Genomic DNA, 144,179 nt, shown 5'->3' with positions numbered 1-144,179 from the left:
GTATAATTTAAAAATCTTTTACATATAAAAATGCACTTTTTATACTGGAAGACTCCTTCGTAAGGATGAATATTTTACTGTTATAACAATGAATTTACGTGTTATTTTCTATATTCTTATGAGAATACTCGTAAAAAATAGGGACAATTTTATGAATATGTTATTAGCGAATGTTAGTTACAGGATAATCTTAGATTAACTTTGATTTTCAATTAACGGCAATGGTTTTCTTATTGAATGAAAAGATTGTATTTTTTTATTTAAATAACTTCGTAAGTTTTAACGTGATTTCTATAATTAATAATTGGTAAAATAATAATAAAATTATAATCTTTTTTTTTAAAAAAAAAAAGATCAAACACTTCATACACTTCAGGCAAAATGAAATGATAAAAATGGATACATAGCTATTTAAAACAAATATTTTATTAATTTATTCAAGTTTACACAAAACTGTTTCTAATTTAATTAATTTAATTTAAACTGTTAATATATAATTTAAATTAATTTTTTTTTTGTAAATTATGTTAATATAGATTTCTGTTTTCATACTAATAAAGACCACAGTATATATAGAAATTAAAACTCTGTACAAAAATTAAAATTTAAAATAATAATTACAAATGATTTTAATTTATGCGCATAAAAACTTAATAAACATAAGAAAGATGATCAGAAGATAACATAAAAATTGTTATTTAAGAATATAAATCAAAAACTTCTACAAAATTTCTTTTAAAAATTCTATTATGCGTTTTAATATATATTACAGTGATGAAAAACCGAGTGTCTGAAGAAAACAGATTTATTTGAAAATGTTTACTTACGATGAAAAATTAGAATTTAAAAAAAAAAATTAAGTATAGTGTTTTAAGGATTAGATTACCGCCAAACTGGTTTTCTAATGTGCACGCAAAATTATTATTCCTCAGACTGGTGACTGAAGACAGAATGGCAAAACATAGCCTGAATCTTTAAAGCAAGGATTCTTTGAATTAACCTTAAGATTTCCCAATTCAGCAATTTAATACAAGAAGATTTGATGCTGTTTTTTCAACAATATTAGAAATGGCCAGAGCTATTTTTCAATGGAAACGCGCTGGTAAACGAATAGTTAAAAAATAAAACAAATTTCGAATCCTAAAAAAGCGAACAAATTTATTCATTCTAATATTTTTAAGCGATTCTTCTTTTTTTTTAATCTTGACGTTGTATGTTAGCAATGTATATATGATAGTTTGATTAATTTGATGAGGTCATTTCCGTTTGCGTGTAGACAACCACAGTATTAATGGTAGTAAATATTAGAGTTATAATAAATTGCGCGCATATACAGTCAACAACAATAGTAAATTCCCACCATTCGTCAGTTTTCGTGAGAACGATATTACGACGTCAATTACGACAGAATCAGCAATTTAGACAATCGAATGTAAAAGATAACTTTAAAATATGTTTTAAAAGTGAGAATGAATAAATTTCTTGAAAGAAATTTCGTAAATTAATTTATCGCAAATAAATATCTTACGAGAAATACAGTTTTGCGACAATCGGATGAAAATCACAGATTCTGTAAGTTAATTTGCCATTAATTAACTCTCAGAAATGTATTTGAAAATAGCAGAAATAAGCTGTGAATCAATTAATTTAATTTAATTTTAAATTAGATTGATATTATTGGCATTGTTGATTCCGTCAGATTTATATCTTTCCCACAGCGATTTGTAAGGTTTCGATTATATAAAGTACTATAATCGATATTACCTTATATAATATGAGGTGAAGATTTAAGTAAAGTTATAAAGTAGCGATTTTCTTTTGTCTGCGATGTTCATCAAATTGGTCGGCCTCCTCGCAACTGTTTAAATCTAATGACGTATGTGAATTCCCATTTTCTGAATGGTCAGCATCTTGCTACTCGCATCAAAAACAAGAAGCAGAAGCACGAAGATAAACAGTACTATAATTTTGATGCAGTTGGAAGTTGTGTTTAGTACAATAAAATCAAAAAAAATTTTGACTCATATTTACGGTATTTGTTCTTTATTAAATGGAAATTCAAGATTGCAAGGTGGATCAATTAATTTTTTTGGTTAATGTTACCTATGGTTCCAAAGTGGCGGCTCGTCTCTGATTCCAGCAAAAAGAAGAAAGGAAACAGTGGGACACACGTTCTAACCTAACCTAACTTATTCTAAATATTTTTTCGGTAATAAATTTGGTAATTTATAGAAAAGTGTAATAAGTTTCTCCAATGCTATCTTATAAATGAAATCGAATGGCTGAGACACGATAAAAATTACGTACTAAGCATTAGTTTCATTTAAATTTCTTAATAAATTTGTATATCGTTAAGCTTCAATTAATACATCTTTATTCTATGAGCGGTTTATATTCATTAAAAGTAGTTTAATTGAGGAAATATAATTGGGCTGCAATTTGAAAAAATTGTAGACCTATAAATTTCCACTGTCCATCTGTCTTTCCTTAAAAGAAAAGTATGATGTGCAGAGGCAAGCCACTACTAATTTGAGGTGGGGAGCATTAAAAATTTCAGCCCAGCATTGTGACGATGTCACAATAAATAATTGCTGGTTTCTTTTAAATATTTTCAATTATTAGGAGAGTAGAAACATTGAAATTTTTAAAAAGTAATTTTTGTGTTGCAATATAACTATAAACATGAGAAAATCGAGAAAAAAATATAAAATGTGCTATATAGTGCTAAAACACTATAAATAAATAAATACAGAAATTATTTTTCTTTAGGCTGAATATAATTCTGAATTACAAACTCGGAGATATTTTACAAATTAATAGTAATAAATATATTCAAAAATTAAATTATTCTTCAAAGAAATTTTATAAATATTTTCTCTTTTATTCTCGGATATATATAAATTATACATATATTGAAGTAACTTTTCCTTAATATTAAATATTTTCACTTTAAAATAAAATTCAATTAGAAGCATAAAATTGAATTTTATGATGAGTATAAAATCTCTTGATAAGATGTAATATGATAAAATTGTTCTTGTTTGATATTAAAAAACATGAATTTCCGAAATAAGTTTAAGATGATATTTACATTAAATAATAATTTGAATCACTTTATAAATAAATAAATTTCTGTTTTTAAGCATATTTATATATGAAATTATATATATATAAATTCATGTGATTATAATTTGTTTTGAAAAATTATTTGTAAAAATATTGTTAGAATGGACAACACAATATGAATTTAAAAATGCACTGATTAATGTATAGATATCAGTATCTGTATTGAAAAATGTATAGATAACACATATTTTTCTCCAATTCTCTTGTTAAAAATCCAGTAACGAGTTGCTCAACTTTTTCGGCAACATTTGGTGGCGCCATCTGTTATCATATTTTACTAAAAAACTTTTTATATTTTTAATTATTATAAAATAGCAAAAGGCTTAACTTTCAGGGTAGGGATAGGTTTCATATTTTTAAAAAAAAAAATGGAAATGCTAGTAACCAGTAAAATCGACCCTACTGGAGATACACACTACCCCATTATCTCCCATCCCATCAACCTTTAATCACCAAAATTTAATAGCATCAATCCCCTTAATAAACAAACATCGCCGCAAAGTTTCAGAAACTTCTGACATAAAGTACATGAGTTATTAAGCTTCAAACAGGGTGAACAAAGGTGCCACCCACACCAACATCCCCCACATCACCCACACCCCCTCCCACACACACACACACACCAATTTTCCACGATAGAATGAAAATTAAATATAAATTTATTTTTATGTTACATTAATAAAGAAACATTTTTAGATAATTTAAGAAATGTAAATAGAAAGCGAATTATAACTATTCTTTGTTTCCAAAGTTAAGTTTTTGACATATCACACTCTCATTAGAAAATTTTAATTTCTTAAGTTAAAGTTCATTGCCAGTTTAAATACTTATTGAAATTTTTAAGGAGTTGCAATTAATATTATTAATCGCTATACTAATTTCGTTTTTCATACGAAAATCTTATAATCATTTTTTTTTTTTTTTTTCCAAAATTTACAAAAATGCCGCAACTAATGTAAATGTACAAAACATTATTTTAAAATAAACTAAATAATATAGTTAAAAACAAGGCTATAAGACAATTTTAGTTAAAAACAAAAATTCTATTTTAATAAAAACTAATTCGTTTTTGAATAAAAATGATTTATTTAATATAATATTTTATAATTAATGAATATTTGTGTTACTCTGAAAGTAGTAGATTCTTAGAAAGACAGCGAATTATTCATAACTGGGTATAAGAAAAAAAGAATTTAATTAGTATCAATAATAAAACTTACCGGTAAAATTGAAAAATTTAATTTAAAAAATATTTCTATACTTTTTATTATTATTATAAATGCTTATTTCGAATATACTTTTATCATCCAACAGGAAAAAACGAAAAGTTGTAACTCATCGAATAACAAGAAGATTCTATGGAGAAAATGATATTTTACGTGATAACCATTCTCTACAATTAGGAAAAATATGTCAATCGCAATCTTTACTTAATCTCATTAATTATAAACAACATATATATATTGGATCAATTGAAATGTATGAAATTCAACAGATATCTAAGACAATCGATAAAACCAAGCGAAAATAGTATGTAACATTCCCAAAAATGTCCTGAATAAAATATTTGTTAATACCTTCGATATATTTTCATATATACTTGGCTCGAGACGCTACCACATCTCTTAATGTAGGCTTGTTTTTAATAATGATAGAATATTAAACAAGATTTTGTTTCTAATTAATGACTTGCACATACGTAAAAACTTTAATTTCGATAGTTTGCGTTTAAAGTTGGTTTACAGAAGTAAGATAGACGTAAATATATAAGTAGAAACAGTGAAATTTGAATATTACTACTAGATTTCAAATAGTAATATTCAAGTTTATATTAATAAAATACGAAGAAAGTTTTTCAGATTTACTTGCCGAAAAACTTAAGTTTCTTAATTTGCAATAAATAGCTACGAACCTCATTGGCAAGAAATGTAAAATATGTAGATTTAGATTTCAGAGCAAAGTGTGGGGTGGCATGATAAATAATAGTAAAGATAAGGAAGACACAATAAATTCATTTCTTACGATTTTCTGACTAACAATTATAAATATTTGCTTGGACTATCATCCAGGATTATCATCTTTTTTGAAGCATTAGTAGACTTAGAAAAATATAATTTTCTCGAGTATTTTCTTTACATCCTTTACAGTCCATCTCAGAAGCAATAGCAAAAACAGCTCGAAGATGTAAAACAGTTCTTCATCAAAAAACACTAATTAAAGATTATTAAAAAAATACACAAGTTAAAAACGCCGACCTTTTATTGTAGGACTGACGCTTTCACAAAAAAAAAAACAAAAAAATTGATGCAAATTTTTCACAAAAACACGGTAGACATTGCGAAAAATTTTTATCAATTTTTTTATAATTCCTCGTTAATAATCCATTTAAATTTTAATATCTTTTACATATAATTATATATTTAAAAATAATATAATTATTAACATAATATACTCGAACGAGCAATTATTTATTGTGACATCGTCACAATGCCGGACTTCAATTTTTAATCATATTTTTAATTTATTTAATTTAAAATATATGCTCTCCGTTTCAAATTAGTAGTGTCTTGCCCCTGTATATAATACTTTATCCGTTTTATCCGAGTTTTCGGTCATCCGAAATAGCTTAGGTCCACATTATCTCCGATAAGTGGGGTTATACTGTGCAGCTAATAGTTATCGTCATTTAATAATTTTCAAAATTCAAAAGCATATAAAAAATTAATAACAGAATCAATTTCGTGTTTTATCATTACGTTTTTTTAAAATCATTGTTTAATAGATTGTAATATTCCTCATCGAAATATAATTAATGGAAATTAGTAAAAACTAACTTGGATTTTGGTTATTAGTCATTTATATCTTATTCAAAATTAATAAATATTAATCTGAATAAATTATACAAATATTAATCCGTTTTCAGATATACGAACGCATAAAATACGATTCATTGTCAAAGAATTTCTAAACAGAATATCATATCGCCATCTATTGATTAATATTTGGACTAAAACTTTTCAAAATTTGCATAGAACTTTTAGTGAAACGCTTCTTCGTGTATACCGGGTAAAACAAAAGTCTCTTGCACCCTTTTTATTCCAAAAGTACTGGAGATATATTCATTTTTAAGTTTGTTATTGGAACTTTTAGGGTGCGACTATGCAGACGCGAATTTAGTAGCGAGCGAGAGGTTGCGAGCGATATAGTTCTCGCAAAGAAAAACATGCACAAGCGAGAAGCGAGAAATCTCGCTGGCGAGAGCGAATTTCTGGTTCTCGCACATATCTGACAGGGTTTGATATTTATCGCGTCTCGCCTCTTCTCGCCACATATTCTCGCTCGCTCGCGTCTGCATAGTCGCATCCTTACGTTATCTCTGCTCGCTAAAAAGTTACAAGCGCCATTGAAATTGATTTTCAAAGTCAACAAAGGTTCCATCCGGGTTATCTGTGCATCACTTCCTATGTAATTACATCGACAAAATTAATACATCTTCAGTACTTCTGAAATGAAAAGGGTGCAATGGACTTTTGACTATTTACAGAGCTTGACAAATTATACCAAACCTCATTGATCAGCCAAAAAGGAACATTCCATTCCTTCCAGAAAAAGGTCTCTTACATTATATAAATTTGCTATAATAATAACAATAACTGTAATAAATACTTTACATTACATTGTCATTACAATTGTTTTTATTTTATAATTGCAACGCTTTTTACATCACGCATTTATTTAAAAATAACACCAGTTAACTTGAAAATTATTAATTATAGGTTCATTAATTAATATTAATAAAAGATTATCTAAATTATAATTCTGCAACATGATTTGTTTTTGGATTTAATACAATTCTTGATGTCTAAACGTCTTTTTTATGGTAATGATAAGTGTCATATCTCGAGTAGGGTCGGACCTAATAAAGATTTTACTCGTTATTAGTATTTACAATTTTTTTATAAAAACCATTCCTACCGTCAAAATTAAGCTTTTTGTCATTTTATAATGATTAATTATATAAAAAGTTTTTTTAATAGAATATCATAATAGATGGCGCCACAAGCAGTTTTAAATGTTATTGCCGAGAAAGTTAAGCAACTCGTTGCTGGATTTTTTGTTGGCGTTTAGACGATATTATTTTAATACGACAACAGAAGAGACAGTTGCTCACAAAATGGCGAATATGGATTAGCGATACCTACGTTCTGTATTGAAAAAAAAGTGGTTCCAAGAATTTATAATGTTCCATTGGATGAAATTCACGATATCATTGAGGGAAAAACAGGAGAAAAGTTATAGGTACGAGAACGGATAGGAGAGACAGTTAGGTGCATTTTCACTTCTCAAGGAACTTGCAGCTGAAAACGTAAAGAAATAGTGGCGCACCCGAAGGGGGTCCAAGGGACTCTGGCACCCTCGAAAGAAAAAGAAAAACAAACACGAAAAATTTCTTAAACTCTTTTCCTAATTAAAATTATTCTCATATTTACATTGTGTCATGTCTTCTATCTCTACACTATTTATGAATTAATGGTCACATAAGGTAAGAATTTTATTGAATTCGCGTTAAAAATGTTTTATCCAAGATTAAATCCTCAGTGCATTACTGTCAAGGAATATTCATTATTTCTACGAATGACTCCACAGAAATTTGAATGCTTTTGGATATGACTGCTTCATACCAATAAAATAATCGCATTTTAGCATTTCCAAAATGCATTTTAGTGTAGTCTAGGAGATATAAATAACTTTGAGTTATTTTTACATTTATTATACTAATCTATAATTACAATCTTTGATGAATTCTTTAAATATAATACAGTAATAGTATAAAGTTAAAAATATAGGTCTATATATTATAAATAATCTAAGTAAATCAATAGACCTATTTTAATTTTTTTTTTTTTTTTTTTTTTTTTGTTTTTCAGGGTGACCAAGAAATGACAGAAATGATGTTGACTGGGTTCCTTCAATATTTTCATTTACAGGAAAACCAGAAAAAGAGATCTCAAAGATTTCAAGAGAGGTACCAGAGATTGAAAAAGCTAAGGGCATTAGAAAACTCCATCTACCAGTGCTGATGTACAGAATGAACTTTTTGAAAGTGAAAAATCAAAATTGAGAAATCAAAATCAAAAATTGAAATTGCAGCCCTATGTAGACCTATAAATTTCCACTGTCGTCCGCCCGCCTGTCTTTCCTTGATCTCGAGAACGGAGTTAGATAGATGAAAGACAAGAACATATATGGAAATATCATATGTATGCGGCCCCGCGGCCGGATGGCCGAGCGGTCAAGGTGGCAGCCTACCACTCTGGGGGACCCGGGATCGAATCCGAACGGGTCGAAAAATCCCCAGGAATTTTTCGGGGGTGGTCCGTTCGGATATGTCGGGCCCCGTCCCTCACCACCCGGTCGCCCCATTGTGGGCCTGGCCAAACCCATAATGGGCCTACTAAAAGAGGCCCTCTTAGTGCCAACAGGGCGGAAAGAGTTAAAAAAAAAAAAGGTATGCGGCCCCGTTTAACTATATATGAACTTCCGATGCAACCCGGAATTCATGTTATTTCAATCAAAACTTTTCCTCTGAAAGCAGATGATTGGCACGACTCCATTACTATCGGAAAATATGATGTACAGAAGCAAGACGCTACAGTAATATTACGTTATGGGGTTACGGCACTTCTTGATAAACGGTAAAATCGTCGAGAGCTTACTTCCTTCGAGTTTCTTGAACCTCCTATCTATATTCTCAACGATTTTATCGTTGGTCCTAACACACTCACTAACACATCGTTGGTCCTAACACACTCTTAGTGTGTTAGGACCAACGATAAAATCGTTGAGAATATAGATAGGAGGCTCAAGAAACTCGAAGGAAGTAAGCTCTCGACGATTTTACCGTTTATCAAGAAGTGCCGTAACCCCAGACCTGGGGTCCCAAGGCTATTTGCGTTTGCTAAAACGCATAAAGAAGGCAAGACAATAAGGCCAATTGTGGAAAAAATTAAAGCCCCTACGTTTTTCTTAGAAAAAAAAAGGTTGTACGGTTATCTTTCCTCCCTACTGGAAGACAGTATATTGGTTGCAAAGGATCCTACGGTAGTAGTTAAAGAGTTGCAAGACATAACTCTGATGGATGAGGAAGTGGGTACTATATTAGATTACGAGAGTATGTACCCATCCGTAAAAATTGAGTTCTGTTTGGAAGCGCTAATGGAATCCTTATTTAAAGTAAACCCAGAGTTGTTACACCACAGGGACGATGTCTTGGAGATAGCTAACCTGGTATGCTATGAATCCTTCTTAGGCTTCGAAGGCCATACTTACAAACAGAATAGGGGAGTTCCTATGGGAAGCCCTATGTCGGGGCTTCTGTGTGAATTAGTGGTTAAGAAAATTGAAGAAAAGGTTCTGCACAGCTTCAGAAACAGTATAGTTTACTACAAGAGATATGTTGACAATATCCTTATAATTTGGAGAAGTAATTGAGGAATTAGTACCTTTATAGAAAGAATTAACGATAACGAAGACGGCCTACGTCTGAAACGAGAGCAAAAAAGTTCGGTGGAGGTACACTTCTTAGACATCAATATCACTTTTAAGAGAGGGCATCTATCCACTAAAGTGTATACTAAACCCACACATAGCCCACTCTACATCCCGCCACAGTCAAATGATCCATTTCGTTATAAATTGGCAGCCTTTCGCACCTTAGTCAGGAGGGCTTTTACTTATTGCGATAACGTTATGGACAGGGTTAACGAGATCGACAGGATCATGTGAATAGCAGAGAGCTTGGGCTACAGAAGAAGCGTAATTAATGGTATCGTGAGGAAGTTTGAAAAGAGTGACACAAGAACCTCTAAACAAAGACCTAGTGGATATACCAAGTTTACTTTCAACAAAAATGTACGGGGCATTATGAAGGAGATAGCGGACATTAAAAAATCAACATTGATCTTCAAACGAGCCCCGAACCTCTACAAAATTCTGAGAACTGATAAAGGGAAGATTAAGAAAGAGGATAGAGCTGGGGTCTATAGGATCCCTTATGAAAATCAGCAATTAGGACTAAAACACGAGTATATAGGGGTTACAACAAGGAACCTAGGTGTAAGAATCAAAGAGCATAAATATGATGTAAGGAAAAGTTCTAACGCAACTGTTCTGGCCCAGATGGCCCAGGCCGAAGGATCCGTCGTTGGATGGGAAGAGGCGGAAATCGTCAAACAAATATATTCTCCAACTTTAGCAAAGACGGCGGAAAAAATAGAAATTTACAAGAGTAGACTCGAGAATAGATGCATTAACGCCAGGGACGCTGAGGGATTACCGTCAGCTTGGAAATTTGCAATTAAGAGACTTACAAATGGCTCATGATTTGCGATGTGTTTCGTATTTGGAGAACCTTAATATTTTATTATCTGTTAAATGATTTTTAGCGTGTACTAATAACTTTAATATTGTTATGTGTTTGTTAATTTACATTTGGGTATTTTTTGCGCTTTAATTCTAATTTTAATTAGTTGCTCCGTTGTCGGGTTTTTTGAATTTAAATATTTTGTGTTCCATTCTTTGGAATTATTTTTGTTCGTCAGTTTAAACCTGAAGATGATCTATGGAATAGATCGAAAACGTTTGTTTTCTTAATTAAAAATTCCCTCAGCAACTTATAAGGTGGTGGTTATTGGAGTTTTTGATATAATTATTTTTCACTTTTAAGTAACTTAATATAACCTGCAACCTCCAAAATAATAACATTACTAGTGCTGAGTGAAATATGTATAAAAAATTACTTTTGAGTTATGTAGAAATTTTCACAAATAGTAAAAGTTTATTAATGTTTGTTGGAAACTGCTTACAACTAAAATGTCTTTGAATTGATTTGAAAATTTAAAGAAAAAAATGAACTTAGATCAAAACTTCTAACTTAATAGGTATTTAACTGTAAGCTTTGCAGATCCTAATTGTGAAGTTTCTCTGGATGGAGGCAAGCTTGTGACGAAAGTTGGTTCTTTAGGGCCTCTTTCCAAATCGGAACAGCATTGAGAATGGCGGGCTCATTCGCCGCTTTGTAGATTATCTACTATTTTTATAGTTAGGTCCCAACGTTTTGCCGACAGCCAGGTTAATAGATTGGCCTTCTGTTTCGTTTGTCTGCAGATATTATAGACGTGGGAATGCCAGTTAAGTTTCTCGTCAAAATAAATTCAAAGTTACTTGAGTTTTTGAGCAATCTTTATTATTATTATTTTTTTGCCGTTGATGTAAATTCTCAGTGGACGTTGTAATCTATTTCTCTTATTTCTTCTGGTACAAACCATGAAGATGCACTTGTCGTAGTTTAACGGTAACTTCTTATCCGTCCAGTTATAGATGTCTTTGAGGCAGGTGTTGGCAATGTCGGCCAAGCGACCGCAGTTTTGGTGTGAAACCATAAGAAGGAAATCGTCAGCAAAAGCTTGGATTTTAATATCCTCCTTGGTATTGGTGGAGAATAAGGAGATCGTCAAAGTCATTTTCCAGAGTCAAGGTCCACTTCTGAATCCCTGGAGACATCCTCTGTTGATGTTTTTAGTAATAGAGAAGTTATTAGATTTAAAGATAATTTTCCTGTTTCTTAGATAGTCCTTCGTCAGATGATAAATGTTTTTCGGGTAGCCAACCTCTTTTTTGACGGTATAAGACGCTCGGCAACCAAAGATGGTCGAAAGACTTGTAATCGTGTTATGTTTCAAATCTTCCAGTCATTTGGGAAATAGCCGGAAATGAGGCAGGCATTAAAGACGTGAAGAAACGTCAAGGGAATCTCTTTGAAATCATCTTTAATCATCTCACTAATAATCCCATCCATTCCTGTCGATTTTTTATTTGCGAGAGACCTGATTGCCTTCCCCAACTCCCTAAAGGTGAATAGTTTATCTATTATTTGTTTGGATATCAGAGTTGTACTCGAGCGGATCTTTTTGTGAGTTTTGGTGTCTTCAACTTCGGTGTCTTGAGGGAAGTGGTAATTTAGAATATTTTTGATATTAGTTTCTATGTCAACTTTGGTTCTATCCTCATTGTTGCCATTGATTTTCATGAGATCAGGGAGAACTGTCCCCCTTTTTTTTTTTTTTTTTTTTTTTTGGCTGAAAAAGAGGTGGTAAGAGAGGTCACAAGGTCCGTTTTTGTTGGACTGCGTGAAAACATCCTCCAAGAATTAGTGCGGGCCTTAATAACAGCGTATTTTCTTTTGCGATATATCAATCACCAGTGCTGTCAGGTAACGAACGGCCATGTTGGAGTGTGAAGTACACTGATTTCTGTTGCAGAAATATAATGAGATTATTGTTTAGGCCTATTTGCAGATGGCGTAAAAAGTCATTTTTCAAATAATGACAACCGGCAATTACTGTTTTTAATATTTTTTCAGGATTATCTTTACACGTGTCCATTCTTCTCGGGCTTGCTTGTGTCTATTTTCGTTGACCATTTTCAATATGCAGCATGTATGTTTTCAGCAAATTGTTAGATCTTTAAACTAAGAAACTAATCCTAATCATTGCAATTAACTCTTTTTATTTTAGAAATTACATCAACTGCAAACATTTCAAAATGTTTAAACTTTACAACTACACAAAACATATTCAGTTATTCTTCGCGCCTGTATCCATAAATGATAAGCAACGCGGAAAACACAATGTAAAACGAAAAAACCCAATTAAATTAAATTTTTGACATCTCATTTATGTCTAGGAAAGAATTTCATATGTAATACATTTAAAAGATTCTTCAAGACAATACATACAAATGTGTCTTTATTCCAATCCAGTCCTTTCAAACGCACATTTGAAGAATTAACAAATTTCATTGGAATAAAGATACATTTGTATGCATTGTCTTGAAGAATCGTTCTTAAGAATTTTTTATGTATTGCTAAATTCGTCCTAGCCATATTTTGATATTAAATTTCATATGTAGTACTTTAAATTATCCGTACGCTTTAAAACTGATTCAATGTGAGTGTATTAAAAAAAAAAAAAAATCCGTTTGAGGCATAGATTCATTCAATCCTATGAAAATATTCGAATCTGTGAGTTTATTTTGACAAAATTTATTTATCTTTGTGTCTATGTGAGTGGCCGGAGGAGAAATGAAAACAATTTCATTTAACGTTTTCTATTCTTCAAATAAAAAAGTTAAATGAACGTTTTCATTTGATGAAAATTACCGTTCAAGCCAACAAAATAAAAACGCTAAAACGTTACATTTATTACATAAATTTGGTTAATTCTGACAGAACCCGCGATTGACACATACAAATGCCTTCTTCTCTCCCTGTGTATTCAATTTTAAAGGCGAATGACGTAGCGATCCTTCAACAATTGCCAGTTAACAATTAAACTAAACGATTGTTGGTTCGTTCTTTCTTGCGAGCGAATGCGATTTTATTTTTGGTTTGGCGATCTCAAAAGAGAAATGTTTTCTTTCTTTTTAAAGTAAGTTTAAATGAAAATATTTTTAGTTTTAAGTCTTCTCTTTCGATTCTACTATCTTATGGTAAGATACATTAAACACCAATAGATAGTTAGCGGAGGTTTCGGCTAATCTTGTGAAATTCTCCGGGATTTCTTCGCGTTTGTAATATGTAAGTAGGAAAATATTTCCCATAGGAACTCCTCTGGGAAACACCCTCTTTGGCAGATCAGCCTTGTCGTTGCTTCCTTAAAAGCGTTCAATCAAACCCGATGGGGAGTAACCGTTTCGACTTATCCGAAACCACCTATCTCCTTTAGTACGGTGCTGCGCCGAAATTTAATTCATCACTTTATAACCGAAACATGATAATTGACTGATTTAGATAATTATTTTAAAAATTTAATTGGCACCTTCTTAATTTTATTATGAAAGAACTTCTTTCTTTCATAATAAAATTATCAATAATTTGTTTATGGCTTTTATCGAATACAGTAAGGACTATTTACACACGCTACAATTTTCACACTAACTCCTTCTGTCAGCTAGAACAACTGTCAAATAACATCTATGTAGTAATAGCAGCAATTGGGAGGAGTTTCATGCCTACAGATAGGCTCAAGGAATAGCGCATAGAAAAGAATACATATGCATATATATAATCATAATCAAATATTGATTTTGTAAAGATGAACATCCAGTAATCGAATATCAACATTTTCTTTCCAAACTATTATCCAATTTACAATTTGTTTATTAAAATATAAGAAATAATTTCAATTTCTTCTTATAGAAAAAAGTGTTTGAAAAGATTTAGGCTATTTTGCCGTAAAAGAAAAGTACACCCGATGGAAGACGACAGCATTATAGACGATTCGGTCTATACTATGGGAAAAAAAAGAGTGTACGCATGCAGACATCCCACAGGTCTCATCAGGCAGTGGTGACATTATGAGTACTCCGCTGGATAGAAGCTTAATATCGCTGTCGTTTCTAGCAGATCAGATGTTTCTCAATGGTTCTGATGAATTATATCCTGCCGAAATGATAAAGTTGCACGAATTGACGCATTGGTGGGACTTGCACAACAAGTTGCAAGCGGAATGCTTTCCAAATGTTCGGCCGTGCATTTCATTCTTAGGTGAATGGTGTGAAGAACCGTGCATGGATAGCATGCACTTCTCGATATGGAAGACGACTTGGTTCTCTGAACATCAAACAAATCAAAACGTTTTCATCCTCCACCAGCCAGAGAACCCTGACGAGAGGCCTGTAGAAAAACTACAACGATTAACAAGATTCTTAATGAAGTTTTCTATCTACCGATTCCCCGGACGGAAGGAAAATGAGTCTGTTGAGCAAACAATAAGTAGAATGCTCATCTCTGCGCAGAAGCAAGAGATTCTCGTTCCTTCGACAAATGACGTATTTCGTAAATATAGAACGAGAAACACGCGTTTAATTGAAGGTGATAACAACATGAACGAGGCAAAAGTAGAGAAGGAGAAGGATACTAAACTGCGACGATGGTGGAAAATATTCCGCTGGCGTCGTCGTTAAGTTCTTAGAACAGTTTCTTTGTGCCCAGAAAGACTCTTACAAGATTTCAATCAAATACGTGGTACTTAGTATATTGAAGCTTTAACGTAGTATTACGAAAGGGTCAGGACAAAATTTGAATAATTAATATTCCAGACTACTGAATTTAATTTTATCTCTCGACTGAAAACCACTAAACCAGTTAAATTGCCGTTTCTCATTTCAATGAAGCAATTTCTCCGAGAATAATTCATCAACTGCAGCGAAGACAATAGTAAAAAGTTAACAAAATCCTTTTAGTAAAACCGTAATATTATTTGTCCCATCCGAAAAATTTCACAGTATCCTCTCAAGATCCAGAACAACTCACCGTATCCTGATAAAAAAAAAAAAAACGCCAAAACACCTCTCCTTTAACCTGTCAATAGAATCAGAATGCTTCATCATATCAGCAATAGAAACAAGACTACTTACTTTTCTGCAATAGAAACAGATCTCCTTACTGCATCTCTCAATATAACCAGAATTCCTTACCGTATCTACAATAGAACAAGAACACATCCTATTTCTGCAATAGAGCCAAAACTCTTTACTTTATCTGCAATAGAAACAGATCTTACAATATCTGCGAATATAACCAGAATTCCTTATCATATCAACAATAGAAAAAGAACTCCTTAGTTTATCTGCAATAGAACCAGAACTCTTTACCATAACTGCAATAAAACCAACAGCTCTCATATCTGTAATAGAATCAAAACACATCTCTCCTCTGCAATAGAACCAGAAGACATCCCTTATCTACAAAACCAGAACTTCTTACCGAATCTGCAATATAACCAGAACACATCTCATATCTGCCAATAGAAGCAGAACTCCTTACAGTATTTGCATTGGAACAAAAACTTTTTACCATATCTGCAATAGAACCAGAACTCCGTTCAGTATTTGCAATAGTACCAGAACTCTTTACCATATCTGCAATAGAACCAACACCTCTCATATCTGTAACAGAACCAGAACACATATCTTCTCTGCAATAGAACCAGAACGCACCTCTTATTTGCAATAGAACCAGAAGACATCACTTATCTGCAATAAAACCAGAACGCATCTCTTCTCTGCAATAAAACCAGTACTTTTTTTCATATCTGCAATAGAACCAGAACACACCTCTTATCTGCAATAGAACCAGAACGCACCTCTTATTTGCAATAGAACCAGAAGACATCACTTACCTGCAATAAAACCAGAACGCATCTCTTCTCTGCAATAAAACCAGTACTTTTTCTCATATCTGCAATAGAACCAGAACACACCTCTTATTTGCAATAGAACCAGAACACACCTCTTATCTGCAATAAAACCAGAACGCATCTCTTCTCTGCAATAAACCAGTACTTTTTCTCATATCTGCAATAGAACCAGAACACACCTCTTTTCTGTAATAGAACCAGAACACACCTCTTATCTGCAATAGAACCAGAACGCGCCTCTTATTTGCAATAGAACCAGAAGACATCACTTACCTGCAATAAAACCAGAACGCATCTCTTCTCTGCAATAAAACCAGTACTTTTTCTCATATCTGCAATAGAACCAGAACACACCTCTTTTCTGTAATAGAACCAGAACACACCTCTTATCTGCAATAGAACCAGAACACACCTCTTATCTGCAATAGAACCAGAACACACCTCTTATTTGCAATAGAACCAGAAGACATCACTTATCTGCAATAAAACCAGAACGCATCTCTTCTTTGCAATAAAACCAGTACTTTTTCTCATATCTGCAATAGAACCAGAACACACCTCTTTTCTGTAATAGAACCAGAACACACCTCTTATCTGCAATAGAACCAGAACGCACCTCTTATTTGCAATAGAACCAGAAGACATCACTTACCTGCAATAAAACCAGAACGCATCTCTTCTCTGCAATAAAACCAGTACTTTTTCTCATATCTGCAATAGAACCAGAACACACCTCTTTTCTGCAATAGAACCAGAACACACCTCTTATCTGCAATAGAACCAGAACGCATCTCTTCTCTGCAATAAAACCAGTACTTTTTCTCATATCTGCAATAGAACCAGAACACACCTCTTTTCTGTAATAGAACCAGAACACACCTCTTATCTGCAATAGAACCAGAACACACCTCTTATCTGCAATAAAACCAGAACGCATCTCTTCTCTGCAATAAAACCAGTACTTTTTCTCATATCTGCAATAGAACCAGAACACACCTCTTTTCTGTAATAGAACCAGAACACACCTCTTATCTGCAATAGAACCAGAACACACCTCTTATCTGCAATAAAACCAGAACGCATCTCTTCTCTGCAATAAAACCAGTACTTTTTCTCATATCTGCAATAGAACCAGAACACACCTCTTTTCTGCAATAGAACCAGAACACACCTCTTATTTGCAATAGAACCAGAAGACATCACTTATCTGCAATAAAACCAGAACGCATTTCTTCTTTGCAATAAAACCAGTACTTTTTCTCATATCTGCAATAGAACCAGAACACACCTCTTTTCTGTAATAGAACCAGAACTCCACTCATATTTGCCAATAGAACCAGAGCTCTTTACCGTATCTGCAATAGAACCAACATTTCTCATATCTGTAATAGAACCAAAACACATCTCTGCAGTAAAACCAGAACATCTCTTATCTGCAATAAAACCAGAACATTTTATCGCCTCCGACATAGAACCAGAGAATAACTAATAAAACCGGAGAAATTCCCCTTATCCTGTCAACAGAAGTAGAATGCCTCAACTTGTTTCTTAATAAAACCTGAACATCTCTTTGTATTCTGTCAATAGAATTATAACTCTTGTTCATATGACCTAGAAAAATTCATATAATTTCATCAACGCTTCCATTAAATAATGTCTGACCTGTTAATCTACCAAGCTGCATAAATACAACTAAATAAGACCAAACGAGTGTCCGATCTAGAATTATTATTGTCCGTTATTCTGCCGTACGAGTGTTCAGCAAATTATTGGAATATTGAAAGTATATGCAGTATACTTAACTGTTTAGTGTTTATTAAACAAAGTACATGAGAAACGTAGTTTATCAACAGCATATTTGAAATTTGGTCAAGAAATGTTCATATACCAGTACATTCTAATGACGGTAGACTTCTTCATCGCGTAATTGAGTCTGGAAGAGTTTGCGGGTACAAATCCACTAAGAAAAGCAATAGATTTGCGCAATCAACACAAAAATAATAATTGATTATAAAACCAAGTTATCGGCGTAAATTTTATGTATTTGTTAATGTATAATCGTTGATTTTCGAAATTAAACGATAATGCAATTAATATTTAATCGAAAAAATAAAGTTTGATTGCGTATAGAAGTCTCATTTATTTCTTATTAGGAATACAATAAATACCTTTATACAAAATATCTAAGGAGATATAATTTATAATTACTTATTGATTTTTATCTGTATGTGAGAAGCCAGGGGTTGAGACACGAGATTTAACCCTGTCGGATCGGCGAGATCCGCTCACGTTGTCAGTGGATGGCTAGGATTGCTATGAGTCGAGTGGGGAGGTAATGATGTCGTCGATAAGGTGTCGGCGACACACGAATAAGAGCAACCATCGTAAAACTCAACACTTTTAATATGAAAATAAACGGATCACAAAATGTAACTAAGTTCAAAGCGTATACCCGGCCGCGAAGCTCCATGCATATCGTCTCGCGTTACCGGTTATTTCTGAAGAGAGAGAGAGAGTTTACAATACTAAAATACTTCTTACTGATGACCAATGTTTTCCCATCTGGTTTTATTGGACGTTGGAGAAACGCTCCAGGATTGGCAGTCAGTAGGATTGGCGATCGGTAGGAAGACCTTCGGAGGCGAATAACCGGGGAGACGGCTGTAAGTCACTTATACTAGACACAGAGCCAAAGATTCTCGTTAGGGACAGATCGCCCCGAAGCTCGGGTGTGTGGCCGTTATATCTCCATCCAATGTGGGAATCTAACAGGTGACCGTTTGTTTGGTAGTGATGACACGTCGAATGTGTCATCACTGGACAAGAGAATTAAATGTCAACTTTCTCACACGTTAACAATAAGTTGTTTAACAGATTTTCGTAATTTTCTCGGGTCGTTGCGAAGGGAAAAGAACTTATTGCATCGAGAACCCCCTACTAACATGAGTTTTTTAGATAATTGTTTACCGTTAAAATTAACATGCGATCTTCTCCCGTTTTTAATTTCGTGAGAACCGGACGAAATACAGAAAAGTTTTGCACATTTACGGAAAAACAACTTTCCGATCCTTACATCTATGTCCTTACTGTTTCGCATTTCTGTGTATATATTGTTTATTCGGACACTTGTTTATTAATAGGACTTATTATATTAGTGTAGTTTCGGATTAGCAAAGACAGAAGATCTTAGTCAAAAGTCAAAATAAAATATCTTTATATTCACCTGGTAATAAAGATATTTTGTTTTGACTTTTAACTAAGATCTTCTGTCTTTGCTAATCAGAAACTACACTTATAGGCCTATAATAAGTCTTATTAATAAACAAGGTCCAAGTAGACAATATATACACAGAAATATAATTACTTATCCTTATTGGGAATTGCAAAATCTACCGTTCATAAAGTTTTGGCAACAGGTACGAAAGATTTATTTTATCATTGAAATTGCGATAGTTTCATACATCTTATCTCAGAGAACTTTTCAAATTAAAAATGATGCAAAAATTTACAACGGTTTATAATCACACACACAAAAAAAACGCATACTGAAAGCTTACTGTGACAATGATTAACCAAAAGTTCCCATCAGTTGCCTAGTGGATAAAACCATCGAACTGGTCGTGAGTTCGCGCCTGGCCAACGGGTTGGCCATGTAAAGTTTTCCGGGTTTTATTCGCATTAATAACACTTAAATAGGGGCAATTTCCCATAAAAGACCTCCCGGAAGCCATTACCCCTATCGGTAGATCTCCCACCTGTCGCGTTGCCGTAAACAAATGGTTAAACTTCTAGGAGTTTAGTTTAAGATTAGAGGATAAAGAAAAACTTTGCAAAATATAATGAAGTCGAATTTGATAAAATGTTACCTGCAAATTATGCAGAAATTTAGCAAAACAGTTTTCTTTCATTACTTTGGAAACAAATATTTTGCAAATTTGCTCCTTGTGGGCACATAAATAACTTCCCTTCACTTAAAACAACGTAGTGTAAGAAAGAAAGCTGGACCCCATCAAATACACGGTTCATAAGTCCCGAGATTGACGTTTCGTGGCCATACTAATTGCCCTATCTACAGTGGCGTAGCGTGGGTGTCAGCCGCCCGGGGCGAAGGAAATTTTCGCCGCCCCCTTATTTAGGTATCTCAATTTAAAATACTAAAATATATAGTAACTAGCAGGTAGGCCCGGCGTTGCTCGGGCAAAAGTAACAATAGCGAAGATTGAGATTATTACGTTATAGTCACAAAAGAAAAAGAGTAATTTCATCAACGAACTAAGTTTTTCTAAAGAAAGGTCAATTTGAAAATCGAATGTTCTGATATTGTTCGATTTTCACTACGTGTTCTGATTTTATCGTTCGATTTTCATCGAATGTTCTAAAGAAAAACCGAACTAATCTGTTTAAATTTGAAAACCGAATGTGTTCTAACATATTACTCTTTCTCTTTTTTCTTTTTTTTCCAGAGCCCATAAATCTTGCACGTCGCTTTCTCTTGTTCTCCATTGTTACTTAACACTTTGGTACTTAAATCTGGTACCCTAACTGTGTACCAAATTTCAACTCCTAACCGTTTTAGCGAATATTAAGATTATTACCGACCTATAGTTATAGTCAACCTTACCCGTTTTTACAGAATGCAAGAATTGGATCCTCCCTGTTTCCAGACTAATTACAGAATTTTTAGATAGGTTTAAAAATATGTTCGATTTCCCGCAAAAACAAAAAATACTGCATCTGCGGATTGCACGTCGCTTTCTCTTAACACTTCCATTGTTACGTAACACTTCCATCGTTGATGGAAGTGTTAAGACTTAATCCTGTCCCTCTCCCCCGTGGGGAAAAATTTCGAAAAATCCCTTTTAGCGTGCGTTCTCGTGACGTACCCTGTGTACCAAATTTCAACTTTCAACTCCTAACCGTTTGGACACGTCTCGATAATGTATATGAAGGCTTTAATCCCGTCCCTTCCCCCCGTGAAGAGGAATTTCGAAAAATCTCTTCTTAGTGTGCGTTCTCGTGACGTACCCTAACTGATAGCAGATAGGCCCGGCGTTGCTCGGGCAAAAGTAATGATAGCGAAGATTAAGATTATTACGTTATAGTCACAGAAGAAAAAGAGTAATTTCATTAACAAACTAAATATTTTTAATAAAAGGTCGAATTTGAAAATCGAATATTGTAATATTGTTCGATTTTCACGACGTGTTCTGATTATATCGTTCGATTTTCATCGAATGTTCTAAAGAAGAAAAGTCGAGAAAAACCGAATTAATCTGTTTAAATTTGAAAATCGAATATGTTCTAACATATTACTCTTTTTCTTTCTCCTCCAGCGCCTGTAAATCTTGCACATCGCCTTCTCTTGTTCTCCATTGTTACTTAACACTTCTATTGATACTTAACACTTCCATTGTTGATGGAAGTGTTAAGCCTTAATCCTGTCCCTCTCCCCGTGGGGAGAAATTTCGAAAAATCCCTTCTTAGTGTGCGTTTTTGTGACGTACCGTAACTATGTACCAAATTTCAACTTTCTACTCTTAACCGTTTGGGCTCTTAACATTTCCATTGTTACGTAACACTTCCATTGTTAACACTTCCATTGTTGACACTTCCATTATTACTTCATACTTCCATTGTTGCTTCACACTTCCATTGTTACTTAACACTTCCATTGTTGATGGAAGTGTTAAGACTTAATCCTGTCCCTCTCCCCCGTGGGAGGAATTTCGAAAAATCCCTTCTTAGTGTGCGTTCTCGTGACGTACCCTAACTGCGTACCAAATTTCAACTTTCAACTCCTAACCGTTTAGGCACGTCTCGATAATGTATATAGAAGCTTTAATCCTGTCCCTCTCTCCCGTGGAGAAGAATTTCGAAAAATCCCTTCTTAGTGTGCGTTTTTGTGAGGTACCCTAACTGCGTACCAAATTTCAACTTTCAACTCCTAACCGTTTAGGCACGTCTCGATAATGTATATAGAAGCTTTAATCCTGTCCCTCTCTCCCGTGGAGAAGAATTTCGAAAAATCCCTTCTTAGTGTGCGTTTTTGTGAGGTACCCTAACTGCGTACCAAATTTCAACTTTCAACTCCTAACCGTTTAGGCACGTCTCGATAATGTATATAGAAGCTTTAATCCTGTCCCTCTCTCCCGTGGAGAAGAATTTCGAAAAATCCCTTCTTAGTGTGCGTTTTTGTGAGGTACCCTAACTGCGTACCAAATTTCAACTTTTAACTCCTAACCGTTTAGGCACGTCTCGATAATGTATATAGAAGCTTTAATCCTGTCCCTCTCTCCCGTGGAGAAGAATTTCGAAAAATCCCTTCTTAGTGTGCGTTTTTGTGAGGTACCCTAACTGCGTACCAAATTTCAACTTTCAACTCCTAACCGTTTAGGCACGTCTCGATAATGTATATAGAAGCTTTAATCCTGTCCCTCTCTCCCGTGGAGAAGAATTTCGAAAAATCCCTTCTTAGTGTGCGTTTTTGTGAGGTACCCTAACTGCGTACCAAATTTCAACTTTTAACTCCTAACCGTTTAGGCACGTCTCGATAATGTATATAGAAGCTTTAATCCTGTCCCTCTCTCCCGTGGAGAAGAATTTCGAAAAATCCCTTCTTAGTGTGCGTTTTTGTGAGGTACCCTAACTGCGTACCAAATTTCAACTTTTAACTCCTAACCGTTTAGGCACGTCTCGATAATGTATATAGAAGCTTTAATCCTGTCCCTCTCTCCCGTGGAGAAGAATTTCGAAAAATCCCTTCTTAGTGTGCGTTTTTGTGAGGTACCCTAACTGCGTACCAAATTTCAACTTTTAACTCCTAACCGTTTAGGCACGTCTCGATAATGTATATAGAAGCTTTAATCCTGTCCCTCTCTCCCGTGGAGAAGAATTTCGAAAAATCCCTTCTTAGTGTGCGTTTTCGTGATGTACCCTAACTGTGTACCAAATTTCAACTTTCAACTCCTAACCGTTTGGGCTCTGCGCTGATTATTATTATTATCAACTCGTCTCGATTATATATATAGATTCTAAAGAACTTTTCGGCAAGAACAATCATCATTATTGTGTATTGTGTATTTATTGTGAAATTTTGCCGCCCCCTAAAAGTGCCGCCCGGGGTGGGCCGCCCCTGCCGCCCCCACTACGTTACGCCACTGCCTATCTAGTCATTTCCGTTTGAACGGTTCTCTTAATAGTTGTCAAATTGTACAAATAATTTAAATTTTCAACTCGAGTATGCTACTGTTTTGAAGTGGACGACACACAAGAAGTTAATAGCGTATCAACTGTAATTGTTTATTTATTTAAAATAAGCTCTATTTAAATATTGTTCTGGTGAGTTTATTTTATATAAGCCTTGTCTCAAAACTTATGGACTACACTGTACTTTTATTTGTTTCTGGTTCCCAAGAGCGGTAAGCTGCCTTCTTGACCGCTCGGCCATCCTGCCGTCTCCAGAAATTGGCTAAAACGCTTACGCAAACACAATCGCGACAGATGGCGCCACACGCAGTTTTAAATGTTGTTGCGAGAAAGTTAAGCAACTCGTTGCTGGATTTTTTGTTGGCGTTTAGACGATATTATTTTAATACGACAGCAGAAAAGACAGTTGCTCACAAAATGGCGGGTGTGGATTAGCGATATCTACGTTCTGTATTGAAAAACATCTATTTAGCAACAAACGTATTAAATTTAAATAAATTTTAACGTGTTTCTTCTCAAATTTGCTACAAGTGAGTTAATTTGCAAGTATTTTTTTGGAATAATTTTGATTTTTATAGTATTAAAGTGCCCATCGCGGTGCTGCGGACAGAAGCTGCATTTGTCTGAAAAGATAATGTTATGTATGTTATTCGTCCCTCCAAGCACGATTTTCTACGTACTATTGTAGCCGCAAACGCCTGTGTTGTATAATCAAAGGTAGCCGAAGCAATTGTCACCTATACAAAAATTTCCTATTGCTGCAGATAGTGTCGAACTGTGTGTGGAGATGGATGTGTTGCACATCAATCAAATTCTTTAGCTAGGGTTTGTGATATGACTAAACTATCCACAACAGCTGAGTAGATAAGAGGTCTGTCCACTCGTTTCGTAGATTATCCACGACCGGCGCTACATTTAGGCAAACTAAGCAAGCACATAGGCACAAAATTTCAAGCTATGTTTTATTCATACTTCACTAAAATATTAAATTAAATAGTGAAATGTGATTTACGTATCGATTTTTTTTTTCTTTTGCTTATCCCTCACACACACCACACTATTTTACTATTCAACTCTTCATTGTTTTTTGTTCCTTACCTAAATGATTTGAACTTACCGCTATTTAAGATTCAGTTAAGATAAATATTTTAAATCGTTCGAAATTTAATATTTAAAAATGTCTTTTTTAACATTTTTTTGTAAATTTATTATAATAGAGAATTTTCAAAAATTAATTAAAAAGAAAAAAAAGGGCTTTTTTAGAAGGATTACGTATTGTATATTACTTTGTATATTATTATTTATAAAGAATTTAAATAAAAAAATAAAATTTATTTTGTCAATTTCATTTTAAAAACTATCAAACTTGTGAAATAAGGGGCGCCTTGTAAACTTTGCGTAGGGCACAAAATAACTTGGCACTGGGTAAGGGCGTATATGTTGGGATCTTTTATGTCGGTTCGTCTTTGAAATGTGTTGGTCACTACTCCAGCATTAAACACATTATTCACAAATCTATACTAATTAATATTATAAAGAGGAAATGTTTGTAAGTTTGGATGTAACAGGTAATCTCCGAAACTGCTCATCCGATTTCAAAAATTCTTTCTCCCATATTTAGAATGGACCTTCAGGGTGAACATAAGCTGTATATTATTCCGTTAAACATTCGTATAAATTAAAAGAAATCATCTAGGATTAAGGCTTTTATGTCCAACAGATGACGCTAACTCCGACGACCTAAGTTTGCTTTTCTGTGAGGATGAACTAAAGCAGATCTATCTATCTATATAAATAAAAATGTAATGTTAGTTTGTTCCTACCGATTCCTTTGAAATTTTGACACCACGTTGCATTCGAATACGCACGTGATTTTATATAATATACATGTCGAATTCCCCCACTGGCGGAAGATGGACAGGATTAAAAGGCTTACCGTGAAGAACTCGGCTTCTACTTATACTATTTTAGATGCGGTTTTGTGTGTTTTTCATTGCGTTTTAATAGGGTACGTGCAGAATGTATACTAAGAAGAAATTTTTTTTTTAAATTCTTCCGCACAGGGAAGTGTTATACATTTATAATAGATACATTTTGAGCCACAACAACGTGTGGCTGGGTCTGCTAGTATGAGAATAAATGGATTTTATAGAACCAGTTTAAAACCCGTGTGTGTACACACACACACACAATTATATAGTACAAAACAAATCATTACGATTAATAGAATATCGAGACAAATGATAAATTAATAATTTCTTAAAACCCTTTCTTCATCTGATGATTAACGACATTCAATGCAGCCTAAAATTTTCAAAAAAATTATTTTTCGATAATTGTATTAGTCTATTATAAATCTTTAAAATTGCTTTATGATATTAGAATTTAACACTACGATATTATAAAGTGTTATCAAACTAAAGTTCAATTGATAAGATCATAAAAATAATTTTCTAGCAGAACCCGCAAAAAAACCTTATCCCACGCTTCTAATAAATATAATTTCGTTACTCGTTAAGGCTGATTGTAACTTCTTATTAATGCACACGATATCCAGCGGATGATAATTTGATGCTTTTTCTGTAAGAAAATCCTTTTCCTAAAATTCTCGAACATGAAAGCAGATAGGATTATAACGCAAAAACTGTTTAATTCTATTTAATTCTATTAAGATACGGTTCAGAATTTTGAAAATTAATTCGTTAATTTGCCACGAAATCAGAGTGAATTATTATTTAGGCTTCGCACGAGGGAATTTGGTCCAAAGAGGAAAGAATACCCCTAAATCTATAATTACTTTCATCGTTACATTATTAAGCTTAAATTTTCATATTAAAAATTATTCTGAAAAGTCCTTTACACATTAAAATAATTTAGCAACTGTTAGTTCCATGGTCATGTGACATCTAATGAGGAGGAACAGCCAGTTGTCTGAGACTGTAGACATCAAACTTCCACTCTGGGAATACATTCGCATATGGGAGCAAATCCTCCAAAACCCAATGTAGGGAACTCTTCCTGACCGGTGAAAACTTAAAAATTGGACATAATTTTTGTTTTTTTTTAAATTTCATTGTAATTTCAGTTCCGACTTTTTAAAAATAAGTTTGAATTTATACTAATTCTGTACTACTTTATACTAGTCACACTAATTTAAAACTCAGAAGATTAGTAAATAAATACAGTATATTACAATTAGCATGCAGCTTATAAGTTACGTATGCATATGCATGCTAATTTTTTAGAAATAACGCGCTATGATTTCGTTAAACACCTTGTTTAAAAAACGTTATTTTATAGTTTACATTACGCCAGTCATCCTTGACCCAGAAACTCGACGAGAATTGATGTTACTAAATATAGCAACCGCTTTTGAAAGCACAATGTATTCTAAAGCAGATAAATCGATATTAAAAATGTCTTTCCTTTTTAAACTTGCACTCCCGATCTCTGAATTACGAAATACACAGACGATTTTGTATTAAGATTTAAATAATAGGCTAAGTATTTCCAGCCTATTTAAATAAATACGTAGGCCTATTAAATTAAATTTTTTATTAAAGCCAGACATTGAATTGATGCATTGAATATTTTAAATATTTAACTGTAATTAGATAATCTTCGACGCATTGAATCTTTATTCTTCTGTTTGTCCGTTTCAATGAAGAATTTAAGTATACTTAAATAAATAGCATTATCTAATTTAAATTAAGCAATTCAATTAATTATGATCTCGTAATTTTAATTATTTTCTCAAATAATTTAAATATCATTAGCTTTCTTAATATAAAAAACTTTGAATAAATATGGAGTAAAATTCAAATGTATTTCATAAATCTCAAACTTAAATTCTAAACTGCAACACTAAAAATGCTTAATACAAAGCATTCGAAATGTTTTGTTGAAAGAATAAAATCATCATACACTTCAATTAAAATAAATATCATAGGTTAAACTTTTTATTGTATTCTTTCTAACAATAAGTTAAATAATAATAATAATAATATATATATATATATTTATTTATTTATTTCTTTTGTATATATATATAGGTATATATATAATTATGTATGTATATATATATATATATATATACATACATACATACATACACACATATTATATATATACACTTATAGCAATAACAACCATTCACAAGCCACGATTTACATTATTACTGATATTATGAACATGCATATTCCAGAATTTTACGAATCAAATATTGATTCTCTTTCTTAGAACCTGTTCTTGTCTTATTTCAATGGAGAGAATCTAGGATTGATGGGACCTTGTGTAAAGGAACGCAATTCGTACGGCCTTTGGCTATGTACAGTTGCAGCATCCAGATCACTTTTCCGAAAGATAATCATCCTTATATCCGTATGGAGGTAGATTCGTCCCGATCTCGAACTGGAAAACCTAACGATAAAATAAATAGTTAATATAAAATACAGATAAACGTTCTATTAACACGTATTCAGCTAGTGCGTTTTTATTTTAACGCAGCTTATTATGAACAACTATTGTACAGTACTACACGCCATTTTTCGATAAAACACGTTTTCGGAAAATTCACTAATAGCGTTGCGTGGAAAATACTTTAATTCACTTTTACTGTATTTTTACATTCGTTACATTAATTGCTTTAGATTAACTGAATTCACGAAACTTTTTCACGGGGGCTTCGTGCTTCAAAAAATTTTTCTGCTGTCATTCAAAATGAAACATTCAAAGAGATGATCTAGATACTGAAAGTGTGAATTGAATAGCTCATTAAAAGAACAGATACTGAAAATCACAAACTCGGTGTTTTCAGATAATAGTCTGTAATCTTTTTGTTAAGACAATAAGCCTAATAAGACGAAGTGACCACAGATGTATCAGCATATAGATGGAGCATATTCTCAGATATCTCAGTTATCTATATATTATTATATTAATCAGCATGTAGATTAAAATGTTTTCAGGTAGTATGCAAAACAAATTAAAAATTTCAATATTCTAAAATCCATAGACAAATTTGAGATAACAAGCATGATTACTTGAATAAAAAATATTGAATAATGGTGTTTGCACTTAAGTTGCAAAATTTTGTAAGGATGATTTCCCAAATTCTCAAACCCTGTTGTAGAGGTACAGTTTGTAGCTCTCCTCTACTTTGAAAAATTTTAATTATATATACATGTATAGATATACTGTAAATATTTTTTCTAGAAGAATTTTAAATGGCAATTAAAATTTTCCAAAATATAGAAGAGTTGTATATATAATTATGTATATATAATGAGGTGCGTGCAGATGCACCACACACATGCATGCACATGGTACATTGTTAATTAAATTAAACCAAAAATTTCATGATCATTATAGTGTGCTAGACAAAAATATAAGTTCAAGTAATATTTTTAGACTGTAAATGAATAAATTGTTTAAATGAAAGGATAATATGAAAATTTTTCTAGTTTCAGGTTCTCTGAGTTGGCTTTCATGTGGCATGTTTCTTGTTTTCTCAATGGTTATGACAAATACATGTAACATTGTATGTCATATGTAAATATTTTATATAATTTCATTTGCACACTTTCTTCCATGATGCATGAAATTTACACAACTTAAAATTTTGTTGTTTTTTTATATTTATACTCAAATTATTTGAAAACAAAACTATTTAACATATTAAAATAATAGATGTATATTATTTTTGTACCATCCTGATAATTGTAATATAGATCAGGATGGTACAAAAATTTTATATAAAGAAAAATACGCTTATAATAGAAAATTTAAAGAGAGCGTGGCCATCATAAAGTCCAGTAATTCTATAAATAAAAATTTAAGCATAAATATAAACAAGAATTGGTTGAGAATATTATAATCATATAAAAAATAAGCAACAGATCCAGCCTAACTTGGCTACTTTTGGCTATACAGTTAATTATGTAAATTCAGATCGTCATAACCAGCAGAATATGCAAATGGTCAACAAACAACTGCGTAATAATGAGCCAGTACTAGACGAAAAGTGAGTTTTTTAGTTAACACCAGGTCCAAACGTTTATTGCTTTATGTCAAGATAAAACAACAATGAAGAAAAGAAAAAAGTTAGTAAAAAGAAGATTAAAGATCTATTGCGTTCGATTTTAAAAAAGTAAGATACCGAATATGTTTAATATACCGATATGTATAAAATAAGCCTGTATGTTTATATATTTTAAAAGAAATTTTACAATTTAATTAGCCGTACGTAGAACATTTACATTTGTTGCTGTAACTTTGAGGTCCAAATTGTGCTATGCACGCGCACCCTTGAGTTCGAGGAACTAACGGTACGTTTTAAATTAATTTTAGTGGTATCTGTTAGTGTGTGTTATATTACTTGAAATGTTGTATATTGTTTTATTAGTTGACTGAAGAGGGGCGAAATGCCCGAAACGAGTGAAATAAAATCTCGTCTCAACTAATAGAAGTGGAAAAGTGCCAAGTGTTTAATAAATAACACGGTCTTGTGTTTGATGCTCAATTAAATTAATTGATTTCAATGCTGGATAGCAAGTACAATGTTTTGTCTCCAAAGAGGTTACACAAAATATTCTTTAAATTTAGACATTAATTCATTTTTGAACTTGTAATTTTTGTCTCTGTAAAATTGATTTTTTAAAAATATTTTGAGTATAAAATTATTTAACATATTAAAAAAATAGATATAATTAATTACTTTTGCATGCTATCATTTCATTTAAATAATTTACTCATTTATAGTCTAAAAATATTACTTGAACTTATACTTTTGCCTAGCACTGTAATAGAAACTAAAATTCAAAAGTTGTTAACATAATTTCAAAGCCATCATAAACAGTAAGATTTACCTGAGATGAATAAGATAACGTAGCCATTTACTAGCATCGGGATCTTTATCTGAGGCATCGGCAGGCATATAAAGTGTACGTTGGCGAATGAAAGTCTGGCAGTTGACTGGCATATCACATAAATCATATCTCACTACAAACATCTTTACAACAGTCTGGTGTGGATTAAATAATGTCTGAAATACCATAATACATATTTATAAATACTTTAATTTTACACTAAAATTCAGTTATTAATTCACATGTTATCAGCATTAAAATGCTTTAATACTAGAATTATTTAGATGATGAATAGATTTTACTCAGTGTATTATTAATAACTAATTATAAATTAATAAAAATAAAAACTAACTAGATAATTATATGAATGAATAATTTAAACAAAGAAAATGAAAATTGAAATTCCTTTTTCATAACAAGAGAAAATATTCATCCTTGCAAAAATTGTTGTAAATATATAAAAACTAAAATAAATTATTTGTATAAACAAATATAAATAAGATTAGTTTGAATCTTTACAGAACTAAGCTTTTGTTGGGCATATCATTGATTTCAATTTCATCCACTATGGGTCAGAGATGATCAATGTAGATAAGGGTTCTTTCATATGAATTATCCATAAAAATCACAAGGTCTTGGTTAGATTGAAATCTGGATTCTTGACTTCATGTGGAAAAATCTTTACTATGCAGTTGTTTTGTTGACTATATTTAAGTAAAATAATTAACTATAGCACAATGTTTATGTAACATCACATTTGTAGACTGTATAACAAAAATAGACACTTCTAATATTCCAACAACAACTCACTCAACATTCTCTGTATATCTTATAACTTGTGATCTAAGAGAGAAAAATTGAAAACTGTTTTGTACTGTATTGATACCAAGTTCATTTATTATAATACTTGTATAATTTTATGTAAATAATTCAAATTATTTTAAGTTGTATTATTAACAATATTAGTTTTTAAAATATAAAAACAGTAAAAACATCAATTTTAATAAAAGATGTTAAGTGATTCAAAATGAAAACAGAATTCAAAAAATATATTAAAGAAATATAGAAAAACTTAAAAAGCACAAATGTACCAGAAAGGTGCTATTTCAATGTATGGTTTATCTTCAATTTAATCCAATAAACTAGAAAGAATCTGTATGTACAGATTCCTTAGCAAAGTTCTTTGAAAAGATTACTAATTTTAAAAATTGCTCAACATCTTTATATTGATAAAAACTTCTAATATTCTTCACATAAAAACCCAACAATTTCTTCTAATCAGATTAAGTAATCTCAATCAAATTTCCAATAGTTTTTATATTTTTTGAATGACTGATTTTTGAACAGCTGATTTTTAAAATATGGGTTTACTTTATTCCAATTCAGAAAGTTAAACTAATATAATCAGATTTTTCTAAATGCAATTTAATTTACTTTCTATCAAATAGCTGCTCAAATCAATCAAAAAAAAAAAATATATATATGTATATATAAAAGAAACAAACCACACATTGAAATATGTTTTAAGGAACATTTAATTGACTCGAATATAATAGATTATCTTTATTCTATGTATATATGGTATAGTGAATGTAGAAAAAGTTCATTTTAATCATATAACTAGAAGATTTAAATAACATATGTAAATATATAATAAACAAAAGTATCATAAATCAGAATAACAGATTAAATATATAATAAATTACAGTGAAAATTATAAAAGCTAAACATGGAAAATATTTAATAACAGTGCATTAAAAATTGATAAAAAATTAAAAAAAACTCAGTGATTAAACAGATATTAAATTGACAAAATGTCTAAAATAATTTTATCATCATCTAAAAGCAAAAATGCTTCTCATTTGTTAAAAATGGTAAGAATCAGGAAAGAAAACTTTTTATAATGTTTCACTTTCATAGGAAATTTAGCAAACTTAAGATTATTGTCTACTGGATGAGTTTACTGATATGTAGAGCAAGAATTAAAATATAAAATTAATTTTTTGTAACAGTTTTAAAAATTTGTATTTCTTATAAATGTGAATTTTAAAAAGATCATCATAATCATCCTTCTAACACAATGCTGTTACATAACAGTGAACCTTTATTTTGAGGCTCTTCTCTACTTCATTATGCAAAAATTCTCTCAAATGTCCTCTAGTAGTGGTATAATTTAAAATTACAATTAGAGTAAAATTCTGTTAAGCCAGTACCAGTATGCTGGCAAACCCAATAAGCCAGCATGTCAAGCTCCTCATCAGGTGATATCGATGCACTGGATAAGTCTAGAGTTAAGGTTTTCATGTTAAAAAAAAAGTGCTCAAAATCTGCACTTCTTGGAAAGATATGGATTCTCCTTTTAGAGATGACAAAATGCCAAGATGACATGATGCTGTACTAGGTAAAACCAGTTCAAGAATGATTTTTCTAAAGACCTTTCCAAAGACATCAGTGTATGGGTTTGATATGAGAAGCAGAAATATTTAGCACACTTGGAATCAATAATCATCATGGAAACAGCTATATAGTACATCACTGTTCATGTACTGTACTTTGACAATTAGAGTTAGTCTGTATTAATACACAATAAAAGTATAGAAAGCACAAAGAATAGTGTGTTTTTGTTTCAAGCTAATAAGAATAGGAATAGCATGGAGAAATTGAAATGGGATGTTAAACAATCATAAAAGATAGATTTGTGCAGTTTTACATGCAAAGATATATAAAATTTTGTCAGGGGATCAAAACAAACAAAAAAAAATTTCCATCATTCAATAAAATGGCATATTTGGTAATCCAAAACCGCATTTGTCCTGACAATGCCAGGTTAATAGAATGTCACTGTATCAAAATTAAGGACTTTGCATTTGTTCTACATGAGAATTTTAAATAATTTTATCACCCAAGTTTATTTTTAAAAATTTTAGTTTCTAGAATAAAAGATATAATTTACATTACTTTTTCTTCTGTTTTCAACACTGAAGAATTTAATTGAACAGGAAAAAAACCCCTTTTCATTTATTCTCAGATTAATTACTGTTAATTTGTATTTATTTATTAATTTTGTAATTCCATGATACTCAGCTTTTGATGTTGAAATTTAATAAAAAAAATTAAAGATAGAATATTAGAATAACCAGTAAATCTTGCTTTTTCTCCAATTTTGTTTTGTTGTAAACAATCTTCCATTTCACAGATTAATCTGATTAGATGTTAGATTAATCTAAAAATCCTTGATACAACAGTACTTCAACTTGTATAATCACATCTTTTAAAAAAATATATTTCTATAATTAATAAAAATTCTTCAGAAATTAATAATCTTAAAACTTTCAATGTTAAATTATTTTAATAGTTTTTTACAACATGACAATGTGTCTGTGACAATGTCTCTACTCTGTTGAAAAACAGTGAATTAAAACTAAAGTATTTAGTTTTAATTCACTGTTTTTAAAATAATGCAATAAATCAAAGTAGCAACAATGGTTAACAAACAAAAGTTACAATACATTCAATTGCTCTTTTCAACTGCAAAAAATAGATATCTAAAAAAAGTACACATTATTACAAAGCAAACTAGGCACCAATACTGCCTGGATGTATCATAACAATGTTTACAGTGACACTTAAAGTGAAACTAAAATGTAGATGATCTACATCAGAGACAGATGGAATACCTAACACAGAGAGAGAACTCTTGAAAAAGGAAATCAGATATTTTTATCTTACACTTTTGAAGTAGGAAGTAGTTATTTAGCCAGGATAGGATGAAGTTATTAATGCTGAATTCATTAGAGAGTAAAATTGAAAGGATGGGTGTCATTCCTTCAATTTTACTCATTCTCTTCAATATAAACCATGAACAAATATTTTCACTTAAAATAACCTAAGATTCTTCAAACATTTGACAGAAAATAAAATTGTTAAACTAGCTTACAATTTCTAGAATTTACTAGCTTAGAATTTGTGAGACTTTTTAGATTTCTGAATAATTTATATTATTATAATTGTTCTTATAGGTGGAATGAATTATGCATTTATGAAATATGACATATGCAGTTATATAACAAAAACTTAATATGAGTAAGTAATATTTGTAATGTATTTCTTTAATGATGATAATGTAGTACATTATGATTATTGATATTGATGTTAAGTTATCATTTAGTCTGTCAGTCAAGAGCTTCAATTAATGAAAGTTACTAAATAATTACTTATTCAAAATAATTTTAATGCTGTGGGTTTTAAACTTAATGTATTTAGCTCTTTTACAATTATATTGATAACACAACTGTCAATCAGTAATAATTGTTTATGAAGGTTTTATTAGAAATATTACTATCAAATATCTGAACTAATGGACTAAGTAGTGAAAAGGTATTAAGTTAGTTGCTGGACTAGGAGACCTAGGTTCAAAATTGAGTTAGCAAAAGTTTCCACAGGCAAGTTTAATCTGGATAAGTTGGTCATTATCCAATAAATTGTTGTCCTATATCTCATTGTGTTAAAAAAATAAAGTTTTAATCATTACCTGTAGGATAGAAAGACCTAAATTTATTTAGAACATTACATCATATCACAGATCAATATTCATTTTACATGTTTTTAAATCTATGAAGGACTTTGACATCTACTTTTAATTCGTTTGCAAAAAAAGTCTATTTCTAAAATTTATTTATTTTCTTTACAAAATTTGTTTATAATATAAAAAATAACAAATTTAAGAATAAGCCAATAATAAATGTTTTAAGTATAATTCAATCTTAGAAATAAAAAAAAAAATTACATACCACTTGTACTGTTCCTTTCCTTGGAACATGATATCCTTTCTTTCCTAAATTAATATGCCCCTAAAAATAGATAAGTAGTGACTAAATTCTGCAAACATTTTACATTTATATTGTCAAAAATATTTAAATCAACTTAGAACAATATAAATTATATCTTAATAAAATATTTAACAGAAATAATGCAGAAAATACTTTAAATTTCTTTTTATTTTAATGAGACATGAATTAAAAAAATGAATTTTAATATTTTAATATATAAAAAATAAAAATTTGAACAACTTAAAAATTTACAATTAACAATTCACTATTATAATCAGATTAAAACTTTATTTTGCACAATAATTCTTTAAAAATGTAAAATATAAGACAAATTTTAACTTTATATCAGCATGAAAAATGGCTTATTTTTGTATAAATCTCTACACAGAAAATTTAGATTAATTTCAGAACAGAAAATATTTTTGAACTTCAAAACATTAAGAAATATTGCAATAAAAAAAAATGATTTTTCAAATTTAAAAACAGAACTGAATAATTAAGAATGTTGATTAAAAATGAAAATAAACTACTCACTTATTTCAAAGTATTACCAAATACATTTAATTTTTTTGATTATATATAAATTCAGAATTTCAAAACAAATAATTTATTATTTATATTTCAAACAATGTACTTATTTTAAAATATAAGTAATTGCTTTTTGGAATTAAGCACAAAATTGCTATGGAGAACTTATCACATGGGAACATCTTTCTTGATTAAAAAAAGTAGACTTTATTTTCTATTTTTTACAAAAATTTCAGGCCATTTACACTTCATCAGTCCTTAATGTATAATATGATAAAACTGGAATAACTAAGTATTTAAAAAACATAAGGGTAAAACAAGTAAAACTATAAAACTGAAAGGTAAAACTTGCTAAAATATGGGAAAATTAGCAAATAAATACTTAAAATAAATTCTAATGGAGATTGAAATGTTATAAGTTTATAAGTAAAATAAGTTCTAGATAGGAGGAAAATTTCTAACTGCTACATCCAAATTTATGACCCTTATTTAACATGATTTATAATTAAGTATTTATTTTCAAATTATAAAACAATTCTTTCAAATATTGTTCTAAATATAATTTCATCTAATTTCTAAAGAAATATCTATAAATGCTAAGTTGAATAATTTTTGTTAATGCATAAATATATTATTAATCCTTTAATATTTGATACAGATTCTCCCTTAAAAACACAATTGTTAGAACATGGTTATTAAAAATTTTTATATCTTTTTACAAACAGTCATTAGAAAATTGATAATATATAAATTTGTAATTATTAGTTATAAATATATTTGTTTTCTGAATAGATATAATATTACAGTATTGAAATGAAAAGACAACATTACCTTGTTGTCATCTAACTAACACACACTATTAGCATGTTTATTTATCATTGTATGAATAATGTAAGTGTTTAAAGTGTGCACTGCCTTGCTGTAGGCATTGTTTATATCATTCATACATTCTCAAACATATCCTGGAACAAAGGTTACTTGCAGGCACAGTTCTTGGCAGATCTTCACAGATGAACACTCTCCTTTAACATTTCCCACAAGTAGGCATCAGGTGATGTCAGATTAGGGGAATGGGACTAGTATGAGGTCAGTAGTGCATAAAATGATTCAGGCTGGAACAATACAATCTCTAGCCATTCTTGTAGTGTGATATGGCTGGTCACTCTGTCCTGTTGATACCACTGTCTAATCATGTGAAGGCCCTTTACACAACAGAACCTTCTCAAATTCTGAAGAAATGATTTGATCATCATGCCCTTGTACCATTCTTAGGTAACAGTAAGAGCATTGCCTTCCTTTTCACTACTGGAAATGTGTGGCCAGAACTATGCCCCGTCAACAAAAGGACACGTGCATTTGAGATGCACGAGTTTCAGTACTATGTATTTTGGCACACTGTATTAATAATAATAATCATAATACTTTACAGAATATTCTATTCTTTTAGCAAAAATTATGTTAGAATTTTAGATTATTGCTAACTCTGACTATATTGCTACATTTGAGACTTTCTTAATTCTATAAAAATTAGAGATTATTAGAAATATCTAATTAAACCACACTCTTGATATTTCAGTTACATTTCAGACCCACAGTAAAAGATAATTTTAATATTTTACACTTTCAAATATATTTTTCCAAACTAAAATTTAACATTATTCACTTTGAATCATTTTCTAGACAATTTTGATTATATTATATAACGGGTGGGCAAGCAAGAGTTCAGTGGGAGCCAAAATGTAGGTTTTGCAAAATGCATGGGAGCCGCAGTTCTGTACCGTCATGGCAGGTAGTATGGTAAGGCGCGCGATTTTATTATATAATATAAATATAATATAAAACAAATATTGAATTTTTTAAATTAACATATTTTCACAAAATTATAAAAATAAAATTGTAAAAATAATAATATAAAACAGAAATTAACACTTTCAGCAAGAGCCACACATAACTCAAAAAGAGCCGCATTTGCCCATGCCTGTTATATAATTTTGCTTAGACTACACTTACTCATTTGGTTGACTAGTATAACTATTACAAATTCTAAGGTGAAATCAGTATTTCAATCTTTTCTGTTAGATTAGTTTGTGTCTTTATTTGTATTTTATTTGTAATTTGATATTAATTCTTTTTTTAATTTTAAAAGAAAGTTAATCCTAGACCAAAAAGCAGTTTCACATTTCTCAGAGTAATGGCAAGAAGTCTAGGTATAACTACAGAAATTCAAGAACTTTATTCATAAACTTGGTTACACTTGAGTTTGAGAATAAAGTTCAACATAATCTGTCTATCACCATTACATTATTAATATAAATTTATAATAATCAGATAAATAATGTTGGATAGTGTCAGACAAATTTCAGCCATATCAGACAAATATTAGATATTCTTTGCTTACCATAACTCATTTTCTTGTGTCATAAGATAAAGTAAAAACTATGTCAAATAAAGTTAAGTTTATCATCATTTACAATTACTGTATATCTCGGTGGATAAGACGACCTTCAGATAAGACAAGGTATAAATTTTCGTCGAAGTTTTATAGTTTTAGCATATATCTGTCCTATAAGACGACCCCCAAACTATCAATAGCCTGTGAATTTCGTTTAGAGCAACGATCATCACTGGATAACACTGTATAGCGTACACAGAATTATGACCTATTCGTAATTTTTTGAAAGGACATCAAATTTTATTTCCTTGCATCTGGCGGCACTGCCTTGCAATTGTTGCAAACATTCATACTGATTTGGGCATTCGAGTAATGACCTTGACTATTCACAAAAACATCATATGGCCTATTCTATGTTGTAGCCATACTCTACTCTCTATTAGTAAATAATTACGGTTTGTCTGTTTTTTTATAATGATTTTAATTTATATAAATTTCAATATAATTTTTTTGTATCTGTCCTATAAGATGACCCCGGATTTTGGGGGCCTTTTTTAATGATTCAACTATAGTCTTATCTGCTGAGATATACGGTAACTTTTAAAAATATAAAATTTATTGCCAATTTTATTAAACTTTATGAAAATTAAATGTAATAAATTTTTAAATTAAGTTAAATTTACTACAAAAAAAAAAAATTTGAAAAATTACCTTATTAAAAATATAAAGTAAAAGACAAACACAATATTTTTCTATGTAAACCTACCAAATAAGGAGATGCCATTTTGTCTGTATCTTGCAATGTATAGAAGAATACAGTGACTGGAAGGGTGATATGACGAGGACAAAAGGATCCACTTGCTCCTAATTCAGCTGTAAATCCTTCTACTGTACTAACAGGTTCCAAACGACCATTCAAAACAGACTCCTAAAATATGATCAATTAATACATGATTAAAAATTATTTATAATATTTAAATTTTAATAAAAATATTTAATATAAAAAAATCATTACCCTGATTTAAAATACTTTAGAAAAAAATTATACACAGTATGTATAATTAAACCTATATTATTAAGCTTTAAAAATTAAATTTACTTAAAAAACAGAAGAAAAGTTGTACAGACAGCACAATTTTCTGAAGTAAATCCAAACAGCATAGGATCACATCAGTTAGTATCAGTTTTTCCTTACTTTTACGAAAGAAAACCTTCCAACCCATAAAAGAAGTAAATGATGTTTCATGTACTATTGAATATATTTGCTTCAGAGAAAAACAAAAATGAGGTTCAGTTTTGTGTCTGGTCCCTCCAAGTAAAAAAAAAATACAATGCCTATACCAGTGGCCTCCAAGAGGGGTATGCAGGTATGCAAAATGATACTTGGGGGGTATGCCAAGTTTCCCTTCAAAATACAGTATGTTTGTCCCGTCCACAGTCTGTCTAATCTTAGTCATTTTCCCGAAGAAGTAGGCTCACAATTACTTTCAATCATACACAGAAAAAATTCAAATTGCAGGTAGAGAGAAATTTAACAGAATTGTATTATATTATAGGGAATACAACTTATTATTTTTTGTCTTAGGGGTACCAAAAACCAAAAAAGTTTGGCCTATATAGGCATACAATTACTTTAAATTACCTATCCAGCTTTCCTATTGGCAAAATGGCACAAGAGCATATTTCTTTTCCTCTCTACCTCTAGTAACCGATTTGAAACTAATTTATAGATAAACCTATATTTTTTTTTAATATTCACTGACCTGCTATTGTCTGCATTTGTATATTTGTTGTGATTTTTGGGAGAAGTTTCTCAACAGAAATGTTAGTCACCAAAACTGGAATTTTTGTGAATTTTAATACTGTTGAAAATTATAATGTAGAAAAATGTGTTTAATCTAACCACCATCAAATTAAACAAAACTTTTATGAATATTACATACCTTTTACAAAAATATTGCTTCCATTGCAACTAACAAAATTCTTCAAATCAATAAAAAACAATCACTTGCTTTTTACCAATTTTTTACTTATGTATAAATGTATGCAGTTATTTTTGAGACTTTTTTTTTTTTTTTGGCACTTGAAAGAGCAGAGCCAACAGTAATCATCATTTTCATTTTTCTCAAAAACAAACGCTTTCAATTACTCTTGAAACATTTACTTCATGTATGGATCAGAAGGTTTCCCTTGTTGGTCTGATTCTGGAATTCTCATTTCCCATATAAATTTCAAAACCTGGTCCTGGAAAGGCAAATTTGCAAAAGAATGGTACTAATCAAATATCTTTTTATTGCTTTCTATCAGTCCATATCTGTTAATTCTGCATGGTAACTAAACTAAGCACATGTGGTATATGAAAGGGAATTTAGTTTATATAACATGATATGAAAGTAAGTCTTTAAAGTTTCATATTATGAATAAATTTAAATAATATATAAAACATAAAATGTATACATTAATAAAAAATAAACTATTTTTAGTTTTATATTATTTAGGTTAATGTGAGCCTAGGTATACAAAATGGCGATGCTTCCAGTAACCATGATGGCAAGTGTTTTTAGAAAAGAAATGTAGATGGCACTGATAGCAATGATGCCTTCGTATGCAAATATCCATCAAAAAATTTTGTTCAGGAAACATGAGGAATAATGTGAATTTCGAATTTTGGTTCGATGTAGACGGATTATGTACGTTGTTAATTTTTTAAAAGTGTCTGTGTTTTTTTTTCAAAGTTTGTACAATTTACTCGAAGTCTAAAGTTATCGAGGAGGAAAGTTTGTCAATGATAATTAACATGTTAAACGTGTCCTTAATGTGTTTAATGCGTGTTAAATGTCATAAAAGTGTATTAAAGGTGTGTTAACATTGTATAAGTGAGGTAAAAATTTTGTAAAGGGTTTATATGTGGTTTAAATGTGCTTTTTATAGTGTGTAAATGTGTTAAATTTGTCATAACCAAGGATATGTAATAGTGATTTTCGACCCAAAAGACAACGTGAATGACACATAGAAGGCTAGGTGGCCATGGATCACAGGTGCCACCCTCTATGGAGACACTGCCTATTGTAGATGAAAAGGCAAGAGATGTGAATAGTAAGACTGCAGTTCTTAAGAGGGGTAAAATTTATGTACAATACAGGCAAATTTTGTTCGAACCACTGATGTATAGAATCTTGTAATTCACTTTGTCCATGCATTGATTGAATTTATAGGTAGTATGATGACTTTTATTTTTCGTTTCTGGTCCAAGAGTAGGAAAAGTAACCAAAAGCAGGAAAAAAAGGAAGTAGCAAATTTACGTTTTAAAATGTTTTAGTTTTAAAAAAGTTTAAATACAGGTGCATTTAGGTTATTATCGACGGTCGCCATTTTGTATACCTAGGCTCACATTAACCATTATTTATGAGGCTAATAAAAATATTGTTAAACTGGATTATACATTCATAATTTTAAATAAAAATTTAAATTATTTTGAGTATTCTGATATGCATAGAACTGGCTAAAACTTCTTTTACAGAAAAACAAAATTTGAATAAAGACTCAATGCTAAATATGATGATTCTTATCTTCTGAGTAGATATTTAACTATTGTAATAATACTCATCACTATCAAAACTCTCTTTAAATTTAAAATATAATAGAAATGAAACTCAGAATAAAAAAGTTTTCACTGCCCAATTAATTTTATTTGACTTTTTCAAAAACTATATTTAACACAGTATACTCCACTTACTGCAATCACTTTGGAACTTGACTAAACTGATAACATACACAAAATAAAAACTACAACTCTTGTCACAAATCTTGAACAAGCTGTAAAAATGCACAGTAGCAAGGATTAGTTTATTTACATAAAGAAGAAAATGGAATTATTGACAAATTTTTGATGTCACTGCATTACTGAAGAAGAATTATTGAGATTTTTGAAACTTCTAGAGTCCCAACAAAATATGTACTGTACATTGCCTGACCAAGATATGAAGTGATCTATACAATTAGAAGAAATTCTGGTTTTAATGACCAACATTAAAAAGGCCATATTAACAGTTTTAAAATGTATAACTTATTAATTATAATAAGTCTTTATTAATTATAAACAATAATTAATGAATTATTTATGAATTCATTAATTATTGATTATAATTAATAATATGTATAAATGTAAGCAGTTATTTTTTCATTAATTCATTCATTAATTATTCATAAATAATTCATTAATTATTGTTTGTCTACCATCAACTTCAACAACAGGTAGCATGATGCTAACAATTTAAACTATTGTTTTGTAAGCAAAAATTTAAAGAATGAAATCCAATAACAATTTTATATCACAGCAACACATTAGAACTTAGCATTAACATTATCTTTGTATAAACAGGCATTTTTATAACTAAATTCTGATTACAATACGTTTATGTAATGTATTATAACTTATGTTTTGGGATCTTCTAATTTTGGTATAATTAACTGACTGATGGGGAGACTATCCGATTTTCTTTTGAACAATTGGTTTGAATTGCTATTTTTTTCTTTTTCTAGAAGGGACATTTGCATATGTGGTGTGGCGGACTTACCATTGGATGCATTTCATATTATTGCTGTTTGTTCTCTTTTGTCAAAATTACGTGAGGAGACTTTTGGGGTTCCCAATTTTTCATTTAATCAGTTTAAAAAAGTTATTTCTGATTTTGATTTATTCTTTAAAGCTTAAAGCGAAAGCTGTGCTTATTTATGTAAATTACGTTTTGGGGCGTGGTCTGCCTACTATTTAATCTGCTGCTTGGACTGCTTGGGAGACTATCCGATTTTCTTTTGAACAATTGGTTTGAATTGCTGTTTTTTTCTTTTTCTAGGTAAGTTTTAGCTCTGTTGGTTGTTAATTTCTTTCGGATAGTTCTCCCAAGTAGTTCTTTAAGTTTTATTTTCTGATTTGGATTTAGTTTATAAATTTTGCAATTATAATTTTAAATTATTAATGTTATTACAATTGATGAATATATCTGTGAAATATGTTTTGTTATTTTATAAAATTATGTATACTTTGTTTTGTTCTATCCTCGCATCAGGGTCTTTGTACCAGAATGCTTAAAATAAATAAATAAATAAACTGACTGATAACATTATGACTGATAACATCTACTGCACTTCGTGAAATGAAAGTGTTTAATGTAGTTTTACAAGAATCTTAATATACCTCAAAATTTCCAAGAAGATTGCTTGTTGTGATTGATGCAGGTGCACTTGTACTCAATTGCAGCTTATCTATTTCCTCCTCAGGATCTTTTTCAAATAAAGCTCTATTGAAAAAAATATATATATTTAAAACATGTAAATACTTCTGCAAACTTTTTAAAAAATACATTTAACTATTAACATAATTATAAATACCATATGCACTCAATTAGATTCACAAATTTAAACTACACTACAGGCTCAAATAAACCCACATCCAGTCACATTTAAAGTCCATAGTGCTTGAATAAACCCATGTGGATTTATTCAAATCACATTTTCTGAAGTATAGATTTCCATAAACAACCTATTAAAAATTGTAATTGTGTAAATTATTACATCACATTTCTTGTCTGAATGACTAGAATATTTTTTGGTTTTCACTTAATATGGGTATATCTAGGAGGTTGGCTTATGGTATTGCAGCACCCCATTGATACCAAACCATTCAATTTTGTTACTTTAAAAGTAAATATAACAATATACATCGTGTGACTTCAATTAGATAAGATTAGGTAACTAAAGCAATTCTAAAGTAATTCAGTAAAAAAAATGACAGGGATATGCGCCTTAGTCCCCCTGAATCTACTTTGAACCTATAATCTAAATCTTGAATATGACACCATCATTTAACAACCTACAATCACACCAACCCATACAAACAAATTTGGAAAAACAACACTCTTTAATTCAAATAGCTTACACAGATTTAAATAAAACCACCCCCAAACAATTTTAAAAACAGTTCCATGGCAGGTCTATTTGAATGCATACAGTATTACAGAGTTGCAAGAATATAATGTGGTTGGAAAAATAATTAACTGTTGTCTAATGTCAGAATGACTGTCATTAGGCAGTTTTTCCCCTCACCCACTACATTGACTACCTATTTTTCACCAAGAGAGGGAGGAAATGTGTGAGAATTCTGTTGAACAGGAAGTTGATAAATACCTGTATTGTGGGTGACGTTAGCTTTAGGATCAGGGCTAAATGATCTCTAAACAGGGGAGGATAGAGGTGACAGAGAGCAATCACTTGTAAAAAATATAAATGGAAAAGCATAAGTACTAGTAAACCACTTGTCTTTATCCAAGAGTTTCTTTTCCCAAGCTGGGAAAAACCTCCTCAGGAAGCTTCATTCAGTGAACTATCAATCTCCTTTCTTGATTGAATTTTCAAATTGTCACCAGAGGTTTGCTAAGGTTACCCTGAAGATTGACAACTCACTGTTTAAGAAACATTTTCTCACCTTTCTCTCTCTCTCATTACACTATTGTTTTAATCATATACACAAGAACCCAGTTAGAATCCAATCCGACATCCAACAATCTACATGACGAATTTATGGCATCATGATGCACTATTACCATCTAGCGCGATATAATTTCTTCCTTTGTCTAAACACTGAAGTCCCATTTACTTCATGTTCGAATACAAGTCACAGGTCTCCCAACACGTATGAATTCCTTGATGTTGCAGCAGGCTGACCTCACAGTATAATTAAAAACCAATATATAGCCTATTCTTTTAATAAAGTACAAAAATTTATATTAAAATATAAAAATGTTTATAATTTTATAACAAATTAACAATTTAATCTTAATTTTACACACAAAATTTGAATTGAATTTTATATCAGATATTAATTTGTTTAATTTAATTTTAACAAATTTTAACAAAAATTATTATTGTTGATAATAATTTTAACAAGTTAGAAATTATTGTCAACAATAATAATTTTTAAGTCTGATAACATTCTCAACATATTGACTGCATTATTGAATAATATAGACTACAGATAACATTTAATGATTTTCTTTAAACAAAATTATAACTTATGTAACTAAACTATAAAATTTATTTTGAAGAATAAAATTGTTTCAAAATCAAATTCAAAGGAAAATAAATTATATACCTTTTTATTGCAGAAACAGAAGTTAAACTGCTGTCAAAATCAAAACAAGTTCCAGACTTTCTAATTGGAGCCTAAAAATAAAATGATTTTAAACATTTTTTTATCTGTTTTATTATATTCTAAATATTTTGAGCTCTTATAAGTTGTTTTTAGGTAAATAAACTATAAGGTATAATAATTAAGAAATTTTATAGTATTACTTTAAATTACCATCATAAATATTTCCTCAACTAATTAAAAGTGTTTTCATAATTTAATAATATAATTTCCATAAAAAAATTTATAAACAATTACCAATAATTGCATAACCCTTCAGATCTTAAATTCTGGATTCTTAAACTTTAGTTATATAAAATTTCTGATTTGACAGTAGTTTTAGGTCACATGCGAGTTAATTTTCATGGAAATTTAACACAGGAAATCAGATTTTTGTAATTTTCTATTTTAAATTGTTTTAAATCAAACAACATTACATTCGTTAGGCAACTACTTTGGCTTTACTGTATAATTAAATTTTTAAATTCATTACATATATACACAATATTCCTTAACTTTTATATAACATTATATATTCACTTAATATCCCATTATACTTTAACAAAAGGTTAAGGAGTCAAAAAAATACAGTAATCATAAATGTTTTTGAGATAGATTCAACGTCTTCAAAATCAAAGAAAAACATTTTAAAATATAAAATTATGCAACTTGTGTCCCTCATATCACTACTAAGGATGACCAACTCATAAGAGATGGCTCCTCAGACCAGCATGCCAGCATTGAGGGCACTGTACCACTCAACAAAGGCAGGATTGAAATGCTAACCACTTATCCTTCACAATAAAAGTGTGTGATGAAAGTGCAGAAGTGTGAGGAAGATGATTGCATGAAACAATAGTATTTGAAATTTACCAGAAATTATATAGTATCTGATGTCTTTCATTTTTCTACTATGAGCACAAAGACCTTTTTTCATTATGCCCATCATGTGTTCAACCAGACCACAAAGGAATAAAAATAAAAATGTCCACAAAACATTCATCTCCAGTTGAAATTTTTTTTTATTAGTGACTAATGTTTTTGATCTTAAACAGATCATCTTCAGGTCTGAATACACAATCAAATCAAAATGAAAAATAGAAAATACTAGTTTTAAAAAATTGGAACCACCAATAAACAAATACATAATGTATTAGATATAAAATAAAGAAATATCAGCAATGATTTTTTAAAACTGCAAAAAGTTGCAAAAATTATTAAATCTTGGTTGCTTGTTGTTCTCTATTATAAGTATTTTCTTAGCACAATGTTGGCATTGAGAACATATCAACACAGGAAACACTCTCAGTGGAAAAAGGTTGGTTTATTGATGTGAACAGAACATTCACAATGTTCTGTTCACATCAATAAACCAACCTTTTTCCACTGAGAGTGTTTCCTGTGTTGATATGTTCTCAATGCCAACATTGTGCTAAGAAAATACATAAAAAATTATTATTTAAAATTAAATATAATGCACGGTTATAATCTGCATTTATAACCCATGTTTATTGTTAAATGATGGGTAATTGTTTTCCACAAATATTGCCATGCTTTAGATAGAGGCTGTTATTCTTTAAAGTTGATGTTATTTCCACATATTACTGATTTATGAATTTCCAGTGCCTCAAGGGTTCAGATATGTTGTGGCATTGTTTGATAATACATGCATTGTCAAAGTCTACTTCTACATTCTGTTCAGAGGCAAACATGACAAGGGTGGTGGTTACCTCTCTTTACTTAATGTCATATCTGTGTTCCTGTAGACGTCTAGAAGCATTGATGCATTTGAGGTGTCCATTGCATCTATTGTCTATCACTGGTTCTTTATAAACTCCTGGAGTGCTGCATATGTCCTCTTTGTCTTTCCCATTGCATAGCATTTTGTAAATAGTAGGCAGGTGTTTATACCCTAATGTCGTTTTTCTTCTTGTTTGCTATTTCTCTGTATATTCTATGTAATGCATGGTTATAATCCGCTATTAAATAATCATTAGTAGCATTACTAGATCAAGTGTTATTAGAGTGAGGTTGTGGGTGATTAATATAAAACAGCTCAGCCAGCTTATGTATTAAGTTTTTCGATATCTGTGCTACATGGCTACTGTTGTAAGCCATTGTAGTTTCTTATCAGTGTCATCCTTACTGCTACAATGTGTAAACATTCTTTGAGCAAATACACTAAAAGCTGCTATTTTATATGTAAAGGGATTGCATGATGTCACAGGGCTAAATACAGGTAAGTAGCTTGGTTTATAAAATATGTTAGTTTGTATGCAGCTATTTATCTATTTATAAGGTGGATTGTACATCTAAAAAATGCCCTCCTGTATTGCTTGCTTGATCTTCCTTTAAAGGTTAATCCTTATCCTTGATATGCTGTAAAAAAGAATTGATATCGGGTTGCTCTTTCCAAATTATTAGTATGTCATTGACGTATCTTATTAAATAATGTATGGTAGAATAGAGGGTAATAATAATTGCTCTAACTGGCAGATGATTAATTCACATAAGTCTCCTGATAAGGGGATAACCATAGCAATTCCTCACTTTTGTAAAAATAAGCAGTTATTGTACTGGAAAAATGACATGTAGCACATCACGTGCATGAGCTCTAAAATGTGTCAGTGGTGCTTGGAATCCCCTGCTGTTTTTAATAATATAACATCAAAAACATGATTCTATTTTAACAGATGGATAAAGGAAATCAAAATCAAAAATAGTAATAAAAAAAGGTTACCCATCCAACAGAGATGCTGTAAGACTATCTCTATCGGGTTTTTTACAGTGTACTTGTAATCCTGTAATGACTCATTAGCGATATCTAGATCATCATTAGTGTTAAAAGCACACTAAAAACCTCTGTAAATAGTCAGTCTTACAACATTTTTAATCAATGGGTAATATCTCTTATTACTGTTTTTGATTTCCTATATTCATCTGTTAAAATTGAACCATGTTTTTGCACTCTTCATGTTTTATTATTAAAAACAGCAGGGGATTCCAAACACTACCAACACGTTTTAAAGCTCATACACATAATGTGCTACACATCATTTTTCCAGTATAATAACTGCTTATTTTTACAAAAGGAAGGCATCCCTACGGGCAACCCCTATCGGAAGACTTATGTGAATTAATCATATGCCAGTTAGAGCAATTAGTGTTATCTTCTATCCTACCATACATTATGTATCCTAACTTTTATATAAAAATAAAAGATACATCAATGACAATGACATACTAATAATTTGGAAAGAAATCAGCAATTTCACATTCTAATTCAGTTGTGTATTCAGATCTGAAGATGATCTGTTTAAGATTGAAAATTTTAGTCACTAATAAAAAAAACTTTTCAATTGGAGATGATAAAATGTTCACAAAACCTTTGTATTACAATTAGACCTAGTTCATTTATATTACTATAGAATTATTCACAAAGGAGTACCAAGCAACAAGGTATGGGACCTGATATTTCCAGAATGAACACAAAAAAATTCCTGGGTTTGTCCACCCAGATTTGATCCTGGACCTCTTAGAGCAGCAGGTCAATGCTTTTACTGCCTTAGTCTTCCAAATGTCACATTAATCTGATACAGCTTATGACACATTAAAGGCAGGTTTGCATTGTATTAAATTGTGTTATAACAGTATGAAATTGTGTTATAACAGTAATTAATATATCATATAATTCTAATTTTCTTTCTTTTTACATGTGCATTTACATTGTATTGATAATTATATCAACTATTATTAAAGGATTTTTTTTGTGTGTGTGTTAACTGAATATAATTTAATAAAAAAGAACAAAGTTCCAAGATTCTCAACTTATCTTATATGTCAACAGTTTCTTTTTTAAATAAAATATTCTGAAAACTATTGTTAAATTATTCAAATTTATTAGCAAATATAATTTGAATTATTTTATTAATATATATTCATTCTTTTTCATGTTTATATTGACAAAGGCATTTCTGATAATTAAAAAAATTAATAATTTTAAAAATTCTAAAAAATTATTCTAATATAAAAAATATATTGATTCAATTCAAAACCTAATCTTTGATGATAAAGCAATAAAATATTTATATAACTGCATGACTTAAATATTAGATTATGTAGAAACACTGATCTTAAGAATATTTAAAATTCTATTGACATCAGCAGCAGATACAACAGGAGGTCTAAGTTCTCCCTCCCCACTGAATCCAAAAAGAAATTTATTTGTTCAAATTTCAAAACATTATTAAAAACCTTTATGACTCATGTGATTTATTCACCATCCACAATACAATGTTTGTGCAATCATCATCCACAAAATAGTAAAAAGGTACTTATTTTTCAAATATTTTCATCTTTGAATTGGTCCCCCTTTAAGTCTTCCTGGATTCAAAAGCATTTCAAAACACTGACAAAATTTCTTTATTCAAATTTGTATAATCACATTTATAAAAATAAACTTTTATTTAAGTTACTTTTTAGGACTGCTATCAAAACAACTAATACAAAAACAAAAAGCTATTTTTCATACAATTCAGTTTATTACATAATTTGGTGCTAAAGATACAATAGGGCCAAATTCTAGACATTAAATTTATTACAAAAATATTGTATCTTGTAATAACTTTAATAGTTTAATTGAATTAAATAATTTAGAAACCAGTAGGGAAAAAAAGATCAATTCAGAACAGGATTTAATCTAGTGCAAGTTTGAGTCCTGCTCTAACTCAATCTTTCCTTATGGTAAGAATTTAATATGTTAGAAATGCCTAATTTAATACAAGATGACAGCATTGTTTACATTTATTTATTAAATAATTTGACATTAAAATTGAATTATAATGTAAAAAATAACCAAATAAACATAAATTATGCTATCACATATCACAATTACATATCAGATTATTATTATTTTATTATTAATTATTATATTATTATTAATTATTATATTATTATACCAGATAATCAAATGAAAACTTGACTTGAAAGGAGAACAGAGTTTGGCAATTCAATAATCAGATTTGAAAATGCCATGAGCCAGTGACCCTGACTGTCATCACATCTCATTGAATCCAAAGTGAAGAAATAATAATAAAGCTAGTACTATTATTAAATTAAGTGTTACAACAACTGGAAATGCCTTACAATTCATAGAATATTTTTACAGTGGAGAGTTACATAAAGAAAAGTTACTAGACAAGATTAAGGCAACTGAATTATCTGTGACTATAAAAGATTTGTGTTTACAAACTTCTTAAAGGATAGTTCACAGAATCTAAATAATAATAGAAGAAAGTGATCTAAGAATACTTAAGGATCTAAAGTCTAAGGTTTTCAGATATATTGCTTCTACAGCATACATTAAGAGATGGGATTATTGTACAATTCTGTTCAAACAAGTATGAAAAGAATTAAATTTTGGTCTTATAAAATAAAAATGCCATGCATAGCCTTAAAGTTTTGATTATCATCCCTAGAATCTGCAGTAAATAAACTTTCAAAATTTAATTCTTCTTATGACATTACCACTATGATACATGGCTGCATAAGCATTGTTGGTTCATGACACTATCAAATTAGACTTGAAGCGTTGCTAAACTTCTTGTTCTACTTTGAAAAAACCTTTAACTTGTACATACTATTGAAGTAATGATTTAAAATTTATTAAAATCAAGAAATTAATTGATCAAATATGACTAATTTTGAATTATAACTAAATTTGAATAAGGTAGTAAATGGTTTAATTAAACGGTTTAATTAAACAAATGAAATGTCATTCAGCAATTCTGAACTTAAGTTCCGAGATCACTTATCCCAAACTCCAGTTAGCTTGAGCAGGGCATCAAAAAATTAAAAAAAAAATTGATGAATTTTATATTTTATCTATTGTAGTAAATTTAAAACTAAAATGGTTATGTGCAAAACTTAATCACAAAAATATTTTAAATACATTTTATAATTTTTGAAAAAGCCATTGAGATCTAATTTTTTAATAACAATTTATTTTTACAAAATTGAATTTATTAAAATTATATAAAACTCTTTAAAAATTCCCCAAACCCTGTTTAACTTACAGGACTTGAGGTTAATGGTAGGCCTGTTTTCTGATGAAAAACCATGCATGTTGCACTGTCAAGGGATCTTCTAAATTGAGCTTTTTGATCAGCTGATGGAACTAGATGACTCTTTCGATCCAAATCATTCTAATCAAAAAACATTACAATAAATTCAATCTTTCAAAGCTTTATACTCTTAAAAACATTTTTTAAAATATGAATTTAAGTTAAACCTAATTAAATCATTCAAATTTTTTAAAATTGTATATACTAACGTTTAATTGTTTAGTCATCATGGGCTCAAATTCATTATGATATATCATTCCATTTTTTAAACAAAATAATATCTGTACTACTTTTTTAAACAAACATTAATACTTTAAATAATATTAAAATTTATTTAAAAAACACTACTACTTTTCTGAACTGTTCTGTAAAATGCTTAAATTTAAGAAATTTTTTATTCATTTCATAAAATCCTTCACTTTTATTTACTAATAAAATTTCTTAAAATTTTGTTGCAAATATATTTACAATGAATTTGCTATTTATATCTGATACTCATCAATAATTAATATATAAAATATATATATAATGAATAAAAAATAACTGTTAATGGTACTAATTTTTACTTGGTTAAGTAAAATTGAAGCAAAATTAAATTCTATTAATAGACTCAACTTTTACATGAAAAACTAAACCAGTATGAAAAGACTCAAAGGCTGAGCTGAATATGTCAACTTTTTGCTACAGTCTCCATCACTAGGTTCTCCATTACTGAGTGTCCAAAGCAACTGATTAAAAAATATATGACTCATACTGAAGAATTAATTCAAAGAAATACATTATGTAGAAAAAGTAAATAAATATGCCTCAGTCTCATAACTTAAAAATATAAAAGCAAGCCATTAGACAAACACAGAAAAACAAGTGTGTTCACATGAACTGCAGCTCTAATTGAAAAATCTTTTTAGAGAAAACTATCAGAATATATCTGATATTCTAAATTATGACAATTTCCAGACATATCAATCTGAAAACAAATGATAATCACCAATGTGAATCTTTCTTCATAAAATATGACATCTTTTAATATAAAAATCTTCAAAATGTTGATTGGAGGGAAAAGAATGGCTACTTTATACAATGTACAAAGTTGTTGCTAACTTACAATTTAAAGAAAGATTATCATCATGTATCAATTGACATTCATTTAAGTATATTAGGAAATTTTCAATATGTCAAAATTGAATGCTTGTGAATGTTTACATTAACATTTCTGCCTGCATACAATGAAATAAATGCAATTTTCCAGATAAGTCATTATCTCTGATAATCTATTCAAACTACAGTTCTGATTTAGTTTCATTTAACTTTCTGTATCAAAAAGTAAAACTTCACATATTTTTCTGAATACAGAAGGAGTTGTCATTACTAACAAAGTTAAGAGTTCTTAGAGAAGAACTAGTTAAACATTTTAAAATTTCTTGTATATGAGAAACAGTATCTGTACTCCAAACATAAATCCACACCTTCAACTTTCCAGCAAAATCCATATAATTACTGATGTTTTTACCTACATTAACAATTTTACATTAAAAATCTTCAGGTAAACTCAGCCATAATCTTTGAACACAAACAGAAAAACAAACAAATGCTTAAGAACAAGATTCATCTGTCTTAAATTTTAGTCCATTATACTTTTAAATACATCTGTTACACTTGTCAACAATTTCTTTAACCAGACTGGATAAGAAATCCTATCAAGCTTTTCTTAAAAATTTTATTATATTTTTAAGTTATGATTAAATATATATAATTAGTGCTTTTGTATCAAATTAAATTTTTTTGTTTCTATTATGACTTTTAGAATTCTTGCTAAGACAATCTGTAAATAAATATGAATTCATAATAAAACTTAATTCACAAAACAAATATGCAAAAAACAAAAGCTGAAGTGAATATTGAGTTAACAACTATATTAGTCTCTAGCAAACTTTTGTTTTCTTTATATGCTGGCATTCAAACATTTTGACTTTCCTAAGTAATTCACTAATGAAAAATATTCATCAGAATTTGACTTCTCCAGGTGAGAAAAGAAAGATTTGAAGCATAGTAGCTATGAAGATTACATATTCCAACTATATTCTTATTAATGTATAAAATTAAATAAAAGCAATGGGATCGGTTATTAATAACTTTTAAAAAATTAAAAAGTTTAAAAAAATACTTAATTATATTCTTATTACACTCAAACCTGTTTTTGTGCGGTCTTTTTTGTGTGATTTTTTTATACGTGCAATGTGTTTTGTGCAATTATTTTTGTGCAGTATACCAATTTGATTGAAATTCATATACTGCACACAAAAAATCACACAAAACAAATCGCACAAAAACAGGTTTGAGTGTATTGTAGTTTTTTTCCCCCTTCCTTTCAAACAATACATTTTAGTAGCTTGCATAAAAAAAACTCAATGTTAGGAGTAACTACAGTAAAACTTCATTATTTCAAAACTCGAGAGACCAAAAAAAACATTTATTTAAAAAATTTCAGATAATTCGAAGCCAAGTGTTCTGTAATTCTTGAATAAAATTATGACATTATCTTGTATAATTTCACCTGTTCATGCTTTAATATTAAAAAAGTTATTACTTAGTAATTTAAGCTACTTTGAAAAAACAATCAGTTGGCATGTTCTTAATGAAAATGTAATCAAATTTCATTCAAAGCAAGACCTGAAAATAATGTATGAAAGAAGCATAAGTGCTCAATAAGAACTACCAAGAATTTCATCTTGAGTTTGAGATTATGAAAATTATCTGATCTGATGAAAACAAGTTCTGTTTACAACCAAAGCTATAAGTATGCATTCTATCATAAATATACATGTATTTAATGGCCAGTTTTTCCCCTCTGCATTAATCAGATCTGTATCTTGTTCATCTGCCAAAAGATATGGCCTTGATATCATCCAATTAGCTAAATCTCCAAACTGTGACACGTGCATTGCACCTAACATATATCAATATTACTAATCATTCTAAAAAATTCATCACTAGAAAAAAAAGCAGTACCAGGTACAGTTGTAACAGCTGTGCATGGTGCTGCACATTTTTTCTAGTGACAAATCTTTTGAAATGATTAGAGGGAGTCATATTGATCTGTGTTGGGTGCAATGCAAGTGTCACAGCTTGGAGATTTAGCTAATTGGATAATACAAGGGCCATATCCTTTGGAAGATATTTAATGGTCTTTGAAATTAATTATTGAAACAATAGATTTTGCAGATAATGTCAAAAATAAATGCCAAACAGATTTCTTCCATAAAAATAAAATTCTCTCTTCATTGGCAATGTGTACAATGTCTGAATGATCCTAAATGGATGTCCAATAAATCAACAATGTATAATTGGTAAAACCAAAACTGCTACTTGGGCATGGAAGCATTCTTATAAACACAATATTATGGAAGATTTCAAATTAAATAATATTTTTGTAGGTCACTGGTCCAGATAATGACTTTGAATTTCATTGTATGCATATTTTGAATTATCTGAACTAAAATTTATGCAAAATCCTATTCTCTTGGCCAGGGACTACACTTTACTTTAAATTACATGATACTTCGAATTATCTGATATCAAAATAATGAAATTTACTGTATTTTGTTTAGGATGTTAGTCTTCACTTGTGTTTGAATGTTCAGTTCACTCAATTTCTTGAAATGGCAGGGAACTAATTTACTAATTGAAAGTAAATTACTTTCATCATTCCAGTTTTCATTACTAGAAATGTATGTACTAAGCTAAAAAGTGGAGATCAAAGATAAAATATTTTGTTTGCTGAAGATTTTTGATATTTTATATAGAATAATAATTTCATCCAAGCTGCTAAATTACTTTGAAAAGATTGTTGTTTCAATATATCAAGTGCAAAGAACAAACTCTAAATTTTTAGAAATTAGTGTTTTACTATTCTTTTGCTTAGCATTGAAATATCAATTCAGTCTGAAGATAATGAAAATAGTGTAGTGTAAAGAACAAAATTTGACTATTTTTCTTGGTTTCTTTAAATGGAATAGTAAAAAGTTAAAAATTTTAATAATTTTACTAATTTATTGTTGCTAATTTTATAGTTTAAAACATTATTCTTTACTTAGTTTTGTGAAATTTGAATAATAATAATCTCACACTGATGATGTGATATTATTGTAAATGTAAAGATTGAGATTTCAAACCAAACACTTGAAAATTTTAAAGTATCTTAAGAAAAAAGGAAATTAAAAGTCAACATTATACTACTCATCTGATAGAATTTAAGATAGTCTTGAATACCTTAATATTTTTGAACTGAACTGGACAAAAAGGTATACAAGATAGATTTTTTCAAATAGTTTCTTCAAGTTTTCAGGAGTTTGATTAATAATAGATTAATATTTGAATTTAAGTAAAAACCTAAGAAGTTTTAACCACAAAGAATCTGGAGTGTTGGCATGTTTATTCTCATTTTTTCACAAGAATGAAAATATTCACTTCACAATTTCCAAGTTTGCAAAGAAATTCAGCTATTATAAATTTTAAATTAACTTTTTATATTTCACTTATTACATGCATTTTTCAATAGTTGCTTTAGCAAGAAATTCTACACAGTCTAGTTAAAAGGTAAAGTGCTTTACTAAAATATATCACTCACTTTGAATTCTATTTATTTGACAATTGTTATTTTCACTATTATATTAAGTAAGGTTTTTTGATTTGCCACTAATTAGTTATATCTTAATAGCAAATCTTAATTCTGTTGTTTTTCATCTCTAGACTGTTTAATTTAAACAATTTTGCATTTATTAATTTTTAGAAAAACTTATGGGGCATTAGTCACACCATAAAGTTTTCAAAATCCGATAAAAGTTCTATAATATAAAAAATGTTTTGGTTACATGCTGTAGAGCAGATCAAAATTTTTTTTGCATTTTTAATTGAAATCCCTCTTAAGAGGATAACACCCCTGTGACACTACTTCAATATAACAAAGTCAAATAATTTCTCAAAGATTCTGGTTTTTAATAATCAAAAATGTCAACTGAGGCCAACAGTTAATAATTATATGTAAAATAACACACATTACAGCATATGTTTATTCATAATTATTTATGAAAGCAAGAAATTAAATTTCTTGGAAAAGATATATTGTTCTATAACTGGTGGTAGTTATTTTTGTATAGAGTTCTGCAATTTCAAGGGGATAACAGCCTCTTCATGAAATTTTGACTAAAAAATTTGTTACTGCATTTCAAATTTCTCTAAATCAATATATTCTTTATTTTATTAATCATTGTAAAAACTACTTTCATAGGGGTTTCATTCAAATCAGAAAATGTTTCCATATAAAACTAAAATAATTGCTTTATATAATGAGTGATGTTTGAATACATTCCCAAAAAAGACCCAATAAGAAAAAAATAATACATAATTTATTTTCTGATGCTCTACAACATATTACAAGTCATCAAAATTGAGGGCATATATTTAAGTAAATGTTCCATATAATCCAAGCACTAATAATTTTAAAATTGTATTTGGTATATTATGATTAAGTTTTATAATTTTGAATTATAAGTTTCAAAGTTTTGAAACTGCTTAAATTGTTTAAATTTTAATAGTAATCTGATAAAACTGAGATTTATCTGAATGGACTAAAAAATTAAATGTGTTTCAGAAAACAGTTCAAATAAATCTAAACTTAAAAATAAATTATATCAATATTATTTGATATTAATATTATTTGTTGCAATAAAAAAGTTTACCTCTTTTGCTAATGCTCCTGCTCTTAATAAATTTTGCACAAGAGAAGATTTTTGTCCTCCATATCCTAAGCCAGCAATCCAACTTTTATTCTGACACACGTTTTGAAAACAATCACATTTGTTATTAAAATTTTGATTTGTAGACATTTCATTCAATTCTTCTTGATATGTTTGAATATCTACATTATTATTAATTACTGAATCAGAAGTTATACAAACAGTTTTAAAATTTTCATTTCCTGAATCTCTCATATCATTGTTGCTAGCACATTTGATTCTTTTTTCTGACTTTACATTACTTATTGAATGAGCATTGTTAACTGAAGGCACAGAATTTAATTGGTCTGAAATGTCTGAATTCAATTTTGTAGAAAGAAAGGAACTTTCAAATTCATTTTCAGTTGCTATATTTTTTTGTATTTTACATTCCTCAGTAAATTTGGCTAATTTACTTTTAATTTCAGTTGTTTTTGACTGCTTCTGATATAAAGTTCTTTCTGTAGTTTCATTTAATGATAAATATTTTTGCTTTGAGCTACAAGGTAAATCTGTCCTTTGAGGAATGATGTTAAATACTGATGGTTTTTCTGTTTGAAATGGTATCTGTGAAGTATTTGTGGAATGCTTTGTGCCTGGACACCTTTGTCGTAGTCTGTTTAAAACATGCTGCATCTCTTCTAATGGTATAGAAGTGTCATTACCATTACATACATAATTGCATACTTCCATATCATTCTGGTCCAGTTTTAATTTACTTTTCATACCTTCTAATCTTTCTGAAGAGGGTAGTGTATGTTTTCCACTAATTTCTTCTTTGCCAATTCTATCATCATCATTGAAATTTTTCTTTAAAAATCTTTCTATTACAGGTCTTCGTTGTGGTCTGCTTCGTTCTTTACCTTGGGAATGAATTCTGTTTCTTTCAGCTTCTCTTCTTACATTAGCTGCTTTTCCAAACATAAGATGTTCAGGTACTTCAATACTTGGACTTCCACAACGAGAAGGTGATTGATAGCGTTTTGGATACATCTGAAGAGAAGGTGGAGGATCCAAAAGACTTTCACCAAGCATACAATCAGCTGGACTTTTGTTTTGCATTACCTTTTGTGAGGGGGGTTTAAACGTTGAAGAGAACTGTTCATTAATAATTCCATCTTCTGGACAAAAATCATCATCTTTGCAATTGGCACCACATTCTTCCTCAAGAACAGATTTTATCTTGCTTATTGATGGCTTGGGGGATTCAAATCCATCACACACAACATTATGTTTAAAACATTCAAGTTTTGGTATCTTTCCACATCTTGGATGAGACCTAACTACAACTTTCATTGCATTGCTACGAGCCACATTGGCAATAGGAAAGACATGAAGATCTGGTTTTGTTGTAAACTTACTTGAGAAAGCTTCTTCTGGAACACATACCCTAAAAGGTTAATTTCACTTATAAGTAAAAACAGAATTAATTAAAATTATTTAAATCTATTTTAAAAAGTAAATACCTGTAGTGTATATTCTGCGGTGACTGTCCTCCAGTTAAACTCAACCAAGCACTTAACTGAGAGAAGTGAAGGAATGATCTGACAGCTTGAATAAGACCACGACAACTAATGGTAGCATCTGTTATCCTAAAAAATTTTTGAATAAAAAAAAAGTTGAACCATTATTAATTACTCATTGCCAAATATATAATTACATTTAAGAAATATTACCAATAAGAACTTTATAAAAATATATTGAATTAGTTGCTTTAGAACAGGCTAAGTATCACTAGAAAAATTACATGACATTTCATTTAAATCATAATTAAAATCTAAATCATTCATCTAGATTTAATTGCTATTCTGTAAATAAATATGTGCTATTTTTATGCATCTGAAAATATCAGTCTTATATTAACCTAAAGATGAGTTTATCAATAATAAAATAGAAATGCAGAACATTAATACAAGTTTTATTTCATTAACATACTATATTGATAAATTATGTTATTAATAATCAGATTTTTAAAAATCCAATTCTCTATTATGTTTTACTAGCATTAGCTTAAATTTAATGTAATAAGATTTTAATATTTTGTAAACAATATTTAATTCGATCTTTAATTTTACATAATGACAAATATTTTGTATTCAAGTTTCAAATGCTATAATAATCTGAATATAATTATATAGCTGTAAAAGTTAACTAATTCAAATTGTAAGATGCCTGGATGATTGGAGGAGGTTAAAAAGTCAACCTACCACTCTGGAGATTCGGGAATGGCTCCAGGAAATTGAAAAACCCCATAATCTTTTGGAGATAATTGATTCAGATATGTTAGGTCCCATCCCTCACTACTTTGCTGCTCCCATTATGGGCCTTGCCAAACCAATGATGGATATGATAAAAAGGCCTCTTTGTACAACACAAAATTTTTAAAAAAAATTAATTTTATAAATAAAAAGTACACACACAGTAACACAGTTTTGTAATCCAGTTGATAATTACTTTGTAATTTGGACTAGCTGGAATTAAACTGTTACAAATTTCAACAGGTCACTAATTGGAATTTATACTCATTTTTTTTGGAGTAAAAGATATCTCTATAATAATATAAACAACTAACAACACATTTTAACACTTCCCTAATGGTTGAAGTTTACTGGTTATATACATATCCCTTTTGTGATCAGAAATTCAGAAAGTGAAAATAACTATTTGATGTTAGAATTAGAGTGTATTTTTAAGTAGCTTAATCATGTCTTTTATTTTCCATTCTTCACATAAAAATTTAGATTAAAAGTTATTGATAACAGATGTAAGTGTTGAATAAAAGTTAATGATGAAAAATGCCAAATGGTCGAGCGATTGCACTATATTGTTTGAACAAAGGAAAAAGAAACAAAAAATTGCAAAATTTTGTTAATTGCATGCATTATTGAAATATGAATTTAATTTAAACTATTATCACAAAATAAAATATGTTGAAATTAATTTACTGTAATTACATCAAAATATTATTTTACAAAATTAATGTACTTTGAATTTTCATAACTGATGGGGAGCATGTTGCTGTTGTCAGTTGTTTTGAAAATTCAAAGTACATTCATTTTTTCATCCAGTTAGCAAAGCTAATTTTGTATACATAAGCCTAAAAATGCATATTGCCACCAAAATAATGTGCTGTAATGTATTTTATTATTAAATTGATAAACAGCCCTAAAACTTGTGAAAGCAATTTAAGTGTGGAATAAGTTTGTTTCTCACAACAAAATCTATTATATATTACATTTCATTAATATACAATTTGAAATAATATAATAATAATAATTTTGACTTTTACTTAAAATTGTTTTTGTATAAAAAGGTTTGAATGCAATGCATGTTTATTTTATTAATTTTGTTGGTATTTAATATAGACTATTCTGGAATGAAATTGTTATTTATCATTGTCTTAATCATTTTTATTTTTTATAATAATAATAATTAGAAACTTACCTTCTTGGTAACATATGTATTGTCCATTGCTCTAACAATAAGTAAGATATATCTGAAACTGATGAATTATCAATAGTTTGATTACTAGTAGAATTTGAACAACATTCTGGATATAGCAAAACTTCAATTGACATTGGAATTCTGTTTTTCCATAAAAGTAACATATGTTTCAATATGACATCATGACGTTGACACTAACAAAATTTAAAAATAAAATTAAATCATTTTAAATTTATTTAAACTATTTATGAACTATGAAATTAATTTGTTTGGATTCAATTTTAAAAATGTTCTCAAAATTTACAGTTGAATCCAAACAAAAACTTCATAAATTGTGTAAAATGTAACTTATATTTATATACAGTTAAGATTACAAAAATTCCATGAATTTTCACTTTAAAAATATAATCATGTAAAAGTTATATTAGTTAATTATTAATTAGTTATACCTCAAGGCCCAATTATTAGTTTAAAACCAAATGATTAATATAGCCCAATATAATCTGCAAAGCTACTATTAATTATTAAATGTTATGAACACACTTATAAATATTAAATAATTTGGCTTAATTCTTAATAGTAGCATTAATATAGCCTTATATAATCTGGCAATCAGGATAAATTTTTGGATGTTTATTTATTTGTATATATACACCAATGCCAGGGTAAAGCAATAGCAAGCTGAACGCCATACTGAGAGTTAGGCAGTGTGTACTGAATCATCCTCAGTCAGCATTGAGTAACCAGTATGGTTATATTTAAATGGTTCTGGAAACAAAGATCAGACAGAAGTCTTGGCTGGTGTAACTGGCAACAAGACTACACAATATGTAAGAGTTGCATATTAGAGTTCCAAAACTTTGGGCCAATTCTTTTTTCCAGAACTTTCTGAATTATTAAAATATTAATTTAATTATAATTATTAAATTTATCAAGAGATGGCACCTAACACCTACCTCTAGGCCAAATTACTTAACATTTAATTATTAATAATAGCATTAATATAGCCTGATATAATCCAGCAATCATTTGGCTTTAGACTCACGTTTTCTTCAATCATAATATAAATCACAAATATCTTCAGTTTAATTTTAGATTTACCAAGCATCTTAAAAAAATTTTGGTGTAATCTGATCTGATAGCATTGAAATATATGATCCCATACCATAATTAAACAATCTGTTAGTAAATTAAATATATTCACACTCAGATATTCTATAAAATCTGTAAATAAATTTTCTGAATTAAAAAAAGCTAGCAACATTGTAGGGTTTGGAATCGCCTAGGGAAGCGATTTCCGCCCTGTTTTACTATAACGAACTTTCATAACGGAAAAACCGTTAAAAATGGCCGTTGGAAAGATCCGTTGTGTTTCAAATCGACGACAGACGGACGATTGGCCGACGGGAAGTGACCATTGTCGGCCGTTGTGGAAACTTTCAAATTTGATTGGCGGAGGATTTAAACGCCGACCGCTATATAAGCAGTAGTTTCGGCGGGAACGGGTTCGTATCGGGATCGGCTGGATTCGTATCGGGAAGATCGGATCCGATCGGATCGAGATCGTCGTTATCGAAGTGCTAACTAACTCTCTCGTTGGACGTTACGGAAATCTGGGGAAAGTAACTCCAGTGTTTTAGTACAAACTTGTTCCTGACTCGGAGGTGCTGTTAATTACAAGTCTGTTTGTGGAGGTCGTAAGGAGTTTCTTTCGACGAATTTGTACGGGAATAGTCGGTTGTCGTTGGATTAGTGTTTGTGCATATTTAATTGTGACTCTAATCTGTATTATTTTGTACATTTTACTGTAAATATAAATGTGTTTCGTCAAACCGACTGAGTGGTTATTTTGAACATTACTAACATTATTGAACTTTCCCAGCATTGTTTGTTTTCATTCCTAATAATTGCTACAATCACCTTTAGATATTTTAGTTTAATTTCAATAAAAGTTCAATAAAATTAACAACACAAAATAAATTAAAAGAATCTCATTTAAAGAACAAAAAAATTTTAATATTTTTACCCCTGATCTAGTTGGGAATTTGGAAAATATCAATTTCTTAAAACTATATTAATATATACATATTGAAAACTTAGAATTCAATTGATTCATTCCATCAAAAGTAATAAACATCAAACAACAACAAGTACCTTTTTCATAAGTTCTGTGATGTGCCTACCCCTCACAACATTCTCTTGGTGCCCCGCAAGGCAACTGGCAAGCATTCTAGTAGTGACCCCAATATACCTTGAGTTTACTCCCATTGCAAGATTCTCCAGTGGAACAACATAAACCCCCCCAACTTTGAGAGTAGAAACCTTGTCCCTATCATTGCAAATGAGCTTGCATAGATTTGGAAGTGGAGATAGTGGTAGGACAAGGTTACACTGCTTAAAAATACGGCAAATGTGTATATTAAGGGGTCCAAGGTATGGCAACGACGTTTGGACCACAGAAAATTCCCTCTTACTGCCTAGCGTAGTGCTTGGAAATAGTGATTTTTTTTTTTACCATATTGAGCACATGCATAAATTTAGCATGTGATAAACCAGCAGTGCATACCGCCAAAGTGATGTTGTCTAATTCAATGTTTACCAGCACTTGCAAAGATGATAGTAAGAAAGCCCATCTGATGAAGGCGGCAATGGCGGCATTAACATATCGTGAAGGCTGAAAGGCCTCTGCTGGGATAATGTGTGGTACTATGTTAGATTTGTAGTGAACCGAGAATTGTTGTCCTTCAGGAGATTTACGTATGTGCAAATCTAAGAACATTATTGCAGCGTCGTTTTCTTTCCTCCAAGTAAAATTGATGGAAAGATATATATACTTGAAAGTTGCTACATAAAGGTGAGAAACATCTCGTGTCTTCCCACGCTATGAGAATATCAACGTAATGCAAATACAGCCGCCAGTAGTGAATGGCAAGTGGAGAATTGAACGTTCTGTGCTCAATCTCTCTTATAATGAATTCCACTAGGATAGTGGATAAAAGGGGGACCCTTGCTTTTGTAAATAGATTTTCTGATTGAAACAGAAATAACTTGCACTCACCTTTGTCACCAAGCATAATTATTTCTGTTTCAATCAGAAAATCTATTTACAAAAGCAAGGGTCCACTTTTATCCACTATCCTAGTGGAATTCATTATAAGAGAGATTGAGCACAGAACGTTCAATTCTCCACTTGCCATCCACTACTGGCGGCTGTATTTGCATTACGTTGATATTCTCATAGCGTGGGAAGACACGAGATGTTTCTCACCTTTATGTAGCAACTTTCAAGTATATATATCTTTCCATCAATTTTACTTGGAGGAAAGAAAACGACGCTGCAATAATGTTCTTAGATTTGCACATACGTAAATCTCCTGAAGGACAACAATTCTCGGTTCACTACAAATCTAACATAGTACCACACATTATCCCAGCAGAGGCCTTTCAGCCTTCACGATATGTTAATGCCGCCATTGCCGCCTTCATCAGATGGGCTTTCTTACTATCATCTTTGCAAGTGCTGGTAAACATTGAATTAGACAACATCACTTTGGCAGTATGCACTGCTGGTTTATCACATGCTAAATTTATGCATGTGCTCAATATGGTAAAAAAAAAAATCACTATTTCCAAGCACTACGCTAGGCAGTAAGAGGGAATTTTCTGTGGTCCAAACGTCGTTGCCATACCTTGGACCCCTTAATATACACATTTGCCGTATTTTTAAGCAGCGTAACCTTGTCCTACCACTATCTCCACTTCCAAATCTATGCAAGCTCATTTGCAATGATAGGGACAAGGTTTCTACTCTCAAAGTTGGGGGGGTTTATGTTGTTCCACTGGAGAATCTTGCAACGGGAGTAAACTCAAGGTATATTGGAGCCACTACTAGAATGCTTGCCAGTCGCCTTGCAAAGCACCAAGAGAATGTTGTGAGGGGTAGGCACATCACAGAACTTACAAAAAAGGTACTTGAGCAGGGTTACAACCCGCTATGGTCCCAATCAATTATGCTCAAGAGCTGTAAAAATTGGAAACTTGTTTTTATATGGGAATCTCTTCTTACTACCACCTTGGATACATGCAATACTCCTACCCTCAACCTGCCCAGTGTATGGGTCATGCTGTACAAGCGATTAAGCAACCATTAGCATACTCCAATATACATATAGCGTAAGCCTGGATCCACATAGGCACTGCTTCGCATATCACAGAGCTTACTGCTCATTCAATTTCAAACACATTTGAATATTTGTTGTGTTCTCTTAATGATTTTGACAAAAGTTTTAATTTAAATTTTAAGCATTCTGTTCTTCATCAGATTATTTCCGTTTAATTTTTAGTAAATTTCTGTATTCACGTGATGACGACTATAGGTTCGTCAAAAGTGCTTGCGATAAGAAAACGTACATATAACGCCGAACTCAGTGTTTTCTCCATTTTATTTTACATCTACAGTTCTAGCTCAAAACTCAAAATGGAAAAAGCAATGGTCTCAAGGCTTTTTGGTTTGCAAAAATCCACAAACCAGAAGAGCATAAGACAAGTAGTAGACAAGTGCTGTTCAACTACAAATCACTCTGGAACATACACAACATTCATCAATAACCATCTGCCAGTTATGTAATGCTGTATTCAGCATTATGTAACCTTTAAAACTCATCCAGAAATTCCAGCAATTAAAGCTATATGATGAAGAATACATTACAGTGCATAACTTCCAAGCAATGTATCCTATAAGATTAAAGCCCTGTTTCTGCCATCTAAGGAATGGATTTTCTACTAAGAAGCTAAGCAGTTTCACAAAATTGAATTTGTAAAATATGTATTCTTCCTTACAAATTCCATACACAAAGATTTACTGTATGATTTAGTTTGCATGATGGTCATTTTAAATGACCAAAACTGAGTGTGCGCTCTATTAAAACTGTTGCCAGAAATTTAATAAATATTGCCACAATTCTAGTTTTGACACTAAGTAGTTCTATTTGATTTGAAAGTCTAGATTATCTATATCCAAAAGGTAAAAAAAACTCTGTATACTTCAAAATTCTAAGTGAATCATAACATTTACTATTAAGAATTTTTTTTTCCTCAACAGAATAGATGTTTTGAATGCCTAAACACTCAAAACATCTATTCTCCACAAAGTGGTTCAAGTACACAAAACTTTATGAACACTTACTACTGATTAACAAAAGTTTAACTATTTGTTTTTCAATATTACTAAAAGTTTTGGTAACATTTTAGTAAAATTTCAACATATCACCAGGAAAGATAAATAAGCAATATTTTCTGCTTTGTGCAATAAGATTGTAGAGTAAATTTTTATTATAGTATTTTAATATAAATTATTTTGCATAGTTATATAAACTATTAAAATGTTAATATAAAATTCAGATTTAATACAAAAAGTACAAGAATCTTATGCTCTTGAAATATGTATTCAAATTTCATGTATAACTTAATACCATACATCAGTGAAATTATACTAATTTAATAATTGCATTAATAGGAATTACAAGATAGCAGTATAACAAATTATGGTCTGGGGGAAAAAAAGAAACAAATTTTTCAGGAGTTTTTTTTTATATATTAGCTAATAATAATATTTTATTTTGAACTTAAACTACAGTAGATTTAGATAAATAACCATAATTCTGCTATAACTCTGCAGACTAAGGTGATCATTTAGTTATGTTTTTACAGTTCCTGTGTAAAACTTTTGATACTTTGTTTTCCTGTTTGGACAAAATTTTCTTTTGTATTTTTACTTTTTTCCTCAAATATCATTTACTTTGTTGAACTTTATGAATATACAAATAATAATAATTGCCTACATTCATTTAAGTTTTTTGATTCTCTGGCATTGATGTCAAAATTATATAAAAATAAAACTGGCTTTGTATTTAGCTTCTACTTATTACATGCATTAGTTTCCATAATTTAATTTGTTAATCACTTCTCTGCAAATTTAAAAAGTTTTATATTTACATTTAAATAAACTTACGAAAAAACAAGATAATTAATTTAGTATAATAGATTTATAAAACTGAATTTTGAAAAATGAAAATGTTTTTGATATTTAGATTTTATGATTAAAAAAAAATCAGATAATTCAAAATGAGAAAAAGTCAATTTAGACTTTTTATAAACTATTGTTAAATTTCGAATTATAAAATATTAAGAACTGTTCTTGTAGCTTTCCAAAACAATATTCTACACTTTCAATCTTAAAATCTTAACATTATAGAATTAACCCAAATTTGTCTAAATATTGAGTAATATTAGTTTTTGTGGCAATAGCAAGTACAATGCAATATCAAGTGTTATGACAGACTAAGATCAAAACAACCACAATAGTAACTATATGCCATCAATATATTGTACATATGCTTTTAAGAATTTGTGAGAGATGTTTAAAATGGCTGCTTTTGGAGTGTGTTGTAGGTTTATTGTTTATGCCTAAATGTTTCTAAACTTTTTAGTAGTATATATGGCATGACACCTGTGCAAGACAATAACCTGAGTTAGTGCACGATATTACATTTAAATGATACTTGAAAGAAATGCGTCTTAACATATGCTTTCTGTAGTTTTTTGTATTTATGACCTAGTCTTGTATGATTAGGTGTGATCATACAGAAAGATAATATCTATTTTAGTTTACTAAGTATAATCTGGTTTTATGTTGCAATTCTTGAACTCTTCTGTCTGTCCAAAAAGACATCCTGAACAAGCCAGCAGTCTGATGCAGTAGTCTATTAACATGACACGTATCAATATTGTTATAACACCTTTTATTCAGCTTTATTAAATTTTTTATGAGGAGATAAAGCTGATGCAAAGAATACAGTGTTTCTTGACTATAATTATAATGTTATCTAGATAAAAAAATATCTGATTAACAAAAAAAAAACAGTTTTTGTAAAAAGTTTCCTTATTCATAAATTGCATTTTAGCATTTTAATTACTTTTTGTAAAATTTGTATTGTTAATCTATTTCTCAACTTACTGTGTGTGTATGTAGCATAAATTAATGATTTAAAATAAATAAACTAATAGTTTAAACAATATAAAATTTAACAAAAAGTCTTATTTGCTCACTGTAATACAAGTATTCCTTGTACAACATGGTTTCATTCTAACACGATTTTGGAAATCTTCCGTAAGAAATTTCACAATTTTTAAGTGTAAACGCCATCATTTGATTTTTTTTTTATTATTCAAGCAAGCACAAGTGTTGTCTCAAATTTGCTCATGGATTTTAAAATATTGAAATTTTCAATTTATTTTGTGCTTCTCATCTGATTTACTTTAATGAAAACTAATAGTGCAATTTTTTCTTTCTTGTCCTAGCTTTCCTAGCAATCAGGTGTCATGGTGTTGCTTTCAGATTTTAGTCCTTAAGACTCACTGTGTTTTGTTTTTATAGATTAATCTTCATATGTAGTAAAGTTTATTTAAACATTTTTAGGTAAGTGTTATTAAACTTTACTTTAACCGTAGGCATTACATCATTTGTAAAAATGATGAATAAAATAATGGTATCTCAGTAATCGAACAAAAATTCAAGGAAAAATCATTAATTAAAATCACTCAGTACTCAACTGAACAAACATTAATTATTGATTGGAAAGGAAGTATAAATTGCCTTAATAAACATATTTTTCTTAGTAACAGAAAAAAACAATTTACTTTTGCTAACTTCTGGAACCTAACCCTATGTTTTGCATTACTCCTTTGTTTCATATAGAATGGATTCACGTAATACAACATTTTTTCAGACTGTATCTACCATATTATGAGGGATACCTGTATATGAATTATAAATGTTCAAAAATAATTATTTCCTCTAATGTAAAAAAAGCATTAGAAAAATCAACACATTTAAATAAATTTTAAATATATTTTTCAACAAACTTATAATTTTGTTTATCAAAATAAAATTTCACTGAAAAATTTCTCTCAATAATTAAATTATGAAAGAATTTGATTTAATTAGTTATGCATTTCATCAAAAATTATTTTTTTGTTTTTCCCAAAAAAAAATTAAATTATTTAAATATCCTTAAGTATAACACTGAATTATATGGACGAAAAAAAATTACTTAAAATATATTATTTATAGTGCATATTTCTTATGAGATTTTTAATGTTTAAAAGATTGAAAAAGGTTAATTCTTCACACCATTTAAAAAGAAAAACCAAATTGTAAATAAAATTTATATATTAAATTTTACAAAATACAATATTTTATATAGAATACTTTCATTTCATAAAATTTTTAAAATTATGTCACTAGTATTTTAAAAAGTTTTTATTATAAATAAAACTAACAAATTTTAATAATAAATGTGTTTAACATGATAACTATTGTGTAATAGATTGTTTTTTGCAATTTGCTTTTTCTTATAATTCAAATTTTATTTTATATATTTTTTAATGTTTATATGTATAAAACATTAAATAATAATTACTATTATTAAATATTTAAACGTTTTTGAAAAAGATTAACAATATTTTTGTGAAAACTGTCCTGTTATCAAATTTAGATGGAAAATAAAATTAGGAAAATTTTCCAAAGAAGGAATGACTCAATCTGTTGTTAGTTCTGCACTTACTTCAGGGGAAGTGAGGTCACATTGATGTCTGTTCTGACCCTGAACTGGTAAGCAATGGGGACCTTCTCCAAAACCTCTCTCTGTTAGTCCTGGAATTCTCCCTTCAATAATCAATGTTCCCAAATCTGTATACAAGTCACATGGATCAAGCTCAACTTCTTCAGCAACATCTGCATGCATTTCTAATAATTTAAAACAATATGTAAATTTATATACATAGTAAAATATTTTTTAAATTTATTAAACTACTTATGTTTAACTTACTGTCTTAAAATATATTTTAAATGCTTGATTATAAAATATTTTACAACCTTAATTCTACAATGCACAATTTTCTTCATGAAAGTTTGATACACTTGTTTTGCTTTTTGAAATGAATATACCGTAAAAGACTTTAACATAGCTAAAAATAGAAATTTTAATAAAACTTAAAAAATTTAGACCTATATTTGAAATAAGGTCATCTTTTTTGAAAAAATATATAGTAGTCATATAGCACAGTGACATAGTCCAATAAATGCCTTTATTGTTTTAATTTTGATAAGTTTTTAAGATTTTAATTTTTAAGTAATTAAAATATTTTGCTGCTGCTTTAAGTTCTTAAAATTTATAATTCTTTATTTCAGTATAAAAGAAAATTATAATCATTTTATTGAAATCAACTATTATTAATTTCAATGAAATTTTAATATAGAAATTTATTCTTCTTCATCAGGTGATTATGCAATTTTAAAAATAATTTTAAAACATTTGAATTAAATGCATTTAAATTGTTTGACTATTATAATTTGAAATCACTGCTTTACAGCATTTTTAATTGAACTGAATTTTAAAAAACATTTTAAAGAAAAGAATAAGGTCATTTCATAAAAAGCAAGTATGCTACATGGAGATATAGTTCAATAAATATCTGTGCCATAAAATTTCGTTACACTGTTCATAATTCTCCACTGATTGAAAGTACTATTAGACAGTAAGGTTACTGACAGTTAATTAAATTTAATTGAAACATCACAATCTATTTTATAATATTTAATATAATAAAACAATTTTGTAAGAAACTTTTATTACACAATTCATAGTAATATTATTAAACAATATTAATTTCTTCACTTTGAATTATCCTTGACAAAATATCTATTAGACATTAAAGATTGTAGCATTCTTAAAAATGTTAAATACATTGTGTGTGTAACTTCTTAAAAAGTCATTTTATATTTGAAAAATAATGTGTTTTCAATTTACATAACAATAAATAAGAACAATCTCTAAATATTCTTATTTAAAAGTTTTTAAATATTCATTTAAATACAGCTCTTAAGTTGTCTGTCACTGACCCAGCTTTTTTTTCTATACACAGTGTTTTGCTATTTTTACTTCCTGTATAAATAACTTGTTTTCTTTTGTTTACAATTATTATATGTATTAGCAGTAATTGAATTTATGTTATAATCTATAACACAGTTTCATTTTTAGTTTCTGAACTAAATATAAATACATAAAAATGGGTTTGGGTTCATTTTTAATTAATTTCTTTTTTTCTTTTTGCATAAAATTTTACTGTTGTACAATAACTTATGAAAAAATAATTTTTTTATAAATTATTTTTACATACTAGTATCACAAATATTTTATGTATAAATAATATATACAAAATTACTTCCTACCATTTTAAGTCGATTTAAAACAATTTTTACTATAACAATACTAATATTGAAAAACAGATTTAATAACACAAGATTTGTATTTTGATATCAGGTATGAGTTTGAATGCTCAAACGATTATTTTAACAGTTTAATTACAAGGATAATCCTTTGAAGCGTGCCATTGGCAATAAACTCGGAAAAAACTAAATGTTTCTTAGGTCAACAGGAAAACTGATCTAATATAAACGTAGATTTTAAAAAGTTTCCATAAGAAAATCCAGGAGGACGCTAACCCCGTGTGCCAAGGTCATTTGCCGACCATAAGAAAAAAAAAAGCGGATACGGACAGGTAATTGGGAGCTAAAAAGGTCGACGCCCTTCCTACCATCTGGTAAGTCCTCAAAAAAAAAAAATCATAATATCATAGTGCACTGACCATTTGCTCAATCACGTGAAATACTAACAAGTATTCTGACGTCACGCGGTGACACGAGACGACATTACCGCAAACATCCGAAAAACTTTTCCCACGAAAGGCATCGATTAGTGCCTTCCTGAAAATTCATTAAGCTTGTGTATACAAATTTACTGTTCCGAACATCGGTATATCACGTCAACAGTTCTTCCACGAAAAAATGATAGAGTCATTATGATCACGCGATAAACAACAGATTCTTCCTTCTATTTGAGTGAGTTATGCGTTATAACGACACATGAAATGTGTATGGCTCTTGTTGCTATGTCGTCATTTTAAGATGTTTCAGCAAGAGAGCCCTCCGCTTTAGTAGACAAGAGTAATCGATCAGATTCTTCAGTCTCGTAACATAGCAACCTCAAACAGGGCTCACTAATTTTCGAAGGGTGAGTTCGCGAGTAACACCACTAAAGACGGAAATTTTTATGCACTAAGACATTGTAAGAGTAACTTAAGAAATATAAAATCTCGTAAATCGTTTTTTCAATAAACTGTTCAAGTATGACGTTATTTTTTATGAACCTAAAAGTTATCTTTAATGATGAGGATTAGTTCATTCAATTCTGTTATTCGAAAAAGATCACTGCGTGTGTACACATATACATACACATACACACACAGAGGATCCTACCACCATGACTGAAGTTCTTAGGTAGCAAACTTGAGTGTTACCAGGCTAGACATAGAGACCCGCGGGCATAACGTGCCCCTCCCCCTCTTCCTTGCCCTGTCTGGAGTAAAGAAAGTCACCCCACATTAAAACCCGTCATAACATCTCCCAATCTCCCCTAGGGAAAAGTCCTTTGTTTTGTCTACTTCCCACGAAACAGAAATCCGTCTTATAGACGGTCAGTACATCCCCCTTGCAGACGTCTACGAGAGGGGTGAATGAAAGCAGAACATATGTTGGTAATGGAGTCTAGCCGACACCCCCAAGTGGCTATTCGATACGGCTCTATCGCCAAGCAGAAACAGATGCTATCGAACTGCCCGAATTATTTTCTATGAAAATGATGAAAAAAACTATTGAGAACTTTCGAATTTGTGTGAACATTTTGAAATTTGTTTTCTAAACCACCATCATCCTTGATCAATCAATTATGTACAAAACACAGCTTGCACACGATGCGCAACTTCGTTTTCTGCAACAAGAAACTCAAACCATGCTCATTTGTATCGCAATATTGAAAAGTTTTCACAATATGAAAAAGTAGAATTCGTGAATTTTTCCCCATTCAAAAACGGCCTGACATCACGTTAAAGCAGAGATGACTCCGGTATTATTTTATCACCGATTTTAAAATAATTACTTTCGTTAGCATATTTTTTTTTTTTTTTTTTTTTTTTTTTGCCAGTTCGTGCAAGCAAGCTTATTCATTGCGATATATTTTACAAACCTCCGTCAGGACCACTTATTTACGAATGAATAAAACGATAATTATAGTATCTGGGCAGTATCTTTAGATCTTTGAACCTAATTAAAAAGATTAAAGATCATTCAGATTCGCATTACGGATCGAAGTGCGCGTTCGATTTTCGTTTCTACCTATTCGTGCTATTATATATATAGATTTTAATAATGTTTACTAAATCGTTACGATTCTTTGCCTGTGTACCGATACTTAATATTGTTGTACAGTTACGTATTAAAAAATATCTGTGTGCAAGATTTTAACGAGTGATTAATAACGGATTGTTACGTCAGACAGGAGAGAAAGGTGCCAAGTTCCAATACCGCGCAGTCTACTGTGCTTAGCGGTGCGTCCAGTCGAATCCGGAAAACTGGAACGATAGCCTGGTTAAATCAAACTATCCACGGATTTGGACTAATGATATTTCCTGTCCAATAAACTAAAGAAAACAAAATAGCCCCTAGTAATATCATGGGCGAGGTTTAAATCGTTTTATTCCATAAACTCGTTTCTATAAATTCCGTCTTTATTGTATTTACCGGAAGAGTCGATTTAAGATAAACTGGTAACAGACGGAAAAAAGCATTTAAATAATAATCATCATTTTTATAATTATGTAATTTCTAACTGTTCAAAATTAACGTCTATTAACAGATTGTGTGCCATTATTTTATCGAAAACATTAAATAAATAAGGCGCTGTTTGTAAACATTTACATACGTACTGTACGTGAATATGGGCTGAAAAAATTCCATGCTTCCGGTTTTTTCTTTGTTATTGAACTACTCCCCAGATTTCTCTTCAATGTGCCTCCAAAAAAATCGCCACTTTGTATACCGTGGGTGACCTAAGTTAGGTATTAAAATTAACGGAAGCATTCCAAGGACAAAATAGTAAATAGGAATGTTTCTAGTTGACACCAAGGACACCGGTTGGATAATTGGATACTCAATGATTCTATATATTTGTGAATTTACTAATGTTTCCTTTCCAAAGTTTCAAATTTGTCTCCTTGAAAATAAGGTGGGGAGAAGGATAAAACCTCATCCTTTAAAACCAGTTTATTCATTTGCCCCACTGCCCTCTGACAGAATGTAGAGATTCTAAACCTTGAAACTTCTACAGCAATTCTACTATATATATTTCTTGACCAGAATTTTTTGTAGCAGATGAAAATTAACATTATTTCCAATTATTATTATTACTATAATAATTATTTTAAAACTTCATTTGGTTCTATTTTAAAACGAATTAAAAACAGGAAACATTAAAAATGAACTATTTTCATCAGTTTTTAGATATTAAAAATAGAAAAGCATATCATGCAAACAGTTTCTTGTAATTAAAAGTTTGAACAAAATTATCAATTTAAATCAAACATCCATTTAGTAAATATTAAGATATTTATTATCATAGTTAAATCATTTTTCATATAACTGAATCAGCACAAACAAAATTAAATATTTTGATTATACAATTTAGTGATGCTAATATCCATCTAATTAAATTACAATTAAACAAGATTTTAATGAAAAAAAGTATATTTTGAATATATTTTGGGATATTTATTCCAAATTAAATAAATTCTATCAGTAAAACTGTCAAAACTAATTTTTTACATATATTTATTAAATACATATATTTCTTTTGACAAATTCAGAAATTAAAAAGCAAAAATTTTAAAAAGGAAAACGTACTCTTAATAATTTGGTTTAAATATATTAAATAAATTTAATTTGATAAAAATTGTAACTTTTATTATATTAAATCAAATTAAAAATAAATTAACTTCATTTAAATTTTATAATTAAGAAATTTTAGTTTTGATTAAAAAATACTCGGGAAAACCTAAATTTTTTTTTCAGTTAAGATTTCTATTATAAAAACTTGTTTCAAAAGTTAGTCATTTGATTACTGTATCTCAAAATTATGCAGAAAATAAAAACACAAAAAAAAAATCAAAATAATGGTATAGTAACTATATAATTGTGGAAAGTTTAAATTTAAAAATATTTTATTTATTAGAATGTAAAAATTTTTTAAAGTAATGATTAAGTTAAGTAATGATTATACTCCATAACTATTTGTACATTAATAATACTCTAAAATTTTCTTTGTGTTATATTTTGAGGTTTATTTAGATTAGGAAGTTTCAAATGGTATTGAAGCAGAAATATTAATTATCATTCAGGAGACGAAGTTTTTCCATTATCCTTTTATAAGCCTCTTAATGAAGATTTCAGAACATTAGTTCTGAAATACTTGTGCTCATTAATGGAAGTTGCTTCTGAAATAGAAGCACTATATAAAGTGATATAAATTATTTAAAACTTCATTCCTGTATAACAATATCATATACATTTATTAAAATAAAATAGCATTTAAAAATCAAATAAGTGGACAAAAAGCTAAAAATAATGTGCTCTAAAAATCTTTTAATATTTTTAACCCTGTATGTATATACATATGTATGCATGCATTATATAATTATATATATAAACTGTTGCATTGAAAAAGTATTACTGATATTTTGATCAAATTTATTCTAGTACTGTAATATGTAAACTTAAGATTTAGAAAAAAGTAAAATTTTATAAGACATAAGGAATTAAATTTTAAAAAAAGGAATAAAAATGTATCCTGTTTTCCATAATTGTTACCTACAATAGAAAATTCATTATAGTTATGGATAATGATGCTTTCAAATGTAATATACTATACATTTTGTAAATAACCCTGAAGAGACTTGTTTAAAATTGGATTTAAAAATTATAAACTTTTTATAAACAACAATTTTGATGCAAAATATATTTCATAAAAAAATCAATCTACTAAACAAATTATTTTAATAGAGCCAAAAATGATAAAGATAAAACTAACTATATATATTAAAAAAAAATTTACAAACACACTATGAACTATATTGTATACATTGTACATTATATCTTACATAAAAACACATTTAATTTTCAACATGAAAAAAGTAATTACAATTGATTTTATTTTCTACCTTCTCCATAATAAACAAAATAGATTAAAAGTACTAGTATTGTTTTCTTTGTAGGAAAAAAATTGATAGAATAAAAAAAAGTTTACTCAAAATATGACAACTTCAAAATTTATCTACTTTACTTTTATTCTGTTCATATGTATGTAGAAATTATGAACACACATGTAGAAAAATAATGTGTTATATTGACCACGATTAACAAAATGACTTCTTATATATGAATTTTTATAAAGAAAAAAAAATTGCCATTAAAATGATCATTTTTATTTTTTGTATTAGAACTTTCTGAAAACAAGAATTTTTATTTTGTTTACCTTTCATTCATCATATCTATAGAATAGCAAACATTAATTTATAAATGAACCAGAGTGCATTATGTTATGAACATATTTTATTCTTTGCAGATTTACAAAAGTATTCTAAATATTTGAAAATCATTTTAAATTGATTTTTATCCTATTTTGGATTTACTAAAATCATTTATTTCTATTTGTTAGTCTCACTATAGTAGTCATTCCCCACCTTAATAAAACAAATGTTTTGCTTTTATCTTATTTGAAATTACAAATAAATTTTGCTGAATCATCTTATGATCTACTTGATTTCAGAAAATAATAAGTTTTCTGTGTTGATTACATTACCTAGTTACATTTTTTGTTTATTATTTCAATTTTATTGGCTGTATTATAACAGATTATTTTTGTAATATTTTACTACTCTGATTTTGAGTCAGTCTTTAAAACTTAACTTTATTAAATGCATTAGTTTATAACGTAACACAAACTTTTCTAAAACTAAAAAAAAAAATAATCAAGAATTAATCATTTTGGGTATTATTAACATATCCTAAAAGTGACTGTTTTCCAACTATTGTTTGAAAAGATTAGAGAGAAATATCGTGAGTAGCACATTACACATTAAAAATAATCTAATGAATTTTCAATGAAATGTATACAAAAAATTTTTTTCATGCACTAAGTTTATTGATGGAGAATAAACTCTGAATCACTTTGGTAAATTTGTAAACAAATTTTACCAGATTAAAATTATGTAATATACTTAAACCATTCTAATTTATTAGTGATTTTACTGTATTATTACATGCAACTATAAAACATTGTAAAATACTAATTGTTACTGTATTTCTCATTCAAATATATATTTAATTGAACAATTAACTATGTGTATATATATATATATATATATATATATATATACAATCATTCCAATAAACAGCTAATAATTCAAATATTGTTTAATTATTAATAAAACTTGAATTTCACCAGTAATAAATTATTATATGAAGTCTTAAATTTACATAACTGAATAACTGATAATTAAAACAAACTTAAAAAGGACAATTTGTTGTGTTTCATTTAAAACTTAAAAAAAAATCAAAAACTTTTTGACACTACAAAGCTTATGGCTGATATAAGATGGTTAGAAAGTTTATCAAACTAGAGAAAAGAAGTCAGCATCAGTAGTAGTAAAAATAGAAATATTGATAAGTTAAAAAATTTGGCAATTTATATCAAACAGAACAAATATTTGAATTTCCTAGAAAATTTTGTGCATAATGAAAAAGAATAAAAGTACATGAAGAATACATTAATTTCATACTTATACAATAATCATGACAACTTAAGGTAGAGACTTAAATTTTTAACAAAGGCATACTTGCCTGATAGCAAGAACTAAACCAATAATTATCTTTTAAGAGAATGTAAAATAAATTTCAGATACTCAAAAATTTTAACAAAATTGAATAAAAAGATTTCATATGTAAAAAGAAATAACACTTCTAATCTTACAACAGATACAATACTTCATGATACTAACTTTTAGATAAAATTTAAGAAAATAAAATGTAGCATACAGAGATTTAATACAATAAATAAATATATAGTTGTATTTTTCTAAGATTAAAAAACAACTAAAAGTAATGGTGTACTTCAATAGAAAAAAAATTGACAAGTTAGATTTTTTTCTGAAGCATAAAACAGTGAAAAAAAATGAAGTATTCCAAACTTAGACTTGTGACAAATTCCAGATCATGAAACATTTAATTTTGAGTTGTAAAAACTGATAATGAAGATGAAGGCCTTGAAAATAATTTTCCATTAAAAAATAAAATGGACTCCTAATGAAAAGGCTATTTAGCAATATTCATTTCATTTTTATCTGATTTTGAAACATTTATATTTATGCAGAAAAAGAGAGACCAATTTAAAATATTATTATAAAAATATCTTGCATCTCAATTTATTTCATGTAAAAATTATTACATTTGAATTAAAATGAATAAAATTGTTTGTTGTTTAATTGTTAGCTTTCAGCAAACTTTCAGCTTATATAATATTAGTCAAATTTTTTCATATTAATTTATATTAGTCCAAAATATCTAAATAAATTCCATCTTCAACAAACTTTGTCCATATAATATAAAAACTCAGAAAATAAACATTCTGTGTATATACTATATATATATAATATTCATGAAATAAAATTTATATTATATGACAAAAAGATATTAAAAAACACCAAGGTATTTAATGACAAACTGATTTTTAACATTGCATTGTAAAATGGTGTCTACTGCTCAAGCTAAATCTAACAAAACTATTTTTAAACAAATTCAAGCACACATATGTAAAGACATTTTATGATTTTGCTAAATTCATGTGCAATTCCAATATAAAGAAAGCATCAATGAATTTTTATTTTTAAAATGAGTTAATTGTCTTAATTTTAAATTATCCATTATTGCTTTAAGTTTAATAGCAGAGAAGAATAGTTAGGCTTGTAATAAATATTAGGGTGTAATATTTATTTAGGTATAGTTAAAGTTTTGATGGAATCAGGCCAAGTCATTCACAACTGGCATGCAAGTTGTGTTGAGTCCAATGCTTTTAGTGTTGCCATCAAATATACATTCAGATATATCATCCACAAATAGTGAATACACTTATCTGAATATATATCTGCATTGCAATAACGGAACAAGTAAACTAATCAATTTGAAATCTAATAGAAGTAATATAATATTGGTAAATGAAAAAATATTAACTCAAAAACAAATTTTATCATTTAATATAAATATAATATTTAATAGTTCAAGCCAAACATGGGGTTTTTTTTATTTTATTTTGTTTAATATAAATGCAACTTGAAATAAATATTCTTAATTATAAAATAATATTGAAGAAATCTTTGTCCTATATCTCAATTAGACATGTAGACAATTGTCCTTGTTGCTCAGTCAGATTACAAAAAGCAGCATTTGATATTTACAAAATATTTTGAAGAATTTTCCACAAAATCTCCAATTCTTATCAATATTTTCTCTGGTTTACTAATGACGAACCATATCTACAGTTAAATATAAGATAAAAGCAATATATAAAAAAAAAAGTAATTTTTAAATAATTGAGAAATTTCTTAATTCTTAAAATAACTAAATGAAATAAAAAGAAAACAATCTGATAAAAATATTTTCTATAAATGATTCTTTAATCAGTTTAAAGTATAATTGAAAATACCTTCCTTTTAATTAAATTTTGATAACAATTTAATGCACTCAAATTTTCTCAAAAATTTTTTAAAAATAAAACTAGACACTATTTTTACAGATGTTATCTGATGTTCTTAAAATTATCTACAAGTATTAAAATTTAATTTCTGTACTCATTTATTAATTATAACATATAAACTAGTTGCATGACATTAAAATTATTAGTTAATTATCTGTAAATATGTAAATCTGAAGATCACAATGTAAAATGCATATTTTAATTCTTGTATTCAATAAACCTCCAAAAGTGGTCTTTTTAATAGATTTAATAATTTGTATTTCGTGAAATCCTATTCTGATTCAGTAAAATAAATAAATATGCAAAAGTTTTTCATCTTACTTTCTCAAATTTTAAAGCTAGAAAAAATTATTCAAATAAATCTACTATACTAATTAGTACTAACCAGAGGGAAAAAAATAAAAACAAACACATTGTTTATATATAATTATAAATTTTTATAAAATTTAATTATATGGCAAGATTATTAGTGATCATACCAATCACTATGTAAAAATCATCTTTCCTTTAGATTTTGCATATTTTAATATAATTTTAATATTGAATATACTTAAAATTTCTTTTGAAATAATTAACTTCTAATATGCAATAGTTTAATAAAATCATAACTTATACTATATTGTATATTTGATTAAATTATTAAATTGTTTTTGAAAGAAAGTTTATCTCATTTAGTTGTATTACTTAAATATATCCTTTAAAATTAATTTGTGCTCAATGCAAAATTTCAAATAGATTGAGAAAGGCAACAATTTATTAAGTAGCTACAACACATAAGAGGATCTAAACAATTTACTAAGCACTTTAATATCTAAAAAAATAAGATTTATGCAAATTCATTTTTTCAAATATTGAATTAAAAATATTTAAATATGTATAAATTTTGAAAAAAATATTAAAATTCAACAAAAGTACTTGAATTATTTTATGAATAACTTTTTTAAAGTTGAAAAATTTTCTTGACACCTTAAAAATAGTTTTTGTATATAAATTAATGAAACATAGCATTTTAGAAAATAGCAAGAACTTTGTTGTTTAAGTATGAACAGAAGAGGGGACATTTATGAAATATTAAATAAATATAATTAGACTTTGTCAGTAAGCTAGATTAATGTTGAATATCAATTGAAAAACAAACATTCTCAAATTACATTTACTAATGACTTTTTTTATTCATTATTTCTATATATATAAACAATGTGCCAAATATAATTTAATAAAAATTTTTTGTATTTAATTTCACTACTGCTTACTGGAATATACATGAAACTTTTTGTACATAAGACTTATATGTAGTCTATAATACTTATTTTATCATTATATTTATTCTTGCTCAACCAATCATTTCACTTATTCATATATTCTGGTTAATCAGAATTAATAAAGTTTCCAACTGTTTTAGAAATTACTTTAATACCTAATATTCTCAAATATAGTTTAAAACTTCCAAGAAATAAATGTATGACATCTATTTTGATAAATATTTAAATTAGCTGATCACCACATTTAAATAAAATTTTTTTTAAAAATTAAAATAAAAGATTAACAACTAATCATTATAAATTATTCAAGTAGTCATTGCTTAATTATTTATTTATTGTTTTAAACAAATTATGTAAATATAGTAAATTGTGATTATTTAAAAGTTGAATTTTATTGATTTTAATGATGATCTCTTAATAAATTTAAGGAAAAGTAATATGGATAAGTACACAAATGTGAATAACAGTTTCATGTTAAACTGAACTTTCAATTTAACAAACTACAAAGTCACTTAAATAAATCAATGAACTGCAATTTACTTAGAGTACCAAATATAACATTAGATTCCATTCTTTTTTTAGAAAGGAGTAATGATCATAGAAATTATGCAAATCACAATTACTTTAAAAAAAATTATTTATATATCCAGAAATAAAAATACATGTAAATAGAAGTGTTTTATCTCAATTTTTATAATAAAAATTTAAATTATTAAAAAAATATTGAGGGTTTGTAATCATTTTCTTCATGCACTTAAGCTATAGGTATGAAGTGTGTTAAGTCAAAAATCAATTTTCAATTTATATATAAACACATAATAACTGTATATTATAGTTTCACGTTTTCATTTCTGGATTTCATTCTAAAAAAAATAAATTATGAATATTTTTGTTAATTTTAATAAAAAAATTTCATTAAATTTTTATAAATACGAGTGAAAAAGAATTTTTCATATTATACATTACGCATGAATCGTCAGATTTATTTAAGAATTTAAGTTTTTCACAAAGAATATCGTGTCCAAACAAGCTTGTTAAAATGCCAGCAGGAAAACGGGAACGAAATCGATTAAATCGAGGATGTTTTTCTTAGCGTTTTACTATTAAGAATCTATCGGATTCGGAAACAAAATTAAATATCGAGAAAATAGAAACAACGTAACAAAAAAATAGCAGTTTCGGTTATGCGTTACGCATAAAATGCAATCAAATTATTTATTTATAATCCAATTTACGCATATGAAAAAGTTACGATAAGAAGCGAATTAAGGCCATATACGTGTGTATATAATTACTTTTCTGAAAGCTGAATTATCCGGCGCACACTTTTTTCTTTTTAACGCTCTTACATAAACAGAGCAGAAATGAAAAGATTTATTAACGTATCATTATAATACGGGTTATAAAACTGGGGAAAAAAGTTGCGAACTCGGCTCAATCGATGAGTTTCGATATCTTAGCAACCAAACTCGATGTGCTGGATAAACGTTAGGCCTAAGAATTAGAACGAAGTTATTTACATCTCACTAAATAACTTACCTTCGTCCGGTTTCATGCTCTAAATTTGCTTTAGAAGCCCTCTAACTTTAACTTTCGACTAAAAATAACCGATCGACTCCAACTTTATTGATTCCGAAAGCATTTAAAGCACTACATCTCTTCGACACGTCCGACTCCGACCGATCATCCCTCTATACTGATGGCCAGCTGATGAGCTCCGACGACGAGGCTACCAGTCACTTGACACTGTTACCCACCTATCACGCGTCGACCAATAGAACCTCGCCTTAAACATCCACTTATAGCGGTAGGCGTACTTGTTACGTCACGTTTGAAAACCGCACCTTTTTACCTACCGTCCAATCACGTTCGACTAATCTATTGAACACGTGGGGTCACGCTTCAGAGGAAGATCAGCTGTTTTAACAGATAAATAATACCAGTTTTCTTGTATATTAATCTGTTATAAAATTATACAGTATTAATCGTTAAAAATTTCTTTAAATGTTATAAGTATAAATGCATTCAATGTAAGATTTTAAATATTATATTCACTATTTTTTTTTTTTGTTAATGAAAGTATAAGATTTTTAAGCGATTTTTTTAATACTTTTATTATACTTTAAACTGGTTATGTGATTACAATTTTTGAGTTATATGGTTTTGTTTACGTAATTACAGACGTGAATAAAAATAATGAAAGTTCAGTTCGAAGAATACGATTCTTTTACGCCTGAATCACGTGGATAAGTAGAATGAGTAATTTCCTGTTAGAAATTGTTCTTTGTTTGCAAATTTATTTCGTAGAACTCTTTCTAATTTTTTCAGATGCAAGAAAAAAGATCATTTTAAAGCTTATTATAATTGTTTTTTTTAACTATCTTATAAATCGTGTTGTAAATTCAGTTCAACATCATTGAACGGATAAAAAAATATGTTCTCCTAATATACTAAATTATCCGGGCGGAATATTTATTCTGTGAATGAATTATAATCTAATTCGAGTAAAATTTGAATTATTTCTTAATTATAATACAATAGAAATGGCGTTTAAGACTGAATTTATTGTATAAACTCCAATGGGTTTTGTGCATCGATTTGATATTTTTAAAACTTCCGCCTCTGTGAATTTTAAATCATTTCAAAGCACAAAACATATTTTCCTGAATTTCTTCGATCGAAACCGATGATTTCGTCTAAAAGAGAAAACAGTCATCGCTATAGCAACTAGTCACATGATTCGGATTTAGTTATTTTAAAATACGCTTTATAAAAAACTTCAAGTAAATTATTTTCGCTTGGTGAGAAAATAATTAAACAATTATATATTTATAGTTTATTTCTTTTTATTTAGTGAAAAATATTAATTTTAAATAATATTCTTTATATATCAATAGGCTATAGTTTTTATTATTCTATAGGCGGGGTGGTACCGTTATAACAAAGAAAGGATGCTTCCAGTTTTGTGTACCTGTATGTGTATGTCATTCAAAGGTCTATAAAATAAAATGAAACAGCGCACCGCTCATAAAACTAATTAGAAAAATCAATTTTGCATTATTTTATCCTATTAATGTAAATAACATATATTATTTACAACTAGCGAAAAATTATTTATATGGAATAATATACTTCGAAATATTCTTTTTAGGTAGAAAAATCGATAGAAAACGATTCGACCGTGTTAATGAACTTCCATTATTGTTTATTGACTCTATAAAGTAATAAATAATAATGCTAATACATTAATGAATAAATTATACACTCTGTTATTATCGTTAAGAGTTATTTGTTAGAAGTTAAAAGCATAAAACTTTTTATTAGCCTATAGTACTCAATATTCTATATTTATAACGCCAACTCATCGAATTTATATTTCGATCATGTGACTATTTTATTGCAACTTTTTTTGCATCATTATTATAATACCAGACCGTAGAAGTAATATATATTCGTGTCATACTAACTTTTCTATCACTCATTATTTTTATTTTCGACTAAAATACAGATAATTTATAAATAATTTCATATTTTTCTAATCTAATAACCTAATATTGTAGCATTTTCTGTTAAAAAAACTGTAGGTCTAGGATATTTAGTAACAATAAACTAACCATGCCCTATATCTAATGTGATATATTATATATAGCTTGTATATAGGCTTTATTTATTTATGCTGTATATAGACGTATCTGAATAACACTTTAGCACAACTGTTAAATGGAAATTAACATTTTGTAAAATACCGAATGTATAATAAAGAATTAATGTAGTGAAATTTGATTTAAATTCTTTTAAACGAAGTATTATGATACTGCGTTTGAAAGGATAATAAATATTTCTTTTCGTATCTTAACCGCACGACACAGATGGACTCAAGATTATGTTTTTAGGACACATTATGTTTGCGACCTTATTAGACCATTGGTTAACGAAATTACGTGACATAAAAATATAATCATGTAAGTAGTTTACAATGTATACTTTTTGTTCTGCTATCGAAATATATATATATATATATAGTTTTATTTCAAACTAAAAATAATTAGTTGGATAGAAAATTACCTTCAACTGAGAGAGAAAAACTTTTTTTTTCCTCATATTTTTTAAAAATACGTTTCCTAAAATTGTTAAGAATCTATGAATTATTTAGGTTAGATGTAAACTGTAAAATAAAGGAATTCTTCACTGTAGATCTAACATTTATGATACTATGATTAATGATACAAAGCGATTCAATTTTCACTTCCATATATTCATCCACCGCAATGGACTTTTGAAATATGATTATTAACATTTTTATCGTATACTTAGAGTGTAATTTATTCGGTAGAAAATGCAAATATTTATCTAAATTGTATTATTAAACACGATCCGTAAACCGCTATAAAACTGTTTGGCAGCCTTTGTTCGTAACATAAAATCTTTCAAGCGAATCTAAGTTTTCCAGGAAACAAAAAGATTTTATGACAAAAATTATCGAGCAAATCCAAAGTTTTCGTTTGAGAACTTTTGAGCAAATCAATGGTTTTAAAATAAAACTCAAATAAATTCTCCTCCCTATAAAAATAATAAACTGAAAGCGACTTCTCTCCTCGATTGAATCGTATCTAAATTTTTATAATGGAAACTCCTATATAAACATATGCTGGACTTTATTCATAAAAGCTTCTCTTCCAACTTTGAACACAAAAGTACCCAAAGAAACCTTATCTGATGATTAATACAATTTTTCATATTTACTAAAAATTATGAAGTATTTTAATGTGCTTTTAGTATATATATATATTAATTATAATTATCGGTTGTCGTGACAAGATACCTTAGTACCAGTATCGCCGTTAGCAAGAGTAGATAGAAATGGTAACGCATTATCATTGACGTTTTAATATTATCTACAAATTCTATTTATACTTTGGGTTGAGTTGATAATGTTATGCAAGGAGTCTGAAGTTGAAACGGTTCCAATAAAGTTACAAGTGTGTGTTATGTTGTAAATAAAGACTCGGTCGCAACGATTTTTTATTTGTAAACATTGCTTTATAGTGAATGAAAATAAATTTTCGAATATATTGTATTTTCATACATGAACTGTTATTTATGTAACTTTATATAATTTATTTTAAAATGTTAAATGTTTTATTCAAGGACACGAGAATTTGGCAATAGCAACAATTATACAAGAGTAACGTTGTAAAAAGGACTTGGCACTTCAAGGACTTATACATGCGCATACACCGTACGAAATATTGCGTGATGAATGTCAAATTCGAACAGCTGATCACGAATATCCGTTTCGCATTTCATCTTTTCGTCATTTCCTGGGTATGGCTGAAGTTTGTTTTCGTCCGCAATTGTTCATCCAAACACGTGACCATTTTGGCATCAATTTACATAGCCAAATTCTCTCCCTCGCCATTCCATGTCGTGGACAGTAAAGGAAGTTTTTAAAAGAATTTATTAAGTTAAAACTGGATGCAAAACGTACCAAAATACTGAATCGATTACGAATTCGTTTATTTTTAGAAAATGAAGCGTACAATGTACTCGTTTGCTTCATAAATCGCCTATTTAACAAAGTTCAAAATGATGTGAACGGTATCAATATGCTTCAGTTTATTTTAAGTGTGATATGACGTCTTTCTTGATTAGATTTATTTATTTATAAATTGTCATATTTTATTGATAAAGAATTTCTAATAGAAGATATGAGTAATGTTTATATTTATGATATATTTGACTGATAAACTATTACTTTTATTATATATTTAAAATGAATTATACGAAAAACAATAATCGCAGGCTAACGGTATAGCATTACAATTTTATTTCATAGCCTTCACTTAGGCAATTTTACTGTTATATTAAATTAAAAGTAGTTTAAAAGGAAAAATTCAACTAAAATACGCTGTAGGCTAAATACGTAGTAGAATTTCTTTAAAATATTTTTCTTTTTCAGCAAGGTAAAAATATTTTAATTTATTTAAATATATACATCTGTAGGCTGTCAGATGAACTCAAAACAATATACTGAATGTAGAAAGTTTAAAGAGAAAGGAAAGTTTGAAATTATTTCAGAAAAAGTTTTTAATAACAAGTTTCCTTTTTTTAGTAGTAATAAACTTTCATCAAATTAAACTAGCAGAAATCATTTTCACTATTAATTGTTTCTTCTTACCTTGAGTGACTTCAATGGATTTAAATTAAAATCAGCGATAATGATTTTTCAATAATTACTTGAATTAAAAAAACAAAAAATCGAATAAGAAAGAATTAACCCAAAATAAACTCTCTAACAATATATAATTTGTTGAATCTAGTTTATTAGATCATGTCTTGAAATTCCCTTACACTATATTAAAAGGAAATTAAAACTGAAAATTTGTTTAACCAACCAAAACGGCACATTATCCCCCGCAGCATAATACCGTTCATATGAAGCATTGGACATTTCAATGCTCTGTTAATTGCATTAGTCTAAATTTTGGCATTCTAATGATTCGCTTAACAAAAATTTTCGGTTTTTTAAATATACCTTTCACTTATTTAAGTACTCAGACCTATTTTACGAGTTCTATTCTGGTTAACAAAATTCTATAAAATAGAATTCCTATCCGCGGATATTGCGTGAAAATTATAATCTACTGATTGCTATTTTTATAGTCAACTAGTTAATTTAATAACGATTTTATATATTACGTTTTAAGCTAGTAAATAAAGATTAAATTACAGAATGATAACAAATATCAGTTTTATCCGCAACCCGCATCTGTATAGGTCTGAAAATGTTATTGGGAATATCCGTATCTGTTGAGGATTTTGCCTAATTTCCATTCGCTGAAATAAAAAGACATATTCTGGATTCTTTAATGTATAATCTCTTAGACAATTTGATATTATAGAAACGGATATAACGAGAAAAATGATACAGCGTAAGCATGATTTTAATTTCCATCATAAAGTACGAATAATAAACTTGTAATTTAGTCAATTATTCTATTAATAAAATTAATGATAAATATTTATATTATCGGATAAAATTCAATCGCAAACATAGTTTTGTATGATAAAATGTTAATCAATTAAATACAACTAGCTTGATAACTATTAAAAGACCAATAAATCTATCAGGTATATTTTAAGTTCGTTGCCCTTACCAGAAGTGTGAAGCTTACAACTAAAGTGAATGAACCTACGGAATGTCTTAAGTACTGTATAACAGATTAAAATATGGGTCTCAATTGACCAATTAAAGCTGCGAATTGTGTCACGTTAAACGTTTTTAAAAAGTGATGTTTAGGGGTTATAACATTTTATCATAGACATTAATACGATAATGAATTCGATACAATTATTCTAATATAGCATATCAAATAATATAGAAATATTTAATAACTTCTGTTTTCTGTATTAAATCACTTTTTATAATGAAAAGCCTTGAAATTTATATGATACTCCTACATTTAAACGTCAACGTTTAAGATTCTGACATTTGTAATGATCAATGCAACATTATAAAATGTCGTAGGTTTCTTTTATGTATTAAAAATGATTGACGTATAACAAACTTTATTCGATAGTTTAAGTTTTTTTCAAGATATGTTAAATATATAAAATTATGTTTTAAAGATTTTAATTAGTATTAAATAGTTTAAATTATATTCAAGTGCTGAATGAGTATTAATTACAGTATAGATTCAAATGCTGAATTAAAATGCTAAAATCTTTCTCGAGGTCGATAAATTCTAATGGAGAATATTTTTAATATTTAATTTGTATATTTTATTACTGTAATAATCAATTACAAAGAGTCGAAATTAATTTATAGACAACATAACGGTACATCTAGTACAATAAATTATTCCCTTGACCCGGGGTATATTTATAGGTTTTAATGTTGCATTTATTATGTTTTTCCCCTTTTTTTATGCCAAATCCGCACAATGAACGTCAGTTCGAAGGTTAAAACCGATTACAACACGCTGCCAGCTGATGATTATTCGTTCTGCTCCACACACAAGACCTTGTAACTTAAAGAAGTGTTATAGTATTCAAGGACATGGCATTACTTCCACCTGCAATTTTTTTCTTAGTAAAGAAAACTTTCAAATTTAAAAATAAATATATGATCTTTTAACGCCCGATTCATTTTTCTCTTTTTAACCGTATCTATCTCGGGTGCAATAAATTATAATAAAGACTAATGTAGAGTAATACAACTATCCTGCTATAAAAATTTATTGCGACATTTCATGATTGCATATCTTTATTTCTTGCGATTATTTTATTGTCGTTGTCGCAGAATGGAACGAAATCGTAAACTAATCCAATTATACTGATAAATAAATTCGATGCGAGTAAGGTACTGTACTTGTTTATCAACCGTATTTATTGTATTATGTGTGCTGCCATCTAGTGATGAAATTTAAAGGTTAATTAGGATTAATTTGAAAAAATACATTAAATCTTGGTGTAATTTTTATTTTATTATATTCAATTATAGAAACATTTCGTTCAGATCTAAACGTAAAAAAACAAAAAAGAAGCTTAAATGTACGAATAAAGTTTAATTGCTCGTAAAAATATAAACACACACTCCATATTTAGACTGTTCAACATATGAATATCCAATTTTATAATCATATATTTAAATCTTTAATGTTTTTCAATGTGAAAACTGTTCTTAAAACACTACAGTTCAAGGAAAAACCAGAATTTATTTATTTTAATTTTATAAAGTACAAAGAATATTGATAATAGATAGTGAAACTTTCATGTTATATGTAAGAGTGTCAATAACTATTGATATATTACTGAATTGTGAACAAATCAACTTATGACCAGATGTTCAAAAGTGAACTTGGTCATAAGAAAAGCTTCTGTAATGTGATAAATTTAAAATTTTATCACATTACAGAATCTATGGCCAATGAAATAAGAATAAAATTTTAAATTTATTACATTATCATCTGACACTGGAAAATTGTACAATATCATTTCTATAATATAACAGAATACATACAAAGTTATCAATTTTTGAAAAATATATATTTTTTAATGAGCAAATATTTATTGTGACATCATCACAATGCTGGGCTGCAATGTTGAATCATATTTTTTTAATTTAAAATATATGCTCTCCACCTCAAATTAGTAGTGTCTTGCCCCTGTACATCATACTTTTCCTTTAATAGAGTCATGCTGATCATCTATTAACTGCTTTCACAGGAAAGTTTTGAATTGAAATAACATGACTTCTGGTTTGCACTGGAAGTTCGTATATAGTTGATCGGGGTCTCCTGCCCCTAATCCTTCCGTATCTTGTCTCGACGTTCATCTAGCTAATTCCATTCTCGAGATTAAGGAAAGACAGACAGATAGACAAATGACAGTGGAAACTTATGGGTCTACAATTGTTTCAAATTGCATATCTAACTTTACTATTTCAAAGTCTTAAACTCTGAAGTCAAAATTCCAAATACAAATTTATTACAATAATTTAATAATGTAATTTATATAGTAGACATTCTATGTTATGATTTATTATTAATAAAATATGGTATATTATTTTTTATTGATATTATATTGCAAATTATTTTTTCCTGATTGTTTCATCATGTAAATAACCACAAAGTTCTTTGGATGAATAAAAAGTTATGTTTTGTAGATTATTAATAGATTCATTTCAGTCAGTAGTTTAAACATAAAATATGATTTTTCCATATCAGAATCACTAAAGTATATATATATATATTTGTAAACTAAAACAAATTGAAAAAATACATCAATATATTCTAAATAAAAACATTTATGTACTGGTACAACTTTTAAAATTCAAAACAAATTCTGTGAAGTAGAAAATGTGATAAAATACTTGTAGTAGATATTTATATTGCATTTTTTAGAGAAAATTGTTTAAATATCAATCATTTTCAAGTTTTTTATACAATGTCAGAAAAAAACATTCTCTCCATCATAAATTTAATATATTTATAAATATAAAAATTATGATGATTTAAGTAAACTAATCCAAAATCTTTCATATACTCTCTAAGACTTCTAGACAGAAAAAATGAATGTTGCATTTTTAACAGAAGTTTGCCAAAAATGGTTTGAAAGGATTAGATCACATAGAAATTCACATGGCTGGAATCCATTTTGGCATTGATCCTATCTAATAAGTGAAGTAGAGTTCATCTATGAAGTTAATTATTATTTGAACATAATGACATACTTGTCTTTTGCACATCTATATATGAATATTTTTTGGAGAAATTTATTTATTTTTAAAAATATAAAAATTTTAATGATAATTAAAAGACTACAGACTATTTTTATACAATTCTACAAATCAAACTACTATATATAATGTAAATACATACATATATAATGATATATATGGAGTATATATGTACGTAAATACAATCTACAGCGTATTTTAAAATAATAATTATTGTTATTTATAACGTATGAATTAGATCATTAAATATAGAAAAAATTAAGAATATGATCTAAGTGATAATAATTAAAGCAATGAATCATATGACTATCAAAAAACTTATAATTTATTTATTTTTTCTAATAAAAGTTTTTTTAAAATTATACCTGTATTATTTTCACTTTCATACTAATATACAACTTTTAATGTAAGTAAATAATAAATTTTAAAATAATTTTAAATAAAACTCAATCAAAATTCTGATTAAAGAATCTGTAGTTTCAATTATCTATGTACTATCATTTACAGAAGCTTGCAATTAATAGTAGCATAGATGTATACAAATGAGTTTTATAATTCTGTTCAGTAAATATCTCTGAAAATTAAACAAATTCTTTTTCACATAACTGCTATATTTAAGTTATTACTTAATTACTAAGGCTGCAAAATTGGAAATAAAATCTCAAATAAATTTCTCAATTTAATAGTCATTCCTGGAATTTTAACACAATGGAACCTGGTTAACTCAAACTAGGATAACTCTATGTCATGTTTACTCATACAAAATGTATTTAATGCTTTTCCTAGAAGAATAAATCCCTATATACTCCAAGAAGGTACATTTTCGGCATCTAATTTAAGTCAATTTTGAAATGTACTTTCATTATTATCATGTTTCTGTCATGTAAAGCTTTTTGATAAATAAACTTAGTTCCTAGATTAGAATCTTTAAAGAAAAATAAATCACATTTTTAGATGAAACTGGCTGATATCTTGAAAATTGTTAGGTTTAAAAAAATGTGACCTATTATAAAAAGTATTTATTTTGTAGTATATAATCCACATAAAGGCTCAAAAACACCCCTTATAATTTAAAAAATATTTTTCTCTCTCAAAAACTGCTGATTTTCAGTCATCAAGGTTACCAAAAATTGTCTCCATCTGCTCTGTAGTTATTTGGTTATTAGTCATATCCTCCTATCTCTAATGGTTTCTGAAAAGCCTACTGTTTTTTAGAAATCATTTAAAAATTACTGAACACCACCAGTTACCAACTGACAGTATTCAGTAATTTTTCAAAAATCATTAAATATAACCACCAAACATATACAGGGTGATTCACTTTGTATATTGTATGTATTGACAATTAGGAAAATGATGATACATTCAATATTCCTGATATAATGGATTTATAATAATATTTTATCACATTTATCCCAAAAAGTTATTTTTTATTAAATGTTACTTGTTTAATAAAAAATTCATATATAGTTTTTACAACATTTTTATCTGATTTATAATCCTGTAGTGCAAATCAATTAAATTAATTTGAAATCACTATATATACCAAGTTTCTAAATTCAACATTTTACAATAGACTTTAAGTGATCAGCGCTTACAGTGAAAAAGTTTGAATTGGTATCAGAAAGTATGTCGTCTTTAGAAATGCATATATGCCAAATCAAGTTGATCTCAATACATTATGATGTGAGAGTTGAACATGTTGAGACTACACAAATTAGATGAAACACTCCAAGAACTGATTTATATGATGCTGCACTATAAGTGAAATGTTGATTTTAGGAATTCTCTACCACTATTGTAACATAGAATTAAGGAATGACAGAATTCTACTCAGTAGGCCATCAATTGGACCACTCTGACTTTAGGAACTCAGAAATAGTTTAAACTAACATATACCAATACTGGCATATTGATATACATTTAGACTAGAGTCTTTATATTTTAATCATAATATACTAGTAGTCAGATATATTACTTTTATGTATTTTCAAGCTATTTATAGTTTCACTGCTGATTTTTGAAGTTATTTTAAATTGATATTATCAATGAAAATTCTAAAAGTTCTTAATAAATGATATTTTATTAAGAATATGTATTTGTATTTTAAACTTCTAAAATATCTATTAAATTGGGAGTTAGACAAACATTTTCTTATTATTCTTTAAATGCATTAAAAAAAAATGAATTGAAGTCTAAAAGTATTATTACTACTGGTAGTTGAAACGAGATTATATATATTTTTGATATTGCATAATCATGAAAAGCATTTTAATATTTGAATCTTCTGTACTAACACATAAATAATAAAAAATGTAACGTCATGTATGCTAAATCATTACTTGAACAATCCAGTAATAATTATCATTTCAATTTTCAATTTTTTCTATTTCTATCAAAAGTTAATTCTATTAGATTCTGATTCATGAAATTTCCATGTTTTAAATATCTATACAAACTTTCTTTAACTCTACTCTCACATGACGTCACTTATACTACCTTCAGAAAGACAAATAAAAAAAACTGCTTCTCTACACTTTAAATCTATTTACCAATATAATAAGAATATGCTTTTGTTTGATCTACAATATTAAAATCATAATTTATTTTTATTTATATTATATTCACATATTTTTATTACAGATTAATTTCTTTGATGAAAATTCTGTTTCTTGTATCTATAAAAATAAAAAGTATATATATATATATATATATCAAAATAAATATTGGTATTTTAGTTGAATACTTTATGAATAAAGCTAAAAACTAAATAATTATGTTAATTATATATTATAAATAAAACTTTAAATTATGAATTTTTCCACACTTTCTTAAATAAATGATGATAAACTGTAAGCAATTTACTTAAGTAGTATTCAGGCTATTTCAGGCTATATCTTATGAAAGATTTCTGGAAATTAACTTTCTTATTATTGGTATTAGAAATAGATGTTAGGTGCCATCTCTTATCTAAATTAATAATTATAATAATAGTTTCTACTCAGTAAACTGATGCAATTTCACTGGTCGTAAGCTTGGTTTAAGGCTAGATTTTATAGTTGATTATTGTTTAGACAAATAAAAATATTTGACTCTCAAATTAGATGCAATAAATGTTTATCAAACTACAAATATAATATATATCAAAGAAATTTATTCATTAGATAAAATTTTTATTCTACATTAAAAACTATTATAGATAACTGAAAGATAATGTGTAATGAGAACTTCCATATCAATAACTTCAAGTGGGAGAGATCTTTTCAATGGTATTAATGAAATTTACATTATTATTACTATTATTAGTAATATCTTTGCAAGATTATTGTTTTAAATAAAACAAAAATATATTTTATAAAAAAATTACAGCTTAATTCTTATAACAATAATTTATTATATTTCATTTTTTATATGTATTTATAACGTAATAACATTCAACAATTAAATAACATTTTAATTCTGATTATTATTTCCAAGTGTTAGAGTTGTTTCACTTAAAATCTTTGCAGTGACTACATAGTAACAATCACATAATATTTATACCATACTTCACAAAGTATTGGGAGATATGATGCATTTTTCTTAAAAAACACAATTTTTCTTATTTTGATATAATTTCCATTACAATAATTTCACAACGAAATTTTAAACATATTTTGTTAGTTTCACAACTTTTTATCTTCATTATTCTGATTAAACCTACATAATCCTCAATACTGTTGCATTGAGTAATTATAAAATTTGATAGTAGTAGACTAATTGTATTACACATCATTATATTGCCAATCAAAATATAGCACATAACTTTAACTCTTAATAACCAAAATATTTTAAAAATTTAACAAACAATTAATTATAGTTATTTTTTCAACATATTTGGTTACTTCAGTACACATATATAAAAAACTCTTAAGTCATGCAAAAAAAGAAAACTATTTCTCCACTGTAAGCTTTATAATTATTGAAATTTATTACTGTAATTAATAGTAATAGTAATTACTGAATGTAGAATATAAAAACTTCAATAATTTCTAACATAAGGGCTTTTTCCATCACAATACTACTGAAAATTAAAATATTGTATAAGGAAACTATTAGACATGATTATGTAAAATTTCATCTATATTAAAATTACATAATTTAGAAAAAATCTTCATACTGATTTGAAAATTATTTTTATTAATTTTAATTTCTGTTCTCAAAAAGTAATATTTCATTCATTTAATATTATCTAAATTATTATAAAAATTAACAGAATTAAGATATGTTAGCATTTTAAGAAAATTAATTGTTTTTTTTAAACAATATAATTTTTGCTTTCAGAATAAATTTGTTTCCTGCATTTTGCTTTTCTCGAAATTTCCCATATTCATATATATTTAAAATACATCCCATAACTATAAAGTCAGTCATTCTAATTGGAAAAAGTACTAAAATTGTTTATTTAATCAATGAAATGAGTTCACATTTTTATTTCATAGGATCTATAAAAATGATATTCAAGAAAAGTGATATTCAATAAAATAAGTTCCTGTAATGAAAAAATTTGTTTATCAGCATCCAATGTTTATTTTATTTTTTTCCTAAAAGTATAAAGGCAGTAATAATTTCTAACACAAGTTCCATTCTTCACACAAAAAACTTAATAATTTACCCTAATAAAATTATGCTGTAAAACATAGTTATATTTATTTATTGCACAGTAATTAACATTCTGGGATATCTCTTTTTGGTAGAGGCACTAAGGCATAAATTAAATGCACCATTTATTTTTCACCACAACAAAAAAAAAATTTCTTTCTTTCCATCACACAAATGACAAGTTTTGTTCCTCTTTGGCACACTAATTTTGCACTTTATTGAAATTGTTTACAACACAATAAAACAATTTCTAAAATAACAATCTAACCCAGCAACAACTGCAACAACACAAGAGCACTTCTTCATATCCACATGTCATCTCAGAGCAGTGTTATCAGCCCATAGCAAATAGTTAAATTTCTCCACAAAAGATATGAATTTAATATTCCTATTAAAATAACAAATATTCTTTTTGCATTTTAATTAATAGGCCATATTATCTGTGAATGACTAAAAATGATGTAGCAATCAACTTGTTGGCCAGCCCCATTGTAAGATTGTCATTTTAAGCATTAAAATCCTAACAAAATTTATATAGTAACTTAAGAAATAATAAGTGCAAAAATTGATATCAATTCTTGCTTATAATAAATTTGCATAACATGTTATATCACCAGTAATAAACTAATAATTATTACTTAAGTAAATATTCATAAAAAACAAATGAAAACATATTATCAAAAACTTATTTTCATAATCTTTACTGTACCCAAACTGATGTTTGAACAATTTGACATACAAACTAAAATTGTCTTGGGCAAATAATTTTCTTTGAGAGCATAAATATTCCTACTTGACTGATTTGGTCGAGTAGGAAAATTTTCAATTTTTATATCATATTTTGCCTGATGTTCCATAAGGCAATTTTACAAAAATTCACAAAAGTCCATAAAACATAGCACCATGTTTTTCCTTTTTTCAATAATAAGACAAACAAACTTCTAAAGTTGAGATTACCAAAAATATTTAATTAGAAACAATTTATTTAACAAGCATTATTTATTAAACTATCTAAACTAAAATCAAAATTTTAATTAAATGACCTTCAGCTAATAAAGTAAACAGAATAGAATTGTTTTGCAGAGGCAAAACAATTCTACTGTTCAGAAAATTAATTGTCTTACATTAACAATATACAGACACATAACAAAACAAATTTCTAAATCAACTTATAATAATGTTTGCACTGTTCAATATTAAATCATATCAATGCAATCTATTTCATGCTTTTTATACAGAAAATAGAAAAAAAACTTACAGTACATGATATATTCTTACAATATTATGAGCAATTTTTTAAACAGTTAACAAAATTTTTTAAAATATCAATAGCACAGTCACTGACAGAATTCTAATTTATTTGCTATTTAGAAACAATATTCACCAATTATCTTTATTTTAATGATTATTGAGGAAATGTATGACAGACATGTATTTTGAATTTTATATAATTTCTAATATATTTAATAATTTAATAAACATTTTAATAAATTTCAAATTAAAATTTAAAATGATCAAGCAATTATAATCAAAGTACACTTGCTTTTAATTACTCATACTAATAACATTTAAAAATTTATTAATATTCTGATTCTAATTATGAAACAGATTTAATAGAATATAAATAATACTTACTCGTTAATTTATTCAATTATTTTTTTCTTTTTCTGTTTTCTTTTTTCTTTTTTTTCAATTTCTTTAACAAATTATCACATTTGTTTAATTTTTCATCTGAAACACAACTATTGATTCTTAATAATTCATTTTCTTGTTGTTCAATTCTTTTAAGCTTTCCATTCATTTTTATACCATGCCTGGCTGCTCTATTAAATTATAAATAAAAAGAAAGTAATTATTATTAAATAAAAATTTCTTAAATTAACAATATACAGCTTTATTGGTGAAAAACTCTCAATGATAATGTATTTCATAAATTCTAATACAGCATAATTCACTTACTGTAGTTGCTTATTCTGATGATAATAATTGACCAATAACATTAAGTGGAATAAATAAAAAAAAAAAGACTTCAGTTGTGAAAATTTTGGTTTTATTGATTCTAACATTACAAGGACATATTAAAACAATAAAAAACATACAATTTGATGATTTATAGATTAATATTACTATTATCAAGTAATAGTAATTCATCCAATGAATTAACAAATGCCAGTAATTTAAGCTATTGTACTGCAAGCAAATTAAAAAAAAAACAATAATTGTTTTAATTATTGTTTTGATTATTTTTTTTATTTTGTTTTAATTATTACTTATGAATGTTTACTGTTTAATTAAAGCATTGATTAAGACCAATAACAATAACTAATAATAACTGTTTATCAGTCACATGTTGAAACTGATGGTGCAAAAAGACAATTTACCAAAATGTCTGTTTGCATGAAGATAAAACTATAACCAGGACTGGATCTAGATTTTTTGCAATCCCAGCAAACAATGTTGTTTGTTGTCCTCATACACTTAAGAACTGATTCAGAATAATAAAATTTATTTATTTGTTTTAAATACATAACAAAATTTTTTAAAATTTTTTTATTTTTTACAGAATTAATCTTTACAAACTGACACTATTGAAAATTTGCTACTTCAAACAGATGCTTGCCTTGTGGTCTCTACAGCTGGCCCTGACTATAACCAAACTCTGATTACAACGAACGAGGCTTTATAATGCATTTTAATTTTTATATATTATGGGACATGCTAATTCTGGTAACATTAGATAAAAGATGATAAATCTGTTATTACAATAAGCAGATTTTGCTGTATTTCATATTAATAATCCAAATCACTTCAAATCAAAATTAGAACATAATTCAATAAAGTAATTAATGATAACTGTTTTAATATAAGCCTTTAAAATATTGTCATGCATCATAAAGAAACTGAAAATTAATAATCTTTGATTTTCTTAAACACTAATTCTCTTCATAAAATTCTATTTTTCATTTCCATAAAATATTTATTTGTCCTGAGAAATCTTTTTATTTTATCTCTTCAAAATATTTTTAATTAATACTCAATTCTATTATGATATGCATTGTAGCAGGATAAAGTCAATGTTTTACAAGAGATGAAACTATTAGGAGAATTAATACCTACAGAAACAATGTTAAAGAAATACTATAGTTAAATAAATCAATTAAAAACATCTCATATTTTTATCTTCAGAACAAGAATATATTAACAAGAAAATAAAAGGTATTCAATGTCTAGGAATTTTATGTTTAAATTTATTCAACTTTTTGCAATCCTTCAAAATTATTTTCAAATTTTTAAAATTTTAGAATATTAGAAGCTTAGAACACAATTTAAATTGCCAAAAATATTTATTCCATACAAAAACATTCTTAAGACAAATGGTCTCGACTTTTACTGAAAAAGAAAGTTACATTAAATTAATCAAATTATAGCAGCTTTTTAAAATTCTTTCTGTCCTGCTGACAATATAAGAGTCTGTTTTGCATGCTGCCCATCATACAGATTTGTCCAGACCAGAAATGGGTATGGCCAGAAAATAAGAAATTGTATACAAAACATCCAGTTCAACCTATTATAAAAATATCTGAGTAAAAACAGATAATAGCAGTACTCTGTATTCCCATATTATTTCTTTCCCAATTATTAAACAGATCCAACGAAACTTGAATTTGGTAGCTGGACAAGAACCAGCATTTTCAAGATGCTATGACTGTCCATCTGGACTGTTTAATAGCCTATTTTTTTCATAATCTAAGCAGTAAGAAAATAACAAAAACCTATTTTATAATAACTGTTTAAATTTCAATTACTTTCCAAATAATCTGAGCCCTTTATACCTGTTTGACATAAATCCAAAGACTAAATCATTAAAAGTGAAAATAATTTATGATTCTTATTTTTGGAATATCTGAAATAAGAACAAAAAGATAATTTAAAATTTAAAGCATCAATGTCCCTCATATACAAGTCTCCATGCCAAATTTCTTTCTTAATCTCTACCCCATCCTGGGATATTAAACCAAAAAAAAGACACCAACACACACAAACATCCATGGAATTTTTTGTTCAGTTTTTTGACTTTTTTGGATTCAGGTGGTCTCAAAAATGTGGAGTTTTGAAAAAAAAACTTGGAGAGTCAAATTTTCATGATTCCTATATTTCCCTTGTTATGTATACATAACAGCCAGAAAAGTAAGTCATCACAAGGAATTCCTCAAATTTTCTGTCAGTCAATAAAAAATCCCCAATCTGGAAACATTGGGCAGCATTGCTCAAAACTGCCTTTGGTTCTCACTGCTTGAACTTGCTACATGAAATTGCTAGGTGTGTGGTGCATGGGACTCCCATTACTTGAGAGCTAGACATTCTGCTGTTTTTCCTGAAGTGTGCTTTGGAATTCAATTTCATGCTGAATGTCAAAATAAGTGGACTAGGAATTTATCGCCAGTATAATATTTTTATTGCCACTTTAATAAAAATATTACCAAGTGGCGATTTTGGCATTTTGCGATGCGACCCAATAATATATTATATACTATAATTTAGTTTAACACTTATTTTAGCAGTTTAAGTAAACTAAAACATAATCATAAACTAACTTACTTATGTCCTGTTCTACCTTTGCATTTCTTGAAAATGTCTTCATATGAATATCTAAAAGATATTTTAAAATTCCGTTTTGCAATAAGTCAAATTACATCATTACATCTTTATAATAATAATTAATATTTATTCAAAGTTAAATATAAATCACACTCAAATATTTAATTTTGAAATCATTTGAATACTTTCAAACTAGTTAATGTTATTTCAGTTCAGTATTTTAGCAGTTCAGTTCAGTTCAGTTCAGTTCAATATAATGCTTACTAATAAAACAAATTAAGAACTTATTCTCTATTATACTGTACTGTATATCAAGTTCATTAATTTAAGCTAAACTTATTCAAACTAATATCGATGGCTCAAATAAAATATTAATTGTTTATATAGTATATAACACAATACTAGAATCTTATAGTATGTCTTCATCAGTCATCAAGAGTGCAGCATAGATTTAAAAAAAAAGCATTGTGTAATACATAAACTATATCTTTGAATGTGTGTACATGACTAATTATGAGTATTATGATAAGGAATGCAAAGACCCACTCCATCTGATGATAAAATATCATTCAAAAATTCATAAAAAAGAATGCTATCAAAATGTTTTATATGTTCAAAGAAATTAGGAAATTTCAATCTAATGTGACCTACCTTGTCAAACTGGCTAATCTACTAATAAACTGGCTAATCTTGCTATGTAGTGAAAATCACTACACAGCAGATTAGCCAGTTTATTAAATATCAAACACATTTTCTTCACTTCAATAACAATACAACTTGATTATGACAGAGCAGCATTGCACCATTATTTTATTGCATATTACATTTTCTCAAATTTATATTTATAACTGACAACCAATCAATTATTTTAAAGATAAAATTGATTATTTCAATGAAATTTATCAGATTATTATTAGCAAATAAATTGATATCAGCTGATAAGTATCTTAAATCCTTTCACAGATGTATCTCTAGATTAAATAAAATAATTTAAGCCAATAATATAAATTAACAACTAAAACTTAAGTAAATAAATTAATGAAAACAACAATACAGAAATATACATTAATCTAGTTTTAGTTTGATTAAATGATTATAATATTTTGTTAAAATTAATATTTACTATTTATTAAATATATAAATTAAGAATAATTTTATATATTCACTTTGAATCACAATCATCACAATTTTCAGTACTTTCATCAATTTTTATTTCTTCTGTGTTATGAGTGCTTCCCTGTAAAGTAAAATATGATTAAAAATAAATCACAATTTCACAAATTCAGTCAAAACAGTTAAAGTAAAAACAAAAATAAACAAAATTAACCATATGAATTAATGATCTGAAATGTATTTGATTATATACAGGACAATTTCATAATCAATTCATTAGACATAATTGGTGTTTTCTTTGTCTAACTTATTGCTTTTTTAAGATGAATTAGTAACTACTACACTTGTCAAGAAATAATTATAATGAAAATATACACCAGTTTTTATTCAAAAAAGTAATGTAACATATATCAAGTAAAATTACTCCTCACTCCGACACCGGGGATGAAATACTAAATACCAAACCTGTTACCGGTGTAATTTGCGTGAAAAATCTTCTTTCCACAAACGTTTTCGAGCTTTCCAAACAGCTCTTCTTCAGGTGGAGAAAAAAGTTCCGACGAAATACTTAAAAGAACGTAGACATTTAAATAAAAACGGAATCCAAAAATAGAATGCAGATGTTTAAACAAAAAATTACGGAACTCGCATATCAAACGAACATTAAGGTGGACATGCGCATTCGTGCGCCGATGTTGCTATTTATAGATCGTTGTTTATGAGGGCCTGCCACGCTATAGAAAGATTAATTTCATCCTTCCGATTTATACATGTGGTCCGATGGTTAGCCCTACAGATGGATATAGCTTCCCACCATTTTAGTTGGTCCAGGTGGGGCGTAGTGTCGATGATGTCAGCTTTGTCGAACTCCGGTTCTATATCCGGATCAGATGCAAAGGTGGTTAGGGCCGTGGTGTACCGCCCGTGCCGAAGGTCCGCCTGATGTTCTTGCACTCTGGTATTTAAAGATCGCTTGGTTGAGCCGATATATACAAGGCTCTTATTTTTTTTCTCCACCTGAAGAAGAGCTGTTTGGAAAGCTCGAAAACGTTTGTGGAAAGAAGATTTTTCACGCAAATTACACCGGTAACAGGTTCGGTATTTAGTAACATATATCACTGTTTTTAATAAAAACTGGTGTTTTTACAACCATTTATTTTGCCAAGTATATTATCTGCTAGTTCTTATATTTTGTAAAAATCTTCATTTATTTATTATATAATTTTTTATATAGCATATAATTTCAGAAAAATTTCAAAAATGAAACTTAATATTATATTTGCAATAAATAACTACAAACCTCATTGGCTTCTCCATTATAATTACAGATTCATCATACACCTTTTCAATTTTTTATTTAATCAATGCAAAATTTCCTGCAATACATTTCAACCTGTTCAAAAGCCCTCTTCAGCTGGGTAGCATATTGAGCATATTGATACTATGGTAAAATAAATAAACATCTATAAAAGAATCTGACAAAGTAAAAAATACAATATTTGTAAAAACTGACAATTACTATACATATTTACCACGTTCAACGATAAAGACAATGCAAAACATCCATAAAATTGATTTCAAATGTATAAACATCACAACTGTACTCAAATTTAATTTTATACTTCGTATACATTTAGTTATTGATTGCATTTTTTATTTTGGTGTATTCTTGTCTTTTGTAAATATAATATACCATTTAATTGAAACCACCATTTTTTTTAGTCTAACTGTCTCTTGACCTTCATATTATATCAGTTATATACATTTATTTCATTAAAATTTTTCAAGTTGACCAAAAACGATTGATAAGGTCACTCACATCATCTAACCAACCACTTGTAAAAACATTCACGAGTGGTGTATTTATTTACGGAAGTTTTGCATTGTTGTTGTTCTTGAACATGGTAAAAATGTATGGTAATTGTTGGGTTTTATGAATATTGTATTTTTACTTTGTCGGATTCTTTTGTAGATGTTTATTTATTATGCCCTAGTATCGAATGTATATATATGCTACCTGGCTGAAGAGGACTTTTGAACAGGCTGAAATGCATTTATATTTACATTTATTTTTGCTTTTAAATATGACTCTGTTTTATTTATTTTAAAGTTCTATTGATACATAAATTAATCCTATTTTATATATATATATATATATTTGTACTCTGTAACTTTGTCCTAGGTTGTTCAATAAGTTTTGTCATTCGATAAGAGATGGTGCTATTAGGTTTGTGGCTTTATTTCTCTAAAAATAGTATTATTTTTTTTTTTTATGAACACATGTGAAGTTTTATGTAGATCTGTCAACTCATTCGTATATTTACAGCTGTTCAAAGTTCAAATGTGTCACTGTATTTCTTTACAATGGAAAAAATATTGTGCAGTGATAAAAGAACTTATCACTGCATGTGCTTATTTTTGGAAGGTGTAGCACCAAAACAAATTTATGAACGATTATAAAAAGTGTATAGGACTCTTCACCTTCAATTAGAATAGTAGAAAGATGGGTTGCTGAATTTAAACATGGTCGTACAAGTCTTGAAGATGATCCACGTGAAGGATGCCCAAAAAGTGCATCAACACCAGAAATCGTAGCAAAAATACAGCATATAGTTTTGGAAGATCATCAATTAACCAAGAGAGATTTAGTAGAAGCCCTAGGGATCACAATAGGCAGTGTGAGCAATATTTTGGCTGAAGTTGTAGATTACAGAAAGCTGTGTGCACAATGGGTGCTGCATTGACTAACAATGGAACAAAAACACATTCGAATGCGACTTTCTCAGCAACATTTGGAGCATTTTAGAAATGATAAAAAATATTTTGTGCATCATTTCATCACTATGGACAAGACTTGGGACTACCACCATGATCCTGAATCAAAACAAGAGGCTAAGGAGTGGTATGAACCCAGTACTTTGGCTCCAAAGCAAGTTAGGGTCCAGAAATTGGCCAAGGTGTTAGCATTAGTTTTTTGGGATGAAAAAGGAATTTTGTTCATGGATTACCTCCAAACTGGTAAAACAATAAACTCAGATTATTATTGTAAGTTTTTGGACCAGCTGGATGTAAAAATTCGTGAGAGAAGATCTGGTTTACAGAAGAAAAAATCATTTTTCATCAAGACAATGCACCCTCTCACGCAACTCAAAAAACCATTGCAAAAATCAGTGAATTAAAGTATGAATTGTTGCAACATCCATCCTATTTGCCAGATTTAGCTCCCTCTGACTTCTGGCTGTTCTCACATGTCAAAAAATTCATGCGTGGGAAACGATTTTCATTGAATGAAGAGTTACTTAACAGCTGTGGAAGCATATTTTGACAGTCTTCTGGATTCTCACTTCAGGGATGGAATTCATAAATTAGAAGATCACTGGAACAAGTATATTGAAGTTCAGGGCAATTATATTGAATAATAAAATGTATTTCAAACCATAAAATCGTGTTTTTCTTATTGAACAACAAATCTTATTGAAAAACATGATATATAAACCTAAATTGTATAATCTTTGAATCTTGGCACCATGATCAATATGTTTCTATTACTGCTTGTAATAGAAACATATTGATCATGGTGCCAGTATAATTTATAAAAAATTCTAAATTTGAATATTCCATTCTGTCTGATACACTCAATTGGATTTGTCTTTATATAGAGAAACATCTGAAAATAAATCTTTTCTTTTAATGGTTTGATGAATAATTTTAAAAAATGCAATTTTCATAATGTGGTTAAAATGTTTTACTTACTTTTATAAATGAACCATACATAAGTGTATGTTTTTCTAATGACATATGAGACTTTCTGGTAGAAATTTTACTGCTTTCATTTTCTGTTCTTGTAATTTCTACTTTATCCTAAAGTAGAAATTTATAATTAGTTTAAATTATTATGAAAGGTATTTATGCATTAAATAAAGTGTATAACAATACAAAAAGTTAACTGTTAAACTGCTTTGAAAAATCAGACTATAAATGATATCAACAATAATATACACATCACTTCACAAAGAGAATATACAAGGTGAGGCTAGAAAACAATGAGATTGAAGCTAGAACCTTAAATCTTGAGTAGAATACTCATTTTAATTGTATTTCCCTTCAATGTATGATCCTTCTGCTTCCACACAGCACTGCATTTGCAACTTCCATTGATCATAACAATGTTGTAGGTCATTATCTGTAAGGCTACAGAAAAGCTCTGTTGTTTTTTCTTGACAGCAGAAACTGAATCAAAATGGTGTTCTTTCAGGGCAGACTTGACTTTAGGGAATAGGTAAAGTCACAGAGTTAGGTCAGGTGAGTACGGTGAGTGTTCAGACGATGCTTTCTTGGCCAAAAACTGCTCTACTGACAGAGCAAAATGGGTTGGTGCATTGTCTTGATGGAGGATGAAACCATTTTGCCACAAGTGTTGCCACTTTCTTCCGACCCTTTCTTGCAAAGATTCCAGAACTTCTTTGTAGTAGTATTGGTTCACAATTTGTTCCACTTCTCATACATTTTCCTCAGTTTTTGACATGCTAGGCTGTCCAGAACATTCATCATCTTTCACATCTTCTCGGCCCTCAGAAAATCTGTGCCATTCAAACTCACGTCCATGACAAAAACCTGCATTTTTGTGTGCTTCACATAGCAGGTGCAAAGATTCAGTGGCAGTTTTTTCAATTTCATTAAAAATTTCAGGGTTAATATGCATTGCTCCTCTTTCAAGCTGGCCATTTTTCCGATGCACTCTAGCAACATGTCCATTTGCAGCAGGTGCACAGCAAATCTAATAGCAGTAGCAAGTTGAGACTTGCTGTGCTTGTCCTAACTTGTGCATGGTTGTTTACCCACTCACTCACTTCAGCCCACATGTGACTGTTGTTTGCAATCACAGTCTCTTAGTTTTCTAGCCACACCATGTATCTACAAAAGACACAGAAACAAACTTCCAGTGCTTATAATACAAAAAAACTGAACACTGTACAAATGTTTTCCAACTCAGAGTTCTTCTTCAGGTATGACTGAACCCAATGGAACGTTATCGAAACTAATGCCTATTTGTAAAAATTTTTAAAACAATGTAATTCAAATAACTGTTCAAATCAGATTGTTTTAAAAATTTCATACACAAATAAACATATGAAAAAAATCAACAATGTAAAAAATTAAATTTCTGTCTTGACACACAAAACATTATAGAAAATTGTAAAAAAATACAGTACAAACTTGGTATCCAATATATGTGGGACTAGAACAAAGTCAGATTATTAGAAGTGAGTTGAATTCTATGTTTAATTATTTGGAAAGAAAACATTTGTTTATTTGTATGATATTAATATATATTAATCAAAAATAATATTGAAAGCAAGAAAATATCCCTTTACTGGCCATAATATATTCATTTGATTTAATTTTAATTTCAAATAAATAGGTTATTTAACTCTAAAAACTCATAAATCTCAAAATATTTCAATTTTCTTTCAGGATTTATAAATTTTTGAATGTTGTAAATCTGTAACAAAAACCTATAGGAGTGTTCACAAGGTTCATGTATTTTCCCATACTGTAGCACCACCATTGCACTGCCATTAAGATTCTGCAAGAACAATGAAACTGCAGAACTATATAATTAAGAATATAATTGATTTTAAAATAACTAATAGAAATTTGTTCATAACAACCACCTTGTTAGTAACTGATAAGAGTTTTATATTTAAATTGTAAGAGTATTTTCAATCGTTTTTACACAAGTTTAACTTTTTTCTAATGTAAAGAAAAAAAGCATGCTACTTGCATGGTGGGGAAATACCTTAAAACTGATAAAAATTAAAATTAAAATTAAGAAAACCTAAATTTTATTTTTTTATTTCTAGAAAATAATTGGCAAAATTGGCTTCTGTAATTTTACTAATATTCCACTGTTATAATCTATCAGCAAATATTTATATAACCATTTAATTCATAAAGTAATCCAAAACCCATTACATCATCAACGGCCGTAAATAATCGGGCTATAAACGATTAAAGATTATAAATAAATAAATTTGGGACTTGAGGTAGGCGTTAGGTGCCATTTCTTATTAAAATTAATAATAATAATTTAAATAGATTTAGATTAAACTGGAAGAAAATTATTAATTTTAATAAGAGACGGTGCCTAACGCCTACCTCAAGTGCCAAATTTATTTATTTATAATCTTTAATCGTTTATAGCCAGATTATTTACAGAAGTTGATGATGTAATGGATTAATATTATCGGGTTTGATGAGTGTTTATTTGTAATCCAAAACATTCACAGAATATCATAGAATTAAGTCTAATGCAAAATTTTCAGACTTTTGCATAATTTCTTCTACAAACTTATATTTTCTAATTTATTTTCATATGGTTAATCATTTTCACCAATTAGTACTATAAAATCTTGGAATAATGACATGAGAGAATGGCCATCTTTGGAATATCCAGCTATATTTGAATATCTTATTAAAAGTAAAGCCTGTGATTACCAATAAAAGCTTAATTATAGGAATCTTGACTCAATTATCTTTCAAGTGGTAAAGTAGGTGAAATTTTAATTAATAAAATTGTCACAGAACATTTGTCCTTAAGACAAATGTAGTGCCATCACAAACTCTATCTGCAAGTAATCATTCTGTATGGACTTATGTGTCTAATGATGGCAAAGTTATTTATCTAGCTGGATGTACTGTACATGTATGACTGATTATCCATTCTCTTCTTAATTTTCATATGGAAATGAATGTAACTGGAACAGTTACATTCATAAATAATCTCCAGGGTTCCTACTCAAATACATAAATAATCTCCAGGGTTCCTACTCAAATTTTTATTTTAAATTCTACAACATTACTCTGACCAACTTTGTACAAATTCCCTGACCCTCATGTCCCTTACAGCATGGCACATTGAAAAAATAAAACTGCATTTAACTTACTATGCACATATGCTATTACCTCTCCAACTTTTGAATTAGTTATTTTTTCTAATTAACAGTTATATGTTTTATAATTGCTGAATTATTAAAAGTAAAAATAAAATGTTTAATTAAATTAAAATTATCATTTTTAATTCTTCTGAGACTGCATATTACTCAATAGAAAACACTTACTCGAAAACCTTTTAAACATGCAGCCAAATTTATTAACTTCAAATGTTTTCGGTGTTGTTAAAAGACCGAAAACAAGACCGAAAAAGTTTGAAGTTAATAAATTTGGCTACACATTTAAAAAGTTTTTGAGTAAGTGTTTATCTATTATCATTTTTGTACTTTGTAAATTTTTGGGGAAATTTTGGGGAAATCTTAAAAATATTCCGCAATCCTTTTCACAAGTTGTATTGCACCACTTTACATCCTGCTGCCTGTAGACAACTACACTTAATCAAGCAAATTGTCAGTAAAAAGATCAAGGTAGCCAAGGAGGCAAATTTCCTGACGTTTTGGCAATTTTTCACAAATTTTCTGACTTTCCATGACTTTTTCCAAACACTTATGAATGGAAAAACTTGCTTATAATTAAAATTAAAAAAAAAAGTTAATTATAAGCAAGTTAACATTGATTGAAGTATCGGGCTATCTACTTTCAAATCAAGACTGGTGGTTAACAAAAATATTTAAGTGTCGGCAAAACAATTTAAAATATAAACAAAATTATATAAAAATTATTTTTAATTAACTATAAAAGTATTTTTAATATTTAGTATGCTTACTAAATATTATCAGAATATGAAATCAAAAGAAATTTCTCATTATAATTATGAAAGATTTTTTTATGATTCACAGATAATGCTGAAATATGTTAAACTTAAAAATGTGGTTCACATGATTATAAGTAAAAATATGTGTTCACAATAAGTTTACTGTTGTTTTGAATTTTAAAAAATTGATTTTTCAAGATGTGTCAGTTCAGATATTTGTGGCTAAAGTGAACAAATTCAAAAATTGGTTAATTGGTAATGATATTTGTTTGGCTTGTTGCATCATTTGCCAAACCTCATGTAGTGTTAAATATGATGGAATTAAAACATTTACAAGGCATGCTCATTGTGAGATGAACGAAGAAAGAAGTGCATCCTCTCATTTACATTTCCCCTTCTTCTGGTCATTGCATCAGCCAACGAAACAGTTTTCAAAGACCCTAAGTGACTTGATGGGATAGTTTTTTAAGTAAAAGGGAATTAGCTGTAATTTCTTTAAAGGTAGTGTTGCAATATTAACTTTATCTGAAATAAGATTATAAATTTATTTTGTAGTACACAATAAAAGCATGCATATCCACATATAAATGAAGAATTTTCGTATTTCTTTTAAAAAATTGATCTTGGATTTCACAACTATTATAATTAAATCATACATACAGGTTGAGTAACAACAGCCATTAAAAATACACAAAATCTTTCTGTTCAACCAAATATAATCTTTACTTACCATGACATACTAAAAGTGTATGGAAGCAATGAAGTCTAAGAGGAAAGTTATAATATCCATAACTGAGATAAAAAAAAAGAAAGAAACTTATCATGAAGCAAGAAAGAGGTACACATGTGGTGGATCTGGCAGCCATGTTTAAGATGAAGAAGTCACTACTGTGCAACCAGTAAATGCAATTTTCATTTTATTTATTGTTTTTATGTTTTAATTTATTATTAGGGCATTTAATTGTGTTATTTTTACCTTAAATTATGTGTATCTGCTGTTTTAAGTTTATCAAAATGGATATTGTTTAGTTTCTGGGAATGGATTAATTCACTTTCCATTATTCTAATGGAAAAAATTGATTCAGACTTTGAAGAATTCAAAGCTTAAATGGCCTCCTGGAATGAACTGAACTGAATTGACACCACTGTATTTTCAGATGATGTAATGTTTAATATCTCTGAAAATATTTCAGACTAATATAAAATAATTTTAGATTTTATTAAAGATTAGATTATGTTATTTCTACTTTTAATTTTTATAATAATTCATAAATTTTTATAAGAGTGCAACTCTTTGAAAATATTTTTACAGTTAAAATGTTTATTGATTTCATAAAACAATTCATCATTTATTATTCAATAACAAAGTCAGGTAATTATTTTACCATCATTCAAAATTATATTATACAGGCATATATATTTTAATAATTATAACTACAGTAGAGCGTCGTTTATCCGAAAGCCAGTTAACCAAAACATCAGTTAACCGAAAGCTTTCTAGTCGGACTGTGTCATGCTGAATCGAACGTTTTGAGACTAGATTAACTTCCGAAATATAATGTTTTTTGTTTTTATATTTTTCAATATATTTATTTTGTTTGTACAAAATAAAGAAATAATTTTTAACGATACAATAGCCTCAATTGTTATTATAAAAATTTTCGTTAAACTTAAAATCAACGAAAATTCAACACAAAGCGACACGCAACAGAGAAAAATTTCAACATCAGATAGATAAATATATTTTTTTGTACATAATCGGTTATCCGAACAACTCCAGTTCCCAATTGATTCGGATAAACGACGCTCTACTGTATTATGATTGTTACATAATGAATCGGGTATTTTTGTCAAAATATTTATCACAACTTTACAATAATTTTCAAAATAAGAATATAGCATATCAGTAAATTCTAATTTCACTACTCAATCTTACCTCTGAATTAACAACTTTAATATTTTTTGCTGTTTTATTAAAGACTTGTTCCCACCATCGAAATGAAAATTCTTCACCGATATCATATCCAATCTTAAAATAATAAAAAAAAATATAAAATTAGAAATTTCTTTGTTTCTGTTTTGATTTATTACTTATTACATTTAATGTCTCTTTTGAGAAAACTTGCCACACTAACCTTACTTTTAATTCTGATTCATCTTAAATATTGTTTCAGGTTATGTAGCAGTTTTCAGATGACAGAATAAATTTCCTACAAAATATGTTTAAAATTTCCCTAAATTAAGGAATTTTATTTTAAAAAAAATTCCTTACAAATAACGTAGAAATGAATGAATGATGATAATGAATAAGTAATAAATGATACCATTAAAAAATTTTATTAATTCAAATGCTTGTAATTGATTATGAAATAATTTTTTAAGAATCTGTTATTGAATTTTCTCTTAGTTACTTCTTGTAATCTAAAATTGCAAAAAGTGTATTACCTTTAAGTTTTTAAAATTAATACTGACAACTCAGTTATCATCAATATAAAATAAATCACAAATAGAAAATAACCTTTTAAATAAAATACCAAAATAAATAACCCCTCAGCTACTGCCATTCCTAGGATAAGTACAGCTTCCAGACTTAAAAACTAAACACTCAATTTTCAGAAATACTTGAGAAGTGGGTCCTATTATTTGGACAAAGATCTTTTTAGATACTAATTGAATTTGTTGTAATTTATCACATAATTTGTTATGTTTTTAATTCAGATCCTAGATTTAAACATCAGCAGTTTAATGATTATGCAACATTGCTATAATAATAATATGTTTTGTTTTATCAAAGGATTATGAAAACTTTGATGATATCACAACAAAATTAATCAATAAAACTTCTGTTTTTAAATGTTAAGTTCTTTAGTTATAAATTACAACACCGTTAATGTTACCTTAGGTAGCCAAGATGGCGGCTCATCTCTGATTCCAGCAAGGAAACAGTGAAACACACATTCTAACCTAACCTAACCTATTCTAATAAATTATCATAATTATTAGCAACCAAATTATTAGAATTATTGGTTTATAATTTATATGTTGTTATTTATAATTAAACTGTTTTACATTTAAAGACAATTCTCCTATTCCTTTTTTTGTTTTTTCAAGACTATGAAATAATACAGTAAAATTATAAAAAGAATTTTAATTCTTATAATATAATCTTTAACAACAAATCTATCAATAATGTAATTATGATGTCTGATAATTTTTTTAAATTTGAGACTTACTCCATTTTTATCAAATTTTAATGAAGGTTTTATTGCTGATTTAATTCCAGTCTCACTTTTTCCCAATCCTTTACCTATAATTTAAAAGCAAAATAAGATTAGCATCTTGTATTATTTTCAATTAAATATATGGTAAAAGGTTCAGAACATGTGTTTTTCTAAATTTTTATTTACTTACCTTCTTCCCAACCATATTTTTCTAATTGAGCGCGACCAAATCCTTCATTCATTTTTTTTTCTTTTTCCTTTTGTTTTATTAATTAAGAATAAAATAGTTCAAATAAATAAATAAAAACGAACATGCCATGCTTTTACATCAATTAGTGTTGCCAGCCAGATCATACTTCTACGCAAGCTGCCAGATAGTCGAAGTAAAAAATCGCCAAAACTTAGCGATGAAGTAGCCCAAAGTCGTCTAATCGCAAATTCGCGTAGAATTTTTAATTTCTAGACAACGAGCTAGAATATACTAGAATTTCTAGACACTAAATAAAATATTACATAAAGATATCTTATCAAATAAAATTTTTATGACAGCAAAATACTTCCAGTAATAAATTTTCATAAAAAAAAAATTTTTGTTAACTATTTTTCTTTAAGCAAAATCGATTTAAAAACGGTAAAGGTTGGTACTTAGTATTAGTTATATTATTGGTAGTACTGTTTAAAAATCTTTCAATAAAAATTTCAAAAAGTTTAAATATAAATGTTATAAAAGAATAAATCACATAAAATGCTGAAATTATAAAATGGTATGTGTAAACATTGATTAATATTATGGGCACAAAAAGTAAAATGTATTAATAATATTCAATAAAAGCATCAAATACTTCAAACATATATGGTATACATATGATCAATAATAATTGAAAACACTTGACCTATAAATTAACAACTATGTAGAGACCGTTACAAACTATAAAATAAAATTTTCCAATTAGCGACCGTTACCACCCAATTAGCGACCGCCATTAAAAGTAGTCCAATTGGCGATTTTCAGATATCTTGAGAGAAAAATCGCTAATCTGGTAACTAGCTTGTATACTTAGTCAAATGTTTTCTTAGGAGGTTTTTTCTTCTTCTTTTTCTTCTTGGTAAAGATAAGCTTGACGCTTGAAAGTGATTTGTAGAAAACAATTGTAAGTACCGCTTCGAAGCGCCAAGTTTATCTTTACCCAAAAAAAAAAAAAAAAAAAAAAAAAAAAAAAAAAAAAAAAAACTCCTAAGAAAAGATTTGACTGTCTACTAAATTGTCATAAATATTACTTATTGCAATTTTTTTACATCTCAGATGTATTTGTTTGGATATTGATTTTTTTTTTTTTTTTTTTTTGTTAATGATTGTATAATTACTTCAGGACATAAGACGACGACGTACAATTCAGTCGGCGCTCGGCTGGCGACCGCCGCCGACACTTTCAATACGCTGTTTTAAAAACAATTGCTATTAAAACTTCTAATTTGCACAAATTTAAGCTTGTCCTATTCTAATAAAATTTTTAATGAAAATCATTCGTTCTCGTGCAATTTTGTCTTTATATGTATAAATAAAGCCATACAAGTGAAACATCTCTATTTTCGTGAACGTTGACCTATTGACCCGAAAGTTTCATGAGCTTCTCGCTGATAACGAGAAAGACTTAATTTAAAAATTTCAGCTTTCTAGCCCCAGAAGATTTTTCTCTAGCAGCGTCTGCATGCTAGACAAAGAAAAGAAGAAAATATAGTTTTTTTTTTTTTTTGAGGGAGAGATTTGTTTTTTTCAATTGCTTATATTTCGGCAATCCTTTCATAGAAATAAATCTTAAATTTTGTATACTACCTAAGAAAACAAGTATCTTTCGAACGAAATATTCAGAAATACTATGGGCGTTTGGAAGGATGAGAAAACGATCCCCGAAAATCGATAATACTGATTCTTGTACATATAGTCAGTAAGGCCAGGAACACACATGCGTAATATTCGGCGTAAAATCTAGCGTAAAACAGAAAGCGTAAAAATTTTTCTGAAATTTTGGCTGAAACAGAACTGAAAATAGAGTAGAGCATGTCTCTACTTTTTACGCCGTAAAATTTTTACGCGAAAATTCCTCCAATAAAGAGAAGTCTTTTCTGTGACGTCAAAGTAGACACGTGTTTTTTATTCTAACAATGGCGGCAATGTGGGTTAACCCTACAATTGTGACGGTCTCGAAAAAACAAAAAATAAATGAAATAGAGGAGTTTATTGAATCCATTCGACCACATCAGTGTCATGTATAAAGCCACTATATTTAAACAACGTTTATGGATGGCTATAGGTGCAAAATTTCAAACAACAGGTAGGTCTAGTAGAATTGATTTATAGGCTTAGTATTTAGATTACACGCACGTTCTTTATTTGAATTCGAAATACAAGTGTATTAATTTAAATTTTCTATATTATAGCAGAGGAAGCGGAGAAAAAAATGGAAGGTACTGTACAAAGGGATAGATATATGAGAGGAAAAAATTAATAAAATTACAGTTTTCTGCCACACAATTTTACGCATGTGTGTTCCTGGCCTAAGTGACTTTTTCACTAGACGCCGAGTCATTGCCATGACACTCGATCTAATATTGAAATAAATCTAAGTATTTAAAGTACTTGTATAAAATCTTAATAATCACTATTTTGTCACTCTTAAGCCTGGACTCCACATTACATGAAAACAGAAACTCAGAAACAGAACTGAAACATACAGCGTTTTCATTTCAGTTCTGTTTTCGTTTTACCTTGAGGCTACTAGCATCGAAATGAACGTTACGTGGAAATGCGCCATCTGTTGATCAGTTCTGTAATTGTCGTAGAGTCGAACATGGACGACGCTACGGATTTCGCCATGCTTTCTCTGCATTTATCAATAACGAAATTGTTAATAATCTTTGAATTATTTACATTTTTTGTCGTACAGACATCTGTATTTTCTAAATTCTTCGATGAATAATTCCAAATCTATTTGTTTCTTCGTCCTTTTCGCTACACTTTCCGTCATTACGACAACAAACTACACGTGACTACGCGTCACAAATCCTTGCGTTTTTATTGGTTGCTGCACGACAGAAGCGCGGAACGAAAACGGAAAAGTTAAATAATTTTTAACTCTGCTTTCAGTCTTGTTTCTGTCCAACTGAACGTTCCAAAACTGAAAGTTTCGTCAGTTTGGCTTTCAGTTTTACGATTACGTCGCGGATTCTAGTACAGTAGAGAGTCGAAAATCGGAATCAATTGGGGACTGGGGTTGTTCCGATTAGTCATTTGTTCCGATTACCCATTATGTACGAAAAAATACATTGACCTGTCTGATGTTCAAATTTTTCTCCGTTGCGTGTCGCTTCGTGTTGAATTTTCGTCGATTTTAAGCCTAACGAAAATTTTTATAATAATAATCGAGGCTAACGAATCGTTAAAAATTATTTCTGCATTTTGTACAAACAACATAAATATATTGAAGAATATAAAAATTATAATATAAAAGAATATAAAAATATAAGAATATGAAAATTATACTTTAGAAGTAAATTTAGTATCAAAAACGTTCGATTCAGCACGACACAGTCCGACTGAAAATCGTGCCGATTACCGGCGATTCCGATTACCAGTGTTCCGATTAACGACTCTCTACTGTAATGTGGAGTCCAGGCTTTACTGGAGTGACAGATTATTTTTTGTAAAAGTATATACGTAATTTTTACTTTATATTGATATATATAAATCACAAAAGCACGACTCGAAACTGAAAATCCGTCCACTAGTCGGTCGCGGAAAATTATCCGCGCGATTTTGAATGATTGTAAAACGACTATCGGAAATTGAAAAATGCGCGACTCAAAATATGCATCAGAAATTTCTCCGCATCGCAATTCTGATTAATAAATTAAAATTTCTCTTGAGACATTTTAAAATCTTTACGCCCCGCGGATAATTATGCTTTTTCATACTCGTCAGAGGTTCGGCCAGGCATACGGCGTTGAGGGATGGGATCCGACATTTCGGGTCAACCTATTTATAAAAATTTCTGACTTGACGTGAATTTAGTTTTCGGAGAACGACTTTTAACTTCAAGATCAATACTCCATCGTTTACATTATGGTTGATGTTTATCACTTTTGTATTCAATTATAATGGAATCGTTGCCAACATCAAAATATTGAAAGTTTTATGAATTTATTAAGTTTACAAGAGTGAAAGAAAGTAATAAGCTTTAATAAAGAACAAACAAAACTGCTAAGATTATATAATAAGATATTCAATATAAAGATTTAATTTCGTTTTTAGCCAGCAGGGGTACTATCTCGACTATACATATCGGTATCGCGATTGCGCATCGAGACAACCTCCTCCACCTCCAACCGGCTGTTGTAGGTTCAATTTTTCAATCCGGTAAATTTAATAACTGTTAGACATGAATCGTTCGTTTTAATTATGAAATAATATATATAAAAGAATGATAATATTGTTTGTATGATTAGTTTTACAAACGGAGATAAAACGAAATATTTTCTTGTATAATATTTGTCCTTAGTAGTAATTGGGAAAGGACGTGGAAGCCATATTGGTTTTTAGCGGATAGTACGTGAATAATTTAGTTTTAGATCAAATAGTTTGAAATAAAATCTTATTTTTCATTTTTGAAATTTTGTTATTATTCAAGTAACTTAAACGTTTTGCAATAACATCATTAAACATTGCAGATTTTGCTTCGCTCCAAGAGAAAGACTGAAGATGTTCACCTGTGCAAAAATTGTTTCTCCTCTCTCGAGAAGCTTGGTAAGTTAAATAGGTGAAGTTCAATAAGTTCTCTTATTTAATATTAATAGACAAAATGTTTTAATAATGTGTTTAATAATGTGTTTAAGGTATGCATATACTTAGGATGAAAAATTATAATGCAAAATATCCACAGTAAAACATTTTGGAGTTAGAAAAAGCATAGGTTGTTGCTATATTCTAAAAATTTGGATATAATGTGTGTAATTGTCTTTACTTTTTATTGTAACAGGAAAGCAAATTATTTATCTTTGGTTTAATTCTGCCGAAGATTTCTCTAATGTCTATGCCAAGATTAAATGGTTGCATAATTACAAAAATTATGGAGACTTTTGATTTTGATTTAGTCATAACCTGAAGTCCACATAACTAAGGAAGTTGTAAATCGTTGAAATTAGTGCCTTAAATCAGCAATTCTCAACCACTGTACCGTGGCACTTTAGGGTCGATTTACACACAACGGTGACGTGCCTGCACAGTGCAGTAAGCATCGATAAATATCACACATAGCCAATCAGAGTTTTATGTACAACACTTGTGATCTGTATTCTGTCAATCATACGTGTCGTAGATGAAACTGATTGGCTGTGTGTGATATTTATCGATGTTTATGCACCAAATGGTCACTGTGCCAGCACATCACTGTTGTGTGTAAATCGACCCTTAGTGTGCCGTGAGATTTTTCAAGTGTGTCGCCACTGCGAATACCTGTACGTAAGTGATGTCAGACAAGTAGTTCAATCAGTTCTACTTTCCGACGGCACATTTGGAAATTGTAACCAGTGTTACCGGTAACTGCTGATAGTTACCGAGGAGTTTAGAAAATGTTATCTAAATAACCAACTGCGTTTTAAAAATCACTGTTGTGACGTCACTTGTCCTGCAGTACTTACCAAAGTAACTGTGTTGCTGCCAAATTAAATTATTAAAAGTGTATCGTGATGAAAAAAGATTGGAAATCATTGGCCTAAATATTCACAATTTTAGATTTATATACCATATTTTACGGACTATAAGATGCACTTTTTTCTTCGAAAAATTGCCTCCAAAATTCAGGTGTGTCTTATAGTCCGTAAAATACGGTAATGTAGAAATGACGTAGCTAATTAGGTAATCGATCTTACATGAAGTTTATCATTTTTTGTAAGTGAATAAAGTATTTTTAATAAAGAAATTTATATACATCCACAAGAGCCGAATTATCGGGCTAGAGTTGGCTATAATAAATAAATACTTAATAAGACAATTTGGCACTAGAGCTTGGCGTTAGGCGCCATCTATTACTAAACTTAATAATTATAATTAAATTAAATAAATAATTTTAATAAGTTTAGTAAGAGATGGCACCTAACGCCAAGCTCTAGTGCCAAATTGTCTTATTAAGTATTTATTTATTATAGCCAACTCTAGCCCGATAATTCGGCTCTTGTGGATGTATAGCTTTGTAACGGGTTAGTCGTTATTTATTGAAATTTATATAATTATGTACAAGATGGGCTTAAATAGGCTTGGCCGAATATTACGTAATGGAAAGGAGAAATGCGAAGATGTTAATAAGTCAGTGAATAATGTCATAATTGATCGAGGAATGTCACAAAGATGGAATTACCTGTATGAACCCTGCGTGTATTAAAAAAAAAATTCTTTATGAACTTAAAAAAATTCCTCTCATTACAAATTCAGAAGCCAATATTGAGTAATGTTACATACTCATGCCATATTGTCATTATTAGCCAAAATCAAGTTTTTCATAATTGCATTTCCTTCTACAGATTAAAAATGAGTACTGTAAGCATCCTTACGTTTTTGGCTGTTTTCTAAGAAAGTCCCTAAAATGCCTTTGCAGGTGAAAACACCCTATGCCGAGAGATTAATCTCTCAAGCTGACAACACTGTTGCCACTTCTAAATTTAAATTAATATATAGTGAAATTCCGTTAACATGGCATTTGGTATGCCAGCAAACCTGATAAGCCAGCATGTTCAGCTTGCCTTTGGGTGGAGTTTTGTGCACTGGGTATTCGCCTGTATTTATACGTAACTAGGTAGCCAGTTAATTAAAACTAAAAATAATTAAATTTTAAATTTTAAAACTTCTTTATATCGAAACAAAAACTGAAATTGTAGCTGAAATAAAATCTTAAAATAAAAAGTTATCCGAACAACCCCAGTCCCCAATTGATTCGGATAAATGACGCTCTACTGTAATTATAACACCAATGGTTAACCAAAACAATTTTTGACATATACAGTGCACTGTATTTATAATTTTTAATATAATAATGTGATATATCACATTATTTGGGACCAGTAAATGAATAATTATTTAAAAAAAAAATAATTCATTTACTCTAAAAAAACAACAAGGCTCCTGGGGAGAATGGGATAGTATTGGAAATGATAAAAGCAGGTGGTGTGAAATTGGAACTAGAGATAGGCAAACTTGTTAAGAAAATCTGGAAAAGTGAACAGATACTGCAAGATTGGAATAGAGGAATAATATGCCCAATACACAAAAAAGGAGACAAACTAGATTGTGGTAACTACAGAGGAATTACTTTATTGAATATAGTTTATAAAATTTTTTTAAAAATATTAGCAGAGAGGTTAGCAGTATACATGGAAAATATAGTGGAAGATTATCAGTGCGGTTTTCGTAATAACAGATCAACTATAGATCAAATCTCCACAATAAGGTTAATTCTGGAGAAATGCTGAGAGTATAATATTGAGATACACCAACTTTTTATTGACTTTAAAAAAGCTTATGATAGTATTAGAAGAAAAAGTTTGGGAGAGTTTCCAGGAATTGGGAATACCTTAAAAACTTATAAATATAACAAAGTTAACTTTACAGAAGAAGGAAGGCAGAGTTAAGATTTAGGGATATGTCAAGAGCATTTGCAATAAAGAAAGGACTCAAACAGGGAGATGCACTTTCTACAGTTTTATTTAACTTAGTATTAGAAGTGGTAATGAGGAAATGGATGTAAATGCAGGAGGAACAATTTTTAAGAAACATTTACAGTGCTTAGCATTTGCGGATGATATAGTTATATTGGGGAGATCTAAAGAGGTAATCGAAGAGGCATTTAAAATAATGGAAGTAGCAGCAATAGATAAAGGCCTAACAGTTAATGATGGAAAAACAAAATATATAAAGTTAATTAGAAAAGATTGTCGGGCCAGTGGACAAATTCTACATATAAAGGACCATAAACTTGAACAGGTGAATAAATTTCAATACTTAGGAACTCAGCTAACAGAAAAGAATGAAATTGATGAGGAAATTAAGGCAAGAGTGACAGCAGGAAAAGGAAGCTATTATACTTTAAGACAAATTCTAACATCTAAAGAAATATTAAGATGCAGTAAGATTAGAATATATAAAACCAGTAATCATGTATGGCTCCAAACATGAACAGTTGAGACGATTTGAGAGGTAGATTTTGAGAAGAATATATGGGCCAGTACAAGAGAGGAGAGTGGAGAATAAGAAGTAATAAAGAACTTGAAGATTTATATGTAAATTCTGATATTGTGACAGAAATCAAAAGAGGGAGATTTCAATGGATTGGGCATTTGGAAAGAATGGACCTGGAGAGAAATGTGTGTCAAGCATATAGAGAAAGACCAGAGAGGAGGTGGAGAGGAAGACCACGAAAAAGATGGGATGAGGATGTGGAGGTTGATTTGAGAAGGATGGGTGTGAGCTGCTGGAGAAGAAAGGCTCAAGATAGATAGGAATGGGTGAAAATCCTGGATGAGGCCAAGATCCTTCAAGGACTATGAAGGCCAGAGAGAAGAAGAAATGAATTATTTTCTCCCACATATTCTGAATTCTGGTAAATGGTTCCACTATTAATAATAAAATATTGTTAAATATATTAAAAACCAGAAGGGAGGGAAACTAACAATGCACTTACTATTATTAAAATAATTGGATTGCAGTTGTTCACATGAAAACAGATACTTAGGTGAAACCGGAAGAAAATTGAAGAACACATATATATGCCATCAAAAACAATTTTGATATCATCAGTGGCACAACACTGCAATACTGAAGGTTGCAAAATTTTAATAGTGTCAAGAGTATTCTGACAGAAAACAATCAGTTAAAAAGAAGACTACAGGAACACACAGAAATTCTGAAAATACAGAAAGAAATTAGAATTAATAACAATGTGGGACTGAAGCTACATGAGGGGTGGAATGATGTTGTTTTTACATAACCTGAACAGATGTGGGAGTAACGTTGTAAAATGAATTGTAACAAGGCAGTTGGCTTCACACAGTCTTATGGATTTGGTGTATTTGTTTTGTTTAAGGTCTGGAAACCAATTATTTTAATAATAATAAGTTCATTATTAGTTTCCCTCCCTTTTGGTTTTTAATATTCTTAACACTATTTTATTATTAATAGTGGAACAGTCTACCAGAATTCAGAATATGTCGGAGAAAATAATTCATTTACTGGTCCCAAATAATGTGATATATAAGGATGCAATGGCTGATTACTGATTAATCGGCCATGCATTATTGGCCGATTAGTGTTAATTTATTGTGTTCATAGTGTGAGATCCTGGAGTTAATTATAATGTGGAAAAAAAAACCCATTTTTCTCTGCCTTGTATTTCCATCTTCCTCGGGTCAGATAAACAAGACGATCGAATATCCTTGCAAAATCAACAATCTCTTCCTTTGGGAAAGTTTCTAAAATAATCTCAACACTTAATTGTTGATGCATGGAAACTTCAATATTATTTAAAAAGCTGAAGTGTTTGTGTTTAACAGAAACAATATATTTCTTTAACTGCCAATATTTGGACAGTGACTACAATTCTCCTCTTTTAAGTGTAACAGCCCACAGTTGAAAGATGATTTCCAGCAGAAAAGAGCTGTTCTGCAAATTGTTCCCTTTAAAGGTTCCCACACAACTACACGAATCGGTGAACAGATGAAAATTGCTCTTGAACAGTATAAGTTGACAAGTGATAAGATACTCTTAGTACTGAGAGATTCTGCAGCAAATATGGTAGCTGGAATTAGGAATTGCAACTTAGAAGCATTATCATGCTTTATACATTCACTGCAGCTGACACTAAATGAATACATATTTTCTCAACAAGATGTGACAACTATAATCACAGTTAATAGAAATATTGTCACACATTTTAATCATTCTGCTGTAGCTGTAAGCAAATTGGAAGATTTGCAAGACAAGTTAGGTTTGCAGAAACACAAATTAATTCAAGAGGTTCCTACTTGCTGGAATTATACATACATGTTGGAACAGCAAAAAGCTCTTGTCACATATGCTATAGATAATAAAATTCCTACATTGAGCCCATATCAGTGGTCTCGTTGAAAAAATTGTTCTACTTTTAAAACCATTCAAAGAAATTACTATGGAAGCCAGAAAAATGAGAAACCACCTCATCTTTAATAATTCCCACAATAGAGACACTGCTCTTTGCTTTTGATAAGAATAATTTCAATAGTTCCTTTAGTGGCATTAATACCACAATAGAGGAACTAGAAAATCTAATAATAAAAAAAGATTTTCAGCATATATAGAAAACAAGTCTTTATGCTAAGATTCAAAATGAAATTTCAAAAAGAAGGTAGGGTAGAGAAAATAAAAAGATTTACAATTGATAGCTTAGAAGATATTGATAATTCAAAATCTCAAGCAGAATTAAATTCTAAAGCTTCTGCTTCTGGAGATGATTAAGGTGAGGAGAATCTCTAAGTTTTTCTAATTTATTTGATGAATTAGCTTCTGGTAAACGAAAGAATAAAGAAAAGCATGTTTATTTGATGTTGCATGCATCAAATGCCCTCTTTAATTCTGACATATATATATATATAGGAGGTATGTCAATGATATCTTTATTTTATGGAAAACTAAGCCCAATATAAACAGGTTCATCGATGCAATGAATAACAACCCGTATGGACTCCACACCACGCTTGACCAAATAAGCAACTCAAATGCAAACTTCTTAGATATCCATATGCAATTAGATGGCAACACAATATCCACTAAGGTCCATTACAAGCCATGCTACACTCCGTTATTCATCCCTGCTGTTTCAGAGGACCCCTTCTCTTACAAGGTAGCTGCCTTCTGGGCCCTTACGAAAAGAGCGTTCATGCACCACTCCAAAATCGAGGACACCATATCTGAAATAGAGTGCATCCAGAACATAGCCACAAAACACGGCTATAGCCATACATTGGTTTATAACCTTGCATCTGCATATTATACACAAATGCATCATACTGACAACACCAACACATGCACTAATGACTCCAATATCACTCTATCGCGTGTCGTGGTAGAATATAATAAACACCTAGACTCCATTTACAGGGAAATTGCCGCATACACCAACAAAAAGATTGCTTACAAGAGGCATAACACTATATATGACCTCATGTGCAATTCCAAGGACAACGTAGATAAAAGAATGGCACCGGGGGATATACTCTGTTCCATTATGGGATGGCAGATTCCAAAGAGAGCTTGTATACATCAGTTCAACGAAATGGTCACTCGCAAGCATCTACGCGAGCACAAGTATGATATTGAGCACAACAGAGGCACCACTGCCCTCTCCACGTATGCCTCAACCCCGGGCATAAGTGCTCATCTGCAAAACGCAGAATTGATTAAACTCTCCCACTGATTGGACCATCTACGGACCCTGGAAACTCTGGAAATATATTAAGCTTGACTGCGCACAACTTGCATCAATTCTAGAGATGCATGTAACATTTCTCAAGGTTGGAAGTTTTGTTATGAAGGGGAAGTTCCCCACAGCTCTATTTAATGTACATACATCCCTATCCCTTCGTTTATATATGGAATGTACTGACCTCAAATGTACGAACATTTTTGACGATAATTTATACTTCATCTTATCTGAAGGTTGTCTTATCCACCAAGATATACTCTTGGTGGATAAGACAACCTTCAGATAAGACGATGTATAAATTTTTGTCAAAGTTTTATAGTTTTAGCATATATCTGTCCTATAAGACAACCCCCAAACTATCAACGGCCTATGAATTTAGTTTAGATCGGCAATCATTATCTGAATAACAATACTGTATAGCGTATATGGAATTATGTCCTATTTGTAATTTTTCGAATGAACAAATTTTATTTTCTTGCATCTGGCGATTTTTGCAAACATTCGCACTAATTCGGGCATTTGGGTAATGACCTTGACTATTTACAAAAACATCCTATGAGCTATTCTATTTTGTGCACATACCCTACTCTCTTCAAGTAAATAATTACGGTTTGTCTGTCTTTTTATAATGGTTTTAATTTATATAAATTTCAATCTAATTTTTTTGTATCTGTCCTATAAGACAACTCCGGATTTTTGGGGCCAATTTTTTATGGTTCAACTATTGTCTTATTCGCCAAGATATATGGTAATTGCATTGTGTTATTGTGCCACACGTATTACGTATGTCAACAGCACATATGATTCCATAGCAACATGAATGCACAGCGGTTCTATTCAAAAGTTTGAATACGTTCTGAAAGAGTTTTGAAGTTGTAACAAATCTCAATAGTTATAACCTGAGGAAGACTGAGTTAACGGTCGAAAACGTTTGTTTTCAATTAACTATTACTGGTTTTTTCAAAGGTTGTTTGGAGTGAATTATATGGTTCTGATACTACAAGCAATGATTCCATAAACTAAACTTTCTGAAGGAATATCAACGAGTGAGAAGAAATTGTGCTATTTAATAACTGAAGCATTGGCTCCCTATTTCCAAAAAAAATGTTGAAGAAACCTACTCTTCATTCTTTACAATTAGTTATGATGAAACCAGCAATGTGGAAAGAAAGTTACAAATAATGATTAGGTTTTGGTCTGAGCAAAAAGAACAGCTTGTCTGCAGACACCTAAATACATGTTTCCTTGGATGGGCTAATCCAGAAACATTGCATATACACATTATCAAGATGTACAGAAGCATATCTTGTTTGTTGAAGTTCCTTCCATGAAAGCAGAAGTACTTCAAGTTATTTAGAGTGCAGAAATTTTCACAAAATATAAATAATTTTTTTCAAAGAGAAGAACCCCTATCTAATACATGTCCTGTACAGCAAACTGTGGGACTGTCAAAATTCTAGTAACTAGCTTTAGAAGAAAGTAGATATTTTAAAGCTTGTCTTTCAGTCTAAGTTTGTTATGCCTGATAGTAATGTATTAAATGCAAAGAAATTATTTGACAAGACAAATCTTTTGCCATTAGAGGAAATTATTTGCATGCTGAGGCTGCCAATGAGTTGAGTAAATTATCTCAAAAAAATCAATTGCATTTTTGCAGTTGCTTACAGAAACACTACGTTGTGGCTTCCACATATATGATAGAAAAAGCTCAAATTCAATAGAGTGAAAAAAAGCACCTATTAAGGACATTGTAAGCATTGCAAGAGCTCTTCCATGTGACATTGCTGAGGATACTTTGCAGGACGAGTGGTGGCTACTTCAATTTGAGCGAGTTGAGAGTGATTGGACAGACTCAGCAGATGAGAGAATCGATTATTATTGGAGTCAGCATTTTAAATTGATTGACTCTCTTGGTAATGCAAGATATCCCAGCGTAACCAATATGGTCACACTGGAATACCTTGCATTGATCCCCTCTCATGGCACTGCTGATGTGGAATGGGGATTTTCATTTTCATGCTGGGCACTTCCTCCTGATAGAGCATCAATGTCAGAAAGAATGCTTAATTCACTTTTGTTAAGGAGGGACTAAACATGTATGACCAAAGCCTACACCTTGTACCTATAACAAACAGTGGCGTAGCAAACATAACTGGTGCCCCTCTCCCCCCTCCAGAAACGGATATAGTTTGTCTTGGACACCATTTGGGTGCCCTTCTGCGAGTGGCACCCAGTGCATAATACACCCACTTGCACCCCTGTTGCTATACCACTGATAACAAATGATATACTGAAATTAGCTGCCTCAGCACACACAAATTATCAAGAACAATTGGAAAATGAAAAAGTTAAAAGAACAAGAGAAACAGAAAAAAAGAGCAGAAGAGGAATCACAAACATTTTGAAGAACATCAAAAGGAAGCTGTTGTGACAAGTAAAGGATTATAGCACTGCAGCAGAGTTTAAAATAAAAAAGCAGAAGAAAGTGAAATACCCAAGACAGGCCAAGTTTTGTTAGAAGCAGGAAACAAAAAACTGGAGAAGGCCGTTAATAGCAAGAACATGAATGAAATATGGGCAGCACATGTCATGCTTGCTAGTGTTAAGTGTTCAAAAGTAAGAGGAAGCAAAAAAGAAAGCTGAAAAAAAAATCTAGAAAAATCTTGTTAAAAAGATTTTTTTAAGTATTAATGATTTACTGGAAATATTACAGTATGTACAGAAAGTTTTAAAATGTATTTAATCATAACAATAAGAAGAAAAACTTTTACTGCTATTTTGCCAAGTTTTCCTTCCATATTTTCACTTTGTTATGTCACTATTGTATTCACTTTTTCTGTGTTTCAACTCACTTTTCTCATTTTTTCAGAGGGAAAATTGCACTCTGAGGCCTGCAACCATTCCATTCTAAATAAACATGTCCACATCTTATTTCTCCAGCAACTTTTAATGTCAGATGCTAATGCTTTGTGATTGTTTGAAGATGAACAATACATATCAAAGCATTAACATCTAACATTAAAAGTTGTTGGAGGAATATTTGGAATTGTTTGTGATTTTAAATATGTAACATTGGAATTTGTTTTTTTATTTTATTAGAATTGTTCTTTTCTATTTGATGATCTAAACTATTTTTTCTCTCACAAATTTTTAATAAACACAATATTCAATTTTTTTTTCCTAGGTTGCCAGCAGTTCTCGCAATTTTGTCAGACCACTTAGTTCATTCATAGTAAACAAGCCAAGGGAGGAGGTAAGTAGTCAGTTTTCAAGTTAATTCATTAAAGTGACTTTTTTAAAATTGTGTGATGTATAGAGTTCACTGCAGTACCATAATCAAGCTTTAATCATGATCAAAGCATAGAGGTGCAATATCTGCACCCTGGACAGGGAACTCTTTTCAGTATATTTAAGACTTTTGTATTTTTTCTTGTGTAAATATTAGGGTAGATGTACCAGTTTTGGCCAGTGTACCAGTTCTGGCCAGAAAACAAATTTAACTTAAAAATATAATCATTACATATTCAAATCTGTCCAATGAAACAAACTTTTATTGTTAACTGTGTGAACAGTTAACAATAAAAGTTTGTTTCATTTGTGATTATATTTTTAAGTTAAATTTGTTTTCTGGCCAGAACTGGTACTACACTGGCCAAAACTGGTACATCTACCCTACATCCAGAAATTTACCTTATTCAATTCTGGGTAAGAGGTTAGGGCAGTGTTTTCAGCCAGGGTGCTGTGGGACACTAGAATGTTGCAATGACTTCTGGGGTCTGTAAAATAGGTGTGAGCAATATCATGACTTTTCACATGTGTTTTTAGTAAAAGTGCAATAGCTCTACACTGACAGAAAAGTGTCGAAAGAAAAAGAAATTATGAAGTTGTGGTGCCACTATTAGAAAAAGATTGAAAAACACTAGGCTAGATTATACAGCAACAAAGTAAAATCTGGATGGACTCTTCATTCAACATTTACTGTATACAAATAATAAATAAATGTGCAATGTTTATAATTAAATTTATCTTTTCCATCATATTCTGAATTATTAATCAAATATTTTCATTTAAATTTCAATGTGTTAGTCTTAAATTTTAAAAATCTGTGTATAGAATATATTAATACTAAATCAAAATCTCTTTCTAGTTCATTAAGGTACTTGTATATGAATTATTTTTTATAAATTATTATGAAGCTTACTTAATATAAATTAGTCTTATTGCATTTATTTTACTGTTTAATTTCATTTAAAATAATTAGAAGCAAAAATGTGCCCAATTTTCCCTTGTCATAGTAATACTCCTCCCATCCAGTATAAAGCGCGTCTGAAAATTTCTCAAGTTGACCTTTTGTTTTTCTATTTTAATTTTGTTATTAAAATAAACATTATTGTAAATTAGATTTTGTCAGGAGGATCTTAATTTGCATGCAGAAATGAATACTTAACTTTGAAAGTATTTACACACAAAATGTTACAATTTGTATACAAAGTTATTCTGCAAGGCTTAATGGCTAATTTATTTATCAGAAGTAGATGCTCAAGAATTAGTTTTAAAAATTACTTTGCATATTTAAGTGAAAATAAGTGCATCAAAATGTTAGATCCATTTCTATTTCTTTTTGTGTTTTATATATTTACCTCACTTCATAGCACTGGTATAGTCCCAAATCATTTGTGTATTGTGGTGTAGTATTTTTGATAATTTGAGATTTGTTGACATTTCCACATATTTAAAGGCACTTGATTGTGTTTTAAAAAACTGTCAAAATCACAGCTTGGAATATAGGTGGTATTCCATACATGAAATTGCACATAAGTTGAGTAGAAGTGTGATTGTCATCTTTTTTTACAGATGAGAATAATTGTGGATATCCTGTGGTATTCTTTCCATAAGTTTTTAGCCAATGTAAAGAGAGAGATGTGTTTTGTTGTGCCAGCAACAGTTTCAGCTTTGCATTTAAAATTTTGAAAGAATGTGTTATAAGTGGTTATCTTCAAACCATCCAAATACAAAAATTGCCAAACTCAAGACACAAGGTAAAGAAGAACCCTCTTTGACTGACTATGACTAACACAAGTTGCGAGATTGGAATTTGCAAAATAGTGATATGGATTGTAAAGTAAAAGAATCATTTTTCTAGATGAAAAATGGTTAATTTTGATGGTCCTGACAGACTCAAGTGTTAGTTAATGGTGTAATTTGAGAAAAGGTGGGATGATATCCAAATAGAAAATGTGTTAGGATCACTAATGGTTCTGTTAGTTGTTTGCTGGAACAGGAAATGCAATGTTTTCTGTTCTGGGGAAAAATGAACTTAAGATTAAAAATTTGTGTAGGAGTCTCTAAAAGTCAAATTTTTTGAAGTCATAACAAAGAAGAAAGGGATAGTACTCATTAATTTATAGTCCAAGTAAATAATTTAAAAGATTTCAATAAATATGTATAGATTGTGTTTGTATCATTTTGATAAACCATTTTCACTTATCTGTACAAAATAATTGAAAGTAATTCTTGAGCATCTATTTATTAATACTATATTACAAGAATATGGTTACCTATGATAAATTCTTCATTAAGGTTAACTTTTAAACTAAGGTGACAATCTAGTAGTGTTCATTAACATTTTGATGTGAAGTGTAGTGTTTTACATTTTAATATCTTCAAAATTATATTGATCTTGCAACCAAAGTTGCAGCAGTAGTTTTATCAATATCAATAATAGTTTTTTATGAGAGATAGTGTCTTTATTTTTAATGCTGTATTAATATTTTATATTTAACAGATGAAAAAAAAAGCGAAAAATGTAAATATATTTTAAAAACTTTAGGTTAATAATTACAGTGGACTCTCCTATAGTGTCCACTGTAAGTACTATGTATTATTGCTCACACCTATAGCCTTATGAACTATAGGAAATCGCATTATACAAATTCATGTTATAGAGGAGTTCACTGTGTAACACTATAATATTTGTTACTGTATAAACCTTTCTCTGAACATAATTGGTTTAGATATGATACTGTGACTACAGTGCCATCTGGTAACAGTATTTAAAATTAATTATTCCAAAAATATAACATTAAATCAAACCCATATAATAATTATTTTAGGATAGAATTTAAAATATTTGTAATTGTATGAGTTGTCTGTTTGACTGTTGTTTAAGTATTGACTATTGTCCTAAGGACAGTGATAAACCTAAAAACATGTTAAAAATGCTTTCCTTTATGGACAACTTTATTAACAAGCAGAAATAAAAAAAATGTATTACTGATTTAATTACATTTTATGTAGTTAGAGAATGAAAAATAATTTGACTTATTCAAGCAAAATGGAAACAGATACATTAAAAAATTCATATAAATTTTCATGGTTTTAATGATGTGTGGAATTAACAAATCAGTTTTCTTTTTTTTTTCCTAAGCATAAGTGTACAATAACTGTAACTGTTTCCTTGTTGATTCCAAGTGTGCTAAATGTTTCTGCTTCTCATATCAAACCTATGCACTAATTAGAAAAATCATTGCATGAACTGGTTTTACCTAGCATAGATTCATGTCATTGTTGGATATATCATCTCTAAATGAGAATCCACTCCCCTTTCCAAGAACTGCATGTTAGGAGGGTCTTTACACAAAAACTTTAACTCCAGACTTACCCAGTGTACCTAACTCCCACCCATGACAAGCTCAACAAGCTGGCTTATCAGTTGCTGACACACAATTGGATGCTAGGTTAACAGAATTTCACTGTATTGGAAAAATTTTCCATTCAGAAATTTTCCAAAAATTCATTGTCAGTTATTAGCCTTATCAGTTTTCTGCTTTAGTTGTAAAATCATTGTTACATTTTTTTATAAATAATTCTGTGGAATATGAGCAATGTTTTTAAATTAATAATTGATTGACATAATTTTATTTTTCTAGGTTCCACCTAAATCTTCATTGCTTACTGGATTAAATCTAAATGCACCTAGTCCATTATTGTCTCAGGTAAATATAACATTTTCATATTTATTGGTTATGGTTTAATGTAATGCTCTATTTTCCTTTTTACCTGATTCCTATTCCTTTTTCAGAGAGTAATTTATTGAATTGATGGTGTGTGTGTGTGATCCCTCATATGACACAGTAGTTATGTTTTGTTTTATATAGCACAGATTCACATAACACTACTTTTTCAGAACAAAGGTTAGGTTCCAAAAGTTAGCAAAAGTATACTATTCTTTTTTGTCACTAAGAGAAATATTTGTTAAAGCAATCAATAATTAACTAAAAATCACAATTAAAAGTACTGTATCACATGTTACTGTTAATTTTAGTTAAACAAGGGTGTTTTCTTTTTTCAATATATATTGAGTTTCATCATTTGATCTTTGTCAATCTTGTTCAGAAATATTAGCAACACCTTCATTTTTCTTATCATAAAAATTTTTTATGGATGATGATAAAGTAAAACTGTTAATAATTGAAAATTTGTTCTAAGGGCCCTTGTTTTTCAGTCTAGTATCAAGCAATTTTTTCCAGAATTTGTATTCGAATACCGAATTGTTTGATTTGGGAACAGTTCAAGTACCAAGATACTGCTGTATTTTATTTGTCATTTTTACAAATGATTACGTATCTATGGTTAAAGAAAAAGTTTAATCACACTTACCTAAAAATGTTTAAATAAACTTTACTAAATACAAAGATTAATCTATAAAACCAAAGCACAATGACTGTCTTAAAGGTTAATGTCTGTCTTAAAGGTAAACATTAACCTTTAACATAATGCAAAAGCTGAGACAAAGTACAATTTTATTTACTTCTATCAGTTTTCATTGCACAAAACAAATTGAAAATCCAATATTCTACAATCCATGGGCAAATTTGAGGCAACACATATGCTTACTTGAATAAAAAAAATATTGAATAATGGCATTTGTGCTTAAGAATTGTAAAATTTTGTATGGACGATTTTCTGAATTTTTAAGCTATGTTAGAGCAAAACCATATTGTATGAGGGATACCTGTATAATAGCTTATGTGAAATATAGGTTCTTTATTTTTCATAACGATTTTTGAAATAAAATTGTTGAATGTTGAGAAGTAAAAGAAATCACGGTCATCTCACAAATTGCACCTTACAGTGTTAGTTTTTCTAGTGGTTTATATGAATAGATTGAGCTCTACAGTATTTTAATCTTAACTTCATAGGAAAAGTACTGTACATATGTCACTTGCTACACTGTTTGCTTTCTTTCCTCCCAAAAATAATCAGTACAGTAGGGCAACAGATCACACCTCATTCATTGCCTGTGTGTGTGTTATTCTCAGGTACTTTGCCAACAGGCTGCCCACATGTCATGTCATGTCACGTCTTAAACAAATAAAACTGTATATTCTTGGTAATCTTGCATTTTCACTTTGTGCAGGGAGTGATTGGATTAGCAAGAATCTACTGAATCATACATTCCATGTTTGACCTGGTATGTCGTCACTTCAATATATTCTACTATTTGGATAGAAAATACATTCAAGATGAAAATTCAATTTAGAAATCAGATTTTTTTTTCCTTAACAGTTTAAGCTCCTCCATGTTGACTGTTGTATGTGTTTGTCTGTGCTTTGTGCAAAATTGCAAAAATAATTCAAGTTTGTCTTAAGTTTGTAAGAAATTTGTTTATCTGAATGGTAATTGTGACTTTAAGAAACATCAATTATCTCAACTTTTTAACTAACTGAAACTTTTGAAATTTGAATGTCATTATCTGAGAACACTAAGAATAAAAATATGGTAATCTCGAGCTGTTATAACTTTAAATAATTTCAAAGTTTAACATATAAACTTAATTTTTTTCTTAATAGATTACCCGTAGTTTGCAAACAAGTTCAGTTTGTAGAGATATTGACTCTGCTGCTAAATTTATTGGAGCAGGAGCTGCTACTGTTGGTGTAGCTGGTTCAGGTATGTTTTCTTTTAATTATAGAATTTTTTGTGATTTGATTACAGTTAATATGTATTTGATTTTGTAGGTGCTGGTATTGGTAGCGTATTTGGAAGTTTAATAATTGGCTATGCCAGAAATCCTTCTCTCAAACAACAACTATTCTCTTATGCCATTTTAGGATTTGCATTGTCTGAAGCTATGGGTTTGTTTTGTCTTATGATGGCTTTCTTACTGCTATTTGCTTTCTAATAGCAATTATGTCATCAGTACTACAACTGGCCAATTTTCTCAACATTTTAAAGGACCAGTAGTTATATTCACTGCCACTTGGCTCATCGTGAATTAAATCAATATTTGGGGGGAATATGTAGTGATTTAACAAGATTTACATTGGGATGTCTGCGGTTAACAGATGTCTATAATGAATCAGTGGTAGTGTTTCATTTATTGGGAAGAATTTATTTCCATAGATTAATGTTATGTAAAAATATAGAGAAATAAAATGAGATTTTTGAAAAGTGCTTTTCTGTGTTAAATAAAAACAAATTGCAAAATTATTTGGGGAAACTACTGGGTTAATGTAAGTTTTAAAGTGCAACGGTGTTTTCAAAAACAAAATCAGCAACCAGTTGCTTAACATTCCCGGCGACATTTGAAACAACGTGTATGGCACCATCTCTTATCAAAAGTGTAATCATTAGTTTTGTACCATTTTATAATTAAAAATATTGAGGACAGGGATGGTTTTATAAAAAAAATTTAAATGCTAATAACGAGTGAAATCGTTAAGTCCTACCTTACTGGAGATACACCCTCGACCTTTAATCACCAAAATTAATAGCATTGATCCCTTAAAAATCCCTGCAAGATTTCAGAAATTTCCGATAAAACGAACGAGTTATTAAGCTTTAAGGAGTGTGAGCAAAACCGTGCCCCCATACAGAAATTACCTCTGAATTTGCATTTTTCGACGTTTTAAGGTTCCGAGTCAAAAAGATGATGGCATTTTTTGACCTCTACTTCTCTCTGTTGTATATAACAGCCGATAAAGTAAAACTGCTGAATAAAACTGGCTGTTTTGGTTGAAAGAACTCGGAAAATACAATTTTCATATTGTCGAACTGCTTTCCATCCAAGTTATTGCGTGGAGCGGAAGAGAGTAGTTGGATGATATATGGGAGAATCTCAGCCGAGATCAAGCATCTCGGGTTATGCTAGATAAGATATAACCCAGCGGTTCCCAAAGTGGGCGGTGAGTAAATGTAGGGGGCGCTGGAGGCAGGATACCGAACGGTGACCAAAGGCAAAAGTTGGGGTCACGGACAGCCATTTCCTTTCCTCTGTTAAATGGATAAGAGGAAATATTGCATTTAATGGTTTACAGATGTTGAGAACAATGTACGGTAAAGGCACAAAGTGTGAGATTCATAGAAAAGCTTTCCTAAGAATATTTCCAATCCTTTCTCACAAGAGAAAATGGGTTAGGGGACGTTGGGTATAACTTTATGGAACAAAGGAGCGGTGGATCGAAAAAGTTTGGGAATCACTGGTCTAACCATTCTAACGTCACGAAGAAAGTGCACCGTTTTCATCTATGGACATAAGCGTCTTGGACATTTGTCGTGTGGGTTGGCTTCCACCAGCTGCATCATGTCATCTAATGGGACGGAAGACCTTCTTAAGCATGGCTTATTCTTCGGCTTCATATTATTTAGTTTTAAATTTACTAAACCGACTGTAGACTCGAAGACGACATTCTTGACAAACGATTGCATCATACAGCATTAAGATACAGCTTTTATACCAAATGGATAATCGCAGAGTGCATGTATGAATTTGATCGTGAGAAAGCATTGGCACACTTGACATATTTAAAGTTTATTGCCACATAAGATGCGTTGCAAAAATATAAGGCCATTCTAACTTTTTGGAATAATAAAAATATAAATTTTTTATTCAAAAAATCAAAAATAATGGTGGTGCAAAAATATAAGGCTAGTTACATTTTTAGCAAATCAAAAAAAATTTACTATTACCTATAATTTGATAATTATAAAGAGATGGCAGCAATCCATAATTAAATAAAGACACAATTGAATTTATATCACCATTAATTGTTGTGATACCTCTATCAAGTGGTGATATTCGAAATAGTTAACAAGGGTTCGCTAGCAGAAAATTTTTCCCTGACAATCACCGACAAACGAAATGGAAGTTTTGGCTAGAAATAAATACAATACCTTTTCTTGCGATATATGTAATAATCAGTGGCGTATTTGGAACGTAACGAGTCCTGGGCGAAGACCAGGTAACAATAGTATATTAGTGCTGTCGACCTCCTGTTTTTTTTTTTTTTTAGGCAGAGAAATTTTTCACCCCGAATGGCACTGCTGATAATAGACAGATGTCTTCATCTCTCGAAAAATACAATATCCTTTTTATTTCGCTGTCCATAGCCCGACACGTGTTCCACAGCCATCTTGTATTATCTCGCGCGCGTGAGATTGTGGGATCTCTCTTATGACTGGATCTAGTTTCAAGAACTCTCTTGAATCGATCGCGATTAAACCTCATTTCGGTCGAGATTGAAACGGTCGAGAGAGATCGCATCAAGACATAGTCCCCGACCTTGCTCACAATCTAGATTGAAATGCTCGGTGCGAACGGGGTATAAGGCTCTAGTTTAGTAGTATCAGGGCCGGATTTGAGGCGATTGGAACGATTGGCCCCAATCGGGCCCCGCGCTTGAAGGGGTCCCGCATCACATCAAAATTTATATATTTAAAAATAGTACATGTTACAAAAATAAATATCTAAGTATATTATTATTAAAAATAAAACAACATATTTCAATAAGTAAATTAACTGTTAATTAATTTTGTTACTTAAAGTTTGAGGGGCCCCGCAAAAAAAAATTCAATCGGGCCTCGCACCTATTCGATCCGGCGCTGAGTAGTATTACAGAGTATAATACGTATATTTTAATATATTTAAAAAAAAAAAACAAAACCACTGAGAAATGTTCTATGTGTTTAACAAGGTTCGGAAAAACTGAAAATTTTAACAACGGGCCGAACCTGTGCGAACCCGCTGAATATCACCACTGCTTCTATCCATTGTTAAAATTAAGTTCTAAACTGCCTTTGAGTGAGTGGACACTACAGGCTAAAACTATTGCAAAGCAGCTGAAGAGATATTGTGTTATTGCGAATTACGTTCAACTTAGAATAGCCTTTCTATATTTCACGCTGTTTTTTCTAAGTTGACAAGAAATCGGCAATTATCTGGGAAATAACAGGAACATAATTAGCTGTAATAATACAAAGACCTGATGCTAAGCAATCACAAATACACACTTTTCCAGATGGTAAAATCAACAAAACATCTAGTGTATAAAAATAGAAAAGCAGCACCATATCTAAAGCAACAACAGAAAAGACTGATATGGCGCAAAAATAAAATGTAATGGATTTCAAAATGGTGTAAAGTTGTTTGGACTGATAAAACAAAAAAGTTCAATTTGTATGGTCCTGACAGTTGGCAATTTTATTGGCACAATCTTAGGAGAGAGGAGTTTTTGTTTACTAAGCATCAGCAAGTAAGGGACTCAGTCTTGATCTGAGCAGGTTTTAGATGGTCTGGAAAAATCAATTTAGCATTCATAAATGGCTGAATGAAGACAGTTGGGTATCAAAACCTCTTGGATATATATCTTCTGCCATTTGGAGATAAAAAGGTGGTCCATTCTGGAAATTGCAACAAGATAATGCATCAATACACAATGCAAACTTTATCAATGGTTACTGGATACCGGCATTCAGGTCATCGCATAGCCTCCCTATTTCCATGATTTGAGTCCCATAGAAAATCTATGGAGTCTGGTAGCTAAAGATATGTATACAGGATTAAACAATACCACAATATTGAACAACTTAAAGCTGCTATTGTAATTGCATAAGAAAAAATCGATTTATGTATGCTGCAAAATCTTGTCAACTCTACGTATAGTAGCCAAAGATCTAAGACGGTGTCGTGAATGCTGCTTTTTAAATAAGTTTTGATTAATTTTAGTTTGCAAAAACTTCATTCTTCTGTCGTTGTCGTCACCGGCAAAGTTTTTTTTTTTAAAAAAAAGAGGCATGCTGCAATAATGTCGGAGAAGCTACTTGAAGCTGCGGTGTAAATTACAAGTAGTTCGGCAACTTGCCGTATAGAAGTAATTTCTTTTACCTGAGTGTAAAAACACATTTTAAATCGAAGCAGTTGAGGTCCAAAACTAGGCGAAATGTCGGGGGAATATGTCGATTATAACAATCCTGATCCAGAATATTTTTATCAGATGATGCGAGAAAATATGCAGATAATAAGTGTACATAATCGTCGAAGTTGTTAAAAAGTGTACATAATCGTCGAACGGTTTCAAATATAATAGTTAATTAATTAATTATTAAATCCAATTATTTTTTACAAATGTTTTTTCAAGTTTTTACTTCTCCCTTTCTAACTTCTGGTAATTCTTGCGCCTGGAGTTTACTCCTATTGCTCCACCGTAGCTACGCCTCTGTGTTATCTGGGATAGCACAAATGATTTGTGCCACCCCAGATAACACTGATCATTGTATCGTATTTTTAATTGTTCATTCTAGAAATAGGATGAAATTTAACCTACTGACCGCGACAAATTCCAACGACTGGCTGGCCATGTGATCACTAAGTGCTGCTCACTATCAGACTCTTCAGGTTTATCAATAATTATAAACGAAGTAACCACCGTTGCCTATCATTCTAGGACCTATGGCTGGACCCGTCACCTCTCTCGCATATGTCTTACCAGTTCTGTATGCCCCATATTACTATTATGCCGTCACTGCTGTTTATATCTCTTTGTAATCATTTGTTCTGTACATATCGTATCCCGTGTTTTTATTCTGTAACCTTATCATTTCTAATGATATCGTTAATATCTTTATAATAATTCTTATCATGCGAATTTTTGTCTCTTATCAGTCTAGCAGTACACTGCGGTACCGGTCATGTACCGTTGTACCCTAACAAAAAAAAAAAAAAAAAAAAAAAAAAGAAAGAAAAAATGGTGTAAGTATAGACGTTTGCCAATAATTTGTCCCGAAATTCGTCGAAATCACTCATGACATCACGTTCGGAGCAGAGAGAATCGTTAACGAATCATATATTTTGAAGCATAGAGGATGCTCTTCAGCATAAAAGTTATCTCTGGTGAGTATATATATGTTTTAAAATACTTTTGTATGAATATTTAAAATTATTTTCTATATTTTACATATTTTTAAATATATAAAAATCATAACTTTAAACGTACGGTAATTTTGAATATATTTTCGAACGTAATTTGACGTCATCGTATTAACGGAGATTCATTTCGAGTTAAAAGGTTCGAATACAAAACTGTTTTTAATGTAAGTTGTAAATTGAAATTTAATTTTATTATAATTTAATTTAAATACGTGTAATATGTGAGATTGTTATAGCAATTAATAGAAATATAAAAAAATATTTTAATGTAGTAAATAATGTATATTTAAATCTTTTCTTCGAAGTTCCAAAGTTCAAATAATAAAATGTAAGTTCTGAGTTCATAATTAACACGAAGTGGTATGCTGTAATTCATTAATTAGCTATGTTATTCATACTTTTAAATGATAAAAGAACCGAAAAATATAAATTTGATAAGTAGGACGGAGTTCATTTTTGAATGTGATTCGGATCTCTGCCTTTCTGATAGAAGCGAATATAACTGAAATATTGTAACTAGCAAAACAATTCATACGTCTTCGATGTTCTTATCATTCTTAATAATAATTTTTTTTTCTTTTAGACTAAATATCTTTTAATCCCTTCATTAACCTCAATACACAACCATTTATCAAGCAGTGAACGTTTATTAATTTAAGCTAACGTTTCTGGTCTTAATCGATCTTCTTCGGGAGATAGCTAAATTTAATAATATAAAAAGAATAAATACACTTATTCAATAACGGTTTACGATTCGTTTTTCAGAACGAAAGAAATTTTTAAAACTCCGTGCCGAACCAAACAAATTTTAAAAATGTGAGCGCCCGCTTGTCTTGTTCCGAAAACGAAATTACATTTTCGATTGCTTATGAAATATAAGCAATCTCTTATGAGAAAATTTTGAAATTTTGCACTCTACCTAAGAAGACAATTGGTTTTAGAACGAGATATTCGTAATTAGTTTAGGCGTTGGGGGACGGTGAATTCGACCCCCGAAAATCGGCAACTCTCTCTCCTGTATGTTTTGTAGTCATTCAGTAACTTTTTTTACTTAACGCGGAGTCAATCCGTGACTCTCGATATTTCTATAACATGTGTAGACAGCTAAATTGCCGAGGAGATTGAGGCATCAGTCGGTCGCTCTGGGGAATCCGGAATCAAATCCTGGCGAATAACTCTTCTAGGAATTTTTCTGGGGTCTGTCCCGAAATGTCATGCCATTCCTTACTAATCTGGCCGAACCCTCTCGATATAATTAAGAAGCTCTCTTGGAACCCATGAGGGGGAAGAATCAAATGATGAAAAAAGTTCCAACTCTTAAAAATTACTCGAGCGTGCGTCGCAGCTTTAAATGCAAATTCTAAAAATATTTTTGAAAAATAGAGCAATTTTCTGGTAAACAAAATAAGTATATTTTTCTTAGGCTTAAAAAACAAATGAAGATTTTTAAAAAACCAAATTTATAAAAACTCTTTATATCAAAACAAAATGTATGAAAACAGAAGTAAATTTTTTCCAGCTGTTTTAAATCAAAATCGTGTAAGAAAAAAAGAATAATTGTGTAATAACAGAATTGGGTTTATTTCAACTTTTGTTGGAGGCAGATTAGAGAAAAGGAGGGAAAATTTTTAAAGAAATGCTGAGAAAGACTTAACTAATTTGTTTAAATTTGAAAATCGAATGTTCTAATATTGTTCGATATGAAAATTCAAACAGCCATTCTTCGAATTTTCTCACTTAACATTCGATCATAATTAATTGGAGATTAAATAAGTAAGTGAAAGTACTTTTAAGTTTTAATATAATTAATCTTTGTTTGTTCATCGTTGCTTTTATAATGTACGCTTTGCTTTAATCCATGTTACGAAGAAATTCAATTATTTTCTTATCAACTAGATATAAGATCAATTTATTATGAAACAACCGTCAATTACGAGTCAAAATTTTGGTATTTTACAAATAGTCAAATTATATTTCGTGAAATATTTTAATTTATGAGAAATTTTCGATGATCTTACAAATTGAATCTGGATGGTCGATAACAATAAGAACTACAACAAACTTTCGTTAATTTGAATTTCAAAAAAAAAAATCCGATGTTCGAATTATTACAAATGTCTGTTGGAATAATAAAAATATAAGAGGTATTGCAACTTTTTTTGGTAGAATGAAGAAGAAAAGTGCATATATACAGGGTGGGCCAGCGAAAACGAAACGGCAGAGTGTTCGTGTTCGTCCAAGCAAAGCGCTCGGACAGGTCGATTTTACTCTCGAGGGGACATCTTTTGCAATAAAGTTTTTGCGATTCTGAATATAACAGACAACAAACATATTTTTCGAAATAAATGCTTGTTTAGTTAATACAAAACAAGCATTTATTTCGAAAAAATGTTTTGTTTAGTTAATATTCAGAATCGCAAAAACTTTATTGCAAAAGATGTCCCCTCGAGAGTAAAATCGACCTGTCCGAGCGCTTTGCTTGGACGAACACGAACACTCTGCCGTTTCGTTTTCGCTGGCCCACCCTGTATATATATTGAATCATAAATGTAAAATTACTATAAAATTTATTTTCTGAAAAAAAGTTTTCTTTTAATCTGGGACGATGGCGATTGAAATTCCAAAAATTTCCATTTTAGATTAAAAACGAAAATAAACCAAAAAGGGCGATTAAAAAGATCTGCGTCATTTGATTTCCCATATTTATGTAATTAAATATCATTTGTAAGGCATAATTTTATTTTTATTCGAATCTAAATAATGTCAGTAGTGTTTAAAGATACTGATGTAATTACTTCGTTAGCGAACTATGCTTAGGTTGCTAATTTAATTAATTAAATATAGAATAAGGGAGGCCATCTTCTTCTACCAATGTTAATGATAAGAAATTAATTGTAAATGTAATAAAATAACAGTATTCTTATAAAAAGTTCCCTAAAGAAACAGTATTATTTTTATAACAGGATACGATCTCGATGGAGATGAATATGCCGTTATTTGGAAGAAAAATTTGTTTTTTTTTCTTTTCTTTTTCATAAGAGAACCGGAAAACTTCCCTTTTTCGAAGAACATAAGCAGTCAAGTGCCATATTACAGATAAATGATTAAAAATAGCCGTAGATTAGAATGCTTAAAACAAAAACAATTCTTTACGTTATACAGTATAATACGTGAAAATTATGTATATATTTTTAAAATAATTCTTGGAAGATTTATAAATATAATATTATGAATTCTAATAATGTCTATTTAATACTTTAGATTGATCCCGATTTAATTTATCCCGGTTGGAAAGTGTGTGGAATCTTCACGAATTTCTGGTGATTTCGTAGACTTCACGTAAGACATTCTCAAAGACAATGCTTTTCACGCTAAAAATCTCGTTGTTCAGTCTGTAGAAACATTGCAGAAGCGTTGTAGAAACGAATTGTATCAGGAATTTGGAATTTTAGCAGATACAAAAAAGATAGATCCAAATATACTGGAAGATATATTAAAGAAAGCATCTGCATGGTACGTTATTACAATAGGAATTCTACTGGATTTCTAAGTTTTTCGTGGATAGTTTCAAAATACTTAATCAATTTAAAAGCAAAACAGGTTATAGAAAAACACTTCAATAATTAAAATTTTAGACAATTATTTACAATCGATAATCAACGAATGTCCAAAACTTGATAGTGAAGACAATCTTGATCTATCAAACTTTCCCGTTCCTCCAAATACAATGACATCGGCTACTGGATAAGCATAAAGGAAGAATTTCAACCAGAAATAAACTTTGGCTTTTAGAATACTTTCCCTGCATTTTACAGAATAATTATATATTATTGGATGCCAAATTAAATGGAAAATGGCCACTATTTAAATATTACTAACGTGAAGAAAACCCGAAAAACTTCACGCTAGTCAGGCGCAAACTCACGTTCAGTGTTCGGTGGTTTTATCCACTTGGCCACTGGTGGGCACTTTTGGTTAATCATTGTCACTGTAAGCTTTCAGTATGTATCTTTTTCTGTGTGTGTTTGTGATTATGAACCATTGTAAATTCTTACATCATTTTTTAATTTGAAAAGTTCTCTGAGATACAATGTATGAAACTATCGCAATTTCAATGATAAAATAAATCTTTCGTTTCTGTTGCTGAAACTTTTCCGTTTTTGAAACTTTCCAGATTTTGCGATTCTCGATAAGGATAAGTAATTATATTTCTATATGTCTATGATCTATTCGGGAACTTCTTTATCAATAGGCCTTATTATACTGGTGTACTTCTGATTAGCAAAGACAGTTAAAAGTCAAAACAAAATATCTTTATTTGCAATTGAATATAAAGATATTTTGTTTTGACATTTGACTAAGATCTTCTGTCTTTGCTAATCAAAAACTATACTAATATAATTAGTCCTATTAATTAACAAGTGTCCGAGTAAACAACATATACACAGAAGTGCGAAACAGTAAGGACATAGATGTAAGGATCGGAAAGTTGTTTTTCCGTAAATGTGCAAAACTTTTCTGTATTTCGTCCGGTTCTCACGAAATTAAAAACGGGATAAGATCGCATGTTAATTTTAACGGTAAACAATTATCTAAAAAACTCATGTTAGTAGGGGGTTCTCGATGCAATAAGTTCTTTTCCCTTCGCAACGACCCGAGAAAATTACGAAAATCTGTTAAACAACTTATTGTTAACGTGTGAGAAAGTTGACATTTAATTCTCTTGTCCAGTGATGACACATTCGACGTGTCATCACTACCAAACAAACGGTCACCTGTTAGACTCCCACATTGGATGGAGATATAACGGCCACACACCCGAGCTTCGGGGCGATCTGTCCCTAACGAGAATCTTTGGCTCTGTGTCTAGTATAAGTGACTTACAGCCGTCTCCCCGGTTATTCGCCTCCGAAGGTCTTCCTACCGATCGCCAATCCTACTGACTGCCAATCCTGGAGCGTTTCTCCAACGTCCAATAAAACCAGATGGGAAAACATCGGTCATCAGTAAGAGGTATTTTAGTATTGTAAACTCTCTCTCTCTCTTCAGAAATAACCGGTAACGCGAGACGATATGCATGGAGCTTCGCGGCCGGGTATACGCTTTGAACTTAGTTACATTTTGTGATCCGTTTATTTTCATATTAAAAGTGTTGAGTTTTACGATGGTTGCTCTTATTCGTGTGTCGCCGACACCTTATCGACGACATCATTACCTCCCCACTCGACTCATAGCAATCCTAGCCATCCACTGACAACGTGAGCGGATCTCGCCGATCCGACAGGGTTAAATCTCGTGTCTCAACCCCTGGCTTCTCACATACAGATAAAAATCAATAAGTAATTATAAATTATATCTCCTTAGTTATTTTGTATAAAGGTATTTATTGTATTCCTAATAAGAAATAAATGAGACTTCTATACGCAATCAAACTTTATTTTTTCGATTAAATATTAATTGCATTATCGTTTAATTTCGAAAATCAACGATTATACATTAACAAATACATAAAATTTACGCCGATAACTTTGTTTTATAATCAATTATTATTTTTGTGTTGATTGCGCAAGTCTATTGCTTTTCTTACGTGGATTTGTACCCGCAAACTCTTCCAGACTCAATCACGCGATGAAGAAGTCTACCGTCATTAGAATGTATGAGTATATTGAAGATTTCTTGACCAAATTTCAAACATGCTGTTGGTAAACTACGTTTCTCGTGCACTTTGTTTAATGAATACTAAATAATTATGTATACTGTATATACTTTCAATATTTCAATAATTTGCTGAACACTCGTACGGCAGAATAACGGACAATGATAATTCTAAAGCGGATACTCGTTTGGTCTTACTTAGTCGTATTTATATATCTTGGTAGATTAACAGGCCAGACATTTTTGATGGAATCGTATGAATTTTTCTAGGTCATATGAACAGGAGTTATAATTCTATTGACAGAATACAAAGAGATGTTCAGGTTTTATTAAGAAACAAGTTGAGGCATTCTACTTCTGTTGACAGGATAAGGGGAATTTCTCCGGTTTTATTAGTTATTCTCTGGTTCTATGTCGGAGGCGATAAAATGTTCTGGTTTTATTGCAGATAAGAGATGTTCTGGTTTTACTGCAGAGATGTGTTTTGGTTCTATTACAGATATGAGAAATGTTGGTTCTATTGCAGATATGGTAAAGAGCTCT

The 144,179-nt window shown here is 29.4% G+C and overlaps 3 protein-coding genes across 4 annotated transcripts; 1 reads left to right on the top strand and 2 right to left on the bottom strand.

The window, feature by feature from the left end:
* Positions 1-27,716: 27,716 nt before the first annotated feature.
* atos (atossa) lies at positions 27,717-82,519 on the bottom strand. The gene is made up of 12 exons (XM_067286887.1): positions 82,292-82,519; positions 69,357-69,538; positions 60,733-60,926; positions 58,755-58,880; positions 57,253-58,678; positions 51,467-51,595; positions 45,357-45,427; positions 43,404-43,506; positions 38,973-39,134; positions 35,248-35,307; positions 30,458-30,633; positions 27,717-28,010 (listed from the first exon to the last, which is right to left on the bottom strand). The coding sequence occupies exons 1-12, from the start codon at positions 82,305-82,307 to the stop codon at positions 27,845-27,847; spliced, it is 2,811 nt and encodes a 936-aa protein (XP_067142988.1). The 5' UTR covers positions 82,308-82,519; the 3' UTR covers positions 27,717-27,844.
* Positions 79,693-112,642, bottom strand: LOC136988904 (G patch domain-containing protein 4). Of its 2 annotated transcripts, none has more exons than XM_067286919.1 (8): positions 112,465-112,642; positions 112,287-112,360; positions 110,990-111,082; positions 105,099-105,206; positions 101,399-101,469; positions 100,233-100,283; positions 97,272-97,456; positions 79,693-79,704 (listed from the first exon to the last, which is right to left on the bottom strand). In XM_067286919.1, the coding sequence occupies exons 1-7, from the start codon at positions 112,514-112,516 to the stop codon at positions 97,285-97,287; spliced, it is 621 nt and encodes a 206-aa protein (XP_067143020.1). In that variant the 5' UTR covers positions 112,517-112,642; the 3' UTR covers positions 79,693-79,704; positions 97,272-97,284. The 2 variants fall into 2 exon arrangements, with proteins under 2 accessions (XP_067143020.1, XP_067143019.1); XM_067286918.1 differs by lacking the exon at positions 79,693-79,704 and adding an exon at positions 93,583-93,670 and having other exon boundaries at positions 97,269-97,456.
* Positions 112,643-116,600: 3,958 nt separating this feature from the next.
* On the top strand, positions 116,601-133,231 carry ATPsynC (ATP synthase, subunit C). Its single transcript, XM_067286924.1, has 6 exons — positions 116,601-116,688; positions 117,000-117,075; positions 126,960-127,028; positions 130,705-130,770; positions 132,628-132,727; positions 132,796-133,231. The coding sequence occupies exons 2-6, from the start codon at positions 117,031-117,033 to the stop codon at positions 132,957-132,959; spliced, it is 444 nt and encodes a 147-aa protein (XP_067143025.1). The 5' UTR covers positions 116,601-116,688; positions 117,000-117,030; the 3' UTR covers positions 132,960-133,231.
* The last annotated feature ends 10,948 nt before the right edge of the window (positions 133,232-144,179 follow it).

Source organism: Centruroides vittatus, unplaced genomic scaffold (assembly GCF_030686945.1).
Source record: "Centruroides vittatus isolate TY-2023 unplaced genomic scaffold, ASM3068694v2 scaffold_386, whole genome shotgun sequence".
In the NCBI taxonomy this organism is placed as follows: domain Eukaryota; kingdom Metazoa; phylum Arthropoda; class Arachnida; order Scorpiones; family Buthidae; genus Centruroides; species Centruroides vittatus.
The sequence above is the reverse complement of the archived record's forward strand: the minus strand, read 5'-3'. Positions and strand labels throughout refer to the sequence as shown.

Bases quoted from the DNA above. Each gene is read 5' to 3' on its own strand.
- ATPsynC (XM_067286924.1), top strand. From the start codon at position 117,031: ATGTTCACCTGTGCAAAAATTGTTTCTCCTCTCTCGAGAAGCTTG. The intron at 117,076-126,959 runs GTAAGTTAAATA...TTTTTTTCCTAG, and splicing joins CTCCTCTCTCGAGAAGCTTG to GTTGCCAGCAGTTCTCGCAA. The intron at 127,029-130,704 runs GTAAGTAGTCAG...TTATTTTTCTAG, and splicing joins TAAACAAGCCAAGGGAGGAG to GTTCCACCTAAATCTTCATT.
- LOC136988904 (XM_067286919.1), bottom strand. From the start codon at position 112,516: ATGAATGAAGGATTTGGTCGCGCTCAATTAGAAAAATATGGTTGGGAA. The intron at 101,470-105,098 runs GTAAGTAAAACA...TTTACTTTACAG, and splicing joins TGTATGGTTCATTTATAAAA to GGAAGCACTCATAACACAGA. The intron at 97,457-100,232 runs GTAAGTTAGTTT...ATAATTTAATAG, and splicing joins AAAGGTAGAACAGGACATAA to AGCAGCCAGGCATGGTATAA.
- atos (XM_067286887.1), bottom strand. The intron at 58,679-58,754 runs GTATTTACTTTT...TTAACCTTTTAG, and splicing joins CCGCAGAATATACACTACAG to GGTATGTGTTCCAGAAGAAG. The intron at 30,634-35,247 runs GTATGTAATTTT...ATGGTATTTCAG, and splicing joins GGAAAGGAACAGTACAAGTG to ACATTATTTAATCCACACCA.